Source organism: Peromyscus leucopus, chromosome 12 (assembly GCF_004664715.2).
Source record: "Peromyscus leucopus breed LL Stock chromosome 12, UCI_PerLeu_2.1, whole genome shotgun sequence".
NCBI lineage: Eukaryota > Metazoa > Chordata > Mammalia > Rodentia > Cricetidae > Peromyscus > Peromyscus leucopus.
The window spans coordinates 13,061,103-13,205,281 of NC_051073.1; the positions used below are offsets into that span (position 1 = coordinate 13,061,103).

At 39.5% G+C, this 144,179-nt stretch overlaps 1 protein-coding gene and 1 pseudogene across 1 annotated transcript; one reads left to right on the forward strand and one right to left on the reverse strand.

Moving 5' to 3' along the window:
* Positions 1–3,058: 3,058 nt before the first annotated feature.
* Positions 3,059–102,123, forward strand: Cyyr1 (cysteine and tyrosine rich 1). Its single transcript, XM_028875972.2, has 4 exons — positions 3,059–3,521; positions 8,901–9,003; positions 88,054–88,211; positions 97,482–102,123. Exons 1-4 carry the CDS (start codon positions 3,449–3,451, stop codon positions 97,646–97,648), a joined length of 501 nt encoding a protein of 166 aa, XP_028731805.1. The 5' UTR covers positions 3,059–3,448; the 3' UTR covers positions 97,649–102,123.
* On the reverse strand, positions 62,385–62,505 carry LOC114697689 (annotated as a pseudogene).
* Positions 102,124–144,179: the final 42,056 nt, after the last annotated feature.

Consider the following 144,179-nt stretch of genomic DNA (forward strand, 5'->3'; position numbering starts at 1 on the left):
AAAGGTGTGTGCCACCACCGCCCGGCCCTAAAGTCCTTTCATGACAGACTATGATATGGACTGGTAAGCTGAAATAAACTCTTTGTTCCCTAAATCACTTTTTGTCATGGTGTTTTATCTCAGCAATAGAAACCCTAAGACATGGACATTCCAGTTACACTAAAAATTGATGCATTCAACCTCCAAATGGACAATAATGTTGGCCATTCTATTTCATGTCTCCATATAAAACGCTTCACCAGTGAAAAGGACATAAAATAGCTTCTAAGTACTTACAATTTCTAGGCTGCAATATCATAGCTTGTTACATGTTAATTTTATTTCCTGCTGCCTTACCAAATAATGAATAAAATGAAACTTTAAAAGTATTACTATTGAGGGTAAATTCTTCTATACTCCGTGGTTTTTTTTTTTTTAAAAAAGATCTGTTAATGATAACTTTGAAATTCAGATATAAAAAAGACTAAAAGATTAATATTTTTTCTCTACTCCGCTAAGGATCAAAGCCTGAGTATCCTACGTGAAAAATCAATTTTACCCCTTAAAAGCTAAAATTATGGACTGGCAAGATGGTTCAGTGAGTAAAAGCACTTGCTATTCTCTCTCTCTCTCTCTCTCTCTCTCTCTCTCTCTCTCTCTCTCTCTCTCTCTCTCTCTCTCTCTTATCCTGAAGTTGCAAATAAAAGTCTACTATCTCCTACCTGTCTTGTATTTTTCCTGTTTTAGGTAAATTTCTGAAAATTAAGTATAAAAATTTATATGACAGTAAATTTGTCTATGTTCAGATGGGTCACTGTTGGAACTCCCCATGTACCATCTAAAATTCGAAATGCCATTATAGCTTAGATTTAAAAAGAGCTTTATTTGATGCTGGCTTCTTCACTTCTAAAACTGCTTCTAGCTTGCATGTAGCTCTCAGAAGTGGCCTGTATGTCTTTGGGGTTTTAGTATTTCTATATTATAAAAGCTGATCCATTTGGCCTAGTAATCAAAATTACTTTTCATCTGTGACTATTTTATCATAGTTTCCTTGGATTTTTATTTTTAAATTTTAAATTTTTTTTAAATTTCTAGGAACTTTTCTGCCTGTAAGTTTTCTCATTCCCTTGCACATAAATATGCTTGCATATTATAAGCTAATGGTACCTTGAGTACTGCAAGATAGACGCTCTTGGACTGTGATGAACTAGCAAGCAAGGTGGCTTGATCAGTCTTCTGAACCATATCAGGATTTCCGTTCTCAGGATCTGGGAGAAACTCCTCCAACCAACATTGCACCTTCTTACTAACACGAGTTGTGGGGTGTCAGAATATTCTAAATCAGTGGCTCTCACTATGGTGCTGACACAGCACTTTCTTCAATAGGGATCATGTTGGAAATGCAGGCTCTCAGGCCCACCTCTGACCTTCTGAACTGGGGTTGGGGTCCTCTGAGCGCTAGTCTAACAGCCTCTTCCAGAGCCGTGTACATTCAGAGGTGGGAGAGATTGCATCTTCCATGCTCTGGTGCCTGTCCTCACCCTGCAAATCTGATCTCTAGAGGCAGTCATCTTCCCATCCCAAAGACTCTAAGGCCATATCCCAGCTCTGCAAAAATTGCCATATACCTGTGTATTCCTTTTTAAAGACTTGAATTCTTTATGTGTTGAGGTCTTCTCCAGGTTCTAATCATAAGAGTGAAAAACTGTGGAGTCTTACTCCAGCGCACGAATGTGATTTATTCTGTACCTTAAGAAAAACAAAAACAAAACTGTAGGGACAAGTATTTCTGGGGTAGGGGATCTACTTCTAATGACTTAAGGGCCTAGAGTCAGAGAGAAATTCAGGTTAAAATTAGAACAGATAGTGCAGCAGACAAGTGCCTGCTAAAGAGCCGTACAAGCTGAGTTTGTTCTCTGAGACACACGTGTGCAAGAAGACACAGTTGTCCTTGGTTGTATGTGCACATAGCACCCCTCCCTTAAATAAAATAAATGTATTAAAATATTTTTCCAGGTTACAGTAGATTTGAATGGTGTCACTAAACTTCAATGTGTTTGGCTGAAGGTGAGGGTGGAATTGATCAGGCTTCTTCTTTTTGGTTTTCCTCAGGCATAAAATGTAATTAGAGGTGCTGTATATTCTCATCCTTTGGTCTTTGGCCCATGTACACAGGTAAAAATTCTTCAAGAAAGATTGACTAAATTAAGGTGCAGATAGATTTGACTTTTGGAGCGTGTGTCGCTTCCCAAAAGTAGTATTTTAGTGGCTTGATTTCATGCTTAACAAATAATGTCTTCCAATCAGTTTTGTATTTTTAAAAAAAAGAAGAAAATGACATTAGCATATGTAGTGAATTGTCTGTAAATATCTCCAGTTTTCTGTTCGCTGTTTTGTTGCTCTTACATCTTCATTTTCTATATAAGCTGTGGAATCCAATTTACCTGAAAAATTTCATGTTGGCAATAATATTAAGATCTATTTCATCCTCAATTTGCACAATTATTGAAGGAAATACTTTATTCTCCTCTATTTCCCTTTCTGCATAGTGTTGAACACTTTCGTTTTGTTTTTAGAAAAAGGCTTCAGTGTTGGTTGCGTTTCCTCCATATGAACACCTAATTTGCTAATATCTTTGTTTCCAAGTTTTCTAAGTTTTTTTTTTTCTTTCTCTTACCTAATTGCATAGGACAGTAACTCCAGAGTAATGGCGGTGGTCAGACACCTCTTTTTTTCATTTTGTTTCCCCTGAATTGGTTGACATGCTTCAATTATTTGATTAATATACTTTCTACCAGCTTTCAGCAGAGAGTCCATGTAATTCCTGTAGTTTCACATTCTGGGAAGCCTTCACTGTCGTTTTTTGGGCAATTACCTTTTAAATCCCAAAACTCCCAACTTCATATGTTTAGACAGGGAGCTAAGGTCTCCATCCATTGCTTCAGGGCAGATGGGAAGTGTGACCCAGAGGAGATGGTAGTCCCGAGGGTTTGGCTAAATTGTAGCAAAAGCCAAACAATTCAGAAGTTCCTTCCTGATGGAGCCAAGCACTCTGTCATTCTATAGAGGAAAACTCAGGGAAGTGGGGAGGAGTCCGTCACCTCCCCACCCCCATCCCGTTTTGGTGCCACCCTCACAGACGAAATGTGAGCCTGGGTGGCCAAGGACGCCAAAGAAGCTGCCTCTTGTTTGACAGAGCCAGCACCTTTGGGCGGGACAAAGAGCCTCTGCGGCAGCTCAGCCAGGCAAGGACCACCGGCGCCCAGCTCTCCGAAGCCAGCTTCCTGAGGGCTCCGCCTGGGGTCATGGCCAGGACTGCTCTGGACACTGCTCTCGGGAGCACATCCCTTTCCACCTGACCACCCTGTATCCTCCGCATCCCTGCTGGGTTTCCTGGCTGTCCCTTCACTCCACCTTCTACCAGGTCCACCCGTCTGTCCTACAGAGCTGCTTGGGGCCACCGGCTTGGATGGATGCGCTGAGGCTGCCCCGGCGTCCAGGGGTCTTGCTTCCGAAGTTGGTCCTGCTCTTTGTCTACACAGGTCAGTAGTAGCGGGAACAGGGAGAGGAGGTCCTGGGACTTAGGGCCAAAGCAGGAAAGTAGAAAAAGAGGCGATTCTCTAGGAGGCGACACCGGATGCTCGAACGCCCACCTCTCCTTTAACATTGCTGTTCTGCTGTTTTGCTTTCTTGTCTGTTTGCAAAACAACTCAGATACTCTCCTTTAAGGGATTTAACCAGACTAGTGTAAAAACACACCCAGGACTTTAGTGAACCCTGCTGGAGGCCCAGCAGAGACTTTTTAAAATACTTGAAACTTACAGGCGAAGTTATTCTAAATAAATGCATTAGTGACTTTCGCATTTCATCTCAGGCTGCTCATGTTCTGAAGACTTCAGTTTTCCCTCTTAGAATTCAGATATTCTAGACATTCCCGGTATTCTTTAAAAGATCCACAAGAACTGAGCAATCATATGCTGTGAGCTATACGATTTGGGCGAGTGTTTCACCAGGGCCAATACGAGTTTCTTTCTTTTTTAAATGTGATTAAGCACCTGTTTGTGCAAAGCCCCTCATTTCCCTCCTTATAATTATTCCTAGTGGCAATTGCTAATAATTAATGAAGCAGAGCGGTTTTCTTGTTCTGTGATTGACAGGGAGCCTTACATGGCCTTTCACTGCTTACTCAAGTATAAAGTTAATTACAAGCTCACTCCTTGCATTCTCCTATTCACGGAGTGTGAGCTTAAAACATCTTGTGTTTCTAACTTTCAATGACAAAGATTCATAGGTTGATCTCTGAGTCTGCAGAGCTGTTCATTTCTCCTCCACACTTACCAAGACACTGCAGCTGAAAAGATGGTCGACCCTGTTAGTTGTGGCAAAAGAATTGAATTGCATTATTGCAGCAAAATAATCAAATTCCTCACCCCCCACCCATCCCCACCCCAGCTCTGCCAGAAAGCAGTCCTCACTTGCAGAAAAATGTAATCTATCAAGATGCAAACTAGGGCCTAGAGTTGAGCACTGCAGATCAAGTACTTGCCTACCATAAACAAAAACAACAACAACAACAAAAAAGGCTTGGCTTCAATTCCTTGCACTGCATTAACCACCTGTGGTGGCCCATGTCTTTTATCCCAGCACTGGGAAGGTGGAGGCAGGGGAATCAGTAGTTCCAGGTGATTATCAGCTGTATCAGCTGCATGTTAGTTTGAGAACTCCCCCCACCCTTAGGATATATGAGACCTGTTTCAAAAATAAGCAAATTTTGAAAAACAAATTACTATCTAAACGTTATATTAAAGATACTCTAGGGGAAATGCTGACTTTCTAATATAGAAATTACTGCAAGTAGGAGGGGTGCCTCTTAGTTGATGAAAATAATTCCAATTCTAGTGATTGCAGCATTTCTGCTGCTTAGATTGTACACAGTTAGATTGTACACAGTTTTCCGGTTTGGAGGCACGTTTCCTGATTTTCACATCCTGATCAACTGCGTTCCTGATTTTTACATCAGCTTCTTTCTTCTTGTTTCTTGAGAGGGAGGAGTCTTCCCACCTCTTCAGTTTATCAACGTAACACAAACACAAGAAAATAGCAAGAAGCCAATGAAGCTTTAATGATGTTCTTGCCCTGACTCAGTAACTTCATGGAGCCACAATTTCCTTGTTCTGAGTCTCTTCCCTGTGGTAGGCTGAGAAGCTTCAACTTTACACACCTGCTCTTGCCTTTTCCAATTCTTAGGACTACATGCACAGCTGCTCCAGTGTTCAGGGAACCGACATCACTGGACAGCAGTTAGGTGGATTTCTCTAGGCAGTTTTCCCTTTAAAATTTTCTCTCCCAAATTACTAATAAACTACAGAATATTTGTAGGATAACACTAGGCTATTTTGCTGTCTCATGTAAGAAATGCTAAGTTGATGGAAATTTCTAAACCTCATACATCAGAAGCTGTTTTAAGGTTGCCATATTCATTTGATACCAGAGCAGAGGCCAAGCTCTGAGTTTTCAGAGGGTGATAAGGTGAGCTCATATATCAGTTTAATATGGGAAAGCATGTATCACAGAACAGGTACAATCTTGTACTAGAGCTATCAAAGAAGGTGGCCATATTGCTATTTCAAGAGAGTAAGCCCCTTTGGGTAATGCTTATTTCATTCAATAAAATAGCCTCACAGACAGGCAAGGCTAAGAGCTCAGTCAATGTGCCTTTAGGAAGTCTGAGTAAGGAAAGCTGAGGGAATAAGACCCTTAGAGACTGGAATAGCCCTAGACCAAAGAAAACATTAGGGTATAGTGTTAGCACAGGCTGCATGGTAAAATAGGTAATCCCAAAATAATGGATAGTTCAGTTTGTTTGGAATTAAGAGATGCAACTGGACACACAGGTTGTGGTTAGATGCCTGAACACTCAATAAATGAATTGATAGTTTCACAGCTCACACACACACTCACACACACACACACACACACACACACACACACACAACCCTACCTAAGTGGATACATTGACTATGGCCTAGTTAAATTGCACAAAGTAAACGCAGTACATTCATATTCTATTTGGTTAAGCCAATAAGAGTAAATTCTTCCATGCTTAACACATTGTGTTTTTTCATGGAGGAACTTTTGGAAAGAGATCCTGATGAAGTGTTTATATAATTGTCCAACTCCCATTTGAGGCTACAGAGACAGGATTCTATCAAGGTTTTACCTTAGAGTCTCAGCCTGTGGCTTCTGCTGTGCCTCTTCCCCGCCCCAGCCCCTTTTCCTTCCTCTCTTAGCCTCGGCTATAGCTAGAAGAAGCCATTTCTAAGCAAGGACTTTAAACCAGATAGTGATTTCCAGTAATACACATTCCTGAAGGTGGGGTGGGCAAGTATGCTAGGAGAACCTCCAGATCATACCTTTCATTAAAAAATGCTAGACTACAGTTTGAAGTCATTTTTAGGGATAGTTGAATATTAGGAGTGATGTTGTTTTATCTTCAGAGGGCAACTGGACTGTTTCATTATTTCACAAAGGAGAAACAGCCCATATTGTGCAGTCCAAACTATGATCTTCATCATTTTAATCTCAATATGAGGAAAAAGTAACTATGATAATACAATAAGCTTTGAGGTCTGATTGAGGCCTCAGTCAGGAAGGACTATGATCATGAGTACATTCGTCAAACTACTAAATTTACCGTTTTCCATAGTTTAGTTCTGAGAAGCAGACAACAGAGCTAGAAAACACCATAAAAACACCATAGTGAACAGTGTGTGACATGCATGGATATTTGCTGCAGGAATTATTCAGTTTCTTGGCTAGAAAATCTGGGGCTTGGTTTCCTGTAAAGTTGGCTCACAGTATTTTGATAACACCATGTCCTTATGGCAGCAGTAACTAGTGCAATCGGGACAGTTGAATCACTGAATTCCTGGTAAGCTTAATTGTAAGTCTCTGTTCCCAGCACCACAAGTAGTCGAGTCTCGCCTTTATGATTTGGATCGTTTTAGACAGTGGCACGTCTCTACCAAACTCTGGAGGTAGCTGACTTGGCTAAATTCTTGAATCAATTCAACAACAACAAAAAATCAAGCTGGAGAAATTCAGTAAGAACACTGTAGAAGAGGAAGCCTAAAAAATTAGAGTGTCCTAGATGAGACAAATACCTCTCATTCATGCAGAAAAGTCAAGAGATCTGGAGTGAAACGTCATCTTCAGCTTTCATGTAGCCAATCCAGCCTGGGCTACATCGAGGTATATCTAGAAAACAAACAAAGTTTAAAAAATGATGCATTTCCTTGACAACACTATTGGCAATGCAGTAACTTCTCTCTTGGAGCTGTATGATTTATTGTGTTTCTCATGTGGATTTAAGTAAAATAGCAAAAATAATTTCCCTCTCCAGTCAAGTGGAAACCTTTAAAGTTCATTTTGTTGATCTGTGATATAGAAATAAAATAAAATACAGGAAGAAAATATGACTTTTCTCATTTGCTTCACACACACAAAAACAACAACAACAAATAAACAAAAACATTAATTAACAATGCCAGACAGGATATATCCCATTTGGATAATATTTTAGGAATACCTGACTTAAAAGCGCTCTAAAATTTCTTTCTTTTTTTTTTTTTTTTTTTTTTTTTTTTTTTTGGTTTTTGAGACAGGGTTTCTCTGTGTAGTTTTGGTACCTGTCTTGGATCTCACTCTGCAGACCAGGCTGGCCTCGAACTCACAGAGATCCACCTGGCTCTGCCTCCCGAGTGCTGGGATCAAAGGTGTGCACCACCACCACCACCACCACCACCACCACCACCACCGGGCTAATGTTTCCTTTTTTAGAGAAAGCAATAAGATAACATGTGATTTTAAAAAAAAAGATAATACTTTGTACTTTCAATATTGAAACTTTGATAGGAAACCAAAAACTTCATATAATCTATACCATACAATTGACATTATTTTTAGGAGCTGAATTGAAAATGCCTTATTTTGAAATTCTTGAATATACAGTATAAATTGTGGGACTACAGTGGTTTTTAAAATATGTACCCAAAACACATCTACCATAATGTTTACTGTTTGTTAAAGCTCAGTGTTAATTCTACACTGAGAAAGAAATCATTTAGGTGGAACAAAAAGCTCTTTAAGGTCAGTGTGATTCTTATTAAATATTTTTGTGTGAATTTTCTTGTTGAAGAGCACACAAGAAAAAGCAATGTGGTCATATTAGGTCCAACATATCCTTTTAATCAGAAATTTCCTGCATCACATTGTGTTGTTTTATTGTTTATTGATTCTTCAATATGACATTAACTAAACTCTAAGTTTACAAGTTATTTCTATGAACATCTGTACCCAACTCATTATCTTCCAAGCCTAATGGATGGACAGTCTGCAGACTAAACTATGTAATTGTATATATAGGAACTATAATTATAGAGTTAACAAATAACAACATAAAAGGAAAAGCATTAAGAAATTACCATGACAAATATACACATTAGTTTTCAAGGATCATTGTTGGCATCACCTCTGTCAATTTCCATTAATCGAGGTTATTAGAGAATCAACACTCTAAAGTCAGGAAGCTTTGTTGTTTAGAAACTATGATAAGAACTCCATTGGCCACTTTATTGACTGATGAGTTGATACATCCCTGTCATCATAATCTTGTTCACCCAAAGCCATCTACATTACAGTGTCCAGAGCAGGGACTTGGGAAGAAGGGTTTTATTTCTACCAGCTTGGAGTCTATTGGGGAGAAAGGCCAATTTAGACCCTCGGAAGCGTTTTGGAATTTAGAGTGTGAAAATGAACATGTCTATGTGCTAAAAACTGGTTGACTGATTGAGACACAAGCAGAATAATTTTTCCTTAAACTGTGACTTCACAACTTCAACCGCTCTCCTTTTGCTTTGTAGAGAATTGCCTTGCTCAGTGTGGCAAAGACTGCAGATCTTACTGCTGTGATGGAAGTACACCCTACTGCTGTTCCTACTATGCCTACATTGGGAACATTCTCTCGTGAGTAGCGCGCTTGAACAGTGCTCTTCTTCCTTTAGTCAAGTTACTCTTTCAAGTAACACTGAGTTACAAGGACAGACAAGAGAGTGAAGGGTGGTGCAAAAGACGGTGGCCCCTGCCTCTAATTCTAGCACTAGGGAGGCTGAGCCAGAGGGATTGCCATAGGTTTGAAGCCAGTCAAGGTAACATAATTAGTTCCAGTCCGGTCTCGGCTACTGCATGAGATTTCATCACACACACACACACACACACACACACACACACACACACACACACACACACACACACACCACACACACACACACACACACACACACACACACACACACGCACACACACACACACACACGCACATGCACACGCATACACACACGATTGATTTAAAATCTTTACTAGAGATTTAATCATGCATTAACACCTCATGTATCATATTAGTTGACAGATGTATAAATTAATAAAAATTACCTCTATTAGAAGAGAGTTTTAAAGGGATTATTTCATTGTTTCTTGTGTGTATTATAGTAATGCCTTAAGTAATCATGTTATTGATAACACTTTTATGATATACTTTTGTCTCCTGTGTTGAGATGTATAAGCTAACATTTGTTATTTAATTATGACCAGCGTATTTTACCAACCATGCCCTGAATTGTCTAATATATCCACTAGTTAAGGAAAAGGAGAGGTTGTGGATAAAGAAAACAACTGCAGTAAGAAATCTCAGTTATTTACATAATGTATAAAAGACAACTCAGAGAAATAAATTTGGAACCTAAATGAAGGTAGGCATGAGTTATATATATATACCTTACACACACATAAAGTACAGATGGTATTAAGTGTGACCTGTATGGGATTAAAAACATATTTTAGTGCTGCTTCTGAGCAGAGGACAATGGAGGTAAAGCCTGCCTTCGGGTTGAAAGGCCAGAAAATTATTTCCTAAGTGTGGGCTTGCAGTTCCTCTGCCTGTCAAGCTGACAAGTGAAAAACCAAGAGCAGGTAGAAATGGTCTCCCTGCAGTGAGCATCTCCTGGGGATCCCTCTCAGCTGTGAGCAGTGGTCCAGGCTCTACCCTGTGCTACTTTCCTTTTCCATGTGCACACAGGTGGAGTGGGAGGAACTCTTCCATTCTCATGTAGTTCTGCTTAACTCTGCCTTTTGAAGGCTCAAGAGGAAACAGGGAGTGTTGGGCTAGTTCCCACAGGCCCAGCTGCTCTGAGAACATGTCCATTGAGATGCTCCACAACAAAATCCTCCCCTTTTCTTGAAAGGGCGACATGTCACAGAAACTTTCTAGAATCCATGTTAGCTCTGATATTAGAGTTCTGTTTGACTATAGACCTCACTCCGAAAATATTTGGGGATGTTCTTGGAGACTATTAGCTATCAAAGAAATGCCAGGATGAAATTTAAAATATGAAAGATTTAGTAGTTTTAAGTGGAAATCAAATATTCAATAAAATATAAACTAAGTAAAATTTCTGAATTTTTCCTTATGGAAAATTCATTAGGAAAGCAATTAATTGCCTATCAGCATAATTTTTTTTACAGAAATAGGGTAACTCAAATATTAATCTATAATGATTTTTATGATTATAGATCACTTCATAGACCATAGATAACACAAAGCTTCTGATGAACAATTTGCAATGATTTGCAGTGATTTCTGAATGCCAGGTAGATGTGTGAGTGGAACCAGTGATGAGTATGAATGAGTAAGTCTGGGATTCTTTGGTCCTGAGGCCCTGAGGCTTCCATCTGTGCACTCACTGCATCCCAGTGTTCACTGTGCCCAGTGTCTCAACTCCACACTCCCTCTCAGAGGGAGATAAATATTGTGGACTTAACTATTAACCAGAATATCTTAAAAAATTGTAATTTGAAGATATGCTTTCTGTGGCTTAAATTCAAAAAATGAAATTTACACCTTTCTGATCAACACATTTATCTGGGTTATTAGAGTCATGTGATTGTTATGTGCACAGAGGAAAAAGAAATTGTGTTTTAGAAGGGAAAAGTAAACACAGATGGCATTATATTTCAGGCAGTTAAAACTGAACTTTCTGTCAAAAATAGAAACTTCTGAGTAAATCTCTTGCTAAACAATTCTTAGGGAAAAAAAATAACTTTAAAGTGTTTTTCCCACTGGATGAAGGAGGATACATTTTCAGGATTTCCACTGATTGTTTTACATTTGAAAAGAGCTCTCAACTCCACCCAAGCTTTTTTTTTTTTTTTTTTTCTGTTATGCTGTAGTGGGGAAATGGGGGGTGGGGAGATCAGTTCTCAGAATGCTCACAAGAGTTCTTTCGTGAACATGTTTGCCAACATTTCTGGCTTGGAATTCAAAAACTATGCTTCCTCTTTCTCTAGCATCTGGGCATATATACTGTTAAATAGTTTGAACCATCTTAACAGAAAGTTAAACTTTTATATTATCAGAAAAGTAGCAAAAAAGAAAACAATTGAGATAATAGAATATTGTCTTGAATAATTCTATAAATTGGTTTTAACTTCATAGCTTATTTTCAAAATAAAGATGTTGGTTTAGTTTTAAGTAAATTTTAAAAGGAGTGAGGGAGAGTTATCTCAGAAGATAACTTAGGGCCTTCTGTAATGTCTGTAAACAGGATAAATAAGGTCTGTGGGGCCTTCTTCCTGGGGCCTCCCTCTGCTACTGTAGCAATCACAGCTGAGGAGAGAGAGATGTGTTGCTTTTTTAAAACTTGTGTGTGTGTGTGTGTGTGTGTGTGTGTGACAGTGAGAGAGTGTGTGTGTTTACAGTGAGATGTTTAGAGAGAGCTTCATAAATGGCATTTGATAAGAGTTTTGAAGGAGGGGTACATGTTTACACAAATGAACAGTGAATGAAGGGAAATTCCTTCCAGACAGAGAGACTCCTGCACACACAGCCAAAGATAGAAGCAAGGAAATGCTCTCTTGGCCAAACTCATCTTGTGCAAAGTAGCTGGAGGGGAAAGTTAAGCTTGGACTCAAAGACAGAAAACCATGGGTCCGATAAAAGGTGAATTGTTGTTAATAGACTCTTATTGGCTATGCCTCCTCAAATTAAAATGAAGTAATTCTGCATTCCATGGTAAAAGTAGACATCCGGCTTTATGTAGTGTGGACACAATCTTAGATACCACTCAGAATGTAGAGTGTAAAATAATCTCCATTTTCCTCAAATGGAGATAAATACAAGAGTATTCCATAGATGAAAAATCAGAATGTACACTCTGCGACTGGGGATTATGTGGGACACTTTGGATAGACTCCATGACCTAATAGTTTTTTCTATATTTAAGAGATTTTTGATAATATGAGCAGCCACTTGGAGTTTAGAAGCCTCTCTATGCTAAAGAGAAAAAAAAAATGAGAATTTGGGTTCATTTGAAAAATAAGGAATTTCCCATCAAATTTATTCATACACATCATTCAGCAACTCCCCTACAGAGAAGGCAAGACAGACACCCGATGGATAGGAATGGAGATGCTGCACCGACTGGCACTCCCTAGAAGGGCAAAGCTGTGGTTTGCAGAGTACTCTTTAGAAATGGAAGAATCCAAGGGAACACAGGGTCTTACTTAGTCGCTATTTATTGCTTTCCACCGTGGCAAACTAAAAACTAAAATTTTCTTACTGAAAATAAAGACACTCTGTCACATCAGAAAAAAATAATTGTACGATCTTAAATGTGAGCCAGATCGGCTGAGAGTGTCAGCCAAAACATCCGATGTAGGGCTTAAATCTCTAACTCAAAAATAGGATTTTGCTTTTCCAGTCCTCCACTGTAAAATGTAGACCAGTCCAAACACATCATCTAATAGAAAAAAAAAGTCCCACAGAAAGAACTAATATTGGAGATCCTGGTGGGACTTGGTTTCTTTTCTTCTCAATGAAATGTGAAAGATGTATTACCCACAATTTCACAAAGACAGCTAATAAATACCACTACTGTGATTTTTAGGGCCATGCCACGCATGAAAGCAAAAGGGAGCTAAAAGATAAAGGTTTTACATTTTCAAGTGACATTTGTGGTTCTGTGATCATTAAGTAGTTGAGGATGCTAATTAAACTCAGGAGACTTTTGCATCAGTAAAGAACAGCGTTTAAACTGAAATGAAAATGCTTTCATTTCAGCAATGAGAGAAATAACTGAAAAGTAAGCACCGAGCAAAAAGTTGCTGGGTATTCTAGTTTGTTTTCTATTACTGTGATAAACCCCACAAGCAGAAGCACCTTCAGCGAGGAAAGAGTTGATCTGGCTTACACAGTCCATCATAGAGGGAAGTGAAGACGGGAACCTGGAGGCAGGTACTGAAACAGGGACCATAATGGGATGGCTTTGCTCACCATGGCTTGCTCAGCCTGCTTTCTTGTACAACCCAAGAACACCAGTCCAGAAGTGGCACCATTCCCATTGGGCTTGGCCTTCCCAGATCAACCTCTAATCTGTGAAATGCTCTACAGATGTGTCCATGGGTCACTCTGTTGGAGGCAATTCTTCAGTTAAAGTTCCCTTTTTCTAGGTGACTCTACCTTTTGTCGAGTTGATTAAAAAAAAAATACTAACAGGGAAAGTTTCATTTTTGTTTTAATAATAGCACCATGATGAAAAACAGCAACAAACAGACGATGTTAAAATAAAGATGAACCTGATTGAAAATATAACAATAATTTCTGTTTTATCAAAGAAGAAAGTAGATGTCTCCCAAAAGACACGATTATGTATTGGGGATTATTGTATTAACAGGAAATATGAATTTTAATAAATGAAACTTTTCAGTCAAATTTATTATCTACTCTAGTTGCCTTTGTATATGAAGTCCACTGATCATAAATATAATTTGCTTTAAGAAAAAATAAGTCAAGTTTCTAGGACATAGTATCAACAAATTATTTGTGCAAATGCACTCCCAACTATTCAGAGGCCCACACCATGCTCCGGGATGAAGCCAGCAATCAAACACTGGTCTGCTCATGTGTTACTTAGGAGCTGGTGGGTAGCAAGAGCTCTAAGCTGACTGCCTAGCCTGCTGTGGGAGGGAGAGCTGAAAAACTGACAGGATGGAGGAGCAGGCTTCACACATCCTTCACACCTAAGGATGTCCTGAAGGCTTCCTGAAGAGTTATTCTAAAACTGAACTCAAGGGCTGGGCGTGTTGCACAGTGGCTAGGGAGCTTGACTAACATGCACAAGGCCCTCACTTGGATCTCCAGCACTGCCTAACCCAAGTGGGGTGGTACATACCTGTAACGCCAGCATTTGGGAGGTGGAGACAGAAGGGTCAGGAGTTCAAAGTCATCTTCAGCTATGAAGAGTTCAGAGACACCCTGGCTTCAGGAGACTTTGTTGTAAGTAAATAAATCTCAAAAGTAATAGGAATTGTTAAAAAAAAAATTCCACATTATTAAAACACTTAGAAAACTAAGGATAGAGGGGAAATTTTGGTTAATAGATTATCTTCATAATGTCAAATTATATTGTATTAATTCCCATGCTTAGTGGTATGAAATTGGATGCCTTCCTTTAAAGCCAGCAGTAGAGAAACCTGCCGGTCACTGTGGCTACTCAGCATTGTACCGAATATCTTAATCATTATGACCCACAGATGGTAAAATAATTGAAAAGGCAAAAACTATTGCCATTTATGAATGATGTGACTGGTAATACAAAGACTTTTTTTAAACTAACAAGAAAATTTCACAATCTGTGTACCAAAATTAGTGGACTGTTTATGCCAGCCACACATACTAGGAATCCTCACTGTATGTAAATAAACACCCCAAACAAATACCCTGGGGCCATAAGAGAGATGAGTTATAACTCAACAGTAGAGTACTTGTCTTGTGTGCAGAATGTCCAGGCTTCCATCTCATCATTCATCTGCTTCCAACAAAAGACTCGAAGTAAATAGCAAGCAACTCCATATCTGCTTGACATTTATGGAGCAATACAAACACATAAAAGTTCAATAGTATTATTTACTTTTGTGTCACTGTGACCAAAACACCTGATTGCATGGCCCACTATGCTTGGGCAAAAATCTCATGAGTAGAAGAGTGTGTGTGTGTGTGACAAAGAATCTTCCTCACTGCTCATTGGCAGGAAGCAGAGAGGAGACAGGCAGGGTCAAGGATAATATACCTTCAAGGACCTGTTCCTAGTGGCAACTTTCCTCCAGTTAGGCCCCACCTCAAATTCCCAGAAAGTGCCAAAATAGCACCACCAACTGGGTACCTAGGCTCTAACACACATGCCTATGAGGACACTTCATATCCAGACCACACATCAGGATCAGAGGGGAAGAGAGGCTGGCATCCTTCTGTGGGTGGGATAGTGTAGTGATGTCAATAATACTCGACTTTTCCAGTTCTTCTAGGACTCTCTGTCAGTTCCATGTCATTTCAGTCAAAATCCTCAGAGCTGCTTTTTATCGAGTTTGGGAGACTGGGGCTAGGACTTATATCTGATACAGATCTTAGAAATCTGGAAATGGTTGTAATAAAAGGAAGGCAAACAGACATTCCCTATAGGCACGATAGATATGAACATTTATCATACCCCTATGATCCCGGTTACTCAGGGGCTCAAAGCAGAATGGGCTTGAGCCCAAGGCTAGCCAGAGAAGCATAGTGAGATCCTATCTCCAAAGCAAAAACAGTGCCTGTGAGATATCTCAGGGGGTCAATGTGCTGGCTGAGCAAGGCTGAGTCTGATCCCTACAACCCACAGTGGAAAAAGAAAACCAACTCTAAGGAGTTGTCCTTTGATCTCCACACAAGCTCCACAGCACTCACAGCTGTGATCACACACATCACACATACACACACACATAATAATAATAAATAATAGTAATAATAACAATACATTAAAAATAAAAATAAACATTAAAAAATAAATTGTGCATTTTTAGATCATAGGTAAATTGAAAGAATGTCGGGCTTAGAAATTTGCTGGCCTCAATTTGATAACCTTGAGAGGAAACAGCCCTGGCAGCCACAGGGAAGAGTGAGACTGGAAAGGAACTAGCCCCATGGACAGACATCAGAGAAGAAGAGTTCATAGCTGTATGTCCAAACAGCCATTCTTCCCAGGCTAACGACACAAACGCAGGCATTTACAGGCTTTTCAAATGGGCAGACAGCAATTGTCCAATCTATATCTTCAAAAGCTGTAAGAAAGGATTTTAGTGTTTGCCCTGTGAAGAAACAATGCAGGTTTGAGACTATGATGGGTTGAACATGATTTAAGTGGCATATGATACATGTGTATAATGTTCATTATATATGCGTCCTATAAGTTAAAGATAAACTTAATTTATTGTGAAAATCATATGAATTTGAACAGCACTTCAAATTCTGGATTTTGCTCTTAAGCTTGCAATAAGGAATCCCTCACTAACTCATGACAGTGACAGCCGCAGCTAGCACAACTCCATCGTCCTTCAGGTGGGCTGCAGTCAGTCCACCATCACCCAGGAGCACGAGATGCCACACAAGGCTCTGTCCCAGCATTTCTTGGATCTTATGTGTTAGTCATTTCCATTAGTGTAGCACAAACCTGGATACCCCTAACTTAGTAAGAGAAAGGGCTTATCATGATCTATACTTCCAGGTTCCATTCAAAAGAGTTACTTTCTCTGGTAGTTTTGAGTCCGAGGCAGCACAGTATATAGTGAGCAGAGTATGTAGTCAAGAAGGCCTGTTACCTCTGCTCCATCATGGTACCCAGGAAAGAAAGAAGGAGATGGAGGACAGGGTGCAGGGGTGGGGTTGAGGGAGGCTGGGTCACAGTATTGCCTCCAAGGGCACATCCCAACTTCCATTTATTGAATCATACCACTGAAAAGTCTCAAATATCCAATCGCATCAAACCAAGGAAGAAGCTTTTAACACATGGGCTTTGGGAATACTCCAGACCCAAACTATAGTACTGTGTTTTCACATTTCACCATGACTTCAAAGTGCTCGTCTCCCTGTGTGTGAGACAGTCACTCCTTGCTTTTTTTTTTTTTTTTTTTTTTTTTTTTTTTTTTTTTTTTTTTGGTAAGGGAGTAGGGCTTTGTCTAAGATAATAGATAATTGTAGCTAACTCTAGATTAATTAAATATACAGAGCTGACTTAAAGTCAGCTCGGCTGAACTTGAGTGTTCTATAGGACATAGGCATTCAACTTTCCATTGCATTAATAGGGGTGAATGAAAAGGATCCATCGCCGTCATTAGGAGGACCTCAGCACTGTACTTGGAGAGGTTCCCTTTCTTGAGCTCAATATCTGGATTAAAAGCTCTCCTCTCTGCTACTGTACCATTGCTCCTTCTCAACCCTATTATCCATCAGTTCCTAAGGTCACTGTTTGCCCTTCTGTCCTCCAGGACTGCAAGAGTAAGAAGTTAGTATACCAACCCGTCATCAAATCTCTCGGTGCTAGAGGACCAATACCATGTCATTTTAATGCTAGTCAATTCTCCAGTGAAGCATAACACCTTGAGAGTGTGTGGGCATTGAATTATTAATATGCATCATCTGGATAAGTATTTATTTAGAAAACTCAAATCACAATTTGAATATGTTATTGGCTTCTGAGACTATCTTTCCATGGAATACAAATTAGGTATCATCACAGCAAAGGGTCTGAGAGTCACTCATCACTTCCTAATCACACTGTTTATGATAAATTAGAATTAGATGAGAGGGACTGGAGTTGAAATGCTGATTTGATTATAATGATTTAACGTCTGTATTTCATGGTGAGTGTGCTCTATCAATGAGGCAAAGTGATCCACCAGCCACAGACTGTTATGGCAACGGCTCCTATGTGTCTTTACTCACGTCCATAATTTGGGGAGATAAAGTGTTTTATTGAGAAGGGAAAAATTACATGCACTGAGTGATTTTTTTCTTTGCTCCATTGTATCTGAAGAATTCTGGTAGACAGCTGTAGCCCAGAAAACAGCCCAGCTGTTTTCCAACTGCTGAATGTTAGAAAGAACACAATTCATAACTAATGTAAATTTCTGCAGGCAAAGATAATCTCATAAAGTCTAATAGGATTCCATCTTGAAGTGCCACAGGGGGAAGTCTGGGCTATTTAACCCATAGAATATCTGCGACTCAAGACAAACTGAATTTGTGGTTTCTATATCACTGTAATGGAAAGGGGCAGAAGGAAGTAGACCTTACCCATAATAAGAGGAATACCTCATGCTTTTGTGCACATCACACAAAATTACAGAAAACATCACAAATTACTTTAACCATATTTCTATATGCATTTGCACCGGCAAGAGGTCAGCAGAACAGTATCTCTCCATGCTACATTTTGCAAAAACTATAACTACCTGGGGTTGTGGAGTGCCAACTCTAAAATGTTAAAAATGCATTCTTCCCCCACAGACATCAAGAATAATACAAGATCAGCTTCCAAGGTATTGCACACAGAAGAATTGTAGAGCTTACACATTTTTATTTTTTAAAATTTATTTTTGATAAAAAAAAATATATTAATTGTGCAAGTTCGTGAAATCCAGTGTTGGACACCCACAGAAGACATAAAATGGTCAGCTTTAGCTTACCTTTATCCATTCACCTCCCACTTCATAACCTGTGCAATTACTAGTCTATTTAAAATATGATGTTTTTAGAGTCTCTACATACAAATATGGTGTTTTTGTTTCTATTTTATTTTGCTTAATGCTGCCTACTTCTATTTTTCTATAACATTATGTTCTTTCTGTTGCTGAATAGTGAATAATGAATATCATTATTCATTCATTCATTCATTCATTCACCCATCCACCCATCCATTCATTGATGGGGAACTAGACTGATTTCACACCTTAGGTACATGATTGGAATAAACTTAAGCATGTGCTTTATATATAAACACTCTAAGGTTGTAATCTCAAAAAGTAATCCATTCTTACACTAACTGTAGAATGCTCACCATTTGCAAGGTAAGACTGAACAGCAAACATTTTTGGAGGATGCTTGTACTTCATAATAACTATAATGAAGGAAAGTTATAGGAGAAAAATCATGAATGTTTGGATTCAGTAAAAAAAAAAAAAAAAAAAAATGTCTCCAGAATTTTCTTAGTTTTTATAACTTCATTGACCATCCTTTGAAAATGGTTAAAACGGGAATAATGGGAACAGTTTACCTTTTTGTCATAAAGGGACTGGATGATTTATTTATACATGAAAATATTCAGCAATGATTTGTGCATGTTTCTTGCCATTAGTGAACACCAGACTTTGGAAATACCTGGACTAAGAGGGAAAAGAAAGCAAGTGCAGAGTAAAATGACTTCTGTGAGGTCATTCAGAATGCTGGAGGCTGCACAGGGTGCCACTCCTGGTGAGGACTTTCTCTGGCCCTCTAGACTACAGACATCTGCTACAAGCCCCGGCTGACAGAGGAGCATCTCAGCCCCAGAGAGCACCCTAGGCCTTCAGGGAAGTAATCCACCCTCTCCATCAAAAGTGATTATAATCTGCTGATTGGAAGGCAGCTCAGTAAGTGATGTATCCCTCTGTTCAGTGAAAGTCATGCCTCCTAAATTACATGTCTGCCATGTTACCATAGGCTGACCAGGGATTTAGAATACAGAGTCAGAAGTAGGAACATGTCTCAATAAAGATACATAACTCTTATTTACAAAAAGGAAATAACATGTGCAATAGCAAAAGCCAAGAGGTAAAGATTTGCTTCATAAGTAGATTTGCTATAGAATTCTAATTAATTTTCTTTTCAAAATTTAATTCATAAGCTAGCTTTCTGGCATCTATTTTGAACATGTTTGGCCCTTCTCTATTGGTACATGAATAATTAATGTACACAGCAGTGTTCTGGCGGCTGTGCACTTCAGTAGTGTAATCATAGTGATCTATAGAACGAGTGTGCCTTTGCATGTAGCCATTTAGAATTGCCCTGATTAAGCTTTTCAAAGATTGTGCTAATTAACAGTTCTCTCAATAGAAGTCAGTGCTCATAAAACTTACAGGAGTGTTAAGGACAACAGCTTGCCTTGAAGATATGATAAATAATCCACGATCATAGGAGTCTCCTGACAGAAACCATTTCCAGTGGTAGCATATAAAAGCCAGATTGTATTCCAAATCAAAGCCATTGATTATTCAAAGAGCTGAGGTTTATCAAATCTAAAACAATTTATTTTCATTCATCTTGTTGACTTTATACTGGCTTTATACAGTCAATGTATTATATGTGTCATAAAGTATGTACAATGTTTATGGTATTTTATATTTATTTATTCATTCATTCATTTATCTATCTATCATCTATCTATCTATCTATCTATCTATCTATCTATCTGTTTTTGGCTCCTTATCTTTTACTGAAAGTCTTGGTTGTGATTCTGGAAAAATGGAGGAAACACATTCTGCCCCATACCAACACTGAAAGCAGCTCTCAATCCTGGACAGTGTGTGTGCAGCAGCTACCTCAGGACTGTGGATACTTGGCAGATCCAAGCCAAATTCAAACTTCTGCATAATGAGTTAAGCTTTTGCCAGGTTTCTTCCTCTATTCAACCTACTATGAACCAAACACAGCGCTGACATATAGGTGGACCTCAGTACCATACAGAGCTACAAGAGGAGCTCTCTAGCTCCAGCTGGGCAAGCAAAGTCTCTTTGTGCTCACACACTGCGGAGGCGGGCATGGCATTCTGTAAAGTTTTTCTTTTCTCTAGTCACTTATACCCCATACCCTGGGTGATCCTCCAAACACTGAAGCAGCAGCAGGTACATTACCAACAATAAGACCCAGCAGGACCCAGAACCAGGAAAATTGCATTGCAGACCTGACTTTCTGGTCAGAATGATGTAGGACCAGAAGGGTAGGATACATCTCCAATCTTCATGGAGAAAGTCTCACTCTCTCCCCCATTCATGCTCTCTTCCCCTTCTTCCTTCCCTCCCTCTCTCCCTTTCAACCTATATCTGAGCGCATTATGGATATGTTCAAAGAGTTGGGGGTGGGGGAAGCACATCTTTCTGCAAGAGATCCAAAAGGGGTTATCTCAGGGAAGCAGAAAATACAATGGAGATAATGAAGATGGAAAAACTCAATAAGGGGTCCCTATAATTATATATGAACTCCTGAACAAATGTCTACTCACTTCACATAGGGAATTAACAACTGACCAAAATAAAGGTACTTCCTAAGTTGAATTTAGTGAACCAGTGAGTTTATTAGGGTTACTTACAGGAGTATGTGCTGTAAGATATTCTGTATGCTCTGGATGTGTTGCTCTGATTGGTTAATAAATAAAGTACTGAGTGGCCAGTAGCCAGGCAGGAAGTATAGACAGGACAAAGAGAGAGGAGAATGCTGGGAAGAGGAAGGCTGAGGAGGAGACGCTGCCAGCTGCCGCCATGAGAAGCAGATGTAAAGATACCGGTAAGCCACAAGCCACATGGCAACTTATAGATTAATAGTAATGGAGTAATTTAAGATATAAGAACTAGATAGCAAGAAGCCTGCCATGGCCATGCAGTTTATAAGTAATATAAGTGCCTGAGTTATTATTTTATAAGTGGGCTGCAGGACTGTGGGGACTTGGCAGGATCTGGAGAGAAACTCTCCAGTTACAAGTATGGGTGAGGGGTTACCTATGGGAGCAAAAATGACTCAAAAGCAGTTGCATCACTGAAATGCTTCTGTAGCATGGGTTCATGAGGGAGAAGGAGGGGGCCTAGAAAAATCTTGTTAGTTTCAAGAATTTCCTGAAACTTCTGAGTTGTTTACTTCCTGAGTTTTAAGGACCCTCATCTCAGAATATGCTGAGTCTTAAAGAGATTCCCTGCAGCACAGAATGTCCCAACTTGGAGGAAATTGCTATACAACAACTGCCAATCATAGAAGTGGGATCTCTGTTCTCAACAGAACCTAAGTGATTACTGTTCTCTCTTAACAGAATATCTTGTTCTCAATGACTGATGGATGACATAAAGAAAATTGCCGATGTGCAACTAACGATCTCTGTGTTCATACACAGCATTAACATATCTAAGAACACAAAATGACGAAGAAAAAAAAAAAAAAAAAATAAAAAAAAAAAAAAATTCAAGCTGACAGCAGGAATGAGATTAGCTCTGAGCTCTGATCTGGCTTTCACAGCTTGATTAAAAGGATCACACCTCACAAAAAAAGAGGACAATCAAAACATAGCAGGGATGTTGGTATTATCTGGCAGAAAATGCAGAGGATACTGTAAAATGTGGTAGATGAAGGGAAAATACTATTTGAAATTAGTGAGGAGACTAAATTCTTTTTTTAAAGTACTGAAAATATGGTGAACAGAATAAAAAAAGGTAAAACTACCATGGTTAAATAAATTCTCTAGATGTGCTCTGTGACAAAATAGAGATATCACGGTAAAGGACATAGACACCTAAAGAAAAACCAGTAGAAGTTATCCAGCTGATAATCCCCAACAAAAAGAAGAGATACTGAACAACCGATGAGCCAAGCCTCAAGTGCCTGCAGGGTCACATCTGACATGAATGTTTCATAAGATTCACAGAGGAAAGTGGGAACAGTGTGACACACTGAAGTAATGTCCAGTTTGGTGAAAGAATCTCCATATATATAAAAAACCTCTGCCAATTCCAAATAGGAAAAACCCAAATAAACTTATACCCAGGCAAATCATAACAAAAAAAAAATTAAAAACTAAGGAAAATATTTTGGAAGGACATTACTATAGGCAATCCATGGTTTCAATCCTTCTTTGAAGGATTTATCTAAATTTTTCTATTATTACTAAAAACTCAAGAGTCAGACATTGGGGTAAAAACCTGACAGATCAAGAGAAAAGCAGAGGAGCAACCAACTGACCCTCTACCTCCATGCTTTCCTGAGAAAGGGCCCACAAATCTTGCTAAGCCCTTCCCTACTCTTTCCTGTTCCTCTCTATCATATCCTGGATCCACCAAAATCTCTTTGGCTAATTCGGGTCAGCTAGTCCTTGACTTTGTCCCTGATTCAAGGATAACTTTATTAACAGTCTCTGAGTGTCACAGTGTGATCAAACATCTCACATTTCTTTTTTGTAATATAAAAAGGAAAGGTTTTAACTCTATCACAGTAAAACTATACACAAAAAGAACAATTATCGCCGGGCAGTGGTGGCGCACGCCTTTAATCCCAGCACTCGGGAGACAGAGCCAGGCGGATCTCTGTGAGTTCGAGGCCAGCCTGGGCTACCAAGTGAGTCCCAGGAAAGGCGCAAAGCTACACAGAGAAACCCTGTCTCGAAAAACCAAAAAGAAAAAAAAAAAACAGAACAATTATCAAGTAACAATTACATTTACAATGTCCAATCCATTTGTATTTGGCAAATTTGGAGAAATTACCCCTATTGTATATCCTATCTTGATGAATCCAAGGTTTTATACCTAAACCACTTTCTCTCATGGCTTGTATTAACATTCTAAAAATACCTTTTTAGATCTTAAAACATTTTCTTAGATACACAACTTAAACTTTTATATCTCTCAACCTTATAAACTTTACTGTTATGGGAAGCCTGTCACCAGTCAGCTAACCAATTTAAAAGAGTGTTTTGATCCAAGAGGTAGAGTTTTCATTGGGAATGGACATAACTGAAAGATAAGGTGGGTCCAAGGGATGCATGGGCCTTTTTGGAATGAGAAATGAGCAGCAACAGCAGGGGAGCAGCTGATGATTTGGTTCAGATTCCCTATTCTGTCTTATGATAATTGTACATGGATTTTACTGATAATAAACAGTAAAGTAATCATTTGACTTCCTTTATCACTTTACATCTCTCTCTATTTTTTTTTTTTGTTCTTTTCTGAATTTGGTAACAAGGAAAACTATACCTATAATTATCTAGTCTTTAACCTCATCAGAGAACCAAGAAGGACAAAATATTATCTGAATAAACAGGAAGTGCAGAGCAAGCAACTTTCAAAATTATAGAAATGGCAGAGATATCTGGCTGCCTGGACAGTCACCCAAAGTTCCTCTGCACTGTTGTTGTGTGGTGATATTTTAGTTGTGCTCTAAAAAATAAAGCTTGCCTGAAAATCTGGAGGAGCTAGCCACTAATTAGCCATAGAGGACTGGAAGTCTGTACAGACAGCCAGAGAGTGATAGAGCTGGGCAGAGAGGAAGTGATAAAGTGGGGCAGAGAGAGGAGCTCACTCTCTTTCAGTGGAGGATTTCATGGGGTAAGAAATAGTGGCTTGCTGCTCTGCCTCCCTGATCTTTCAACTTTTACCCCAATATCTGGCTCTGGGTTTTTTATTAATAAGATCATTTAGCAATTTGTGTTACATCTGGTGCCCCACATTGGGTGTCATTATGTTGTTTGGGAGGTTTGCTCTTTTGGGGGGACCTGCCACCCTCCCCAAATAAATCACACATGGAGACATATTCTTAATTATGAATGCCTGTCCTCAGCTTGCCTTAGTTTCTAGCCAGCTTTCCATAACTTAAATTATCCTGACTACCTTTTACCCCTGGACTTTTCCTTTCCTCTAACTTCTGTAAATCTTACTCTTACTCTGTGGTTTGCTGTGTAACTGGGTGGCTGGCCCCTGGAGTCCTCCCCTTCTCTGGCTCCTTCTAGATCTTAGATCCCTCCTCCCAGTTTTCTCCTTCTATATACACTCTCTGCCTGCCAGCTCAGCCTATCCTTTCTCCTGCCTTGCTATTGGCCAGTTCTTTATTAGACCATCAGGTGTTTTACACAGGCACAGTAACACAGCTTCGCAGAGTTAAACAAATGCAACATCAACAAAAGTAACACACCTTAAAATAATACTCCACTACAATGTTAGGGCATCCATCATTGGCCTACAGGCCTAGAATATCTGACAAGCTTTCTATGAAGCAGGAATTTTAAAGAACTGTCCTACCTTTTCTTGGCAAAGATTAGCAGCATACTTCTTTTGTGTCCTGCTTTTCCAATTTGGACAGTATATTGTCAACATTCAAGGCAGGGGCAGTTTCTTGCCCATTTGCTAACTTTGCCACAAATGAAAGCAAACTCCATATTGAGGTTCTTTGATACCCATCATCTTCTCTGAAGTAGATTGTTACTGCTAGGAGCAGATGTATCTCACTGTTATAAAAAGCCTTATGCTATTAAAACAGCTTAAATGTCATGTTCTGTAGATCTCTGAAGTATTTGAAGACATCTATCTATCTTAAATATATCTATTTGACCTTAAAACTATATAACATGACTACAAGTTTGTGTGTTATAGATGACTTCTAACCTACATTTCTTAATTATCCTAAATAGTTTATAATAATAGTTTTCAAGGACTAGAACTTTAAATTACATTTTTAAATGAGCTGCATAGGTACAATACCTTAAACAAGAGTACAAACTTTAGATAGATAGATAGATAGATAGATAGATAGATAGATAGATAGATAATGTTCTAACAAAAATATCATTATATTTGTATCAATAAACAGAAATCCATACCAATGTAAAATATTTTAGATTAATAATTGCTTTTTAGTTTAAAAGTTGATTCAAGAATCTACCCTTCTATACTATCATTCCTATCTGTCCCCTCTTATATCCTTTCAGAAAGAGATTCCTGAATCTAGCCTCCTTTGCTTAGTTTCCTCCCTGAACATGACCAATAATAACTTGCAACCAACTCCCCTAATTGATGATAAACATCTATAACCCACTGTAAAACCAAAAACCACTCATCACACCTCTTGGGAATGTGGGCATTGTGTTCTTAAAATTATTTCCTGTTGTCTGATGGCAAGGGCATCTTTAGTAGACACTGAGAAAATTGAGATAATGGTCAAGTCCTGGAAGAGCTGGCTATGGTCCAGTCTTGGTATGATAGGAAAGTGCAGGGCTTATCTGAAGTCCTGGCTGGAGCAGTCTATGAGGTTAGGCTGTCTTAGCTAACCACTTTGAGGTTGTCTACAGCCATACCACTCTGAACATGCCCAATCTCTTCTGGTCTCGCATGCTAAGCAGGGTCATGCCTGGTTAGTACTTGGAGGGGGGACCAGCTGTGACTACTGGGTACTGTAGGGGGACAGACAGGAGAAGCCCACAAGGTAGGAGTGAGGGTGTAGGGGCCACATGAATGATAGTGATGGCTGTGAGGGGTGACTCAGGCAGCTACAGAGTTGGCGGCTTCAGAAGACACCTTGTGATCTTGTGCCCCATGTTGGGCACTAGATGAAGAGTTTATCTAAATTGTTCCATTACTAATAAAAATTTTGGAGTTAGATATTGGGGTAAATATATTCTTGATAGATCAAGAAAGCATTGGAGGAATGACTAGCTAACCCTCTCTCTCCATGTTTCCCTGAACCAAAAGGCCTGAGACTCTTTCTAAGCCCCTCCCTACTCTTTCCTGGGTCCTCCATAATCTCTATTCCAGTCAGGTAGTTGTTAACTCTGCCCCCAGATTCAAAGTTAACTTTACTAGCAGGCTTGGAATGTCACAGTGTGATCAAATATCCTACATCACCTCTATTTTTCATCAGAAATCATGGAAGACAGAAATGTGATACTCTTTTTTTAAGTTCTGGAAAACAGAACTATCTTTCTACAGTTCTGTATCCAGTCAAAATATCCCTCAGCAAAGAAAGCCATTTTGAGGTTAAGAAAAACTAAGACTGCATTAGTAAGAAAAACTATGACAGCATTCGGCCAGTGGAGCTGATCTAAAAAGATTACTAAAAGAAGCTAAGAAATAAAGCAGATGGTGCCAGAAAGAAAGCTGGAATACAGGAAAGAAAATCAGATTAAGAAAATCTGGTCTGGAGCTGGTAAATATTAGCCTGCTTTTTGCCTCCCTGTGGTCTCTAAATTGCAGTTGATAGTCACATAGAAAAGCATAATTTGCTATAATGCACTTACAACAGGCACTGTCACATTGCTGGCACAATATCTAATGTAACTCAGGGCAAAGGGGGAGAGTTGATGACAGGGTTTCCTGTGACAGTGATACCCAATTTGTTCAAAGTGCAGATAAGTCTGCCTTCTATTGTCCCCTTGAGCACCCACTAAAAAGCAACAGTTTTATTAATCTATAGTATAATATATTGAAATCCACAACCCATAGATTAAAATGGAATGCCACTGATAATGAATAATGTTCACTGTCAACTTGATTTAAAAGCATCTAGCAGTACACCTCTGAGTAAGTCTGTTTCCACAGAGGTATTACCAAGAGGGGACCTGTGCCCTGAATTTGGTCAGGTCTAATCTTATGGCAGGGGTCCTGGATTGAACAAAGAGGAAAGCAGAATAAAGGAGCTGATAATGCCATTCATCTCTCTTCATCTCTCCCTGTTTCTGGACTTCAGATGCAATGTGATTATCTACCTCATTTCCCTCTTGCCTCTATACCTCCTCCACTATGATGGGCTGTGCTCTCAAGTCATGAGCCAAAATAGACTCTTAAGTTATTTTAGTTAGTTATTTTGTCAAGGCAGTGAAAGGAAGTAACTAATACACTAATACATGTTTATATAACCAAAAATGAAGGAATAAAAAAGGAATCAAATGAATGAAGAGATAGATGGAAGAGACAATGTGAATTATAAAATTGTAGGCTTAAATCTAAAAATACTAATAACTATATTAATAGTCTAAACATACCAAATAAGACAACAAATGACTTTAAAAATGCAAAATACTACTCACATCTGTGCTTTCTATATAAGACTCATCTGAAGTACAATGATTTAAATTTGTTAAAAATCAAGAGGATTGGGAATGATACCCATGGAACCAGGAACTGAAAGAAAGTGGGTGGTGTGGCTACATTAATTTATGCAAAGTCACATTCAGAGCAGAGAATATTGTCAAAGATAAAGTAGAATACTGCATAATGGTGCAGGGGCCAATTACTCAAGGATATGTGGTCAGCCTAAGGGCATATGCAGCTACTAATAAAGAACAAAAGTTCATGAAACAGAAACTGAAAAAGCTGGGATGAGCAAAAGACAAGTCCATACTTAGGCTGGACCTCCCCTCTCAGAACAAAGAATTACTAGAGTGGAAAACCAGTAAGAATTAGAAGACTTGACCTACACTGTGGAACTAATTGAAATGTGCAGAACACTCCAGTCAACAGATGCCAGTATCTTCTGCAAATGCTTTTGTCAAGCCTGTGTTAAGATAGACACTTAAAATTGGAATGGATGAAGTGTACAATCTGTCAATAACATAATTATACTAGAAATCAGGAAACAGAAAGATAAGAGGAAACTTAATGAAGGAAATACTTAAAAAATTAGCCTACCTGCAAAAAACAACACATGGCCAAGAAATCCTAAGGCCAATTTAAAAAATAAAGGCTTTATACTGAACATAAAAAATAAGGAATGGTGCTCACACAGTGTCTGAAAAGAAATAGCTAGCATTAAAGCTTATATTAGGAAACAAAATCTTTGAATATACAATCTGCTTCTGTCTTTGGAAGTCAGGGAAAGACAAAGAAAAAACACACAAAGCAAAAATCAATAAGCATGAAAACAAAACAACAGTGGGAAAAGTAATGCAGCCAAAAGCTTATCCTTTGAAAATATCAATAGAATTGACAAGCTTCAAGGAACACTGGGAAAATGAGGGGAGGACATAAGTTACCAGTGTCAGGAAAGAGATTTCAGAAAATATCTAAAGCATCTTTCATACTATTTTAGTCCTGCAGTTATGATTAATAACCATAAAATGGAGAAATGTTAAGCTACAAAATGAATTTAAATCAAGGGATACACATATAAATTCTTCCTCATTCTTAAAAATTTTCTGTTCATTCAGTCAATAAATGATCATTTAATCCCTTTCTCTGGAGTTTTCAAGCAATTTGTAATACCAATTCTTTCAGCGTTTCTCCTTACCATTTGCATATTTATACATATGCCAGCTGAGATATCACTACTGGATTATAAACTATCTCTTTTGGCCGGGCGGTGGTGGTGCACGCCTTTAATCCCAGCACTCAGGAGGCAGAGCCAGGTGGATCTCTGTGAGTTCAAGACCAGCCTGGGCTACCAAGTGAGTTCCAGGAGAGGCACAAAGCTACACAGAGAAACCCTGTCTCGAAAAACAAACAAACAAACAAAAAACTATCTCTTTTGTTCACTACATAAGCCAGTTCTGTAACAGTTTAGAGTGTGATAAAAGGCCATCCATCCACTTAGTAGACATTCACAGAACAGTTCTTCACTTGTAAGATCCAAAGGGAAAGAGCTGTGGAGACCAGCAAAGCCAGACCCCTTCCTGGCAGTACAATATCTATTAAATGGTCAAATTCATTTACTCCCCAACACTCCATTTCATCTTACTTCATAGGAGATCATGATATGAACTTGAAAAATCTTGTAAAGTCTAAACAATGGCAGTGCCTGAGTCCATAGCTGTGTTGGAGTGGATGCACAGCTGTTAGGTGCTGTCACTCATGACATATTTTTACTGAAAAGTATAGACTTATGCCTAACAAGGGTGGTTCCCAACTGTGTTCAACCAAGATCTGAGAAGATGCATCACTGAGCTGTTAGTAGAAAACCATAAAGTTTATGTTCATGTTTGTCTTCTCACTATAAAATATATATATATATATTTGTGTTATAATGAATATATATAATACTACAATATATGCATATCAGTCACACATGAAAACATCTAGAAGATAATTGTATATAAAAGTGTTTCATGTATATGATGAATGAATATAAAAGTTTGGAGAAAATGATTCACCAATGGACTCTGGGTAAGATATACCAAGATGTATTATAGCGAGTACCACCATGCTTTGTGGTAGAATGTTATTTTAAGTTGCTCTACATTTGTTTATGCTCTGGAACATTTGTATAATGATGCAAAGATGTGTTACATTCTTTTATGCTGCATTTATTTAACTCTGTGGAGCTGTACTACTGTGCCTGTCTAAGACACCTAATGGTCTAATAAGGAATTGAATGTCCAATAGTGAGGCAGGAGAAATGATAAGCAGTGTTGATAGACAGAGAGAATAAGTAAAAGGAGAAATCTTGGAGGAGAAGAAAGAGCAAGAGAACAGGAGAGGAGGACATCAGGGGCAAGCCACCTAGTCAGCCACTGAGTAAGAGTGAAAGTAGAATTACAGAATTAAGAAGAGGAAAAAAGCCCAGAGGCAAAAGAAAAGCTGGCAAGAAACAAGCCAAGCTGAAGCCAGACATTTACAATTAAGAATAAGCCTACATGTGCGATTTATTTGGGAGCTGGGTGTGGGCCCCCCAAAAGAGCCAAAAGAGCAAAGAGTATGAAGAGTGAAAAAACAACCAACAAATACGCCTGGCTAAAATTTTTGATTATTATATGATTCATTACAACATAAGACCCATATGTCCTATGTTGGTGTAAATCTACTTATGAGAAATATCCAACAACAGTTGTTTATATTTGACCAAAATGTCACTCTTGGGAGTTGCTAAAATGTGTGGCTACCATATGGTCTAATAACAAATCATCCTATGTTAGCATAAGGGGACAAGTAGACGGAACTTTTACATTTGTCAGGTAGATAAAAAGGAGTACATGGACCCATTTCATTAGCCCACAAGTCATAATACCTTAAATTTTTCAAAAGAGAACAAATACTGAGCTATCCATTGCCCTCCAAGGACACTGAGTCTCCCAGGTGCATTATTGTGGAAGAAATGTTTAATTAAAAATATCATGATTCCTTTTTTTTAGTAAAAGAACAAATCTAAAGCAGAAGGGCACAGTTTTGGCACTGGATTTTGTAAGCAGCAAATGAAAAACTTCACATTTTGAAAATCATCTTCCAAGGACAAAAGAACAGCATAGCTATGGTGAAGTTCATGGGGGCCTACATGTGATTATTTAAATCTCTCTACTATATCATTTTGTGTTGTTACTTTTGTTTTTCAAGACAGAGTTTCCCTGTGTAGCTTTAACTATCCTGGAACTTTCCTTGTAGACCAGGCTGGCCTTGACCTCAGATTCCCTTGCCTCTGCCTCTGCCTCTGTTGTGCTATGATTAAAGGCATGTGCCACCACATCTAGCCTCCCTATTACATCTTCCATTTCAATTGAATGCTATGCCGGTAGATTATAAATAATACTAAAATAGCTTATATCTCTGCCATTCCACTACAGTTCAAAATCTGAACACTTCCTATCATTTTCTATATGGGTGAGTACCTCAGTTAGTAACTGAGATCTTTGGGGGAAGTGGCTCACTCTGTACATCCACAGTTCACTGGAAACCCGATGCAGCAATAGTTGAAATATCAGCTTCACATGCTTTATGGAAAGAGAGCCCATAGGTAACATGGAATAAAAGTAAGGACATGGGAAACAGAAACGTAAGAATGTTGATAATTAAATTTCATGATGAAAATGAGTAAAAATGGCTTTAGTAAGTTTATTAAGAGAAAATAGTGTTTCATGAAATGTCTCGGTGCTATTTGGAAATGAAGATGTCAATATCCAAATCAAGACATTGACAAGCTTTCCAAACTGTGTTCATACATGTTTAAAAATTCATTAAATTAAACAAAAAGAATTTATCTTGATTTTTTTCTTATAGCCTAAATATTTAAGAGAAGAAAAGGAGGTTCCCAAATCTGTGCATTTCTGGATGGAGGAAAAAAATAGTTCTCAAGGGAAAGAAACTTATCCTGGAATGATTTTTCCAAAGCCAGTAAAATCTGTTCTGCTTTTCAGATTATGTCATTAGGCAGTCCAACCCCCAGGTATCTCAAATAATCAGTGGTTTGATTTAAAGACCTAGAAAACCATGCAAGTTATTTTTTTCCTGCACAGCATCATTTACTTCAAATAATGTTTTCAAGCTAGTTTTCACATATAAGAAAAAACATTTTATCAAATGTATCCATTTCTTAAATTGCACACAACTTCTTAAGTGTTTTTGCATTCATAAACAGCAGTCTTCATTATGTCTATTCAGCAAAAAATAAATCAGAGATTTTTACAGTACTTAAGTTAGTTTAAAGTATAAGTGCCCAATAGCTGATATGCATGAACCTGTACTGGGAGTGTCTTCTACAAATGCATTTTCCCAGGACTTAATCTAGACATTCAAATACAGTAGGTGAAATGCGGGTTTAGCAAATCTGTTCCCACCACCTCTTCTCACAGGAAAATCCTAGAACAAATTGTTCTTGGAACATGCCAGTCTAAACAAACTATACCAAAAATCATTTCATTTTGGAGTCCTATTAATCTACTTAGTTATCAAATATGATACCTAATTAAAAAGTCATTTCATAAGCCATAACTTCTTTACAATTAAGTAGACTGACCCTGAGGAGTTATCTGAAATTACTATGGCAACTATATTGAAGAGTATTGAAAGTGAAATATGAAAATTCATTTCTGTTTGGTTAAAGTAATTGAATAGAGTAAGGAGAGCAGCGAGTTCTCAGAAGCTCCAAAAAAGCCAAATTTATAAAGCATTGCCTTTACTAAACTGAGGGTCATAAGATGGTGTTGTCATTAGAATCTCCCCCACTGGTTCCCACAGGATTAAATGAGTCCAGAATAGGAGCTGGTGCTCAGCCATTATTAACTACCACACGGTCTTTCTCACCGAGTGCTTCGAGCATATCCACTAATACATGATGGGGGTTACAGTTTGAATCTACGACGTCTCCTGCAGGCCTACGCTTTGAATGATCAGTCCCTGGCTTGTGGCACTAATGTGAAGGTTGTAGAGTCTTCAGGAGATAGAGCTTGGCTGGCAGGAGTGGGTCACCTGGGGTGAGTCTTGAAGGATAGGCTCATTTCTGTTTCTGACCTGTTTTCTTTTTTTCCTGCCTGCCATGATGTAAGGAGTAGGTGCTTCGTGCTCTTGTAGCCACAGACCCAGCCTCTCCCACCACCATGTCTTCCCTGCCTTGATAGATTAAACCCTGTCTGCCAAAATAAATTTTTCATTGTTTGAGATGTTACACAATCTGGTCATGGCGACAAGGAAGCAACACATCTGCTGTGTAAGTCGAGAACTGGCACTAGAGTAATGAATCCTCAAGGGCTACTTCTCTCTTTTTATTTTATAATTTAGTTTAATTTTACATATCATCCATGGATTCCCTTGTTCAACCTCCTCCTGCTCCTCCCCCTTCCTCCCAGCCCCCCCCCCCATTTCCATCTCCTCCAGGGCAAAGACTCCTTTGAGGATTGAGATCAACCTGGTAGATTCAATCCAGGCAGGTCCAGTCCCCTCCTCCCAGGCTGAGCCAAGTGTCCCTGCATAAGTCCCAGGTTCCAAACAGCCAACTCATGCAATGAGCACAGGTCCCGGTCCCGCTGCCTGGATGCCTCCCAAACAGATCAAGCCAATCAACTGTCTCACCCATTCAGAGGGCCTGATCCAGTTGGGGGCCCCTCAGCCATTGGTTCATAGTTCGTGTGTTTCCATTCGTTTGGCTATTTGTCCCTGTGCTTTATCCAACCTTGGTCTCAACAATTCTTGCTCATACAAACCCTCCTCTTTCTCACCAATTGGACTCCACAACCTAGATGTCCTTCAACTGAAGAATGGATAAATAAATTGTAGCACATATACACAATGGAATACTACTCAGTAGAGAAAAACAATGACATCATGAGGTTTGCAGGCAAATGGATGGATCTAGAAAAAAATCATCCTGAGTGAGGTAACCCAGACTCAGAAAGACAAACATGGTATGTACTCATTCATAGGAGGATACTAGATATAAAACAAAGATGACTAGACTGCTACTCATAACCCCTAGAAAACAGGACCCCAAGAAAGACACGGGGATCACCAGAGATGACACAGATGACAGAGAAATGGATGAGAACTACATGAACAGCCTGGACATGAGTGGGGGTAATGAAGGGCAAGGGTCGAGGGAAAGAGAGCTTATGGGAGCAGGAGATCCCAGCTAGATCAAGAACAGAGGGGGAGAACAAGGAATAGGAGACCATGGTAAATGAAGACCACATGAGAATAGGAAGAGGCAAAGTGCTAGAGAGGCCCACAGAAATCCACAAAGATACCCCCACAATAGACTGCTGGCAATGGTCAAGAGACAGCCCAAACTGACCTACTCTGGTGATGGGATGGCCAAGCACCCTAATTGTCATGCTAGAAACCCCGTCCAATAACTGAGGGAACCGGATGCAGAGATCCACCGCCAGGCTACTTCTCTTCTTAGTGCCTTGATGCCACAAAGCTGTTATTTCTACTGGATTCTCTATGCCATTTTAATCTCTTTTGAGGCAGCTTCAGGTCTTGGGAGCTTTCTCCTGTCACTACCAAGTTACTTCCTGGGGTAGATATTCCTGTTGCTGTGGTACTCTCAACGGTCTGAGTCTGTTGTGATACAAATCTTTCTCTTCTGGGCTCCTCACCTCCCTAGTCCCTATCTTTGCATGTTGTATGTTGCTGTGACAAAGTATTGAAGAACATAGTTCTTTGACTATGGGAATAACCCCCTGTGAGACTTAACTCACTCCTAATGAGAGGAAAACTAATTTCTCTTAAAGAGCTAAACACATCTTTTAAAGACATCATGACCCCAATACTGTCGCAGTGGCATTAGTTACTTTTTCGCTGCTGTGCCGCAATACCATGATCAAAGCAATTTGTGGAAGGAAGAGTTTATTTTTTGGCACACAGTTACCAGACGGAGAGTCCATAATGCTGGGACATTTGTGACAGTAAGTAGCCAGAGCAGGAAGCTGAGAGATTACATACCCATCCACACGCAAGAAGCAGGGAGTGAAGGAGAAGTGGGGCAAGGCTATAGATTCGCAGACCTTACCTACCCCAGGGACATCCTTTCTCTCACAAAGAGTCATGTCCATGCCGAATAGCACCAGCAAAGATGGAAAAACTAAAACCCCAGCCAGTCAAAAATATACTGGTGTAACTGCTTGCTTGCTTGACCAATTGTGTTTGACAAGACTTAGCTGCTCTGAAACTCCCCTAGCAGTGCTTAAAAGGCGCCTGCACGCTCCCCCCCAGAGCTGTCGCCATTTTGTACAGGTAAAGGACCCTGCATGTGCTGGTAAATCAACTCTTTGCTCTTGCATACTATTTGAGGTCCAGGGACAATATATTCCAAGAGACATCCCCCAATGACTTTTCTCCCTCTGCTAGCTCCTACCTATTGAATTTTCTAGAATCTCCTACCATCTGGGTGTCAGGCCCCTAATACATGACCATATGAGAAGGGGAAACATTTCTTTTATAAACAATTACCCAAACTATTGATTTCCTGAAACATTTACTTAATTCACATTCAATTTTAAAAGCTATGAGAACACATTTTAAGAAAACTCTGATAGCTAGCTTGGATAGGTAGATAGGTTTCCTTAGAAAATATGTAATTTGCATGCTAAGTTATATTGATTTTGTCTTTCATTACTTACAAATAAATAACATAATCTATCATTAATTTCATTATATAGTAACATATTTCACTATTAATATAATTACAGATTTTTTATTAAATAAATATATATAATAACTATTGTGATAAACAGGAGATAGTAATCATTACATAATGCACCTACTGACATGTGCCGTCATTCATGAGCTCTGGCTTCTTGCACATTTGAGTTGTTTATTAGCATCTTTCTGTGAAGAAAAGACAGAATAATGGGACAAGCACTGAGGAGAGGACTTTAGAGCAGAGAATGGAATAACATGAGAGGATGGGCCAGGTGAATGCTTTGAAGAATACCATTCAACATGCAGGAAGCAATTCTTAAGATTGTGGACAGAAAATCACATGAGAGAAAACTAAATCTGAAAAATGTGGTTTTTCAAAACACCTGACTATTTTATAGTGGTAACAAAACTCATGATTTTAATATTAGTAGATGTATTTGACTAATTAAAATTTAAACACAGACTATGATAGATAGTAGATTAATTTTATCGTTTAATGTGCTCTGTTTTATGTTGATCCTGGAGGACACAATCTGTGTCCCAAGTCAGGTCCAGACACTGGTTCTCAATAGCTAATAAAAAGAGGAAAATTAATAGTGGAATGCAGAAAAAAAAAAAAGGAGATTTATCCAATTATAGCCATATGGGGAAAAGAGGCTCCATTGAGCAAACCCTCCAGCTCATCTTCATGGAGTCTAAATGTGGGTGGATCAAGATAGGCAGCAAAGCAGTCCCAGTCAAGGTGGGGTCCAGTCTTGTTTATGCTTCAATCTCATACTGTAGTGGTCTGACAAGTTGTTAGAATTGTTTGATATCTCTTTCAGGGAGACAAGTTTTCCCTCTGGCTGGTGCCTTCCTCCCAGCATGAGACTTCTGAGGAAAGTCCCATTTCTATGGATTCCATTGTTTCAATAATCTGATAGGTTGAGAGACACAAGTGTCTCCTTAGAATACTTTCATTTTTACTAGATTTGTTACAAAGCCACCTTAAACATTTTATATTCATAACAAAATTCATTATGTTAATATTAGCAAATATATTTGCCTAATTAAAATTTAAACACAGACCATGCATGATACATAGTAGATAGGTTTTTTTTTTTTTTTTTTACCACTTAATGTGTTCTGAATCATTTAACATGCTCTCAAATGTTATAGGAATTTAGCTTAGTGAACATTTATAGATTAAGATAATGATTTATCTTAATCAGTATATATCAAACAGATATGTTTTTATTATGAAATTGTGCTTTAAAATATAGGTAGATATTATTTTACTATAAAATGTTAGATATCATTAAATAATTTAAGGCAAACGACTTGCCTTCTAAACATTTATCTTTTAGTCAGCATGTCCCAAGTGTCACCAGAAAGCATTGGAAAGTATCCTCATCAAGGGTGCCCAGAGTTTATAAAAATCTAGTTTTGTGAAATTGAGAAGAAATTTATAAACATAGCATCTCTCTGGTAGTCACTCAGGCAGTAAATCCAAGTAAGTTTGGATTTATAAATGTTTCTGTTGCCCTTCAGATTTCCCTGCTTGATTTATGAGTCAGTATACAAAAATCTATAATTTGATCAGGCACAAATCTTACTCTACCATTTCTGCTTTAACATGTAATTCATAAATCCTATTCAGCATGTTTTAGGTTTTCTAGGTGATCAGCACTTAGCAGTGAGTCTCATATGTTTTATTTAAGGGATTGAGTGAAGAAAACTCATTTTTCTGCGTGCAGTTCCAATGGTGACTAAAAACACAAAATGGAGGCAGGTACGGTGATTTAGGTTTGTCATCCTAGCATGGGCAAAGTCAAGTCAGAATGGTGGCTCTAAGACCAGATTGGACAAGATGAGGGTTTTCAGGTTAGCTTCATCTGCAGTGTGAGATCTCAACAAAAGAAGATGAAAGAGAAGAGAACTTTCTCTGTGTTCTGGTGGGTTAGTGAGAATGAGCTACAAATTCACTAATAATGCCAATGTTTCAAATTATTTCTAAGTATTCTCAAGTTTAAATTGCAATTAAAGTCTTCCTAATTGTATCTTCCAGTCAGTGAGTACTTGTGGGTCAGAAACCACGGGTTGTTTTCTATCTCCTTCACTTACTAAAAATTTGAGTTTCAATAGAGTGCCACACTGTCCCAGAATAAGCATTCCACTGCCTATCTGTCTTGAAGTGTATGTGACTGACCAACTCTCAGCCAATGATTTGTGAACACTGCTCATGTGTAATATCAGTCCCTATTCTGTCTAGCGTGTCTATGAGCTCAGTTCCAGTGATACAAAGGGAAGACCGTGAGTCCCTAAAACAGGGTTCCCTCTTTTAAGTCTGGAATATTTATTCATGGATGAGTAAGTGAAACAGAATACAATCCAGAAAGAGATAGAGAGGTAGCGATAGATAGATAGATAGATAGATAGATAGATAGATAGATAGATAGATAGATAGATAAATAGATAGTTAGATAAATAGATAGATAAATAGATAGATGGATGATAGGTAGGTAGATAGATAGATAGATAGATAGATAGATAGATAGATAGATAGATAGATAGATAGATGAGAGAGAGAGAGAGAGAGAGAGAGAGAGAGAGAGAGAGAGAGAGAGAGAGAGAGAGAGTTCATTTAGGTGCAAGTCTGCCTGTGCACTGTGTGCATGTGTGTTGAGGACAGAAGTCAACCTTGTATGCACTTTGCTTTTTGAGACAGGGTCTCTCAGTGGCCCAGATTTTGCCAATTAGTCTACACTAGCTGGGATCATACCCCAGAGATCCTCCTATCTCCACCTAACCAGCACTGGAGTTACAGCCCACTCCATTATGCCTGTCTTTTTACTTGAGCCTTAGAAAGCAGAATCAGGGCCCTATCCTGCATGGCAGCACTCTACTGACTTCTAAATTTTAAAGCAAACTTCGAATCCCTTTGATAGCAAAGAAACAATATTTGATCTTTGAGTAAATTAGTTGAATATGTTGTTCATCACTCTGTTACTCATTATATAACTAGAACTTTGCCTTTTTTAATGCCGAGTTGTCATTTTCTTTTAAAATTTTTATTGTAAAACTTGGTTGTAAATTTTGAACTACAACATAAAAAACATTATATGCGTTACTAATTGGCTGTATTAATTTGTTTCTTAACATGCTAATACAGAGAACTCTTTCAGTGCTTCCTAATTGTTTACTGCAAGATTATAAAACTGCAATGGTTTTTACTGATTATGGATCCAACAACCTTATTAAATTTTTGTTTTGATGAATGACTTTGTACATTCATTAAGATTCTCTATGTAATATCTATGTATTTTTCTAATATATATATATACATATAAAATAGGACTTTACTTCTACTTTCAAATGTACTCTTTTCCTTCTTTATCTTACCTGAATTACCTGGACATATTGAATAGGACTTGTTAGATAAGACAGTTTGTCTTGTTCTGGAACCTGGGGGAATAGACTCAGTTAAGTGTGACCTTAACCATTTGACTGAGCCTCTTTAGTGAGCAGAGGGAATTATCTTCTGCATCTAACTTCTGTACACAATGCCCTGGGCCACTTATAAGGGATGGAGAAGTTCATCAAGTGCCTCTTTGCATCGATTGAAAAGATCACCTTTAGTTCTCTTGAAAAGTGCTTTTAAATGGTTGATGTTCAAAATTTATATCACTCTTGTATTACCAGGAAAACATTCTTCCTCTCTCCCTCTCTCTTTCCCCCTTTCTCCTCTTTCTGCTTTCTTCTCTCTCTCAACCTCCCTTCCCCCTCTCCCTCTCTATCTCCCTCTCCATCATCTTCCCTCTCCCACCTTACCATCTTTTGTAGTAAGGAGTAGTATTTTATCTTTCCAGCTTCCAAATGAGTCTTTGTATTCAGAGTTCATCTCCCTGGATTCTGTATTCAAAGTACCAGGCATCTAGACAGCAAATAGTTTGTGCTTTTAAAAGTTTCTCTGGCACTCCATACCTTTGAATTGAATTCCGTAATTTCCAATTAGTGTAATTATCAATATGGTTGGATTTACTGGCTCACTGTGTATTTCATGTTTGCTTTGTGTTTCCTGGTTGCCTTTCTCCTACCACTTTTGAAATCATTGAAATTGCTTTTGGGATTCTATTTTATCTCTTGGCTTTCTAGATTATTTCTTTCCATGATTGTTTCAGTAATGATCTATAGATTATAATGTAGTACCATTAATTTTTCAGCATATTGAAAGTTAATGTTCTATGACTTCTTGTAAAGCATAATGGCTTTCTTAAAAATCTTTTACATTCTCTCTGTAATTTATACAATGGTTTTCACATAATGTGCTATTCATACCATCATTTAAATTTAAGTAGGCATAATTATTTTAAAGAGATGAAGATCTAATTTTGAGATTGTGTAGATTGCCCAGTGGGCAAGCATTTCCCCAACATGTATAAGGTTCAAGTCCGAGAAGACCAACAAAATTAATCTGAGCTTTTATCTGACATAATTTCCCCTTTTCTTGAAGAACTTGTGTTAGTTTATTTTTTAGGAATGGTCTATTGGATAACATCATTGATATCTTGTTTTGAAAATTCATGTGTTTCACACTCCCTCCCCAGTGCTTAGTGGCCATTAAAGAAGAGGGTACAGATGTAAGAGCCAGAGGTCAGGGAAGACCAGGGCAAAACAGTGTCTGCTGTTTATGACAAGGAACTCATGAAATCAAGCAGTTGTCTGCACAAGACCAGCACAATCCAGTCAAATGTCAAGCCAGTCAGAATCCCAGCATTGGTGTGGCTCATATGCACACATAAAATTCTCAGAGAACAAGTTAAAATATTGTAATTTTTAAAAAGAAAGGAAACGCTTATATAGTACTCTGAAAATTTTGTTCTTGAACATATTTTTGTTCCATGCAAGTCTGGATTGGTGGTTTGGCTCAAGTCCAACTTATACCTGAATTTGATCTCCTACAGTGTTTTCTTAGAGTTGCTTTCCTATTTTGTCAAGAGTTTGTAGTTGTTATCTGTACCAGGATTTACCCACAAGAAGGACACCATAGCTACTCTTCTCAGAGAAGAAGTAGCTATCCTCTGGCCATTGCCTTTGGAGAATAACATAGGCTTATGTCCTAAATAGAGATGAAGAAATCACTCACAGGTAGATAGTTTTAAAAAGTTCTCTCAAGAAACAGATTTCTAAGACAAAATAGCTTCCTTACAATGCATTATGCCTGTTACCCATTTAACTTTCTACTAAACCACAGGGGAAGAGATAAGCTTCTATTTGGGACAGGGATACATTTCAGGTATGATTTAAAAAAAAAAAAAAAAAACCTACTTATAAATGCACCAGGCTTTGGGTTGTTTGTGTAGACTGGATGCAAATGTCTACCTATAGTTCCCCCAGAACATGCACAAAGCTATGAGTGTAAAGTGATTAAACAAACAAACCCAAGGACAAACTGAAGACAGCAGACAAAAAAAAATAACATTTTGAAATCTGGAAAATAGTTTAACTCCTGGTACCTGCCTCAAACCAGGGAACACAAAATGACAAAATGCTGAGCACAATGAGCTAGGAAGCTAAAGACTGATTATCTCTATGTAAAACCCCAGAATTGTGCAGATTGGGGTCCACTAATTCTTTGCAAGCAAATGTACCTGCCCTTTCAGAAACTGGAATTAGAAACTTAAGTGTCGCTGAAAGATCAAAGAGAAGTTGGATTCCCCAGGGCCCCTCTGAACCTCTGCTCCACCAGGAAAAAATCTGAAGTTCCTGGAGGGGTTTTTGTCATACAGTCTCTGAACTTGGACATGGCTAAAATATTGGAAATAGAGTGTGATGTGAGGGTCATTAGCAAAGACTTCCCAGTGAGCAGAGGTTTATTCTCTACATGAGAGGCTGGAGGTTGGTGAGCTGCTTCCTGGAAACACTGATCCACCCTGAAGTAATATTCTACAGCAAGGATTTTAACCAGTGAGTTTGTAAACCTACATGAGAACAGTAATTCATCCCTGTTTTTACAAGCCTCTAAAAGTTAACATTTCTCTCATTTCTAATGCAAGTAGCATGCCATCATAATATAATCATACCTGGGGACTCTGTGACAAGAAAGAATCACAGCTATTTTTTTTTTATTCAGGACCCATTCTACATTTCTCAAAATTACATCATTACTTTATAAACTATAGCAATCTGAATATGTAATTTTGAATGATCCCATGAGCTTCACCAGAGTGCCATAGCACTAAAGGGTCTTAGAGCAATAGGCATGGTATTAGAGTTTCCCCTATCAAACACGCAGAGAGATTGATAAACTGATAACCTCACTCAGGCTTCTGAATACGGTTCTAATGACCCCTCTCCGTTTTCTTCCTGCTATGCTGAGGACTGAACACAAAGCTTTGCACAATCTAACCATGAGAGTGCCTTTTCTTCTATTATTTGCTTGTTAATCTACTTATTTACTGAGACATAGCCTTACTCTCCCCCTCCCCTCCCCTCCCCTCCCCTCCCCTCTTAACCACTGAGCTATTTCTCCTCCTGCTCTTTTTTGCTCTTCTCTCTTCAGCCCAGGTTTCTCCTATTGATTCTCTCTGCCTGCCAGACACACCCATCCTTTCTCTGCCTTGCTATTGGCCCTTCAGCTCTTAACCCATCAGTTGCTTAGGCAGGCAGAGCCAAACAGATGCAGCACATCTTTAAGTAATTAAACACACATCCTTGCATCATTAAGCAAATGCAGCATCAACAAAGGTAACACGCTTTTACACAGGTAAAAGTAACAGTCTACAGCATAAACAAATGTAAATACATCTTTGCCTAGTTAAAATAATATCTACAACAGTCATTTTGTGATGGGATTTGCAAATACACATGCATAGACACATAAAATAGGATTTAAAACTATGTAAAACCAAAGCCATAGTTTAAGACGCTCCATTGCAAGACAAGTGCAAACCATCTACCAAAATGTTAGCAGAGGTCATGTGGGGGAGAGAATTATTAGTGATTTTCTTTCTTCCCCCCCCCCTCACACTTTGCACATTGTCCATACAGAAGCTTATTAATAGTTATTCTTCTGAGGTCAGTCTTGTCTAATCTTTCCAGCCCCCTACAAAAAAAGGTCTGTGTCTGCTTGCTAAGCTTTAATCATATACTGTACAGAGGTACAGGAGGGGGAGGGGGAGGATGAGGGAGGAGGAGGTGGGAGATGGGGGAGGAGGGGAGCGGCAGCAGCAGCAGTGTGTCTTCCACTTGTAATCCCCGCACTGAGGAGGTAGTGACAGGCAGATCCCTGGAGCCTGCTGGCCAGCGTGACTAGCCTAGTTGGTGAGTTATAGGCCAGCAAGAGACCCTGACAGAAGAGAGAAAGGAAGGGAAGGAACGAGGGAGGGAGGGAGGGAGGAAGGAGGGAGGGAGGAGGGCTGAGAGGGAAGAAATGTAAGGGAGGAAAGAAGGGAAGGGAAGGGTGGAGGAAGGCTGGATGATACCTCAAGACTGACATGTGACATCTGAGGTATTCCTCTGGTCTCCGTGATCACTCACACACATGCACACTCACACATCTGCACACTAACACACATGCACACTCACACACATGCACACTCACACATCTGCACACTCACACATATGCACACCCACACAGGCACAAACGTGAACACACGGACATACAAAAGAGACTTGCTGTGACTCCAGTTAGAATATATAGCTCCTTCCCATAGAAACCCATTAGTTCGTGGCTCCGTGGGGAAGGACCACCAGTGGACGGGATGCTCCCCGGGAAAGCAGCCTGGCCTCCTTGCTGTCTGCATTCCGCCCACAGGCTGGCTGGAACTGAGCGAGCAGAGCAGGTCTTTAGATCTTGACATTCAGACCATCAGGTATTCCGGTGTCACAGAGCTGCCACCTAGCCACGGGCACATTCTGATTGTCACATAGCCACCATCTTGACAGGTATGGGGGACAGGACTCAGAGGGGTGACTTGGAAGGTTATACTGCTAGTGGGTGACGGTTCTACAGCTTGGATCAAATGTGTGTGACTCAACAATGTCTCCCCTTTCCACTCTGCCAAGCCGTGTTTGGGCAAGCTCAGTGATTTGGGCCAAGTTAAGATCCCTTCTTTCTGAATGCCCATCATCCTGATGCAAAGGGTAGACTGTAAACAGACCAGGCACTTGCACCCTTTCAGTTCTGGGTGAAGTCCCTGGCAATAGCTGCATACTTACTGGATACAGAGGCAGTCCCAGGCCACCGCTGGAGCAGGGCCACGGGACAATCAGAAGGTAATCCCTGCTGGGTGACTCAGAGAGCACAATTCCATGTTGACTTTCCATGTCAAGCTGTGCCAATCTGAGGTGTGAACACCAACACCCTTAGATCCTTCTTGCCTGTGTCTTACCTCAGCAAGGAGAGCTGGGAGGGGCTCAGGTTGGTGGACTGCTTGCCTTAAAGCATTCTTAGAGTTCTGGGTTTGATTCCCAGTGCTTCATAAACCAGGTGCAGTGGTACACGCCTGTTATTCCGGGGTTGGAGAGAGGGAAACTGCAGGGTCAACATTCAACATCATTCTCAGCACATAGTGATTTTGAGGCCAGCCTGGGAGCATGAGATCCTGTCTGGGGGAAGAAAAGGTGGAAGGAAGCTGAGGAAATAGCTCAGTAAGTAAGAGAGCTTCCTATGCAAGCCTGGGGGCCTGAGTTCAAAACCCAGCACTCACAAAAAAGGCCGGGCTTGGCTCTATGTGCCTGTAATGACAGCATTAGGGAACCAGCAGATCCTGGGAGTTCACAGGCTGGCCAGCCTAGCTGTGACAGACAGAGACAGAGGCAAAAGTGACAGAGGAAGCCAGCCAACATTCTCCTCTGGCTTCCGATGCATGTGCAAGGGCACCTGCACCACACACACACACACACACACACACACACACACACACACACACCTATACAAACATACAAACACCTAAGGAGATAAATCTTTAAAGCAATGAAAGCTGCAACTTGGGTAAGAATTTAATTCACTTCTGGTACTGAGGAAAGCCTTCCAAGAGATGGTTGTTATGACAACAATCATGTCACCATCCACCAGGGAGACATTTTGAAGTTAAACTGGGACCATAAGAGATTACCCATGTGAGACACATTTTGATGTCCTCACACCGCCGGCAGGCATGGGCCCAGACGAGCAGGCTGCCCTGCCTCTCTGTGGAAGCCCAGAGCACCAACCGCATCCAGGCAACAAAGCTGCCACTCAGACTCAGTGTTATGATGACGCAACGTCACCTTTCTGTCATCTTCTGGAGTCACTTTCCCCATTAGCTCCTGCTTGGAGTCATCAGTGAGAAGATGCTGTTACCAAATGCAGGGTGCTGGGGCCAGATTCAACACAAGAGACATCAGGGAGCCCCTGAGTCCTGTTCTAAGAAGCGCATAGCAATTCCTTGAGGCAGGTGGGTCTAGTACTAGCATGTCCACTTGACAGGTGAAGAAACTGAGATCAAGAAGGGCAGGTGGCTGCCTGGGGAATCCATCAGTATTATATGTAAACAGATGTCTTCCTGTCCTGACTGCCTGCTCCCTGTCCTGGCAGCTACTTCCAAATCACCACACAGAGACTTAGTATTGTTTATAAATGCTCGGACAATAGCTCAGGCTTGTTACTAGCTAACTCTTACACTCAAATTAACCCATATTTCTATTTACGCTTTGCCACGTGGCTCATGGCCTGCTACTTCATTTTCCATATGTCTTGCTCGTTCAGCAGCTGGCTGGCATCTCTTCTGACTCCACCCTCCTTCTTCTCATCATTCCCAGTTTGGCTTTCCCACCTAACTTCCTGCCCAGCTACCAGCATGTCAGCTTTTTATTAATCAATGAGAGTAACACATATTCATAGTGTCCAGAAGGATTGTTCCACAGCAATTGAGTATTGCTAGCAACACTGAATCTCTGGCCTGTAGAGTCCTAGATCCTGATGCCTTCTTCCTCTGGCTAAGGATTCTTTCCTGAAAGACACCAGAATGTGGGGTTTGGGACCGTGGGTGGGTGGGTGGTAAAACTTGCCTCAAATAACAGCAGTGAGGGTGACAAGTCAAGACAGACACCCCCCCACCCCCACCCCGTGAGACCCACTGCATAACCAGTGGGGGCGGCAGCAAACAATGAAAATGCAGGTCCCCTTGTTCAGGCATCAAGAACATGAAGACAAAGACTATGGGGGCTGAGGGATGGCTACTCAAATATGAGGACCTGAGCTCAGGTCTCCAGCACCCACATAAGAGCCAAGCCAGACCCAGTGCCGGAGGGTGTAGGGGGACAGTTGGATTCTGGAGGCTCACTGGCCAGGCAGTCTAACCTAAATGGTGAACTCCATGTCTAGTGAGAGACTTTGTCTCAATATAGAAGGCAGAGGGTAATTAAGAAAGACATCTGACACCAACCTCTAGCTTTGAGCACACACATCACACACGTACCACACTCACAAAAGATAGTGACAGACAAGTACTAAGTGAGCTCAGGCCTTTCTAAGCATGGCTCCCTGGTGGCTGCAGAGGGTCACACCCCTCTAAGGACAGCCCTGGCTCTCATCCCCGATCCAAAGAGGTCTAGCACACGAAGCATTGCAGAGAAACTCATCTCTAGCTCTGACAAGAAGTGGCTTCTCTTGGCTAGGCTCCAAGCCTGCCCTGATGCCAGCCTCTGGTCCAGTCTACCACTGGCTGTCTCCAGTTTGCAGATGGACGATGGTGAGACATCTAGACTTCTGTGATTTTTGTGATTTAGATGCTGTTGCACGAAAGTATACTATTGGCTCTCTTTCTCTGAAGAACTCTAATACAGTGACTAATACTTATATATGGACAGTTTTTGAATATATGGCCATTCATAAAAGATAATTTCATTATAGGCAAAGCATTCACTCATTCTTGTGACAGCTTGAATGCCAGAAGCCATTTCTCATGATCTTTGACTTTCACAATACCCAAACACAAGCAAAGAGCTTGTTAAAGCTAAGCTTCACAGTGCACCACAATCATGGCTTAGACTGAGTATAGTAAGTGTGCAGAGGAAATCTCCATTCTAATGCCAGTACTCATGCTGATACATAGTAGTGCTAAACACAGTTCACACTGTCACTAGAAGAAGATGGGATGGACAGCAATAACATGAAATTGTCAAAAAAAAAAAAAAAAAGGAGGCTTTGAAGACCAGTTATTTGTTGTCACCTAAGATCTAAGGGCAGACTCTATAAGCTCTGGATACACCTTTGCCCTCTTAATCATTGTAGCAAACAGCTAAGTGCTTAATAAGATAAAAACCCAATTGCAGTGAACCGCGGGGACCTTTGTCAAGAGCAGCATTGCCCACAGCTGGTAACTTTAATTTAAATGAAATTAGGATTGATGGCATTGTCCTCAGCTGTTGCAGACCGTGCTTCTCTGTGCCTTTGTGATCTGTTCCTAAGTGCTATGCTGATTGAGCCAACCTCCAGTTCTACACAGCAGGGCACATCTTCCAAAACCACATTAATGGCTGCTCCTACAAAACCATGATTTGTACAGATTTAGTCCATTCTTGCAAAGCCAAGAAGATTCATTAGCATGTAAAGCCTACAAAATACCCATGTGGGCCAGTATTCTTGACAAGCTGAGTACATTACGAATGTCATGTCTGACATTTAATGAATGTCTCCAGTATATGCTAAAGGATTCCAAAACATTACTTTATCTAATTTCCCAATAACTCAATTATTTCCTAAAACACTGTACATCTTCCTTAAAATATGCAAAATGAACACATGCAGTGTGCTAGACACAGAATGGACTCTGAACTAGACATTCTACAAGTGAAAATGCTCCATTAACTACTATGTTACTTTAGGCAAGCTACTAATTTCTTTTTAACCCCATTTTTTCTGTATATCTGGCAGCCATGACAACTTCCACCTACAAGATTGTTCCGAGACATTAGGACTATAAATAAAGTATCTATGCAAATGCTGTGGAGAAGCACTTAGAACTGTTGAGATGGAGTCAGTGATTATTTTCACCATACCTTGAGCCCTTTGCTTGCTGCCTACATGGGCTATGTTTGTGGAGAGTGGGCAGCTACCAACAATCTTACTGGGTTAGCCCATCTGCCCACCGTGGGAAAACCTTTGTTAGAAGGCTTTAAAGAGATTTATTGATGTGATCCTCCTCTTCTTACCCTTTCCTTCACTGATTCCCACCTGGAGTCTAGAGCCATGCTCCTTAGTAACAGTAAGTCAAATTGAGTTTTGATCTGAAAATGACTCTTCAAGTTTAAAAGATAGTACCAACCCAACAGACTGAACCAAAGCTTAGATTTCATGTCCACTTATTTCTCCATTTAAGCCCATTCCAATGTTACATTAATACATTTCTGAAAAATATTATTCAAGACAAACATCTAAAGGAAACCTTTGAGAGCAAAGCAAAGTTACTTATTAACAAAATGATAATGATTTTGTGTAATATAAACATTTATTTCTACTCTGTCAAAATTGTTTTTCTGTAGTCTCTCTCAATACCCTTTCACTGACTGACAGCTGTCATGCCTTCTTGCAGAAAGCATCTCTGGATTTTTCAGTCATTAGAAATTTTGCTAAATCTTCTCCTTTATTTACAAAAATTGCTGCAATTACAGAATTAGAGTTTGTTTCTTGAAGCATCTGTGTTGTTTTTGTGAGCTCACTTCTTTGTCTAAACTTTAAACAACAAAAGGAATGATACCGTCTTCACCTTCATTATTTCTGACTTCGTGGAATTTCGAGAGACCCAATGAGTGAAAAGACCGAGTGATGGCTGAACTGTTGTGTCATTCGAACCAAGTATTCTCCTGAACCCAGAAAAGACTGTGATGCTTCAAACTTCAACACTAGTGAAATAGCCCGCTCTGGAGGAGCTGTGTCTTATTTATTGTATGAATCATCTAGCTATAATCAGGCAAAATAAAAGGAATGTACAGCAGTAGCAATGAAATGAAGCATGCCCATGCCAACAGAGACCATCTTTACTTGATGATGGAAATAAATCTATTCAGTTGTTAGTAATTGCCAACATAATAATAAAAGATATTTAAAACCGGAAAGAGTGTTCAAAGCTACTGTTTGGCTTTTCTTTCTGGTCAGCTTTCTAACCTTTGAGGTTGATGTGACGGCCACTGAGTGAAAATTAAGACAGTGGTGCTTTATTTGTTAAATGCATGGCTGGGACTATTTTACAAAATTAAAACATATCAAGTGCATCCAACACCATGCTGAGTAGGGGGATGGGAGGACTTCAGGAGTTACGCTGGTTAGTCATTAATTCCAAGCCCTCATTTATTGACAAGATTTTTATTTTCATAGAATTTTGGTCTGTGGAGAAAAAAAAAAAAGAGCAGGACCTGTCAATGCTTCTGAACTTCTATCTTCTATCTGGCTTTAGCTAGGTCCAAACGTCTAAATGACTGTTATTTCCTGCATAGCACAGTTAAAGGAGGGTAGACATTGCCTGGCTTCTGAGCGCTCACACTATGAATTAGAGCAGATATTTGGGGGTAAAGCATTAATCCAAAGCCTCTCTTCACTTCTGGAGTCAGCTCACTTTGTTTTCTACTTCATTCTTAGTGATAGACATAAACTCTTAGCTTCTCTTATGCAGGAAAAAAAGGAATTATCTCTTCTAAGGGAGATAAAATTAACAAAGTCATAGTGTTTGCAAGTCATGGGACAGTTCCTGAGTGGGATTTCTGAATTTTAAAATACTTTTAACTTCCTTATTTTCTTTCATTCCTAGGGCCCTGGAGCAAGGACAGGGATTAGTCTCCAATTTTCACGATGAGAAAAATGTAAAATAAGACTTAAAGGGGTGAAGGAGGCTTATGAAGTTTCAAAGACACATAGCTAAGAAGTGGTTCCAGACTGGAACTTGGCGTTTTTCTGCACCAAGGTCCCAAAGTGCAATCATATGCTCCTGGAGTCCTCTGGATGATGTTGGAGTTTTTTTCCTTTCATTTTTAAGCATAGTTGTTGCATTATATTTATTCAGATAATTTAAATGGCTTATGAGCTTAACAAGAAAATAAGCTCTATCTTACACTAACATTTAAAGGATATGTTTTATAAAAAACCATGTGATAATAAACTGGAGATTGTTTATAAAAAGAAAACAATTTGGGAAAATTAATTGTTCATTAAAAATCAATGGGGACTGCCCACATAGACAGTCAGTAAAATGATTTAAATGTAAGCACTGATTAGAGTGGCTTAGAGAGGTCACAGAGCCAATCACACCTTTAATTAACAAAAGGATCTTTCAGGAAGCAGAGAAGCTTCCATTTAATATACTGCTGTGAACACCTTAAAGAGCCCATACACAAATAATAATAATGTCATTTTAATTAAGAAACTGCACTGCTCAATAACAACATAAATATCTTTGTACACACACGTCCACTCACACACAATGGCACAGAATCTCCTATTGTCATAATTATAATAAAAATAAACCAATTAGCACATATTAGAAGCCAGAATCATCTGAAATAGATTCTGCTTAACCTTTGAATTTTTTAAGATAAAGGAAAAAAGTGGTATGAAAATGTTGAGTGGAAGAGAGTGAAAGGGTTATTATCATGCAAACATTAATCAAAAGAAAGGTTGGCAAAACATCTCAGTGAAAACAACAGCAATACCATCACTTTGAGGCGAAATCGAAAGCAGAGGCGGTATTTTCTAATATGGGATCATTAACTGTGGGAGGAAAGCACAATCCAATTGTACAGTTAGCATTGTAAAGACACAGCCCTAACTCACTGCAAGTAGAAATATTGTCTTAGGCTAAAATAAAGCAAAGTTGACCGAATTTTAAAGAGGAATGAGTAATGCCCCCCAATGACCACGAGAGATGTTAAGAGAACTCTCAGAACCCAAAAGATTACTTAGATGAATAATAACCATTTAAAGAAATAGGGTACAGGTAAGAATTTTACTCAAAAGATGCTGCAAAAAAGCAAGAAATGTATTTCTTTCAAGAACACATTGGGGGCATTTATAAAGTACAATAACACAGACATAAAATAGTAGCTAGAAAGTGGTATCATACAGACCAACCAATGCAAAATTACTCTACACATCAGAACAGACCACCTACAGTTCAGAAAACACCTTTTGCATACTAATGGAAATGTAAAGAGAAACCTTTGATACATGACGAAACCAAGTTGAAAGATATTCACTGGAGTATTATTTGTCATGGGCGGGTAAATATTTAAATAAACTCACACAAGATCATCCACTTGAGAAAATATAAATAAATTGTAGATTATCAGGCAATGGAATTCAATACAGTGATAAAGGGGAAAAAAGTCAGAGTTAACTAACTCATAGAAATACTTATGACATGACATGACACTAGTGGAATTCAGGTGTTTCTGGTACATGGACTGCTCTCACCCAATGTGAGGTCAAACTATTGACCTTGTATCCATCCTACTTCACAAATAAGTCTGTCAGATATGCTAAGCCTATAGGCTGATGATGATGTCCCAACACTGCGGAGAAACCTCAGGTGACTGTCCAGGTAGCTGGCTGTTTCTGTCAACTCACATTTTTTTTTTTGGAAGCTGCTTGCATACACTTCCTGTTTTTAATTTTTGTTAGGTAATATTATTTCCTTCTTGGGTCTCTGAGGGAGTTGAAGTTTAGTTAGTTAAAGGTGAAGATTAGTTGGTTATAATTGAAGATTAGTTAGTTATAGTTGAAGATTAGTTAGGATAGAAAGTGAATTAGGTACATTTTGGACTTACCAAAATAGGATAGATAATGGAATTATTTTCTCTGAGTTTGTCAAATACAAATGGACTAAACATTATTTAGGTATTTATTACTTGTTTAGGTATTAGTTATTGCACTTTTGTATATAGTTTTTCTTATGTTAGTTATAACATATAAATAATAGATAAAATGTTATAACATACAAATAATAGATAAAATTTTGATAAGGGAGTGCTATTACTTATGGATGTAGGCCTTTAGAAGAGCAGAAAATGTGGCCCAACTAGGATTGACATTTATAAGAAGTTTGACTTGAAAGAATAATAGAAGGAAGGGAGAAAGGAAATAAATACTTGAGGCAAAGTGATAAAATGCTCAGGCCAGTTAATTCCAGATGATAGGTACACGATTCTTTAAATGATCCTTGTTGGATGAAGCGAAATGTTAAAATGCCCAGATTTTCAAAGAAAAAAATTATAGTCGTTTGGCTATTTGTCCCTGTGCTTTATCCAACCTTGGTTTCAACAATTCTCACTCATATAAACCCTCCTCTTTCTCACTAATTAGACTCCCAGCGCTCCACTCAGGGCCCAGCCGTGGATCTCTGCATCCAGATCCCTCAGTCATTGGATGAGGTTTCTAGCACGACTATTAGGGTGTTTGGCCATCCCATCACCAGAGCAGGTCAATTCCGGTATGAACCAAAGGCTGAGGGGCCCCCAACTGGATCAGGCCCTCTGAATAAGTGAGACAGTTGATTGGCTTGTTCTGTTTGGGAGGCATCTAGGCAGTGGTACTGGGTCCTGGGCTCGTTGCATGAGTTAGCTGTTTGAAACCTGGGGCTTATGCAGGGACACTTGGCTCAGTCTGGGAGGAGGGGACTGGACCTTCCTGGACTGAGTCTACCAGGTTGATCTCAGTCCTTGGAGAAGGCTTTGCCCTGAAGGTGGGAATGGGGAGGTGGGCTGAGGGGGAGGGGAGGGGGGCAGGAGGGGGGAGAACAAGGGAATCCGTGGCTGATATGTAGAACTGAATGGTATTGTAAAAAAAAAAAAAAAAAAAAGAAAGAAAGAAAAGAAAAGAAAAAGAAAAAAGAAAAGAAAAAAATTACAGAAACGGGCTTGGGGAGATAGTTTTGTCAAACAAGCATGGGAACTGTGGCTCAGGTTGCCAGTCGTCGTGAAGAACTACCTATAATTCCAGCAGTCAGAGGAAGATACACAAGTCCCCCAGGGGAAGCTGGCCAAATAGACTAGATGAAATTGGCAAATTCTGGGTTCAGCAAGAGATCCTGCCTCGATTTAAAAAAAAAAAAAAAAAAAAAAAAAAAAAAAAAGTGGAGCGTGATGGGGAAAGATACCTGATAGCAACCTCTGGTCTCAACATGCACGTGAACACACACGAACACACATATGAACATACACACACTCACACCACACATGCAGAAAATAGAGAACCTTCTAAGTTGATGGTGAAGCATCTTCAGTGTCTAGGCAATCTAGCTCCACTGAGTTGGCCAAAGCCCACTTAAGCCATTATTTCTCCACCGCCAGATAGTTTATTTTAGACTGTCTTGTAGAGTTTGTTGCTGGGTAAAGAGGATTAAGGTTTCTTATGTGTACAAATGAAATATATTTCTTCCTTTCCACAACATCAACTCTGTCAGGAGCGGCCCAAACATTCAGAGTGAGCATTGTTGGGTGAATGCAACAGTAACAAATTTGGATATTCCAGCTGAGAGTCAACACATTGTAGTTATGCTTCATGAATAAGATATTTAAGCATAAGAAACGTAAGCATCCCATAACCTGCAAAAGGAATGGGTAAGCAAGAGCATATATTCGTCTTAAATGTCAAATCTGAACCTTAGAAGATACTTTTAATATAAATTATATAAGATACTTTAATTATGTAACCCTGGTTTGACAGCTATCTCACAGAATCTCATTAATCCAACTATAAATTTGTCAAAATTTTCCATCCTTGTTTTTGTTCCTATATGAGAATAATCCTAGTTCCAGCTGAGAGAATTTGACATTAATTTTCTGTACTCTTAAACATTGTTGGAGGGACCAAGTTGTTCCTTTTTGCTTATTTGCTTTGTTTATTAAAGAACTAAATAGATTTCTTCTCCTTTCCTCCTTTCTGATGACCAGAGTGGGGCCCTCTGTATCTCCCTGACTGTCCTAACAGGGGGGAAAGGGCTGTTCTCCACACACTCACTTAGTGTGGCTAACAAGGTTATGGTTCCTTCTAGCCAAAGCAAAGCAATGCATATTGTCCAAAATCTGCTGTCTTCATCACTTAAGCTACTTTAACAAGCTACCAACACAGTGTACATTTTTCACCAGTATTCCATCTGGAAGTACAGTGTTAAGGTGATGGCTAATGGAGTTCATGGCGAGGGCAGACTTTCTGGCTTACAGAGACCTGTCTTTTATCACTGTGGTCTTGCCACCTGGCAGACATACCAGACATTGATCTTGCTTCTCTTTTTATAAGAACACTGGTTTCATGACTTCATTTGTTTTCCCATAGGCCCACTTCAAAATGCCATCACACTGAAAGTTAGGGCTTTAATACATGAATTTTAAGGGCATGCAAAACCCAGTCCATAATAGTTGGATAGTGGGGGCTGGAGAAATGATTCATCAATTAAGAGCACTTGCTGCTCTTGCAGAGAACCAGGGTTCCGTTCTGGGCATCCTCATCAGACAGCTCACAACTGCCTGTGACTCCAGTTCCAGAGAATCAAACACTCTTCTGGTCTCCTCACTCACATATATGCACATGAATAAAAATAAATATTGCCGGGCGGTGGTGGCGCACGCCTTTAATCCCAGCACTCGGGAGGCAGAGGCAGGTGGATCTCTGTGAGTTCGAGGCCAGCCTTGGCTACAAAGTGAGTTCTAGGAAAGGTGCAAAGCTACACAGAGATACCCTGTCTCAAAAAACCAAAAAAATAAAAATAAATAAATATTAACAATCATTGTCTATTCATATCTTAAAGGTGATCTATATTACAACCATAGTTTCTTGCCTTTCTTCTTTCCTTCCTTCCTTCATTACACCTTCCTTATCATTTTCTTTCATTTCCCTTATATAAGTAAGAAACTGGGCTTTGATTTGATTTTTATGAAGCAAGTAGCCCCTTACAATGACATCAAGCTGAAGTAGATGGCAGACCTCCTGGGTATTCATTGAACTGTTTACTTCTTCCACAAGTACATGTTAGTTGTCTGCCACATGCCAGGCCCCTCTGCAGTGTTAAGAATTCTATTTCTGCCAACTCTAGTGTGTTGATTACACATGACTCTTGAGCACTGGAAATGATACTAAACAAAGAGAAGTACTTTCTAATTCCATTAAGTTTCGTAGCCACATGTGGTTAGTGGGTACCGGGTTGAACAGCGCAGTTAGACACTCTTCTACACCAGAAAGAGAATAGGGAGCAGCATGGGCAGCACTCCCTGCTGTAAGGAAAATGAATGAGGGGAGAACAGGGAGAAGGGTAGAGATGCTGAGGATGCAAACAGGAGCAAGTAGAAAATAGAATGAGAGTGATGGCAGAGAAGAATGTGATTGGACAGTGTATGGGGGAACAACAGATCGGAAAAACCTGTGTTCTGCCAAGCTGATCCCACATACTCTTAAGTCTGTTGTGTGTGCCCAGAACACTTTCAATTTCTCTGTGTCTGGATAAACTTATATACTTTTCCAGTTTCACTGAATGTCCAGCTGACTTTGGTTATCCTTGGAATTAAGCTGTCCTTGAATTTGTTTTCGTAAAGGACTTTTTGTGCTCTATGGTCATTAACTGTTTCTGAATCTCCTCTGGTGAGCTAAGGCTACCACAAGGCATCACCAGCTTTTTTTTTTTTTAAATCACTGTAGCAACATGCTTCCTCCAATGTAGAGTGCTTGCTCTACATTGAACATTAACTGAAGTAAATCAAGGTCTATCTTACTGTGGAAAGGTTTATTACCTTCACACAGGTTCGGGAGCGAACCCATCCATCTATGTCATCAATCCTTCTTTCACAAAGATGCGACCTCTTCACTGTGGCTGTGTCTGGTCAATCTCTGTAAGTGCTGAGACTCATTGATAGAGGAGTCAAGACCTAGGTTCCTGTGAGAGCAACAGAAACACACTTACAGGTCACAAGCAAATGCTGGAGTCCCCAAGAAATGCCTGTCTGTGTCCATGTGAAAGCCATCTGGAGTTTCCTACAGGTTCAATACAGAATTATCATCTAGGTTATTGTTGCTCAAATTTCTATAGGCCTTATAATAATAAAAACTGGAACTAGATATTGGAGGAAATGCTGAAAGATCAGAGAGGCAAAGGAACAAGCCGCTGTCATGTCCCACTTTCAATTCCATGAATCCTCTGTGTGAATGTCTCTGAATTCTCAAACTAAAGGGGTCCTCTTAGCAAAAGTCTTCAGCCAAAAGGCCTCTAGCTGAAAGGGCTTCTTCAGTCTAAAAGTCTTTAGTTCCTGTCTCCTCACACCTTATATACCTTTCTCTGTCCAGCCATCACTTCCTGGGATTAAAGGTGTGTGTGTGTCTCCCAAGCAAAGGCATGAGATCTCAAGTGCTGGATTAAAGGTGTGTGACTCCCAAGTATTGGGATTAAAGGTGTGTGCCACTACTACCTGGCTCTGTTTCTCTCCTAGACTGTAATGTCATGTAAACCATGGTGGCTTTGAACTCACAGAGATCCAGATGGATCTCTGCCTCCCAAGTGCTAGGATTAAAGTTGTGTGTCACCACTGTCTGGCCTCTATGTTTAATCTAGTGGCTTGTTCTCTACTCTGATCTTCAGCCAAAGTTTATTAGGGTACACAATATATCACCAAAGGTTATCTCAAAATTTAGGGTTTTCCCATCCCTTCTAAAAGCATTTAAACATATGTCTGATTTCCCATGAGTCTGTTCCTTTAACAAAACAACACTGTAATATTAATTTTTGTGAATAGCTAACATTTTTATATGAATTAAATATATCTAGATGAATGACTAAGTTTTCTCCTGCAATTTTCTTTCATTCGCACACCATGGAAAAATAATTAAGTTTATCTGACAGGGTACTTGAAAGATTAGAGGTAATGCCATATTAAAACTGTATATAATAACATGAAAAGTGAAAAATAGATTTCAGAAGGGACAGATTTGGACATTCCTAGCATGAGGTTGTTTTTCTTCCACAGTAATTCCACTTTATTGAGAGGCCATTATTTTTTAACCTTGATTATAGTCAAAGTTATAATTGGATAGATTATTCTAGTAAATTCTTATTCCTGGCTAAACCTTGTTCCTATTATTTCCTAGAACCCCTTCATTAATTTTTAGCTTGTATATGATTTTAATATTAAAGAAAGGAAAACGTTTGGAAGCAAATACTGCTTCAAATGTATAACACACTCTAGTGAACAATGTAAGTGACTTGGATTTTGAACATTACCATGCACAATAGAGACAGCTACTATTGCCTAGTTAGGCAGATAATTAAAAATTGATTTTATTTTGGGAGACTCCTGTAAATCTATCAAAAGTAAAGAACTTTTTACCTAGCAGAATATTCCGGTCTAATATTCTGCCATCAGTGCTTTTTGAGATGTAATTTTTTTAGAAGGATATTCAAGTTTTTAGTTGTAATAGTGGTAAATATTCTTGTAGACACTGAAAATGAAGATAATTTTTTGTAATCTAGTACCCATTTGTCACCTATTAATAAAGATATTAGTATTTATCAAGTGAGGAGAGTCTCTTTTAATATAATTTAAGACATCCTTAATATGGTTTGCCCTTCAGTTCAAACTGACTTTCAAAGGGCTTCTTAAGCTCCCAGACTGTTGCAGCACTGTAAACTATGTGTTAGAGAAAATTATGCAGGGACTTGACTAGAACTTCTTGGCAGCATCCATGAAGCTAGGATGCAATCAGTGTAGAGTTTTGTTAAAGACCGAAAGTGAGGCTCCATGCTGATGACACTGTACACACTATTGGCAGTGAGAAGGGCTTGCTTGACTCCGATCTTCTCAAGATCCCTGCACTCTGGAGGCTAAGACACGTGGATCCTTCAAAGCTACCTAGTGGGATCCTGCATCCTACAAAAAAAAGGAAGAAAAGAAGTAAGAGAAGGGAGGCAGGGACACATACTCTAACTCTCTCGTGCCAGCTTCTGCCATGTCTTACAACTGCTTCATTCCGCAAAACTCCAGTCAGAAGAAAGACTACACGAACTGGAAATACTGGAGTCAGAGAGGAGGAGTGAATTGAAAACAACCTCAGGATCCCATTTTAATTTCTTTCAAAATAAACTTTTGAAGGAAACACTGAAAAATCTGAAGGGGCCTGTATTAATTACTTTTCTATGGCTGTAAGACACGATGACCAAAATAACTTACAGAAGGAAGAAATATTTGGTGCTTATGGCTACAGTGGGATGAGAGTCCATCACCATCATGGCAACAGGCAGACATGGCAACAGGCAGGCATGGCTGCTGGAGCAGCAAGCTGAGAGCTCACATCTTAAACCATGAGCAGGAGGCAGGGAGCAAACTGGGAATGGCACATGAATGGTAAACCTCACAGCCTGCCCCCCATGACAAATTTCCTCCAGCAAGGCCACACTTCCTAAACTGACCCACACAGAGCCATCAACCTGGGGCCAACAATTCAAATACTCAAGACCATGGAAGTCATTTCATTCAAACTGCCACAGGGTCTAAGAAAGTGATATTTTATTTATGCATTATTGTTAGTACTGGACACTTTTGAAACACTGATTTTGTATAAATGGTACTACAAGAAACATGTGTGAGATTCAAAAAATGAGTCCAAATTATTGGATGTTTACAGTAAGCTTCTTGAAGTTTGTAGCATCTATACAATTGCTATTTCAGATCAAGTACATTACCACATAAATTGTATAGGAGAACACAGTTGGAGAAGGAAGGTCATTTCTGAATGCAGAAATAGGATTGTGTCCTACTCTAGATGTGACTTTCAATGAAGAGGGTGCACAATGCCAGTGACTAACTGAGAAGACTCTGAGGTGAATGAACACAATAGCAAAAGCATTGAAATTCAGTGCAACCACTTTGTCTACGACTTTGATGGCCCAGGATTTAAAGAGCTCCTCAGACACTAATTATGTTCTTTTATTTTGCTTTATTTTTTGATTATTTGTTTGCTGAGTAAAGTAGAGTCTCCTTATACATCTCAGGTTGGCCTTGAATTCATAATCTTCCTTCCTCAGCTTCCTGGATATTGAGATAGCACCAGACCAAGATCCAGTATTTTCTGTAATTACTCCCTGTGTTTTGGAGAAGATAGGACAGAGTACACATGAGTTGTAACCTGCTTGGGAGTTCTATAGCAATAGAAGAGAGACAAGCTATCTAACAAAGAGAAACTTACGGAAACATGGTGGGGGAAAGAAGTCACATTATCAGACATTCCATGTAAGACCTTTACAAACTATCCATTCCTACGTTTTTGTCTTCCTTATTTATTTAGAAGCATTTATTAATGAAGTATAATATTGTTCTGAGATACATATAGCAGAATTGGTTTAGGCTCATGTATGCCTGCCTTTAGTCCTCAGTTCCACCAATTACTTTATCTGTTAGCGTGTATTTCTTTGCCTATGGAACATGGGAATTCAGCTTCCTTGTACAGTTACTGCACATGTGCCATGAGAAACTGTAGTAGTTGTACCATGAGCTTTGATAAGTAATTAGTGCTAAAGTCAATTTCTTCTACTTGGGCCCTCTCTACACTCTGCTTGCTTCTCTCCTTTTCGTCTCTCATTTTCACCTACAGCTAGGGCCAGTCTTCTGCATCAGTCTTCCTCATCTCCAGGCTCCGGATTATATGTATAAATCAAATCAAGAGTCATTTATAGAATCCTCAGTGTTTAGGGTTCCATTCAAACTAGTTTCTCTAGTGGTTTCTCTCTAATTCATGATATGATCTCATATTTAGAGTCTAGCTGGTCTCCAATGTGGTATCTGCTGGATTCATATTTAGGTTCATGCCTTTCCAAACTCTTTGGTTTCTTGTAGAATTTAGCCTACCCATCAGACCTTTATTGCAACACTAATGTGTCTTTTACATTGGCACTGGAATTTCCTTGGGACCTTCAACTAAAGAAGGATGGATTGTGAGTTCACTAAGGATTGACTTGACTCCTAGACTCAGTCTCAGTCTATGGAGATTGGACAGGGCCTGCACACATCTGAAGCACCCCTAAAAGTACAAAGATGACCAAGTACAGTCCTAACTAACACTTAAGGACTGTAGCATGAATCTTAACAGGTCTTATCAATAAAAACAAACCTGAAGCCAGGTATTGGGGTGAATGTTGGAAGATCAGTGAAGCAGAACAAGCCACAGCTGCCTCACCTTGCCAATTCCTTAGCTGATCCTGTTCCCTCAGACTGGAAGCTTCTGTATCCTCATCCAAAATCCAAACTGCTGCTCAAAAGTCTAAAAGTTTAACCACACCTCATCCTCACACCTTAAATACCTTTCTGCCTCCTGCCATTACTTTCTGGAATTAAAGGATTTTGTTACCATGCCTGGCTGTTTCCACTGTGCCTTGAATTAACAGAGATCCAGACAGATCTCTGCCTTTGGAATGCTATGACTAAAGGCGTGTGTGCCACCATTTTCTGGCCTCTATATCTAGTGGCTGTTCTGTTCTCTGACCCCAGATAAGTTTATTAGGGTGCACAATATTTTGAGGGACACAATATCACCACAAAGGACTATATGATCCAGTAACAGATAGGAGCAGAGTGCATGACCAAAGGCCATGCAAGACAGAATATAGAAAGTGCATCAGGAAATTCAAAGTACCATGTGAATTCCTCACAGCAGAAACTCACATTAGCTTGACATATTTCTGAACTGCCATAATGAAAGTGATGTTTGAGCCTGGATTTCAGTGTTAAGTATCAATAGGTAAAGAGCAACGTAATAAGACCAGGCATGGGGCTGCCAAAGTGGTACCAAGGGAAGAATAAGTGGTGAGTGGAAACGTTAAATAAAGGCATCCTCAGCTGGTCCAGACTCTGGAAAACCAAAAGTGCTTGAGTGAGGAAAACACTTAGGATAGCAGATGTTTGATGGTAGGGTGGTGGTACACAGCCAGCCACACAAGTTACACACTGCCAACTGGCAGGGGCGTTACTCCTATACACTGGGCCTTAGACAACTCCTGTGTGTTTTATGTGACCCGCTAGCAGACGTTTTAGGCTGTGGAGTTTGTGTGCTCTAGGGTGCAACTGTTCAGCCCTGCCCTTGTAGTTCAAAAGGAGTCATAATCAAGTGCCTGAGTAAAGGATAAAATGTTTATTTCTGAACAGTAACATTTAATTTGACAGAATATTATTGTGAATTAAATGATCATGACTACTTAGCCAGGTGAAGACAAGTGATGTTGATAGCTAACTGGACATTCAAAAGCAGGCAGTAGGTCAAAATTCTGGTCCTCCAGCTGTAGCTTGGTGAGTCCTGGCAGAGGCTCAATGTAAATGATACAGTTGGAGCTGCAAGATGAAAGGTCATGGTGGCAAGCCATTGGTAGTATGCTGACTTAAGTCTAGTACATTACTGCTTATGTGGACAAGAAAAGACTAGCAGAAAAATGTGTGTGATGAGAAAGGAAACAAGTTATGCTGCTGTCATTATTCAAGCAGCTTTTATGGGGTGTGGTGTGTGTGTGTGAGGTATGTATGGTATGTGTGTGTGGTGTATAATGTGTGTATGCATATGGTATATATATGGTGTGATATGGTGTATGTGTGTGTATGTGTGCATATGGTGTGTGTGTATGGTGTATATATGGTGTGTATATATGGTGTGTATGGTGTATATATGGTGTGTGTATGGTATATGTATAGTGGGTGTGGCATGTGGGGTGTGTGTACGTATGATAGGTGTGTGTGTATATAGCTACATCTTCTGGTCTGGGATTTCTATTTTTACATAGCTACTTTCTTAATCTTTTTATTCCAAATACTCCTCACAACGTGAGCTCATCTTGGCGCTGTAGCCATCTGGCTGAGTATTGTTTTTATCACAGAAGATGGTAGAAGCAATTCTAAAGAGAATAAAAGAAGAAAAGCAATCTTTCTCAAGGTTACAGTCTTTTGCATAGGGGAGTAGCTCACATCCTTGAGTGAGGACAGTAGTATATGCTTTCAGCAAGTTAAAACAAAGAAACAGTCACTTTACAACAACCATGTCCTATTGCATCACAGTACCATAAAAAGCACCCTGTGGAACACACTGCACTGGGTTCTGTCACTTTGCTTTAAAGGCCACCACTTAGTATGTTTCAAATCGCTGGTGCAACAGCCCTGTAAAAGGCCTTATCTTGATAGCCATGTGCCATCTGACTTCCAGTGCCTGGCTGAGGGTTTCTACTGATGTCTGGCCTGGCTAAGTCCATCCTGTTTTGAGCAGCACAGCTGAGCTATGTAGACCAATAAGAAAACAGGAAATTTCATGACAAGGTTTAGTTGGAAGATTCTCACCTGTATTCTGTGTGTTGCTTAACCTAATACTGCTAGTTTATGATCTCTAATACTTTAAGCTTCCTATCTGTGGCCCTCAAGTGACTTTGAAGATATTCCTAGTGTTTAGTGTATACAATACAGCCACTAGTAGCAAGGAACATCTATTAGTGTGGCAACAGGTGGAGTTTCCACGGAGCAAACATCAGCTTACTATATGAAATACTAGCTGCTGGATACAGATGCACACAAACACAGTGAACAGATGAAGTGTTCATAGAGTCCATTTATTTACTTTGTAAGTAATTGGAGTAGACAACATATATACACGTAGTTAGTTATATATTTTGAATTGAATGTGCCTAAGACACTGTTTTCTTCTCTTTTTTTTTTTTCTTGCTCTTTACAATACTTTTCCAAATATAGAAACCTGGTCAATTGAACATCATTACAGCTGTTATTAATATTAGTCTTTTATCATCGACAACCACCTTGAGGAGACTGACAAGGGATTAAATAATTTACTTTGAAATTTAGCAAAAAATAAAAAATGTACCCATTAGTCATCCAAATCTGTAAAAGGTAATACCATTAAATGATGTTGATATATTTCTTTTTTTTTTTTTCAATTTTTTTTATTTTTAAGCCTACAGCACCCGGTATATACCCAGGCCGTCTCCCATCCAAGTAATAACCAGGCCCGACCCTGCTTAGCTTCTGGGATCAGACGAGATTGGGTGCGTTCAGGGTGGTATGGCCGTAGACGATGTATCTTTCAATACAACATAATAAGACTTTTCAAATACTTGGCGCTTGGTCATCCTCATATTCTGTGCTAAATAGACAGGAATCATGAGCTGTTGATTATACAGCATACCAGCCTATCCAGAATGGGAATCTGCACACAGAGCTCCCACACAGACTTCCAGTATCGAGTGCACTGAGAGTCAGAGACAATGCAGTGAAAAGTCCGCTTGTAGTCTATAAACATGTGCTTTTACATTCTTTAATTAATCTTCCTCGTGCTCCATAAATATAAAACAAGCTAATGTCAATTAGTAAACAGGTACTTATTTCACTGCTGAAGGAACCCTCAGATCTGGAAACAGTAACACTCCCTATGGTCCTAATTATGAGCCAACTTTATCAATCTTGATGTAAAATGAAAACGCAATTTGTTTTATCTTATCTGAACAGATTTCTCCTGTGCGTTAAGCGGCATTTTTCATGGACTTGCATTTGAATGTGAGCCTACATTTGAAAATTCTGCTTACAAACTCTGTGGTAGGGGTCCATCTGTATATATACGTGCAAGTACATATGTGTGCATGTGGAGGTCCAAGTTCTACACAGCACAATTTTCCTGTCTTACTCTCCACCTTTAGCTTTTGAGTCAGGGTCACTCATTAAGCCTGAAGATTATACATTAGGCTTCTCTGGGTGCCAATGAGCTTCAGGAATCTGCCTGTCTCTACTTCCCTCAAAGCTGGGGTTACAGGAGTACACTGCTGTGCACAGCTTTTTTTGCATTGGTTCAAGGATCAGAATTCAGTTCCTTGCACTTGGACAGCAAACAAACACTTTAGTAACTGAGCCCTCTCCCCAGCCCCTCTGTTTACAAACTTCAGTATTTGTCACTTGAAACTCCCCATATGTAAACAGGGCATATATTGTTTCTCTATTTTATTTTTAAATTTGATATCAGAATACTGGAACCAATACCCGACTTTTATTTATCCCACGAAAGTAGTGGTTTTCTTTACCAGTTCTTATGCACAGTCCTGACGCATTTTCCTCCCAGAGCTCTCAGCATTGAGCCACACTGCAGCTGATGCATCCTCCTCCCAGAGCTCTCAGTACTAAGCCACATTGCAGCTGATACACCTTCCTTAAGAGCTCTCAGCATTGAACCACACTGCAGCTTAAGAATATCAGCCCAGTGCAGATGTAAGCCGTGATGAGTCATTGTTTTATCCACGTTAAAATGGTCATTATCAAAAAGACAGAAAGCAAACAAGCAAACACAGTTCTCAACCAGGTTTGCTGGGCATATAAATAGTATAGCACTACAGAAGACAGTATACAAGTCTACCCAAAAAAAATCTGAAAAACATGATTTTGATATGATTCAGAAATCTCCTAGAAGGTAGATAACCTAAGGTAATGAAATATGTGTACAGCTCACAATTGACAACATATGGGATCAACCTAGGTTTTTTAGGAATGGAAAAATGTATGAAGAAAATATTGTATGTATGCAGTGATGAATATTATTCAGCAAGAAAAATAAATTTCTGTCATTTGCAACAACATGGATGAGACTGGAGAACAGGTTAACTAAGATAAATCAGGCACATAACAGCCAAATGCTACATGCTCTCATTTATGTGTGGAAGTCCATAAGGTCATCTCTAAGAAGCAGAAAGTAGAACATTAATTATCAGAGCCTGGGAGGGGTGTCAGGGAGGAAAATAAAAAAGTGTGATCCAATACAGAGGTATAATTTGCAGAAAGTAATTTCTAATATTGCGCAGCACAGTAGGTCAACAGTGGTTGTCAATATTATGATACTGTATTACACAGATTGTAAAGAGCGTTCTGAATGTTCTTAACACTGAGAAGTAATGATGTCTGAGTAGAGGACCATGCCAACTGTCTTGATCTGACTATATGTCTACATTATATTCATGTCTTCAGGTCAGAGATGTGAGAAGTGAGGCACATCTTAGGAGGTCTTTCAAGCAACTGTCAGAACTTTGGCCCTTATTTTGAGTAAAATTGTAAAGCCAATGTAAAGGAAGTGTGATGTAGTAACTTCCTTGAATTTAGATTTTTCCCCAGAGAGTATTTTTATTACGAACAAAAGCTTTTCCACAATGTAGTTTGATCATCTTTCCCCTCTCCAAAACCCTCTCAGATCCTCCTTACCTCCCTCCTCACCCAACTTTGTGTTCTTTTTCTTTCTCTTTGGAACAAATAAAAATAATTAACATACAAAATAAAAAGCAAACATGCAAAAAAAAACCTACAAAAACGCAAAAGCGAAAGTTTTTTTTTTTTTTTTTTTTTATGATACTGAACACTTACTTGCATTAGTTACTATGGCAATGTACTGCTGTCATCCATCATGGGACACTTGACCCAGAAGTAATTCTAGCTGATAGTTCACTGTGTGCATCACTGTGACGATAACAAGGCTTCTAAGTTCCCTATACCCTCTGTTGTAGTTCCCTCGTTTGAAATATTTGTAAGAGTCTCTATCTTTCAGAAACTATAAAGATAATCAAAAAATATAATTCCATAATATACAAAGCAATCACTTGGCATGTCCTAGGTCATGACAGAGAAGTATTGATTTCACAGTTTACTATAATATTTCTAAATGGATACCCAAAGAACCCTGAAATTTATGACCATTGTACTGCTTTTCCTGGTATGGAAAATTCCCTAGACTTCCTTAGTCAGAAGCCTCAAACATTACTAGAAGTTTTTCCTCCAACAGTGTTTCTCCAAACGCCCCCCACCCTTTCACATAACCTAACGCAGCCTCAGACTTAGTTCTTGCTTATTGGCATGCGAACTGCAGAAACTGCCCCCAGTGAGCTTCCCTGGCCTCTTCATCTCACTGTACTCTTGCAGACAGTGTCTCCCCAAAATCAGATTGGCTTATGCCATCCCCTCTGTCTCTTGTTGGGCTTAAAGACTCCCTCATGATCAAATTCCTGGATGTATTTTGAGCTCCTAAATAGCTCCTTTGCCACGCTCAGATTTCACTAGCTGCTGCAGCCATATAGTGTCATTTGTTTTCCTGATACCATAAGCTACTTCACACATTTGTGACTTTGCAAAACCCATGCCCTCCAATGGAAGATTTTCACACCTTGTCTATCTCACAATTTCCTACTGCTTTCAGCTTCTGTTTATATGTCAAAACATTTGTGAAGTTTCCCCTGGCCTCACCTTCAGGACTCTTTCGATCAGAGTTGACTTTGAACTTACCTGCATCAGCACCATAAGACAACTCTTTGAATGTCAAACCTCTGAAACAAAGGCAAATAGTAAGTGCTCAATCACTGTTGAACTCTAAATACAAAACTACTCCATTGCTGGGTGTTGACACATCTACGAGAATGTGGTAAGTGCATCTCAACACACAGATAATGAAACTCAAGAGACAGAAAAGGGCATTGTGTTCTCACATTACTGCCTTAGGAAAATTGCATTTACTTCAGTATTTTATTGGATAATTTGAAAGTGAATAGAAGTTAATATCAAACTGGGTCTTTCACAGGGTAGGGTCTTGCTGATGTTTTGTTTGTTCTTTATTTCTTTATCAGTATTTTGTTTTTCATTCACATTTTGATGCCAAATAGTAATTTATCTTTGAAATTCTCATTGGCCTACATTGGTTATTATTAAATAATGATTCTTCTATGGCTGACCTCATTTTATTGTGTTGTGTGATTCCTTGGCTATAAAGGAGAAAATAGTTGAGAAAAATTAGACTGTTAATTATGAAATTGTGTAAGGAGTGGTTTCATTTATAGGAGCTATCCCAGGAGCAATGATCAAGTAGTGCACATAAAGATGCCTAAGATGGCTACCTTCAGCAATGCAACATTGTTTGGTATTTATATTTAGCGCTGTGTTTCTTATTACAGGGTAGCATATGTTTGCAGATGGGACACTGCTGTATTTTGCTCATCAACTTGAAGCCTCTCTCTAGTCGGCATAAGGTTGACTACTGCAATAACATGCTTTTATAGTGGTGGTTGAGTCATCTGTTTTCACATGGTTGGTACTGTAAGGAATTGAGACATATGTCTCCTGTGCCAAGATTGAGAATGAATCTGAAAGACAAAAGTAAAAAGAACCCTCAAGCATACTCAAGTAGAGATTGCTGCAAACTGTGGGCAGAGCATTTTCAGAGCCACTGTAACTTTTTCCAGACTTCATGGTTATTCTATTCTCTATCCCTTTGTGCAGTACATAGAAATAAATTCTAAGCTCCCAGCTTACTAGTTCAGTAATGAAGAATGTAATATTTCTCTGTGATCAGCTACAAACCTTGATCCACTCTTATTAAAAAAGAGCTGTATTTATTTACCATGCAAATGTGAGCATGGAGCTAAATGAGGGGGCCAGGATAATTTTTACCAAATGGACACCCACTACATTGGATAAGAACCCAACTGGAGTCCATGCAACTTCATAATTAAGGCTGCTTCACTTCCCTAGAATGGAAAAATTCACAACATGAACATGTGGGTCAGATCTCCAGGGTAAGATCAGGGACACTGGATGCCTTGATATGGAATCATCACCAAGAATGCTAAGCACATTGCATGATGATTTTACTCCCCAAATGGAAGCAGACCTTCATTAGGAAGGCTAAGTTTGAGAGTGTAGCTGCCCCTACATTTTGCCTTCATGTCTTCTTAGAATCTCCTGTCTCTGAATCCTTGCTAAGTGTTTGGTCAAGTTGCTTTGCAATGCATAATATTGTTAAAATAAAATTCAGAGTTTATAAATAAAAAATGTGTTGACACCAAACCTTAGAAATTAATTGTTCAGAGGAAGTCCCTATTTGTCAAAAAATATTATCATGAACTAGGATTGGGGCACACTTCAGCATAAAGCCAAGGTGATCAAGGATGTAAATACTAAAAGTAATAGACAAGAACTAAAAGTTAGCAAAGGAGGAAAATAGGGACTTCAGAGTACTCAAGGGTCCTTTTATTTAAGGACAGAATGTAAACCCTAAAATATTCAATGGAAGTGATCCCCTTTGGGCACAGACAGTGAGGTGACAGTGAATTGAAGGGGTGTGATAACAGTTCCATAGGGGCATACTCAAATCCGTAAAATCCATCAAGCAGTATATTAAATATTTAGGTACTACTAAAAGCAGTAAGAGAATAGTAGCAACTAATATTAAAATTGTCAGGCTATAGCTTGATCATGTTAAAGGATAAACAGCACGTAGAGAGTTTAGAGGGGTGGAAACTTGATTCATGTCATTTCTCCCTCATGCCTACAAGCTTTGTTGTTAAGTTTTGTTTTCTTATTAACGTGCATCCTCTAGGGGGTATAATCCTCTTTAGATGTATTATGTAGACAGTAACTTCCTCTATTTTCTTAGCAGAAGTTCATAATGAGCTGGGCCCCACGGCTGCCCTGAGTAAACTATCTCAGGAGCTCATGGTCTTAGCAGCTTAATTAACCTGAAGATAACACTAATGGTCATAGCTGACGTTACTATCAAGCATTTGTGATGCTTCAGGCATGCTGTATTCACACATATTCTCATTTAATTCTCATAATGCCCTCGTAAATGAAGAACATTAAGAATGTGCCTTTTTCTTACATTCAAAGAAAGCTTGAAGGCTGGTGAGGCTGTACAGCCAATGTGTGGCTGCACTGTGGTACATGCAGAATTGAGGTCATCAAACTTCATCTTTAGCTCCCTGAGAAGTAGCATCTCCCAGTATCTCTGAATTCTTATGCTGATACTTATCTTCATTTGCAGCACGGGCTTTTAACTGCTCTTTATTTACATGGGAATACAATTTTTGCAGTAAATATTAACTTTGAAAATTTCACTGCACTTTGGAAACCATGAACACTATATGAAAGTCAACGTTAGATAGAATCAAAATAAATGCATCAAAACCATAAAAGTTTAGAAATGAGGGGTCCTGTTTTCTCTCTGGTTTCATTCTGAGTTGTGTTGTAATTCAGATAGTTTCTAGATGGCAGGGTTGTTTTCATAGCATTTTATCCTAACACTGAGTTACCTGGGCAATATATGAGTGGAGTGAGAATCTGAGATTCTAGGAAGCCATGCAGATATGCAATTCTTATAACTGCCTTTTGTTTCCTCTATTATTGCTGTCCCCACTCATGGCTCTTCTTGTTCCAGTTCATGGAATTGGCTGTTTCAAAATTCCTTTGTGCTGAGGAAAGATGATGATGAGCAAATAACAGAGCAGAAACAGAGAAAGTAGAGATCTGCAGAGTAGCTTGAAAAGTCAAAATAAATAACAAAGAACAGGAAAATTGTCTCATAAGCATGATGGAGATTTTATTTTTACCTGTCCCTCCCCCTCTGTATGTATGTGTTTCTGTCTCTGTCTCTCTTTCTCTCAGATGCAATGGATATTTTTTAGAAGTTCTTTCTCCTTACATCTTCTACTTTAGTTGTTATGTATGATTTCTTTAATCACTAATATCTAGACAAATATTTTATTCCATCTTTTGGAACACTGTTACATGCTCAGAAGCAAACCAATAATGATTTTGACTCCTCATTGGAAGTCTTAAATCTCAAAGAGGAAGCAGCAGTGAATGGTCTTCAGCAGTGGTCTCCTGGCAACAGAGTTTCCAGGCAGATCATGCTGAGGACAGAAGTGAACAGAAATAAGATGAGAGATAGTAAATTTAGAAAAGGAAGAAATATATGTATATATATATATATATATACCTCTGTGTGCACGTGTGTATGTGTGTGCATGACTTGAAGAAAAGAATTAAAAGGAAAGATTTTGGTTTTTAAATAATCTCTTAGAGTAGATGGTAAGATTTATAGCTATTTTAATATTGTTCTAATTTTCATCAAATATATAATATCCAATATATTTTCCCAATAGAGTTTTGATTTAATTTGATTATAAAATAGTTTTATTTTTTTTTTTTATATATTGAGAGTGTTGTTGAAATTTTCTCTGGTCCTGCCCAGCCCCACGGATCCCACAGCCTCTTATAAATAATCACTCAGAAGCTTATATTAATTAAAACTGCTCAGCCATTAGCTCAGGCCTACCATTGACTAGCTCTTACATTTAAACTTAACCCATTTCTGTTCATCTATATGTTGCCACATGTACCATGGCTTTTCCTGTGTGTTGTTACATGCTGCTCCCTGGATGGTAGGCTGGAGTTGACTCACTCCATCTTTCTCTTCCCAGAATTTTTCTTGTCTGTTTATCCTGCCTATACTTCCTGACTGGCTACTGCCAATCAGTGTTTTATTAAACCAGTGTACAAAAGCATTGTTTTTGTTATATGTAATTTTAATAGGTTAAAGTTAAAATCTTTCTTTTGTTTAGACAGAAATGGGGAATGATGGGGGAATTTCTTTCTGTACTGTGAATATGTGTTGCTCTGATTGGTTGATAAATAAAGCCTGTTGGCCTGTGGCAAGGCAGCTTAGAGGCTGGTGGGAAATTCAAAGGGAGGAAGAGAAAGAAGGCCAAGAGAGATGCCAGCAAGCTGCCCAAGGAGCAACATGTAATGAGATGCAGGTAAAACCACAGAACATGTGGCAACATATAGATTAATAGTTATAGGCTAATTTTAAGATATAAAAGCTAGCTAGCAAAAGGCTTGAGCCATGGCCATGCAGTTATAATTAATATAAGCCTCTGTGTATTTACTTGGGGGATGTAAGGGGGAGAGATTTGTCCTAACCGCCTGCCAGCAGACCAGGACACAGAAAAGCTCCAACTACATGAGAGCAGTGGTTAAAATTTACAGGAATTAAATATTTAAAAGTGGGTCCCCCACTCAAGAACAGATTCCAAACTCTCTAGAAAAAAGAATTCTCCACAAATTGCTTTTTATGTTAGAATCTCAAAGTACCCTTAATAGTCTTAAATTACTATACTGAAATTAGAACTGTTGTCAGAATGAGTGGTTTTATATCTATGTGGAATCCAATAAAGTTGTAACACTGAGCTTTCTGAAAAACAAGAGAAAAAATAATGTTATGTTTCCCATAGTTATGTCCACTTTAATTTTCCTTGGCTCGCTTATCTTTAGAATTAATTATTAAATAGATGTTTTTTAACTGCAGTAAATATACTCAGACTATCTCTATCAGGCAGGTTATAAATATCTTGACGAAACTAAAGTATCATATGTGAATAAGGAATAATAAGAAAAAAATTATAAAAGTATTCATCGATGGTAGCAAATCCCCACCTGTTCCACATGGTCCTGAAGAAGAAAAGACTTCAGACAAACAGCTCCTCTGTAGTGTTTATTACAGCTCACTGGTGTATTGCACCAATCGGTGTGGGCGGTGGTGACACAGGCCTTTAATCCCAGCACTGGGGAAGCAGAGGCAGGTGGATCTCTGTGAGTTCCAGGCCAGCCTGGTCTACAGAGTGAGTTCCAGGACAGTCAGGTTTACACAGAGAAACCCTGTCTCGAAGGAGGAGGAGGAAAAGGAGGAAGAGAATAGATTAATTTCTTACCTTTGTGACTACAAAGACCAAGAGAAACTTCAAGGACAGAGTGATTTTTTTTTTTTAGGAAGGTTATAGAATGAAATAATTAGTGTATAGGAAAAACCTGGTGACTTTTATTTTCTTTAACATTGTCTAAATTCACAAATAACATAATCATAATCACTTATGGCAGTATTGCTCTGTAGATGTAGCCAGGATAAGTCTTGGTTACTCTGCTTGCCGAGTCTGTTCTGCTTTCCACTTGCGCCGGGATATCTTTTTGGAAAACCTCTATACAGATCCCCATCTCATCCCCTTTTGTATGATTAAAAACAAGGCCAGGATCAATTTGATACATAGATGTTAATTCTGCCTATGACGTGTTTCGAATCCAAATCACTCTAGTGTCCCTGCAGTCCTTGTTTGATTCTGCTTCTGAATGTCTGCCTTCCATTTTTGCTTTTCTATGCAGATAATTCTGAATTTCCCAAGCATGCTTCTGGATTTCACTTCAGCCTGAGTGTATAGACAATGCTGTGATTTAAATTCCTATGCTGTTTGTTCAGGATGCAAAGAATAATTCACTACTGATGTTTTGGATTTTTGTACTTTGTGACTGCTTTTGGTTTTTAGTTATTGTTGCACATGTTCTGTTCTACCCTGAGGCATTGAGACATTGGGCCAAACCAGCCAAAGTCCTCTGCATTGTGGTTTTCTTTCCACATTCCACAAATATTTGTATCCCTTGACACTTACTAATACTACCCATCATCCCTTCTCTCTCCTTCTCCCTCCCTCCTCCCTCCCTCTCAGTGTATTCTTAGGTAGACTGCAGTTAATTTTTATAATACTTTAGAGAGATACACAGAGGTCAGATTTGTATTTAGTCTAACTGTGGAGATCCTTCCATCAAGATAACATGAGATGAAGTTGGGACTCCTGATCTCCACTGTACACAGGTGAAGAAAACGAGGCTGAGATAGCTAAGTGTGAGATGAGGGAAAAGACAGAGGGTGTGCAAATGAAGTGGAGAAGATTTCAGTCCCTGTTCTCCATCCTGGATCATCGCCTGCACCTTGCTCCATTCTTCTCCCATGGCATGGGAAAGCAAACAGAACCATCATATGATACTTTCCAAGGTTCTATGTAAAACGTCCTCTCACAATCAGGAGATGAGATTAGCCACAGACACATACACTGCACCCTGTGATTTACCCATCCTTAGTGCAGGGCCAAGGAATGGGAAAACAGCCATTCAGCAAGGACCTTTGCCACCTTGTTGGTTTTGTTCTAAACAAAGGTTTCTATCACCAGCACTTATTAGCAGGAATTGCTTGTCCTTTGCTTTCAATGTTTATACACATAGAACAAACATGAAGCTTATTAGAGGAGCAAGCCATAGCTAGCTCACTACCTGTTCACAGGAAGCTTTCCCATCTGGTGGCTCAAATGTAGTAGCACCTATGAATTTTTGCCTCATACTTAACCCTTAGGTCTTGTGAGGCTCAAGGTACCATTGCTCAAAGGAATCTAAGTATCTTCTCTGCAATGTCAGCAAACTTTTCAGATATCATGTGAAGCTTCCCCCCCACCTGCCACTCAAAGGCAGCAGTTGGTGGACCACATGCTTTTGAAAAGAGAGGGGTAGATAACTGAGCACTATGAGAGCTGAGGTGGTGGGGGAGAGAAGCAAGTAGCAGAGAACAACACAGGGCTGTGGCTCAGCTCTCCTGACCCACGCTTTCCTTGGCTGCTGTGCCCCTTTTATAGCTGCCTCTAGCTACAGAGCTTCTCCTCTACTGAGTACATGAGCTTGCTGACATCTACAAGTGATAACTGTCCCTTTATCCATGTGCCACTTGATGGTCTTCCATCATCCATTCCATGTAGACAAACTCGCCTGGAACAGTTTTTTATTATTATTATTATTATTATTATTATTATTATTATTTTGTTTTTTCGAGACAGGGTTTCTCTGTGTAGCTTTGTGCCTTTCCTGGAAATCACTCTGTAGACCAGGCTGACCTCGAACTCACAGAGATCTGCCTGCCTCTGCCTCCCGAGTGCTGGGATTAAAGGCATGTGCCACCACTGCCCAGCAAGCAGTTCTATTATGCAGTATATCAGAACCTGTCCCACATGCTACTGTTATGTGGTCAACACCTGGACCAAAGGTCATCAAATTCCTCATCATAAAATGAATACTTGCTTCTCCATTAAAACGCAGCTTGCAAAGTGGTGGCATTGTGATGATATTAGAATGCTGAAGTCTTTGATTTAAATAAGAATAGAAAGGTAGAACCCCATGATGAGATGAATGAATATGGGAAGTGACAGACACATCAGAGGCTCCTCTCTCTGGCATGGGAAGACAGAGAGGAAGCAGCCATCTGCAAGCAGACGTCTTCCCCTTGAACTTTCTAGCCTCCAGAACTGTAAGAACTAAATATCCCCTGTTTGAGCCCTGTATGTGGGTTTAGTTATAGCTACCCAAGTTGACTGTGGCAGTGCTCCACATGGACAGGGCATAAATTCTACCCATTTCTATAGTACAACACTGCACTGCTGTGGACTCCTGTTCTCCCAAGATAATACTGTCTTCTTTTTATTTTTATTACCTTTCTGCTTTTGCTTTCTGCTGCTAAAAAAACAAAACAAAAAACAATGTTTTCCCCTAGCTAGTCTCATCTACTTGCTAATCTTCAAACCGGAGCATTCAGACCCAGCCCCTTTTCACAAATGGAGCTGCCTACATGCCCGCTCAGACTGGCTTCTAGCTATTCACTCATCATACAGTTGTATCCTGCTCTACTGAACTTGCTCAGAATTCTAACTAACCTGTGCTGCCTCCTTCCTCCTGCAGACTCGTTTGCCTTCCTTACTATAACACCACCTATATGCAGCTGACATAACAAATTGCCTTAAAGATGTCAGTCTAATTTAAAACATGAGTAATGTGTTTCCTGAAGGTCTGGAGACCAGAAACAGATGTCAAACAGGACCCCACCCCCTCTAGCCATCTCTAGTCTAGATGTCTAGTTTCTAGTGTTGATGTTATTCTTCCGGCCTATACTGAAACTTGTTTCAGCACACTTAGTTGATCATGATCGCGTGGCCTTCTCCTCTTTTGTCTGTCACATCCCTTTGTGTATCCCTATAAAGACAGTTGCCACTCATGCCTAATTAGATTGCTCAAAATGATCCCAATACCTCAAAATCCTTAAGTTAAGTGTATCCGCCAAAGACTATTTCCAAACAACATTCAAAGAATCTCAAGTTTAGGACTTTAACATATCTTTTGTGAGGACCTCCCTCCACCCACACTGAACCACTATACTAGTCAATGTCTTTCCTCACTCTAGTCACACAGCAACCTCCCAGCAGGTGTCCTCATCTCCATTCTTGCTCCTTGTAATATATTTATCTTTCTGCTTGCATCCTTCGGAAACAAGAGTTGACCACTGGCTCCCTAACCTCTTCTGTTACTACCCACTCAACTGGGGCTCTAAGCCTCTTGACCATGAGCTAATCTCTGTGTAGGTCCATCTGCAGTCATTAGTCAATCGCCTTCCTACCTTCAAAGACAGAAAGAGCATTTACCATGTTGAACTCTGTGCTTTTAAAATAGCGTTGCATTCTTTCGTGCTTCTATGGGTTTCTGCCTCTTTAGTTTTCTTCCTTAAGTAATGTATCTTTTAGATCTGATTTTTATGACAAAGTTTTAAATACCTTATTATCTCAGATATGCTGTGGAATAATGCTTTTGTACACTGATTTAATAAAACATTGATTGGCCAGTAACCAGGCAGGAAATATAGGTGGGATAAGCAGACAAGGAGAATTCTGGGAAGAGAAGAGCTGAGTCAGGAGATGCTAGCCCATCATCCAAGGAGCAGCATGTAATGACACAGAGGTAAAGCGATGGAAAACATGGCAACATATAGATTAACAGAAATGGGCTGGGTTTAAGTGTAAGAGCTAGTTAGTAGTAAGCCTGAGCTAATGGCCAATTAGTTTTAATTAATATAAGCCTCTGTGTGTTTACTTGGGTCTGAGCAGCTGCTGACTTGGCAGTACACAGAAAAAACTTCCAACTACACAGATATTAGATATAACTACTGTGTAGTGATCCATCTTCTCTATTAGAGGTCAAATATATTATCTTCTAAGTCACCCTTGTATCAACAGGAAAATACTTATGACAGATAATTATATGAAGAGATGGGGTCCCACTACTCTATGAGGGAAGAATGTAGTGACACCTAATTTAGCTGCTTGAAATTTAAAACCAAATAAAATACATGACACAAATGAAACTTGTTGGCCTAGTTTGAGACCATGTTCAGTCAATTTAATCCAACAGAAAGCTCAGAATCAATATCTGTGTGTGGATCTACCAAAGAAAATATTGTACTCTTAAAGAAAGAGTACCTCGTTTTTTGTTTTTTTTTTTTCTTTCAATGTGTTTTAATTGACAAATGAGAAGAAGTATTAATATATGCATTTACAGTGATGTTTTGATACATATATACATATATATGTGTATATGTATGTATGTATGTATTATATATATATATATATATATATATATTGGAAAGAGAAAACAGGGCTAATTGATATCTTGGCTCTTAATTGTCTAAAGTGAAAAGAAATAATATACAATATCTGCCATCATAGTGTAGACTTTGAGTTTTTTCCTAATACCTTTGAGAGAAAACTGTATCTTTCTAAAGTAAACATCATTATTTTAAGAGTCATCTTGGTAACATACATGGTGCCATATACCTGTATTTCTAGCATTTTGGAAGCAGAGGCAGGATGATTCTGAGTTTGATGCCAGCCTGGGCTACATACTGACACTATGTGTATGGAGAGGGACTTGAGGGGGGTGAATGTGTGTGAGAGAGAAACAGAGAGAGACAGGACAGAGACAGAGACAGAGACAGAGAAACAGAAAGATTAAAGCACTGAATAGACAATGATAACATATAATTATAATTACTCATATGAAATATGTATTACTTCCTATAGGATTATCACATCTCCACAGACAAGATTGTTTCTTACTTTGAGAATAAGTGAGATAAGAATTATTGGAAAGAGATATTTTCCCTCTCAGAATTGGGCATGATATTACCATAAAATTATGTGAAAAAATAGTTTGACTTACAACCAGTCAATGTACATTGAATTTTGTTCCTATTGCTCCATAATTAATCATCACACAGAAATTTAATTCCATTCCAATCTTCTCTTTAGTGCTCATTAGGTTAAGATTTCTCCAGCTACTTCGATTTCCTTTGCTGACCTGCAGCAGCCATGTGACTGATGGAGAATTTCTGTTAATTAGGCAGGGAGCTAGAGGGAACCCCAAACATCTCTGAGCCAATTAGATTCTATCTGAACAAAGATCTGGGTAGCAAAATCAGACTGTATGATGTTATTGAAGAATAACTCAAAGACTAATTTTTAATTTATGATTCACAGAACTTTAAGCACACAGTTCCAGAGGTCAGTTAAGAGATCGTTGATTAGAGACTGAAGCAAAGTTCCTATTGGTATGTGCTTGTTATCTTAAAATTCTACTGAATACAGTTAAAAATAGATGCATTTTCTAAATACAATTCACCTTTGGAAAATACGCTATTTTCCAACTATTAAGCAGCAGGATGGACAAGTTTCTGCCCTGGCCTCCCTGTGACCCCTTTCCTAGTCTGACCCTTCTTGTGTTTCCTATAAGGTCAGAGCACCCCTTCTGCAGAACACTTTTCTTTGGGAGTTATAAAAGATCTAATCAATTAAATTCATCCTAAAACTTTATAGCCATATATAGCCATACAGGAGCATCTGAACAGCCTACTTTTCACAGTAAGAAACATGTTACCTCTAGGCTTAGTAACATTTAAATACTAGGATTATTCAAAAGCTTTAAGTGCTTAGGGTAGCAGATGGTTACAAAGGGTATTGGGGAGTTTAATTTGATGAGTCAAAGACAGCCATCAGTGAATTTTATGCTCATCCACTCCCTCCTCCTCAGACTCTTCCCTGGAACAATGCCATTGTCAAGCTGAGTCTTCTGTGCTCTTTCCCAAGACTGCTGTACAATTCTTTTACTAGACTTTCTTGGTGTAATCTACCATCCACAAGTCTACACTCCAATCCACACCTGGAGTTCTCCCCATTTCCCATCCTTCCCAGTCTCAACTCCTTTATGATGTCATTGAAACTTTTCCTAATCTTCCCACCCAAAAGCCAGACTGGGATTTTGGTATTACCAACTGCACAAATCTACAGTGTATATACGTTGTGGGATAATCTCTTTATACACTATGAAGAGGAGTCTCTGCCAAAGCACCTTCCAATTGGTGTAATAAAGAGCTCAGCGGACAATAGCTAGGCAGGAGAGGATAGGTGGGACTCCTGAGAAGAGAGAAGAACTTGGGGGAAGAATCAAGGAGGTGCAGAATTCACCAGCAAGACACAGAGCAAGTCCGATGTGCAACACTAAGGAGAGGTAACAAGCCACATGGCCAAATGTAGATTAATATAAATGGGTTAATTTACATTATAAGAGCTAGTTGGAAACAAGCCTAAGGCCAAGACTTCATAATTTATTAAAAAAAAATCTGTTCATCATTATTTGGGAGCTGACAGTCCAAAGAAAGTCTGACCACATATGTGAACATTTATTATCCCTTGTTAGCCATCCTCTTACTTCTGCTTCTGAACCATCCTTATAAACTTACATTTTTTTCCTCTGTGTTTAAATGGCAGGTTTAAGGACAGGTAAGTAACCCAGGCTGGGTCATCCAGAATAACCCTGGCCTTGGCCATGAGTATTGATCTAGAGATTGTTCTCTGACACCAGCTAGCTAATTCCATTCTTTCTCTGGAACTATCTCCTATTGAAATGGGACAAGATAAAAACTGAATTTTTTTTACAAGTAGATAATAGTAAGATATAAACCCAGAAACAATTTGGATGTAGCTATAGCAATCTATCCTGAGAGCAAATGAAACAGTGGTCTGGGGAGAGTGGGTTGCTTATGAATGACTTTAATGAGAATGAGGCTAGATCCTAGGAAAAAGCCATAGCTTTTCCTATGTATCAGCTCTAATCCATCACAGCAGGCTGGCACAGGTGAGGCTGTGAGCAAGACCAGGAGAGAAGTGTGACAAGGCAGCATCTGCCAGGTCTGGGCAGCCTCCAGCTCATAAGAGTGGCATCCAGAGGATAAATGTCAGAGCCAGGCAAACTGTAGGCAGGAGACAGCCTCAGTAGACAGTGATCAATCACAGAGTTGTCTAGGCACCGACAGGGTCCAGGAAGAGTATCACAGTTGTTTGGGAGAGTGGCCAGGTTTGAATGTATAGTCAGGCTGTCAGCAGAACCTTGTAAGCAAACTCTGGCCAAGGTTCATAGGCTCATTATCCCATCAGGATCTGTCACCTGCTCCTGTAGTCCTTTCAGGAAGGTCTCCGTCCTCCATCATCAACCCAGGCCTAGGAGACCTTGGTAGACCTTTCAGCTTTAGGCCATGAAAGCCAGCTGCTGCTCTGTCAGGGCGACGACTGTGAATGTGCTTGTGGATTTGAAATTTTCTACCCTGCAGTCAGTGAAAATAAAAAAAAAAAAAAATCCTTATGAGATCCAAATATGCCAAGATAATGATTAGTTTTCTTCTTTCTTTTTCCTTTTTGTGAATCATTTTGATGATTTCACTTAGCACTTTACTCCTAGGGAATTTTTAGTAATTTGTCTCTGTTATTCCCAGAATAATAACATTGGGGAAATCATGTATATTAGTGATTCTAGCCTTCACTAATAGTTTATTCATGGAAAAAATAATAATAACAACCAAGTCATTTGATATCATAGTCGTTTAATATGATATTCATGTGCATATGTAGCTAGATATGGAGATGAGAATAAGAATGCAGTTCTGAGACCCTACAGTCATTATTGGAAGTTAATGCTGTTAGTATTGAAAACTGTCCTCCATTGACTTGTTTTCCTATGTGCATGTTCTTGAATGTATGTATGTTCACCATGTGCATGAAGGTACAGAGGCCAGAAGAGGGATATGGATTCCTTGGCATTAGAGTTGCAGACACTTTGGGGAGCTGGGAAATAAACCTGGGTCCTCTGTAAGAGCAGAAACTGCTCTTGACTCCTGAGTTATAGCTCCAGCCACTTTTCTTCCTAGTCTTACAATTGTGTGATGATTTAGTAAAACATCATAGAAAAAAATATATTCATTCCTTCTAAGTTAGGCAAGCTGAAATTTTATTAAATTATATACCTTATTATAAATTACTAAAATCTTGGCCTAAAATATTAGCTTTGAAGGGTATTACTGTAATGCATTGTTCAAAATCCCCAGAGTATTGAGTAATTAGAATATTACATTAGGGAATTTTTTTATACTTCATTCTTTTTATGTATACGTCTTAATTTCTTCTGCTATTGGAATATGATTTTTGCATTGTTCTGTCACATCATGTGTAGATTATCATAAATAAGTTGGGCCATTTAATACTCTTTTCCAGAAAAAAAGACTAAACAATTTAGCTTACTTTTAATTTGTTATGTTCTAATAAGAAATGAACTGATTTTACATTTATTCTTGTGAAAATTTGGTTGATTTTTTTTTCCAGTAAGCACTCTCTTTAAAAACAAACTGTCTATTGCTCCTGTTCCATTGGAGTCACCTCCAGCTACACTGCCAGCATCCTCATGAGTTCAGCTGTGTTCATTTGCAACCAATCAGCACAACTAGGCTTATCGAGTCTTGGCTTTTCCTCATAGAAGGAAAGGTTGGAAGAGTCATGGAACCCTTACCCAAATATACAGCCCTCTGTCCAAAGTTGAAGGCAACTCTGCCCTAATTGCATGTGGCCTCAGGGAGGGGCCAGAGTGGAGAGCTCGGAAGAAATAGGGGGAGAGACTTTATCTACCCAGCCATGGGAGTGTCGTCATCACCCATGCTGGATTTACACCTCCAGTATGGCTGCTTTGAGGTCTCCCATGCTCCTGCCCATAACCCCCCACTTATTGCTCCATAAATAATTCTATAAACTTATTGGCTATCTAAGTGAACTTTGGTGCAATTATTCTGTGTTTTGTCATGAGGATTTAGGAAGAGGGGAGGTAGGTGTTGTCTAGTATCCCTACACACACACACACACACACACACACACACACACACACCCTCCCGAGGAGATTCTCACAACAGCTCTTAGAAATTCTTATGTCTGTATGAAAGGTTTCTCCTAACAGAAGTTTTTTTTTTTTTTTCTGATTCTTTATGTTTTCATGAGGGCCTTTGCTTTTCTAAGGCTTATCTTTACTCTCCTGCCTTGCTCTGATTGATGTGATTAAATTACTAAACAGAATAATCATAAATATTGTATTATGTTGTATTATAATATGTATTTACAAATTGAGTCATGTCAGAGAGGGAGGGAAATATTACATAATTTTTTCATATTTACTATTTTACATAAATATTACTCAATAGGAAAATAGTGTCAAGATATCTGTACTAAATTGCTGTGGCAAAGCTGAGCTTAGGAAAAGTGCTCTGTAAATATTATCACAACGACATATTATCAGATTCTATTTTACACAGGGAAAGCTATTTTGGGAGTAGAAAGCATTATCTCTGAGCCCTGTTATAAACGACTTTCCCATTATCACTAAAGCCGCTAAAATACATTTACAGTCATGGTTATAAAATGTCATTTTGTTACAAACTTTTAATCGATAATTTTGTTCTGGGTTTTTTGAGTTTTGTTGTTGTTTTTTTTTTTTGTTTTGTTTTTTAATAAGACAAAAAAAGAAGTGTAAGACTTTCTATTCCTCTTTCACGCACGCACATTCGCGCATGCGTGCGCGCACGCACACGCACACGCACACGCACGCACACACGTCCAGTACTGGGGACTGAACCCAGGGCTTCCCCCATGCTAAGGAATTGCTTTGCTGAGCTTACCTATTCTCAGCCTTGTTTTTAAGTTTTATTTGGAGAACAAGTCTCACTAGGTCATCTAGGCTGTCTTAACTCACTATGTAGCACAAGCAGTCCTTAAAGTTTGATCCTCCTGTCTCAGCCTCCCGTCTAGATGTGGAGATAGACATGTGCCACCATGCCCTGCTGTCCTACAATGCCATTTCATTGTCATATTACTAACTGGAATTAGCTTCAGATTCCTCAGGATGAGCACTTAGTCCCATAAGCTTTTCCTCACCTCAGATGACAGATGCAAATTTCCAGTCCTCTGGTTATCAATACTTCCCTGCGCCTTGGCTACAAAGCATTCCTACTTCCTCACTATGGGCCTTGGGTATTTGCAGGAAACACCTACAGGATTCAACACTTAGTTGTTGTTATTGGTTATTGTCAGAAGGAACTAAATGTAAGATGCATAAAATACAGTGTTGGGAAGGGGTGCTGGCACTTTCCGAGCTCCAGAGAAGACCACTCAGACATGGGTTCAAGCCAACAGAAAGTCTTTATTAGCTGGCTGGCGACTATACTGATTGTTCTGGTGCAGTCCTCGGCCTTTTTCAGGGTGAACTTTTAAGCATAAAATTCACATCCTGGGCTGACACACCCCAGTTAGCAAGAACAGTTAGCCAGAACTACGGAAGGCAAAGAGCAAGGCTTGTTTATTTAGGGACCTTCCCAGAAATATGAACTTGGATGAATTAGGTCTTTGTTCTGATTCGGCAGGTGGTGCTGCCTATGTGTTGGGTTCCAAGGCCTGAATGGTACCTCCATCATGGTGTCAGTTATGCTAAGGTCTGGGGGCCTGTAACAATACTCATTCTTGACACACCCCAGTGTGTACACCAGCCTAGAAGCTCTCTGAACCTTTTTTTGTTTAGAAAGGTGTGTATGTGTTCATCTAATTAACTTATATAATTAGCATATATATATATATGAAATAGTGGCTTTCATTATATTATTTGCATACATACATATCAATGTACTTCGGTCATATCCACCCTCATCACCCTCTATTATCCTTCCTCCACTCCTACCACCTCCTTTCCCCCCACCCCCCCCCCGCAAATAGTTCCTCCTCTGCTTTCATGTCATATAAATTTTTAAATCATGCACACACACTCACACAATCATACACACACACACACAATCATACACACACATACACACACACACTTCCATCCTTATATCAAAGTTTACTCATCTTATCCATCTCCAGGAGTACTGAGGGAGAGGAAAAGGTAGAGTAGATGTAACTATACAGCAGTGGCATGGAGACCCATTTGGGGTGATGCACTATTGCCCCTCACTGGCTGTAGTACTCATGTGGTTCTATGCACATGTTAAGCGGACATAGAACTCTGCAGTCTTTAGCCCAATGTCAGTTTTCTCATTTGGTTGATAGTCTGTAGTTACCTAGCAGGAAAGCATTGGAGGAAAGTGACTTAAGGTTACACCAGACCTCTCTCTATCAGTTCTACAGTTTCCCTGAATTTATAATTATTCCAAAATAAAAACGTAAAGGAAGAAGAAATGTGCCCACCTTGCAGAGCATTTTATCAATGGGAGAAAAGAATTAAAGTTTTCCCAGGGAATAATGAAGCTGAACTTTCCAGGCTAGAAGCTTCTCTCTTTCCTGACCAAGTTATTTAAATACAGATGATTGCTGTTTATTCTTTCTTTCAATTGATAGCAGAATAAATGGTGCTATAAATGTTATACTTAACATGTCTTAGGCACTAATTTACAATTGCTGGTGACCAGCAAAGGATCAAAGACACCAAAATTATGATTTAATCTAGAAACTCCACCAACCTCATTCAGCACACTGCAGCAACCCTCGTGACCTTAGGAAGATGTGCTCTCCCCAGAACTGTCCACAGAGGGACAAAATGCAACTCATTTCCCACTTTCTTCTTTCCAAAAGGAGAATTCATGAATATAAATTTGCTCCAATTTGATATCTTAACAGCTTGCAGAACACAGACTTTGGAAACTCTTTGCTTAAATAATTAAGCCATTGATTGTTTCAGGAGCATGAATTAAGCCCTCCAATTTAACTTTATTTAAAACTGAAAATTATAATACAAAGGAGATTTACAGATAACTTTTCATTGTCTTCCTTCAAATTACCTCCTCCTACAAGTCTTTCTCTTTGCAGAGAAGTATTTATTAAACAACTAGACTCCGCCACTCTTTAATTGCTAATAGGAACACTTCCAGATTTGCCTCCCATTCCACCTCTGTGATTCGATAACAAAATGGAAATTCCTGTAAGAAATAAGAGTGCTTTGGACTCCTCAGTGGCATTCCGTCTTTTAAGTGAGCTGGGGAAGAATCTTAGAGACGGATGTCTTTTGGGCAACACCAGTTCAGATCCTTTGTCTGTACTTTCACTTTTCAGCATGTTTAAGGATTCCAGACATGCGTGTGAGGGTTGATGGTGCAAGAATAGGTTTTGAAGCAACCTGGGGCTATTTAGTGGTCTCTAGGAAACATGCACATATTAACATCCTCTCCTACACTGTAGAAACATGAGTGTTCTCAGAACACAACAAGACTGCCTCAAGGGACCATCATATAGTATGCCACATACATACTGTCCTTTTCAATATTCCAACCTTTCTGGTTTGTGAGATACCTTGCTTTGAGGTAGAGATTATGAGCTATTTATAGAAGATGTGGGATAGACACGCTCACAGCACACTGGCAGAAAGAATCTATTTATCTGGCAAATGACTCGTGAACACAAATCCATGACAAGAAATCTAGCAGGAAAGGCTGACAAGCAGCAAGCAGGAGAATGACAAAACTGAGGAGAAGAGAAGCTGTGCATCTTGTTTGAGGTGCCCAAGCTGCAGTTAGAAGGTAGTCTCTGGCTTTAAAGCTAAAAGGCAGCAGTCATAGCAGAACAATATTGGATCCCCAGAGTAAATGCATGAGGGCCGTGTGAAAATTCAATACCTCTCTAGCAAAAAGTCCATGCTTTAGAAAATTTCCAGTCAGATTCGTGTTCTCCAACTACAAGACTGTGGTGATATATTGTGTACCCTAAAATAAAATTTGGCTGAAGATCAGAACAAGCCACTAGATTAAACATATAGGCCGGGCAGTGGTGGCACACACCTTTAATCCTAGCTCTTGGGAGGCAGAGATCCACCTGGATCTCTGTGAGTTCAAAGCCACCCTGACTACATGAGATTGACTCAGTCTAGGAGCGGAAAACAGAGCCAGGCTGTGGTGGCACACACCTTTAATCCCAAGAAGTGATGGCTGGATAGAGAACAGTATATAAGGCGTGAGGAGACAGGAACTAAAGGCTTTTCGGCAGAAGCATCCCTTTCAGCTACAGGCTTTTGCAACTGAAGCCTTTGGGTGAGGACTCAGAGGATTTCAGTCAGAGGATTCGTGGAATTGGTGACGTGAGATGTGACAATGACTTGTTCCTTTGACTCTCTGATCTTTCAGCATTTACCCCAATATCTGGTACCAGGTTTTTTAGTATAAAACCATTTAGCAATTTGTGCTACCGCTTTTCTGGAAGGAAAAGTAACATGAAAACTGACCATACATGGTTCAGTTGTCAAATTCTGGCTTCTGGCATTGCTCACTAAGCTTACAAGAGCTATCCAGAGCCTTTTCCTTTTCTTCTTTTTTTTTTGCTTTTTCATTAGTCTGCACTTGATTTCTATAACAAACTACCTGTACTTTTATAAAGAAAAAAGGAAACAGCATTGTTTATCTCACATTTTTAAAATCCAAAAGTCTAAACAGCTTGGCTCTACCTTTCGCAAGACCCCAACTGGCTGTGTCTATCACATTAGTGCAGATGGAATCATGGTGAGAACAGAGGTGAGAGGGAGCAATTACCTAATAAGACAAGGGAAATCATGAAGGGGCTGCAAAGTCTGTTAATCCTTGCTTTGGGTAAACCCCCAAAGATCTAACCACCTCCCGTCAGACTCTTCATTTTACTTCTTCCCATTTCATATTTGTCAGCAAGCTCCCAATACATGTGCCTTTGAGTAACAGACTTTAACCACAGGCAGGACTCAAGGATGACCAGACAATTGAGTAGAACACTAAACATGAGAGCCATCAAATTAAGCAAGCAAAAGAAAGGAATTCAGACAGGACAGAGAAAATATAAGGAGTATAGAAAGCTTCAAAGGATATGGCATCAGTACACTCAGGGGTAAAAAAAAGGCTAAAAATAATGTTTTTTAAAAAAAGAAAAGAAAATTTGAACCAAAATAAACGTCTGTGAGAGGAAAGCAGAACATTAAAAAAAAAAAAAAAAAAAAAAAAAAAAAAAAAAAAAAAAAAAAAAAAACTTAAAAGGAACATAGTAGATTGCAAGATATGGCAGTTACAAACTCAAGCTACAACCGCTGATCTATGAAGTCAATAAAATTTGGGAAGACTGAGTAAATGAAATCCCCATAGATTGTATTTAAAAAAAAAAAAACAATAGTAACAAAAGAGAACTAATTACAGAAGTAATTAAGAAAAACCAAGAGTTTGTCTAAGAACAGATTCTAGAAGGAAAACATTGTTAAAGAGGGAGAAGTTGTTGATTTATGGAATGTAAGAACTGGCAATAATGAGTCTTTAGAAATGATAAATCCTAAGAGACTGTCAGTTCAGTTCTTTCTGGATTTTAGACTACTAGTAGAAAATGCCAAAGGTCTCCAGAAAAATAGAACAGAACAGAAAACAGACAGAGGAGAGAGAGAGACAGACAGAGAGAGAACAAGGAGAAGGAGAAGAAGAGATAGAGGTAATTAGAATTTATGGAATTCCTGTGGAACAATACCAGATTCTAGAGTACAGTGAGCAAGGCCCCAAGATTTGTAGAAATTATATTTTGCTTCAGAATTACATTCACAGCTTCAAGACTGTAGTGTCTCTCAAAGGCACTCTTCTCAGGTGCATGGTACTTGGAGTGATAGTACTGGACAGTTCTAAAACCATAAAAATCTGGAGCACAGTAGAAAGAAGTTAGGTCACTGGAATCAAGCTCTCAAAGGCTTCACTTTGCTGACAAAAAGCAAGCAACTTCCTCCCCTACACCTTTCTGCCACGGTGTACTGGTGTGCTATAGCCTCAAAGGCAACAGGAAGAAGCGCCCACAGACTGAGACCTCTGAAGCCATGAGCCAAAATAAACCTTTCTTTCTTGTAGGGTGAATCTTCTGAGGTGTTAACTGTATAGCTGAACTAACACAATATCCTGTTTACAAATCAAGGGAAGGTATGGTATAAAGTCATTCCCAGTTACACAAATTTCCTTTCAAATTACTCCATAAGAAGTGACTCAGGAGTGTGGTCCTGAAACTGAGAACCTGAAACCCAGGTCGAAAGGAAAAGAGCTCTGGATTCAGATGACCTGAGTTAGTAGAATGTTCCAGAGATTTCCATCGAAACAGAACAAAACTGATGAGTATTTTTACTGTGTTTGAAAATGAAAGTTATTGCTAATTGTGTGAAAATTTTCAAGGAACCACAGGCAGGGGGAAGAATTGCAATAGTATATGGGAAAAATGAACCTGGTAGAACTTCCTTATAACAGGTTGTAAGAAAAATTTAAGTTTACCACAGTATTCTGCTTGGCCCAACAAGGTACATTACAATGGTAATATAAATACTGTTAGCTATTTTAACTAAAGGTAGTGATTATGAAGGAACTACACATGTAAAAGTTACCTCTAGATGAGACTGAAAATTTTTTAATTAAAAAGGATGATGAGAAATAGGCTTACAATTATTTTCAGCAATGAAGCTGAAAGTTGGAAATGGTTGTTTTGGGTACAATGTACAAATTAAGAGACTGGAAAATGCCTTCATTGCCCCATATTTACAAAACAACAGATAGGTACCTATTCAAAAATTTAGTTGGTGAAAACAATTTCTTCCCAGGATATTGCGGTTATCCTACTAACTGTAGGATAGTTATCTGTTAATACTTGCGTTTTCATTCACAATATTGCTAGGAAGTTATCATGAGTACCATGCCCATTTCACTTCAGTCACCTTGGTGGTCATCCTTGTTATATTATTTATGCATGCATTATTGTGTTGCATTTCCAGGGAAGCTTTGAAAGAAAAGATACTGCCCAGTCAGGTTCTTCATTTTGGTAAAGACGAACCACTTCTAAAAACACTGACATACGCCGATGCTACAAATCATGTTGTGTACAAATAACAGTAGTGTCAAGTGTCTTCTACAATTTTTGTCATGTGGTTTTGTTGCATGAGCTAATGCTCTCTGGAGAAAACGATTAGCCATAGTGGAAATAGAGGGTTTGATGATGTTATTCCTGAATTTAATGGGATATTTATTTGCTGTTCTGTCGTCTGAGTATATGGGGGCTGCAGATGTTCCATTTGGTTTTCTTTGTTTTATGAGGAAAAAGCCCTTTTATTCTATGAAGCATTTTAATTAAGAATAAATTTTAAGTTGAATTTAAGGCTTTTTCACTGAAACAAATATTTTCCTTGCTCAATATACACATTTTGCCATTCAAGTACATATTAAATGATTTTTAGATTATTATTAATTTTAAATTACTATTTTATAATTGGGTTCATATTACTATAAATTTATATTTTTTAAAAAATTCTTGTGTGCGTTTGTACGGGTGTCTATGTGGCAGGGTATGTGCATGTGAGTGCAGTTGTTTGCAAAGGCCAGAAAAGAGTGATGGGCCCCCTACAGCTTTAGTTATAAGTGGTTGTTAGCTTCCTTACCTGGGTTCAGGAAACCAAACCCAGGTCCTGTGGAAGAGCAGGATGAGTTCTTAACTGCTGAACCCTCTTTCTAGTTCAAAATTTATGAAATTCTAAAAGGCAGAATTGGAACAGTGAGTTTGTCAAGTGTGCTATACAAAGATCCTCTACAGGTTTTCAGTTTTTCTTACCTGTTGAATACAAGAGACCATCTGTGTAATTAACTCAAGGACACTCTCCCTTAAGCACGATAGTGGAGAAACACTTAGCTTAGAGCCGTGGGCTGTATTTGAAGTTCAACTCCTTGCAGACCGTTGAGGCAGACTGTTTTGTTTTCCTTCTCAGGGGCACTGCTATTGCCGGCATCGTGTTTGGAATCGTGTTCATCATGGGGGTCATTGCAGGAATCGCCATATGTGTCTGCATGTGCGTGAAGAATAACCGGGGGACCCGGGTCGGTGTCCTCAGAACGACCCACATCAACGCCATCTCCTCTTATCCTAGTAAGCAACAAGGCTCACTTTTGAAGGACCAAACGGTCTTCTTAGGCTCTACTCCTTCAAGAAGCATTAAGACTCTCACTGAAATAATCTCAAATTTTCCAGAGTATTCCCAAATAAGTATAGATTGAAGCTCTAGCCTTGAACAGAGATCTTGGTAAAAAAGAAACAATTCATCTTCTTTAAATATAGTCATACTTTCAATGGCTGTGTTATTAACTGCAATTGCCAGTCAGCCAGAATTAAGATAAATAGAAAATTCACAACCACTGTGTCTATTTACCTGCCAATGAGTTCTGACAAGTAATTATGGAGAAAATGTGCCATCTGTCTCAATAAACTGCTGTCTAAGGCAGGAGGTACACATGTCTCTAGGAAAAGAGTTTTTGGAGTCCTCATTAAATGAAAAGTACAGCTTCCACATAATACAATTCTCAGCAAAGAGCGACGATGATATATTAATAACTTCACAAATAAATACGTGTTGAGAATCTTCTAGAAGTTCTACATATAAATATATTTAGCACATGAGATTCTACACACAAAGCCCTTCATCTTGAGTTACAGAATCAGATTAGTGTTTTCTATGCCATTTTGTATATGTACCATACAAAAAGTGAGCAATTTCATGAACTCACAGCAACTGCAGTTATCTGTTCAAATTCTGACTTGGATGACTAGATTATCTTCAGTCTCCTTTCCTTACTGGGGAGCAATTGGGAGTTGATAGATAGGGAGAATCATTCTTCTCTGAGTATGTCGACACTTTTAGGTTTTCCATATCCATATACATATGGGCAGTACTAGCTAGAGTTTAGTAGATGTGGCTGTTTGAATGAAAATGGCCCCAATAGGCTCATAAGGAGTGGCACTATTAGGACATGTGGCCTTGTAAGCAGGTGTGGCCTTGTAAGCAGGTGTGGCCTTGTTAGAGGAAGTGTGTCCCTGGGGTTGGTCTTTGAGGTTTCAGATGCTCAAGCCAAGCCCATTATAACTCACTCTTGCTCTTGCTCTCTCCTATCTACAATGAAAACCTTCCTCTTAACCATACCATGGAACAGTTATGTCACCAGTTTATACAGGGATGTCTCGTTCTAACCACCCTGCATTGTATGATGATGTAGAGAAATAGGTACAATTTTCTTTAACTTTTACTTTAAAGGGTTCTAGAAAACAGAGATGATGCTAGACTTTTTTCCCATAGATAACTGTAGTTCATGATATCTTGTACTTTAGCAAATAAATACACTTACATAAAATAAAAAGGAGGAAGCTGGTAAGCGTAGAGGGCAGGAGGCATTATGAAAGATCAGAGTCTTGGCTGGAGAAATGGCTTACTTACTGTGTGAAGAACTTGAGGAGCTGAGTTTCATCGCTTCAACTCAAATAAAGTTGGAAGGAGAGAACCGACTCCACAGAGTTGTCCTCTGACCTCCATGTGTATGCCAGAGCCCACGCATGCTCAAATACACACCATATACACACAATGATGTGTTTAATTTTTAGAATTCAGAATCTGAGCATTAGAGAGTGGGATCCCATATACAAGAAAAGTGGTGTACTTTCTCTCTTAGAGGCAGTGGATTTGGTAGACATATATGAGAATATTTACTTCAGTCTGGTCTTATTTTCTCGGTGAAATAAGAACCCAGTCTTTTGCTGAGAATGAAGAGGGTTAAGGATATGTTTGAAGTGAAAGAAAGTGAGGAAAGGATGAAACCCATTTCAGGAAGTGGGATGTGTGAAATGCCTAGCATAATACATGCTTTCTAAGCAACACCAACAGCCAACACATCTAAGAAAAGGTCACTGTTTTAAAGTGAGATCAGTCTGCATGGCTGTTTTCTTGTCTAGCCACAGTAAGCTCCTACATACAGATAGAGGATAGCTTAAATGTTGGACTTAATCAGAGCCTGGCTGCTGCCAGGCAGTCATGTTGCTAGAGTTGTTACATTCAGATCCTGTGCCCTGGCAGCCCTAACAAGCTATGCTCAGCCATCAGACCTCAATGGGCCAATTAAACAGACAATAATGAAAAGACAAAACACGGATGTCTATTCATTGTGACCGCACTGGGAAGAGGAAAAAAATAAAGGGAGCCAAGGATCTCTCCCATTCACCATCAGTCCATCCTTAGGCATCTGACATGAGGCTTAGATTTAAAGAGAGAGAAGTATACAGAGCTTAACAGTCCTGACCAAAGTGAGGACCCATCCATCATTGAGCCATGCTTGTTTGGGTTCTAGTCTCTCCTACAAGGTGGTATAACAGCTTGTCAAAATTATGTGAAATCTCTTTTCAGGAGACAAGTTGCTCCTCTGGCTGAGATCAAGCTTCAGCCTTGTGCTTTCAGCGAGAGGTTCCTGGGGGTCAATTCCAATTCTTAGGGGCCCATGTCTTGACAACCTGATACCTAAGGAGATGCACACATGTCTCTCTCTAGTCATTCCTCCCACCATGGTTACTATAGATGGGACAGATTGATATAAAAGCCTGGACAACAGACACAATGGAGTCATTTGAGTAATGGTTCATAAGTACCAACTGATAAAGGACAGGCAGACTGAAGAGAGGTGACATAAATTTAAATTGTTTTCTTTAATTTGCCCTCAATAGGTTGGAAATCAACATAAGTTCCCAGCTTAGTGGAATGAGTAGTCCAGAAAAAATAAAAAAAAAGCAGAAATCATATTTTAAAATAAAGATTTACAAAACATTACTATAATTGCTAATGACAGGGGGAAGAGAGGATAATTAAAAGCATTAATGTCATAGTTACATGGACATTTTAGTGGCCAGGAATGGTAGCAGATGTTGAGGTGGTTCAATAATTATGGACCCTATGCTAAGTCCTCAGTGAACACATACTTGGGACAGGACGGGTTACAGATATCTATAACATATAGAAATAGAGAGAGTTGCAAAGTGTTAGAATCCCATGGCTTTGTGGTACAAAGGAGCTCAGATGTTTAGAAAGAAAATAGGATGATGGTTTGAAAAACAGCTTTAACATCGCAAGCGTCTGTATGTTCTGACCCTGCATGTTGTAGGATGAGGAGAAAAATAATGATTCTATGTGGTGGTGTTGTGTTCCCCAAAATATTGTGCACCTTAATAAACTTATCTGGAGTCAGAGAACAAAATAGCCACTAGATACAGAGGCTAGAAAATGGTGGCACTCACACCTTTAATCCTAGCCTGGAGGCATGGATCTCTGTGAGTTCAAGGCCACACTGGAAATAGCCAGGCATGATGACTCATGCCTTTAATCCCAGAAGTGAGCCTTTAATCCCAGGGAGTGATGGCAGAAAGCAGAAAGGTATATAAGGCGTGAGGACCAGAAACTAGAAGCATTTGGCTGGTTAAGCTGTCAGGCTTTGAGCAGCACAGTTCAGCTGAGATTCATTCGGGATGAGGATTGAGAGGTTTCCAGTCTGAGGAAAAAGGACCAGCTGAGGAACTGGAGAGGCGAGGTAGCTGTGACTTGTTCTGCTTCTCTCATCTTCCAGCATTCATCCCAGGTTTGATTTTATTAATAAGACTCTTTAAGATTCATGCTACAATTCTAGTTTGATAGTGCAGCAGAGGAAGCCATCTTTTGAGAGAAAAATCAGATTTTGAAAAATATATATTATTATTATTATTACTTTATTATTATTATTGCAAGTATTTGTGTGATAGTTGTGGGTGCTTGTATCTCAGATCACATGTGGAGACCAGAGGACAACTTTGTGCAATTGATTCTCTTCTTCCAGTTTTTTGTGGGTTCTGAGGCTCAAACTCAGTTGCCAGGCTTGTGGGGCCATCACCTTTATTGCCTTGAGCCATCTTGTCAATGCAAAAAATCAAATTTTTAATTAGAGACAAACCTGAAATTAGTGTTCACATTCATCCGCTTCAGATAATAGTCTTATATTCCCTTACTTAAATTCCCCTTCCTTCCCCAAACTCAAAAGTCCTCTGAGCGTGCAGCAAATACCTTCTCAACAGCTCATGTTTCTGTGAGAAGTAGACACTGTTAGGGCTGTGAGGAGAAGGCGGTGGATAAAGGGTCAGCCGCTCGAGCAGGAAGGCCTGAGTTGAATCTCCAGCAGCCAGGTAAAAAGCCAGGTGTGGTGGCACATGTTTGTGACCCCAGGCTAGGCTCCCAAGGGCTTGCTGGCCAGCTAGCCTAGCCCAGTCAATGGTGAACTCCAGGTCCTAGTGACAGAGTCTGTCTCAGTGATTGAGGAAGACACTTGTGGTTGATCTACACACACATGCATACACACACACCGCAAAGCAGACACAGAAAAAAAAAAATGTCCTCCTTCCTTAGCTGAAGGGATGACGAGCCAGAAGGCACCTAGGACTTTGCTATACCCAACTTTGTTTTCCACTGGGCACACAGCAAAGTGGGAGGGGAACCTGGGAAATTCAGCAGAGTAGGTGTGCAAAGCCCTCCTGCATTATGAGTCTAAGATGAAGGACATGCTAGGAGACTGTCCTTCTCATGGTGACAGGAGGATGCAGGGCACGAGCTGACGAGCTGATGTTATCTGAGAGGAAGGGGAACAAAAGTTCTAATATGTCCAGCAGCCGTGTTTGTGTGGTGTGTCAGAGGGGGGGGGGGCAGTGGGAAGAAGACTTTGTGTAAACTTGCTGCTCTGGGTGGGGCTCAGGAGGACGGAGAGGGGAGGGTTGAGTTGCAGCAACAGTACTAAAAATTGTGTGTAAAATAAAGTTTACACAAGTACATAAATTACATACATACGACGCCACACATTCACACACACACATACATACATACATACAAGCACATGTATACACACACACACACACACACACACACAAAGTGATTCACTAGTCCCACCAGATACTAAATCCATTAAAATCAATAACAATTATGATAAGCTGCTTCTGGTACAAACAGGTGTACCTGGTCCACAGGGATAGAGCAAGTAGATTCTCTAACAAAAACATAACCCGAGAATGGTGAGGACTATTGAATAAGTCCATTTAGATATTCAGCTTAGCCAAGATTAAAATCTTAGAAGAAAAGTAAACTTTACTACGTCTACCAAATACAAAACTGTGACCCATACCTCGGTAATCCTAGCATTCAGAAGAGAACTGAGCCAGGAGGATCAGAGCTAGTCTGGGCTACATTATAAGATCTCTGTCAGCCTACACTTCATAGAAATAGCCTGTCTCAAAAAAAAGTGTATAATTATATAAAATAAACAGTGTAAACTCCAAATAAAATGGTTGTGAATCAGATATGTGAAAATAAGACTGCTTTTATGCTTTTAAATTGCAGAGCAATAAAGGTGAAAAAATACATTTTGTTATATACAACTTTAAACTTTGGAATGTCCGAAATTATGTAGTAAAATAAGCAACCTTGTTGTTATTGTTTTGCTGTTTGTTTGGTTTTGGAGAGAGAGCCACACTAAGTATTCTTGAGCCCCGGGAACTCCCTGTGTAGACCAGGTTGGGCTCAAATTTACAGAGATCTGCCTGCCTCTGTCTACCCAGTGCTGGGATTAAAGGCATGTGCCACCACACACAGGTGACAAATTATTCTTAAAATGAAAATGTGTAATTTATAGGCTTGTTACTTTAATTATTTTTAACTCTAAGAGCCTAATTTATAAGTTACCAGACTGAAACAAGAGCAAATAAATAAATAATTCACCTGTTTGAATTTCAAGCACCAACAGAATACAGGTGTTGTAAATCCCAGCCTTGATCAAAGAAATGATGGGGTACATTAGCTGTTCTCTCACATGAAATTTCTAATACCAAATGACACCCTGTCTGCACCATGTCAGTGTCTGTAGTGGATTTTTCCACAATTCTTTTGAAAGTAGATTTCACTGTGGTATGCATTTGCAAATCATAACAATTTAAGTACTGTTTAAGCCAGAAGATTTCTAGAATTTTATGCCCAAGAAGTCATTCAGAACAATAAAGTCTCCTGTGAAAAGGTGTTTGTCAGTCATCTATAAATAATAAAGATGTTAATCTCAGAGTAGAGAAGTGTAAAGTGGAATAATACATACCCAGTGACAAAACATCAGGGAGAATACACAGCAATGTAAGAAGTCCTATAATACGAACTGGCAAAGATGTTACATTTTATGTGATTGTAAAAGGCATAAATGCACCAGAGGTATCGGTGTGACACCTCATTAACAGACCGAGGTGACAATATTCAGGATGATATTCTTCTGTGTCCATATTTTCTGCCAAAACTCATTATCTTCCCTCAGTATTTATTTTCTTGTTTCTCTATTTATTCATTCAGTCAGTCATTTTTGAGACAGGGTTCAGCTGTATAGACCAAGCACCTGGAACTCAGTTTATATCCCAGGCTGGCCTCAAAATCAAGATCCTCCTGCCTCAGTCTCCCAAATGCTGGGATTACAGTGTGTGAACCCTTACAGTCAACATCTGTTTTTTAATATTATAGACACCTGTATCTGACATTAAAGATGAATAGCATATTTACACTACTTAGATCAGACAATTGGAATGCAAAAGCTTCAAAGATCCCGTCTCTAGAAAGGCATCCACTCGTCTTCCAGAAATCATATGCCCAACTGAAAAGAACAAAACCTATTAGGATTAATTAGGAATTAATAAACTGATACCTTCTTCCTTATGAGGAAGAATACCTACTTCCTTATGAACCCTTACTCTCATGAAGAAAGATAACCCAGTCCACTCTACACTATTTCAGTAACATCCTCCAGTGCCTGTATTACAAAAGATGCACCACTTTCACGATTAACAGGACTCAAAGCAGCAGCCTCCAGCTTCCTTGTCATTTCACCAGAGTTCAAAGGTTCTGTGATTGAAAGAACATGGCTTCATAGCAGAGAGCGCCATGTTCAACACACAGCAGCAAGAACCGTAAGGATTCCCACCAAACTGTCCACGAGCAGTGTTGCGCCATGACAGAGCAGAGCATACCTGCGCTGTCACAGATGCATAAACATGCACCATGGGCTTGGGAAGGAGGAGGAGGAGGTAGAGGCAGTCTGTGGACTAAGTCAGTCTGTGTTCCTCATACCAGAGGCGGGAGAAACTTTAGCATAATAACAAGGTGGAACCACTGTTTACAAGAACCAGTGTGACAGGCAGCCCGCTGGGAGCTGCTAGTTTATGGAAAGGCTGTTGGGCCTCCTTTCTTGGTATGCATGAAACATTCTGCAAACCTTTGTATCAGCCCTTTGATATTTAACAGAGCCAGGAAATGGGCACGAAATCCAGAGGGAATGTGTATGCACTCCACAGGAATGACTCCATTTTGTTGCAGGACAGTGAGGTGGGTCTGAAGGAAGGTTAAAGAAGCTGTGAGTGTCTCTGCTGATGTCTTCCCTTAGCCCAGTTCCCTGACTGATGAAAGATCCTTGTCTCCCCAGTGCAGTAGGGAGTGTCTCATCATCAGAGCAGGTGCTCTGTGGGGACACGTCCCTCGCTTAGGTGGATCCTTATTCCTCTTTTCTCTGGTTACTTAATTCTCTTTTCTCACTTCCTCTGTCTATGGGGAGGTCAGTAAATGATGCCAAACGTCAGGGTCTTTATAATGAGAGGCACACCAGAGGGATCCAGGAGAAGCATTGCTTCTATGTTCATAGTGGTTGAGGCCCCCTGTGTGCATGTGTGCCTGTTAGCGGTTGAGGCCTCCTGTGTGCCTATTTATCAGAACGCTGTCAGGTCCTTGGGGGAAGAGCAGTTTGCTGAAATGCTAGCTATTCTCTGCTGTCACTGCAATGCCAAAAGCTTGGTGATTTAGTCGCACGATTGTGACATGAGTCTTGAGATCCATGCTACATGCATAGTGACCAGTTAAAGCCTGTCACTTCCCAAGTAGGATCTGGATCCTGAGGATGATTTTTATTTTTGGCTTATCATCATGAAGACACGGATCCATTTCAGCTCCCAGGTGCCTCTCTGCCTCGCCTGGAGACAGGATTGGGATCACTACAGAATAAGTATCCCGGAGAAGTCAATATCAAGGATAGTAAATGTGATTATCAAAGGCACTGACATATATTGCAGTAAACAAAATTAAGACAGATTTTCAAATAAGATTTAGAAAAGGAAATACCTCATCTCCATCCCCAAATGTGTTTATCCTGCAAGTTCTGGGGGCCCTTGTGCTAACTGCTCAATACTTTGATCTCTCCCTTCACTCTTAGCCCTTCCTGCGTTCCCAGTGCCCTACACTCAGCCACTTGGTGTTTGATGAATATTCCCTCCTCGCTGTCATGAATGTCTTCTCATTCCCCTTGCGTACTGTTCCATCACCTCGCATTTCTGAAGTCTGCCGCTGTGCTCTCTGCTGAGAGGGTAGTTTCACCAGAGCACATTCACTACTCTGTTTTTCTAAGTACCGCAACGATACTTCCACGTCAATGTTTACTACAACACTAATCACAATAATAGTTATGCAACCAACCAGGGCCCAGAAGCACAGAGGTGGACAGAATGTGGTCCCTATGCAGTAGAAATGCATTGAGTCACAAAGGAGAGTGAGGTTACGTTGTTTGTGAGGAAATTGTGCAGCAGGAGAATATCACAGTAAGGGAATTCAGCCCATTTCAGAAAGACATCATGACTCCCATTTGTAGTTCCTAGATTTTATACAGAAACCTAACATCATGTATGACGTGAAAGCAGAAATCAAACAAGAAGCAGGAGAATAATGGCAGGTGGGAGGAAGGGGGTGGAGCCCATGGGAAGGACATGTTCAGTGGACAATGTGTATTTGTATGAAAATGCCGTTGTATAAACAGTATTGTGTTCAGTGAATATATATGAGGAGTAATTTTAAAGAAGGAAATTTTGTAATTTCTTCCCTAAGAATGCCACATCACTTACTCTACCCATGACATCAAGTCCAGCATGATGATCCTGAACCCAGTTCCTCAACCTCTTTTTTCATGTCTCCCTTTCTCCATTTTTTGCTGAAATGCACATACTCTCCTGCTTCTGTGCTTTCAGCCAAACTTGAATTACCCTTTGCTTCTTCGCTCTCTGCCCCTTCAACATCCTATTTCCAAGGGCCTTTTGCAAGCCCCAACTCCAAATGCCCTCACCCAGGGCCGCCTTACAGAGAGCACACCTGTTCAGCGATGCTTATCCACATTCTAAACAAATACTAATAGTTTTGGAAGCAAAAAAATAAAAAATATTTCCCTTCTCAAAGTAGCTCTCACAGTGGTTTAAAACAGTAACTGATATATTTACTAAACAAATGATATTTTTCCCTTTTCTTTTCAGTGACACCACCGCCCTATACTTATGACCATGAGATGGAATATTGTGCAGACTTGCCTCCACCGTACTCTCCAACCCCACAAGCTTCAGCCCAGCGCTCCCCACCCCCTCCTTATCCTGGAAATTCAAGGAAACATTCCTCCTCCCACAACAGAATATGTGCCAATTAGCAATTTTACCCAGAACGAAATGCCTTAATTTAGAAACTTGCAAAAAATGATTATCTACTAGTTAAGGACAGATAATATCTCAGGCAGAATGTCCATGTGGAGACCAAGATTCCTACCCTGCTCGGAGCTGACCTTAGATGGAGAATTATGCTTGGTTCTCTGAAGTCACATAGTAAGGGATCTACTGATCCACTCAAGCACAGTCAGATTAAAGCAATCCACTTGGCAGGCCATCTGATATTGATGCTGCTTTAGGAAATTTCAATATTGAACCTGAAATAAAGAAGAACAGAGGATAGTCTGTCTGGTCTACATCAGGAAACAGGTGTGTTCCATATAGCTTTAGGAGAACTAGAATTGTTCATTATTTCATTTGTCCACAAATATGTATTCGGTGCCAGAGAATCTATTCTGTGCCTGGCACCATTGGAGGTCATGGATGGAAGGAACCAGAAGGGAACTCTGGTTTGCGCACAGGCATACCTCATCTTGTTGCACTTTGTCCTTTTGCATTTTTCAAGTGTTGTGTTTTTTTTGTTTTGTTTTGTTTTTTTATATAACATGATGGTTTGTGGTAACCTTGCACCAAACAGTATCACTCATCCAGCAGTAGGAACTCACTTCTTATCTTTGTATCACATTTTGGTAATTCTCATAAAATTTCACATGTTTTCATTGTTGTTATTATTGTGTCTGCTGTGGCGATCTGTGATCAGTTAAAGTTGATATTGTTACAGTAGTCTTCTATTTTGTTTTGAACTCTGTCCCTATAAGAGAGTGAGCTTAGTATGTTGGTAAATACTGTGTGTGTTGTGTCTGTTACACTGGAAAGCTCCTCCCCCTCCCTTTTCTGGGAACAGTATTGAAATTAGGCCAATTAATAAGCCAACAATGACCTCTAACTTTTGAAACTAAAAGAAGATGAATACATCTCTTGCTTTAAACTCAAAGCTGGAAATAATTCATCTTGGTGAGAAAGGCTTGTTCAAATCTAGGATAGGCTGAAAGGCTGGCCTCTATACCAGTTTATACACTAATGGGGATTACTTGAAGAATTACTAAAAAGGTCTCTCTCCGAGCACATGAAAAGAAAGAGAAAGGTGACTCAGTGTTTATAAGGAGGACTCTTTAGCGGTCTGGGTAGCAGATCCAAGTAGCCAACTTCCCTTAAGTCATAAAGCTTCATCCAGAGCTAGGACCTAACTGCCTTCATCCTACAAAGGCTGGCAGAGGTGAAAATACTGTAAGAGATTTGAAGGTAGCAGAGATCAGTTCCTGAAGTTACAGAAAGGTGCTGCTGCCTCTGCAACATCTAAGTGAAGGCACTGCTGTATAGGCCTCAGCCCGTTCACCCAAAGACCCAGTTAGGATCACATACAAAGATGGCTGCGGCAAACCGGAGTCTAGATGTAAATGAAAGATCCTACTGCTCGATTCATGCCCTTTACAACTTCCACAGCCAGAGAAAAGAAGTCATCCTACCTCCAAAGCCTCAAAAGACAGGCTGGCTTTCATGTTAATGTCTACAACATAAATGATGAACTCAGATGAAGCCAGTATTCAATGTCCATTTACTAGCTAAAACTCCTAGCACTCTTAAGAATATACTAAACCTGCTCTGTCTAAAGTCTATAAATAGAACAACCAAGTCAGTTTTCAATGTAGTTTAATGAATATTTTAAGCCAAGTGTTGGGATCTATTGCTCAGGGGAAAACAAGGTTTCTTTCAAAATTACACTGTTCATTGACAATGCACTGATCACCCAAGAGCTCAGAGAAGTATGAAGAGACAAAGATGTTTTTATATTTACTCAGGTCCCAAACCCACTCCGTGCCCAATAGATTATGAGTAACTTCAGTTTTCAAGTCTTACTGTTTAATAACTAACTGCTTTGTATAAAATCATAGCTGACACAGAAATGAGTCTTCTGGAGGCTTGACAACATCAGTCAGAGGCATCCTGGAAAGAACTCACTATTGCTAAAGCTATTAAAATCATCCATGATTCCTAAAGAGGTCAGGATATCAATATTAACATTCATCTGGAAGAAGTTGATTTCTACCCTCATGCATAATTTTGGAGGTTTTAAGGCTTTGGTGGAGGAAGTATCTACAGATGTGGTAGAACCACAAAGGAATTAGAATTACAGATGAAACTTGAAGATGTAACTCAGTTACACCTCATGATATCGCCACCAGTTGAACAATTGCTTTCTTATGCGTGAGCAATGAAGAGTGGTCTCTTCGGATGAAATATCCTCCTGGAGAAAGGTGCTGTGAGCCGAGATGAGGTGACAATCAAGGGTTTATTTTTAAGTTATTTGGTAAGTTAGCAGCAGGATCAGAGATGACTACAAATTTGAAGGAAGATGCGCTGTTCATTAAAAGCTACCAAACAGCATCACATGCTGCAGAAAACCCTATCGTGAAGAGAACTTTCAACTCATACAGCAGGCTTCACTGTCCTTTTAAGGAACAACAGCCACCCAGCTTCAGCAACCACTAGCCTAATAGCTGAGCATCACTCACCCCACCACCACCAAAAAGATTTGGACCTGCTGAAAGCTCTGGTGCTAGTCACCATTTTTCAGCAATACAATATTTGTAATATGGGTGTGTATATTGCTTTGAAGACACTTAATAAACTGTACTACAGTATAAACATAACTTTCATGTGCACTGGAAAACCAAAAAGTATTCCTGTGATTCTCTTGTGAAATTTGCCTTATAAGAAAGACAAGCAGCTTCACTGGGGACATGGAAGAAGTGTTACTGATATGGGCAGATCAAACCGATGCCATCTCTAAGACAGATCTGTGAAAACAAAATAACAATTGCAGCATTATTGTTGACTAGATAGCTTTGTGAAGATCCCTGCCATAAAGATTCCAAACAAAATCTGGCTATGTAGTAAAGAAATATTCTAGAAAGGATATCTAAAATGAATATCAGATCAGTCCTTTGAGCTTCAAATTTTTTTGCTTATGTTTTAGGTAGGTGTGAAGAGACCAGTTGTATCTCCAGCAATGAAAACAGTAAATGGATTTTATTCATTAATTTGATTATTTAAATAAAATCAAAGGTACTCAACAGATTCTGGTAGCTAAGGTCTCCTTAGTTATTACTAACCTCACCTAAAAAGCACTTGGCTTTAGTCACTGGTGTGATGAAAGTTGTTCCAACTGTGGAATAAAAGGTGAGAAACCAGATATTCCCAGGGATTTTATATCAGTAATAAAATGCCAGAATTTGACCATATACAACAGACTTTTTTTAAAGGGGGAAATAAAATTTGATTTCTTTCTATAGATATACATATACTCAAATGTAATAGCCAATTTTTACATTTTATAAACTTTAAAATCTATTCTTTTAGAGAAGTTATATAATTAATGGAAAAAGTAAGTAATGAGACATTGTCTTTTACCCAAGTACAGATTTTTATGAAGTGTAAAAGCAGTCAATAAATAATTCAAATGTGCCGTAGTCTACTGCAAGTGACCTTAACATTTGTATTTTTACATGGATCCTTTTGTGTGCTTTTAAACTGTTTGCTGAACACTGGGGATAGATGATGAGACCTTTATGTCACTTTAAAATGGAACCTAAAACATTCAATCCAATATCATAATTATGATTCAGTGATATTCCAAAATGACACTAAGAAATTTGATAAATTACCAAAAGAAATATCTTACAGTATAAGTTATGGAATCTGTGCCTGTAGTTGGGAAACTTAATACGAGTGAGCAGTGGCTTTTATTATATCAAATATCTACATTAGAAATGTGTTGATCTGACTGAACATGGTCGACAGTGAGGTTTTAAGGCTAGATTTGTTTTGAATGACTTGCTTGGCTTAGGCGAGGATAATCTCAGGAAGATGTGAAGCCTTCAGGGGTTCCTGGCTGTTCTAGTGAGAGGCTCCCTGCCTTGCATGAAGTATTAGCAGAGTGTTAACAGTACACAAGCTTTAATTTATTTTTCTTCTGAAAATGTGATTAGTTTCTACTGCTCTACAGCTATAATTCACAATGCCAAAGTCTCTGGGATTTGAGGATGCTGTTTGCAAATGCACTGCACGTTCCTAAGGAAAAATGGAGAGGCAACTCTGTTGAAATGGAATACTCATCTTTGCACTAATGTAGATGCACCATGTGCCTCCTGTGTTCTATAAATATTACCTGACCATTTCTGTCTGCACCATCTCTCTTTGAGTTGTGCATGGCTTCCTCTAAGGTATAGCACAAACATATACATTTACAATAGATGAAGGATTTTACTGTTTTTATGTAGTGTCATAATAACAAATGAATATATCATAGATGTTTAAAGTTCACTGATGTATATTGGAGGAAAACAATATTTGGTGTAAATTTTTGGATTATGGTTATTTAAAAACTAACATTTGCTATGGCTAAATTGTTTATAATAAGCAATAAAATTTAAAAAAGAACTTATTGTAACAAGAATCACATTCTGTCTTATGTCGTTACTCTTCTGTTCTATTTCTGCTGACTTGGCCTTTTTTCTCTGCACAAGAAATAGGTCTGGAGCCACACTGACTTTGTAATCCCATCTCTCACCTGATTTGAGGAAGGCTATTTTATCTCTGATAGCTAAATTTCTGCTCTATGAAATATGAATGATATAATGGGCCTCAATGGGTTTTCTGAAAACTGGATGAATATATGCAAAATTTATAGTTTGGAGCCTGAGACTTGGAAAATATCTATCCATGTGAGCCCATATTAAATTTTAAAAATATGCAATAAAATAACAGCCTCTGGACCTCTATGTTTAGATTTAAATGAATTGAAAAAATTATTCAGTCTCACTAACCCTATTTCAAATTATGCAGCCTTGTGTCTTAGTTTGCGTTCTATTACTGTGAAGAGACACCATGGCCATGGCAACTCTTATAAAGGAAAACATTTAATTGGGGCTGGCTTACAACTTCAGAGGTTTAGTCCATTATCATCCTGGTGAGAAACATGGCAGCATGTAGGCAGGCATGGCACTGGAGAAGGAGCTTACAGTTCTACTACTTGATCCACAGGCAGCAGGGAATAAACTGACTTGAGCTTCTGAGACCTCAAAGCCTACTCCCACAGTGACACACTTCCTCTAACAAGGGCAAACCTCCTAATAGTGCTACTCCCTATGGGTCAAGCATTCAAACACATGAGTCTATGAGGGCTATACCTCTTCAAACCACCACACCTTGTGTGACCAGTGTCTGTCATTTTATATAATGGTGCACTAGAAAGATCTGTGAAAACTGTGAGGTAACAAGGAGACTCTAAAGAATTCAGTCATCTCCAACTGTAGAGTTTGTTAACTTTATCATTTAATTGTAATGTCCTTCAATATCGTGGGAATGAAGTATCGTAAATAGGCTGTACAGTGCAGAGGCCCAATGAGCAACGATGCCCTCTCAGCTCCTTCCAAGAATGGAGATGTGAAAACTATTGCAAGAGTTAATGAGCTAATGGCCAGAGATAGACCATGAGTGTCATGTTGGAGCTGGTCAGACAACCTCAGTATCTTCTCAGAGTCAAATCAGTTCTGCAAATGCCAGCTCAGCCCTAGATACCACAAGAGTATTCAGGGCCAGCCTCATCTTCTTAAGGTGCATCACTACATTATTCCTTCTGTTTTCTATAATCTGCTAGTCTCCATCAAACAAAAGCAACACACACCACACACCTACACTACTCCAATCTTGTCTTTGTCTAGCAAAGCCCATTTTGACAAATCTTGGTTGCAGATGATGTAGGTCTAGCACCCAGGTGATGATATCAGTATCAAAGTGTGAAGTGCTGGATGCTATTATTTCTCTTTGTTTTTAAATTTTGTTGCATGTATTCATTGTTCATGATATTTTGTTGTTCTGCTTTTTTTTAGTTTCATAAAAATAACCTAACATTAGATTCTAAAGTCACAGATTTTCTTGCTAATCACCACAGAAGTATCAAAGGACTTCTAGATCTTCAACTGGAGCCTGCATAGAAAGTGAAATATGTATTAACTGATTATAGACACAGTCTGTAAGTAATAAGACTGCATTTTCATGGTGGTTAATTCCACTGTGTTAGGTTTCCTTTCAAGCTGTCAGGATCTCCTAGAACAGAAAGTGACCTATGTGACAAAAAAGATCCTCAGGCAGCCTGCTGTCTACCCTCTCCAAGCCTGCCACTACCCCTTGTCTCCCCCTCATATTGAGAAATGAGCCCATCTTAAGAGTGAAGACACTTTGATTTATGTTTCAGTCTCAGCCATGTTTTAACTATATGTTCTGAGTCTGTGTGTGTATATATGTGTGTGTGTGTGTGTGTGTGTGTGTGTGTGTGTGATGTATATATCATCACTGTCTTTCAAAATATAATCAACATCACTCTTGCCAGGTTGTTGCAATTAATACAAGCAGGACATGAAAGACAACTGTCCCACAGACATTTTCTAGGTTGGTGACTCACATAGACATTCGTGTCTATACAGATTCACTTTCCATTTTGTGCTCCACCCAAAGCCATGCTGTTCCTATAATCAATGATATAATTATCTATGGCTGTGTGACAAAACGCCCCAAAATTGAGTGGCATGAAACACCATATCTCCGTTTCAACTGGGTCTTCCAGCACAGCTCTCCCAAACTGCAGCATATCAATATACAGCTAAAGAAGTCTGCTTTAAGCTCTCTCCCAGGCAGAGTTATTGACAAGAATCAGTTCCTTGAAGGCATTTGGATTAAGGACCTCCTCTGTACCTTGGCTATTGGCTAGGGGCTGTGTTCACTTTCTTACTTACCATTTGGCCCTCCCCATAGAGCAAGCCTATGAGAAGATTCAGGGAGAAGTAAGTATAGAGTACCAGCAGAATGGCAATCACAGGGTTTTGAAACTTCAACTATCTTGGAAATGAAAGCCCACTATTTCTACTATACCTATTGCTTAGAATCAGGGTAATGGGTTCAGTCCACATAAAATAAGAGGAACTGCACTAGGACACAGAAAGAAATAGGTGGAGAGGGGTGCCAGGGGTCATCTTGGTACTCTTTCCCACAAGCCAGGTATTTTATCACATTCTCCTGTGGCTGCTATTTGGACTTCAACTGATGTAGAAAAATAAATGTTTCCTTCTAACAAGAACATAGTAACTCAGCAGCTAAAGGAATCCCAGGCCTGTGTCCAGCTGTAATCGAATTGCTTTTATTGAAGTGACAATAGAAGAAAGGATCTGGCACCTACCAAAGGCCATGCTAACTAAATGCTGCATTCCTACGCGGTATTGAAAGAGACGCACGAGGCTTGTGTTCCCCATAAATTTCATCTACACTCTGCACGTTGTGCTTAGCAGAGGAAGAAGCACACCACATACCACTCACTGCACACCTCTACAGACAAGTCTCAGCCCAGTCCCAAATTCTAACCTTTTGTTTTCAATTCATTCCAAGATGCTTATGTAATCTTCACTGAGAAATCTCCCAGACAAGTTTCCAGATGAATGTTCATGGATCAAGTTGCTCCTTAACCTAAGACAATATCATCAGTAAAAATAGAAGCAATAAGTTGTGGGACAGCTTGAGGCCACACAAATGTGGTAGGAATTTCTGCCTTCTCTGGAGCCCGGAGAGCCGTTAATGCAGCTCACAAATTCGGTTGTTCTGCTAGGCTTCTCCCTGACTAAGCCATGATGAGTGACTTCTGGGTGTGGAGGAACATCATTTTCTCACATGTATTTGGCTGTGGGTGGTAAATGAATGAGAGATCTGTTTCCATGTCTCCATGGCCTGAAACATGGACGTTTTAATTTTCTCTGACTAAAATCCAGAGACATAAAACAAAATGAGATGATTCCCCCTTCTGTACCTTCTCATAAATCACTTTCTGATGATCACTTTGGAAGCAGATCTGAATTCATGAACATGCTTTAGAAAACAACCCCTCTGAGCCCTTCACTACCATGTGAACACAGAACATTAGTTTCCTTACCTGCTGACCTAGGGGATACATGATTCTCTTGCTTATTCTGTGGAAGTGTCTACATTCTTCCAGATATAACTACAGAACCCAAACTCTGAGATGACTTTGAGTAGTTTTTTTTTTTTGGTCAGAATTCACTCTGCCCCTCCTCTGCCCATTTTGTACCCATTTTGTATTCTTCATAATCAGGATTATCTGTCGTCTCCCCTTTGACATGCAAACTCTTTGAAAGCAAAACCTTGGACATTGTCATAGCAGGGTGATAATATCTGGTGAGAAAAACATTTGACACTAAAATGTTAAGATTGAGTTGGGGTGAGAGCTCAGTTACTAAACTATTTTGCTGTGCAATCATGAGGACCCTAGTTCAACCCTCATAACCGACATAAAAGAGAAAATTAGACACGATAGCACAGGTACCAGCACTGAGGGAGCAGAGGCAGGCAGATCTCTGGAGCTCAGTGGCCAGCCTGCATTACCCAAGTTCCAGATAAAATTGAAAGACCCTGTCTCCAAAAACGATGTGGACAGCTCACGAGAAATGACACCTGAGATTGTCCTCTAACCTCCCCATACACGCAAACTCATGTGCATTCACCCTGTACACACTTGGACACCCACACACGTGACCCTGTATATACAAACACACAAAAATTGACACTTAGTTGGGGTGAACTAATAAATGAGTAAATATAATATTATACATGGTGACCAGAATCTGTGATGTGGATCAAAGAAATGGACCAGGGCTGGAGTTTAGTAGTCTTTAGCTGATGATACATATCTATCCAGACACAAGTGAATTGTGATGCTAAATACAATGTACATGTCTGTCCATGAAAATGAAGGTACTCATCTTAACTGACTCCTTTAAAAGGAATAAAACAACATGCCAGCTTGGGAGAGTCACTTGTCTAATTCTTTAAATTGAAAGCGAGTTTCTCATATTTTATATGAGGAGAATTGCTTCATGGTCACATTTCTATAGGATGGATTCTGATGTCACTCAGACTTCAGCTACGGTGTACAAGCAACTCACTCTAGAGCATTTGTACTGAAATGAGACACCAAGATTTACTCATTTCCATTTCTTCAGGGTATATTGAAAAAAAAAAGTTGAATATTCTGAAAAGAAACAAAATCAGTTAAAACAGGATGGAAATGAGGAAAAAATGGCAAGCAGCTTTTGTGCTATTATTGAGTGTATGGAGAGCCAATAGTGTATTAATTCACATTGAAAATTGCAGGCCGGGCGGTGGTGGCGCACGCCTTTAATCCCAGCACTCGGGAGGCAGAGCCAGGCGGATCTCTGTGATTCGAGGCAGCCTGGCTACCAATGAGTTCCAGGAAAAGGCGCAAAGCTACACAGAGAAACCCTGTCTCGAAAAACCAAAAAAAAAAAAAAAGAAAGAAAATTGCAGAAACACTCTTGTAAAATGATTCTCAGTAGACTCATCCTTACAAATGTTACACTACATAACAAGGACAATATCTGTGTGTGCATGTGGGCACAGGTAATGCCGACTACTATTCTAACACACTTCACATTCAAATTACATTTGACCCTGCTCCACTCTATGTGGTAGGGAGTGTGAACATCCTCAGGTTTTTCACAGTTAAAAACTGTACTATGTGACATCACAGTTAAAAAGAAAAAAAAAAAACATTTCTTCTAGTAAGAATAAAATTCTTTCAGTAAGAATAAATGAAAATAAAGAATACATCCAGATTTGCTCCTGTGAAGAGATTTAAATTCCAAGTGAATTCCTGCACATGTTTGGACAGTCTTCATGACTCATATCCTTCCGTTTGTTCATCCACTGCAATCCTCCCTTTTGCTACACTGATTCTTGTTTTTATGACAATATGGGCAAGACAAGAGACTGATCAGACTCTTATGTCTGAGACAGCATCTGAGCCCAGCACCAACCTTTAATAGATCATCCCGCAGGTTACCTGATACCTGAATATTAGATACCACAATGAACTTTCCATTCTGCATGTCCTAGAGTCTTAGTTATCTATAGCCAACTATGATCCAAATATAATAAATGGAAAATTCCAGAAATAAGCAATGCATCAGTTTTGTATTGTACACTCTTCTGAGAACCATGATGAAAACTCATCCATCTTGCTACATCCTACTCTGGCCATGAATCCTTCCTATGTCCTGCATACTTACCCTGTATGTTGCCCGCCCACTGGTCATTTAATAACAGGTTATTGACTGATGTAGTAAAGCAGTGCTTGTGTTGAAATAACCTCTATTTTAATTAATAATGGTCCGAGATACAAGGGGAGTGTAGCTTCTAATTCAGATATGTCCAAGACAAACTTAAAATGCTTCCTTTAAGTGAAAAACTAAAAGTACAATTAGATATTCTGAGAGACTGCATTTATGTAACTCTTATTCCAATATTTTATTACAATGATTCTGTCTTATTATTGTTGGTGTTAACTGCTTACTGTGTCTATATTATAGATTAAATTTTATCATAGGTATGTATACATGTATGTATATATTTATGTATGTATAGGTAAAAACAGAGACTACATAATTTAGTGTTATCTGTATTTCCACTCAATGGCAGGTCTACTTTGTCCAAATACTCCTGTGAAATTTGTAGTTGGCATTGTGTTACCCATTTGTAGAAGTTCAAGATTAATGCAGAATATTAAAAGAAATATATATTTATGTATATATACATATACATATATATGTCAAATAATTGGAAAGAACTTTAAGATGAACATAATAGTTAACTTCCATATAATTTTACACAAATAGCAGAGTTCAAAATCCCTCAACTATGGTAGAAGGTGGAATATGAGAACAAAGGAATAAGGGAAGATGAGAAGACACAATCCACTTTTACAAGAAGCCCTCTCTTGGGACATTGACCTTAACATACTCTCTGAAGCCAAGACCAAGGCTTGACTCCTCTTTCTACTCCATTTCTTCTTTACTTTGTGTTTAACAAAGACATGGTATTTAGTGTGCAGCAAACATCATCTCATTTGGTCATAAATAACCTGTATTCCATGGGTGAGAAAACTGACTCATGGAGCATTCACTGTAGCAGAGCAGCTGAGAGAGCAATGCAGTGTAAAGTGCTTGCTCTTAGTGGAGGGTGAAAGAATATCTTATTTTGATAGAGACAGGCCCAATCACAAAGTTTCTATCATAATGTTAAAATTCCATGCTATCTTTAGCCAGTGTTGAAGTTGAAAGACTTCTCTACATAATTCTTGGTTCTGGTTATGACTGCTACACTCTTTCAAAACTAAGGACTTCCCTGAATCTGTTCCCAGTATAGTGTCATCTTGACCTGACTGGGAGGTAAAGAAAAGATAAACACATGGACACATGGAAAATCTAGTTTTGGGTGTACTGGGCCCTCTAATGGAGAAACATAGAACCCCCCAAAACTCAGCATGTTTATTATTAGAATTGAACAGAGATGTAGGGTTATTGCATATAGCTGAACAAGGAGACAGTTATTACATACAGATAAACAGGAGGCAGGGCTTATGGAATATGACTAAACAAGGAGACAGGTTTAGCTAATCCCAGAAGAAGCAGTCTCTCTAGGCATACAAAGTAGTCTTTAGGCCATACACATCTGGGGAGAAAGCTGTGGTGGACATTTTCTGCACATGCTATCAATACTTGCACATGGACCAGAGGAAAGCTTTGCAATCCTTCAGAATTTCACCCAGGAGGAAAGGCTTTGCCATTTTCCTGTGGGTCTAAGGCTAGGATCCTTGACATGGCTATGCCCATGTCGGCGTCACACATTCATTCAGAACTTCATTCACTCAGGACTTTCTCCACTCTCTACAGTCCATACACTGGCATCTTTTCTCATCCTTTAGAAGTCTTTTCTGGCACGCCGTCTGAATACATCTCTAACAACTCCTTTGTGCTCCTTTCTATGCGCTGCCCAAAGACATAGACATTTAACCAAATATGCATCATTTACTTGTCTTTAATCCTGTATTCTTTCTCCACTGGACTTTAAATTCCATGAGAGTAGAGTGAGGGTATGCCTGCTGAATGCATAACTCCCAGGACCCAATACAGGCACTCAAATAAAACAGAATATGCTGAACTAATTATCTAATATGTCTTACAGAACTACCATACAGGCACTAATAAAAGCAAAGTTGGATTTACGCTCCAACTTCAATTAGAAGTTCCCATCACAGCTGGAGAAATGACTCAGTGGGTGAAGCATTTGCTGTGTACGTGGGGAGATCTGAGTTTGAATGCCCCAGACCCAGGCTGAACTAGGCATGGTCGCATACATCTGTAATCTCCTGTGCTTTTGTAGAGACACAGGAAGCCTAGCATATGCAGCTGGGAGCAACAAAGCTGTTTCAATCAAGGTGAAAGGCGAGGGCGGACACTGGAGGTTGTCTTTTGATCTTTCCATGCACATTTCCATGTGCATGCTCATACTCATACACAAATGCATACAAACACGCATACTCAAAGTGTTTAATCACAAAAAAGATCTCTCCCTCCCCCTACTCTTCTCCATGCTGCCTTTCATCTGGGCATAGCTCACAGGGAGGGACTGACCAACCAATAACAACCGCAGGTATTCAGACAACCTGTGGTAGACCTTTAATGGATATATTACCTAGAGAAATACTGCTGATACTTAATAAACCATGAAACACAACCCTACCCAGGTACCAAGGGATAGGGGGTTCATTTTCGTTAATATTTGCTTCCTGAAGGTACCATAAAGGAGACCTAAAAATTAATATGTAATTCCTAAGACATCATTACTTTAGAAATGATACCCAAGTGTAATGACCTTCACATATGCCGTTAGTAATGATGTGTTTCTCTGGCTGTGGTGATCTGAAGATCAAAGGAATACTGAGAAAGGTTTAAGCTCTGCTCTTCTTCAAGCTTCAGGGATTGGTGGTTAAGCAGTGAAAATACCCCAGTGGTACATTGACCTCTCTTGCTACAGTTTTACTGTGACAACTATGTTTCACCCAAGTCATGGCTCCATGCCACTGCCTCCCAGGGAAATATGCTGATCCTCTGGTCAAATCAGGGTCTATTTTTTTTTTCCTAATAGCAACCTACATTCTACTCCAGGAGAAGCTACATTTTTGTTGGTGAGAAGCAAATTTGTGTGGTGTTTACCCACCAATCCCACAGTTCCCCAGAGTTTTCTTGAGTGCAAGCAGCAGGAAATACTAGATAGAAGGATTTAGATTGTGGAGATAAACAGATAGAAAATACAGGTTAGCCTTGAGAGGGCAGGGAACCTATTCCAAGGAGCCCTGACTGTCTCTGTCCCAGGGTATTTATAGAAACACCAAAAGTGGAGCAAAAGACCTCCCCCTAGCACAGCCAAGTACAGACCATCTCAGACATCTGCACTCAGGCCCATGGTACAATCATCCTCTCTATGCAGACCTGCTGGGTAAAGCCACGAGGAACCTGAAAACAGGCTCACACACAAATTGTAGTATGTGGATACCTAAGGTGCTAGAGTATGAATCGCTGACACTGGGCAGAATATTTTGGGATCTTGATTTGTTAAGAGAAATTTCAACCTAGCAGTGCTGTTTCCTGACACCAGATCTGATGTATACCTTTAGAAATGGACTCAAGTGACTTAGGCCCTGCAACTGTAAGACAGAATTAAAATTAAAATGTTAAAAGCCACATTTCTATTTACATTAGGAAGAAAAATAAATAAATTTAATTTGGTAAAATGGCATCTCTGGGAGTAAACTTAAAAATAAAATGGATGGAGTCCACACAAGATAATGGCTTCTTCCCAGAAAGTTTACAAAAAGTAAGCCTGGTACCTCTGCAGATACCCTACTCAGGATCCTGTCATTCACTTCATTTGGATGATGATTCCATCAACAGATTTTTAGCCCAGAACCTCTTTGGTACTAGGCCTTAAGACTAAAGTTACAGCAAAGAAGAAAATGGCCTTGGTGCCCCAACTCACAGAAATAGAACAATCTGCATGAACTCTACACAAAATAATCACCAAAAAGTTAGTTCAAGTTGTTTAGGTAGTTCTACGAAGAACTGTCAATTTGCAATGCAACCTGAAAGGTCACCAAGTCTTAAACCATGATCTCCAAGGTATGGGTGGTAACATCCTGGGGTAGGGGAGGCATTAGTAGTTTCACTGAAGTCCTGGGAAATCCTTCCTCAATGTGGCAATGTTGACGTTAAGAAGTGACACCCTGACCTGAGAGCTGGGACCTGGCAGAAAGGAAAAAGGCTTCTTGGAGCACTATTCTAATAAGAGACTAATGCTAGTCTCACAGAAGGAAGCTTCACAAGGGTGGGTTGTTACAAAGTGTGGTGCTCCAAACATAGAATACTCTGCAGGCAGCTAGCTCTTCTGTCTCTTCCATCCTGTGATTCAGCCAAGAGGTGATTTCATATTGTTTAGAGAGTTCAGCTGCCAGAATGTGAGCCAAATAAACTTCATTTCCTTATTAACTACCCATCCTTAAATATTTTGTTATAGAACAGAAAATGAACTAATTCAAGGGCATCATGGATGAAAATGATGGTGTATGCTGTGTACATGCTTGCCAGGACCCTGGAGGCAAAATAGAGTTTTATATTTGCTTTGCTAAAGTTCATTTAACACTATGTTTTAAACCTGACAGTTCTCCACTTTTTATTGTTTTACTATGATCAAATAATGACAGTTGCTACCTTGTTTATTTAGTTGCTGATTATAAAGCTATGATTTACTTGTTGATTGTCTGGGTGGGTGGTTGCTTACCTGTAACAAGAGCTCATCTACTTTACAGTTTATGAAAAACTTTGTAAAGACTGAAACCAGACAAACAAGATATCTCACTGGGTGACAATGCTTGCTCTCGGGTCTGATCCTGATGAGCTAGTTAAGTTTGCTCTCCAGATCCCAGATTACAGAAGAGAACTGAATTCCTAAAGTTGGCCTCTGACCTACCCACTGACAAGCCTTGGTACACACGCACACACACACACACCACTAAATAAAAAAGTTGACCGACACTATCAGTTCAGCAACCAAAGAGGAGCTGCAAGTACTACATAGACCAATCTTTGTTAACATTCTTTGATTCATTCAAAAAATATCAACTGAGAGCCTTATGTGTGACAGTTGTGGCTGTGGGCTTTGTGGATCTTCCAAAGAGTAAAAATCCTTGGCACTTCATTCTAATAAGAAGGATAATAGATCAAAGAAAAAATAGTACATCTGTTGTTGAAAAAAAAAATTACTGAGGGACAAAAAGCAGGAGTTGGAGGGGAGAGAAAGGGCCAGGAGTGATACAGATGGAGTGCTCACACATGAAGTTCTCAAAAATAAAATGGAAAAAAATACACATATATACAAGAGATTCTGCTTTCTGGAGACACTATAATATACTGTCTGATCTTGCTATTTGATTCATACAATGTGAAAATACTGTAAGTGCTCAGGATTTCTCCATTGTCTAATCCCCGATAATTATTGCTGGGCATCCACACATGAGATCAGTGCCACATGAAAACTGGCTTTGCCATTTTGTCTCTATAGGGAAATCAAGGGAAGGTGTGAAGGGAAGAGAGATTCCATTCTAGGGACTCCTGTGAAGAAATAACTGCACAGGTTGATCTGTCTTTTGCCACTATATTTTCACAGGGGCTGCTCATGTAATAATAACAATAATAATAATAATGAAGTCAGTGTGTCATTGACCATCATTTGACCCAGATTCAGCCCCAGCCAAGATCTCATTTTTCTGTAGGAGAGGGCCTTAGTCTGGCTACCGTCACTTATTTCAAGGGATAGCTATTGACCCAGTTTCTCAAAGCCATCTCACATCAAGTTCAGTACCAACTGTGCTTCACTTGGACTTTGGCTTCTAAAAAAAAAAGAAGAAAAAGTAAAGAAAGGGCTTTCAAAAATAATCCTATCAGAAGGAATGCTGAAAAGTGAGGTCAGGGTTTTTCTTTGTTAGAGAATGTGATAAAAATAATACAGTTCCCTGAACACTGTTGCCTCTCAACATGAAAATCCAAAGGAAAAACTCAATCTAAGTTAGCTCCCTTCCAGGGTTGACACCCCTTCAAAGACAAATGAATGCAGTATGACTACCCGATAAGCACAACTTGATTCTCTCCTCACGTGACAATGTCCTATTGTCTGTTTAACTGAGTAAATATCACCTGGGAAAACACTGATGGAATCATTGTTTAAGAACACTGTCACAGAACTCTGCAGGAGAATTAAATCAATTCAAGACTTCAGTTTGGGCAGTCTTCTTAATGCTAAAAAAACAAAAAAACCAATTTCCTGCCAATAAATATGTGTCTCTAGAAGTGGGAGACAGATGTAGGCAGCATCTCTTAGAATGGCAACAATGCAGCTCTGCCTGTAGACTACAGAAGTGCAAAATGTGCATCTTCACCTCTGTGGTTCCATTTAGAGAAGAAAAACTACAAGAAACAGCAGAAAATATATGCAAAGATATGCTCACAAGTACTGTAGTTCCAATGTTGAATGTAACGTTGAATCAGAGTAGTTACACACTGTGATGAACCATCCCATAAAATCTATCTATCTATCTACATCTATCACAATGGAGTTAGGTAAAACTATGTGATGTCCACACTGCGCAAAACAAAACAAAAAAAGGTGAATTAACTGGGTTTTAACAGAAATTCTATCATCTGTATACAAAAGACAGGAGCATATGGGTACCATGTAAGCTCCCAAAGGAGGGAAGTAATCAATAGTCCTACCTAGTTGTGATGCCTATGATCAACAACAATGACCAGCATGGCAAGATAACACTGAGGGTGTAATTAGTGGCACTTATATCTTGGTAGTAACCAACAGCTATCTACATAAACTTAAGCCTGACTCAACAGAAGGAAAAGAATGCCTCATACTGGAAACCTACCCAACTTTGCAGGGCTAGTGAAGACATGGATCTTAGAGAAGACTCTTCTATTATCACTTTAATAAGCCAACATAATTCCTCACCATATTGTACATGTTTTTCCTTATACCTACAGATAAGTGTAACTCTCATCCTTTATCAAAGAAATTTTTATTTGCAGCAGATGGAGAACATTAAAGAAAAACCACAACTGGTCAAAATGCAGACAACTATTGACTATGGGATGTCTAGGTCCAACAGATAGAATGTAACTCCCGCATCTAAGACTCAGGGAACATTGTGGAAGAGGGACAGAAAGATCGTAAGAGAGGACCAGAAAATGTGACTCTGTTTCTCAGATACAACAGGGAAGCTTCACTCAGGATACCTCAACAACATGGCTACCTAAGTAAAACCTGACCGAATACAACCTGATGCTAACAGGGAAGTGGGCAGTCTCACAGGGCTCCACCCCTAAAGGTAGGAAGTCCATAGGCAACTAAGAAATGTTTAGAACAGGAAAAAAGAGTCTTCCCCAAGGAAGAGCCCCTAATGGGTTATCAAATACTAATTGGTCAGCTCAGAAATCATATACATGTAAATAATGCTAAATAGACTGAACAAGTTACGTTTATATACTTATGCATATAACAATAATACTTCAAGAAAAAGAGGCCATGAATTTGAGAAGGAGCAAGGGGTGCAAGGGAGGAGGTTGAAGGGAGGAAAAGGATGCAGGAAAATAATGTACTTTTAGTTTCAAAAAATAAAAGAAAAATTATTATGTCTAGACTATTGGAGGAAATGTCTTTATTGCTTCTTTTTAAAAAATAATATTCTAGATAAAAACAATCATTGGCATCTATAATTTAAAAACAATAGATCACTACAATTTTTTTTTTAACTCAAGTAGGTATGGGGTTTTTTTTTTTTTCATTTTTATGTACTTTAAATGGATATCTTTATTTGGAGGAGTTTCAGAGATGTGGAAAATAATGTGTAATTAATGTCTTAAACAAGAGTAGATTTTTTCCGATTAAAACAAAACAGAGTTCCCTGAAATCAAGTGCTTAATAATCTCCTAAATAAGAACACAGGCTGACATCGCCGAGCTCCCAAGCACGTTTGTCAGTGTCTCTGAATACTTGGAGGAGCATGAGCGGTTTGTCAATGAGCCAGTTAGGGGTCACGAGGACTGAGTCCAGGAACTGTCCACTGTGACTGCTGTGCACTGTGACAAAGCTTTTGTTACCGTCTCAGCTGGAGCTGGTTTGACATTGTTAGCTGGTGTAGTGATTTCTCTCTAGATAGTTTCCCATTGATTTTTCAAAACAAGGTCTTCTAAAAAAAAAAAGAAATGAACCTCGAGCCACATATGCCTTGTCATGTATTGGGTGATAAAGAACTCGGTCGTTTTAGAAGAAGGATGGCTGCTAGAACAGGGAAACAACTGCCACATCACACCAAGCACTGTCTGCTCAAAGCACTCAGCTGGGGATGGACTGTGGCAATGAGTCCAGTTGCTTCTGAGTTACACAAGGTGGAAAAGAGAGAAAAAAACTATTGTGAAATATAGTGAATATAAGTTTTTTATTACATAACTTACATTATTAATACTCGATATATTTGATTTTTGAAATTTATTGACTCTTATATGTTATAGAAGTTACTTTTTTAGACATCACCATGCATGGTCTTGACATTCGATATAACTTTATTCACTCAGCTCATAACTTTACATTCATATTTTTTTTTTAAGAATATCAATAGAAGAGATTTTGATTATTGTAATCATATATGTTAAGTTAACATTTAAAGTCAATACTGTACATGTGGTAAGACTCTGTAGCAATGCAAGATGTATTCTATTTTTATAAGTGTATATATTACTTAGTGTTTTTTTATATATTTTTATGACTTTTTATAAAAATTTATAAAAAATTAAGTAAAATAAAAAAAATGTAAGAAATTGTATTAGGGTACTTTAGAAACACAGAGCAGATATTCCAAAGGGAGATTTGGTAGACTGGCTTGTGCATTAGGAGCTGGGTAGTCCAATCAGAGCTGTCTACGCACGGAACCTCACCTCACAGCTGCTCAGTCTGTGAAATGGATGCCTCAGCAGCCCCAATCTAGTGCTGAAGGCCTGGAGGATTTCTGGAGGACCCCTGGACTTCAGTCCATGCTGGAAGGCTGAGGAATCTAGGTTCTGACAGCAACAAGGAATGGTAGCAGCAGCAATAAGAAAGGGATGGATGCACCAGTAAGGGCAAAGGTGAAGAGAAATCAGCACCATTTTTCTCTCACACATCTCTACCTGGGCCACAGACAGAAGGTCTGCCCACTCTGGGGCAGGGTCTTTCACCACCTCCCATTAATCCTTCCAGGGACCCACACAGAGACATTAGTTGATTCAGAGCCGAAGAAAGTGGCAATCAAGATTAATCATAACAGAATTAAATCAATAAATATGAGTCAATAAAATTCAGCAAAAGATAAGGCCCTGTGCTTCATCCAAATTCTCGTTTCTGTGTCTTTGGGAGGTGTAAATGAGCTTGGACTGGAGCCAGGGGAACATGCAAGAAGAATTTGGTGGCCTCAGAATAACATAAATTTGGTAAATTTATGTCCATATTTTAACAATGATAGAGCCACTCATTCTCACTGCATACCTTCGGGTTTTGTAACTAGGGTTGTGGTTAGTTCTGGAAATGCCCTAATTCCTGTGTATATTTCCTCAGGCTCGATTATATGCATGTGTTATGCATTTCAAGATTTCTGAAAAATACTGTTGCTCACACTCCAGAGGGAGCTATTAGCTTCCAGTAGATAGGGGCAAGACTCCTGCTAAATATATTACAACCCACACAATAATCATCTGACCCCAAATGTCAACAATCCCCCTTGAGAAACACTGCCTTCAGCACTGTATAAAAAGCTGTAACAAGGACTTCTAATAATATTCCTTGTCTGGGATTCACTGATATCTCAACACCAAATAAGGACTTCAATACAAAATGACAAAACATGAAATAACTTGGAAGCTACTAACACCTGTGTTCACCATAAACATTTTCTTGTTTTGTCTCACCAAAAACATTCTTATTATAGACTTTAGTATGTTTGCTCTTGGAAATGACTGATTGTTAGATATTGTTTAGATATCTTTGCAAAAACTCTTTAAAAGAATTGTGAATTTAGACATTCTTTTTATTTTTTATTTTACATATGGGTGGTTTTGCCCATATATATGTCTGTGTATCACATGCATATCTAGTGCCTGAGGAGGCCAGAAAAGGTCATTGGATCCCCTGAAACTAGAGTTACACATAGTTGTGAGCCACCATGTGGGTGCTGGGAGTTGAACTTGGGTCCTCACTATAGAGACGACTGAACCAAGCTCAAAGGAACTCACGAACTTTAGACCGATAGCTGTAGAACCTTCATGGGACCGGACTAGACCCTCTGCATATGGGAGACAGGTGTGTATCTGAGTCTGTTTGAGGGGCCCCTGGCAGTGAGGTCAGGATCTACCCTTGATACATGAGCTGGCTTTCTGGATCCTATTACCTATGTTTGGACACCTTGCTTACCCCTGATAAAGTGGGGAGGGTCTTGGTCCTGCCTCAACCGAATGTAACAGGCTTAGCTGTCCCCCCATGGGAGAACTTAACCTGTTGGAGGAGGGGATGAGGGGAGGGAAAGGCAGGGGGAGGGAGTGGGAGGAGGGATGAGAGGGGGAACTGTACTTGATATATAAAATGAATAAAAAAAAACTTTCTAATAAGAAAAAAAAAAAGCTAAAGCAAGCAAACAGGCCAACGAGACCAACAGCCTGATGGTGTCCCAGTCCCAGGGACCCCGCATGCTGCACAGCTGTTCTTCCTTCTTTACTTCTCTTAGGCTCCCTAGAATAAAATATTTCTTTCTAAACCAAAAAAAAAAAAAAAAAAAAAAAAAAAAAAAAAAGAGTAACTAGTGCTCTTAACCTCTGAGCCATCTTTCTAGCTCCCAAGAATTATAAATTTAAGGAGAAAGAAAAATAACATCTGTACCATCCAGTATATAAACTTACTTGACAGTACACAGGTGTGAAGGTTAACAACAACAACTTAACTGTATCTAGAATCACTAAAGAGACAGCCCTCTATGCATTTCTGTGGTGGGTGTTCTATATGAAATTAATGAAGATGAGAAGACCTACACTAAGGGCAGGTTGCCCAATTCCTTGGCCTAGGATCTTAGATAAGAGAGAGAGAGAGGGGAGGAGGAGAGAGAGAGAGAGAGAGAGAGGGAGGGAAGGGAGGAAGGAAGGAAGGGAAAACAAAGAAAGAATGAAAGCTGAGTACGAGGATCCATCTTTTACTTGAACGTGATTTGTACAGAGTTCAGTGTGCTCCAAAAGTTAAGGTACCAACAATACATCCTAAATATCAGGAACAAGATACAGTCACTCATGACCTTTGTATTATGAGATATGTAACCCAAAAGTGTAGCAAGGCTTTCTCTGTACTGTAGTTCCCAAATAATGACATAGAGACTTCTTAATAATTTTGAAAGCTTGGTCTTTAGCTTAGATTGGCTCAGCGGGCTCTTACAACTTAAACTGGCCCATTTATATTAATCTACATTTTGATATGTGGCATTCTCTTCTATTTGCACTTCCTGTTTCCTCTCCATGTCTGGCTGATGACTCTACTTTTCTTTTCCACAGAGTTCTCTCTGTCCCAAGAAATCCTGCTTAACCTTTTCCTGCCTAGTTATTGGCCATTCAGCTCTTTATTAAACCAGTCAGTGACACATCTTCGACACAGTGTACAAATATCCCACAACAAAAAGAAACATCTTAAATTAAACATATTGCAAGTTGAAAATACATGTAATATGTATGATGAAGTTGCAAATAACATTATCAGTAGCAACACAGCATCCCATAGAATAATGGTCATTCATCCTTATGATTGTGAGGCTGACTCTATGTGATGGCTGACAGCCACTTCCCAGCATCATAAGAAAAAAATGTAACCACCTTTCACTAGCTCAGGAGATCAAAATTCAAAATCCTAATGGACATGGCTTCCATACCATTATAAAGTCAAAACTCATTAAGTCAAATCATTGTATGTTAGGAACAATTTGTAATGAATATTTTCAATTATTTTTGCTCCTGGAGTTTTTCAGTTGTCTCTGGAGATTTAGGACTAAAGACATAATACCATCTATTAGCTAGCTCTCTGTAGAATATAAATTAGCAAAACTCATCAAAGTTATATCTTTTACATAATAATGTAAGTGACAAAGTAAAGCATAAAACAGCAGACTTTGGCATTAGCAAAATATTGAAAACTTCTGCCATACCCTTCAACTGCAAATGCCCACAGGATCTCATGACAATGTTCGTGTACTTCCTGCTACTAACATCTGAGCTTAAAACTGCCAAAATGGTCAGTTCTGTATTATTTATAACTGCCAGGAGAAACCAAGCCCCAAATTGAAAATGTTCAAGCTGAACCTCTTTGTAGAATTATATGGACATAGTAACATTTTTCTACATCTAAAAACCTAAGTAATTGCATTTTCCTGTCCCCTTCTTCAACTTTGTGGACTGTCCCAACTCATACCCATGTCCCATGGGGTGGACATCCCTTCTGCCCCTGGCTTAACTTTTTAAGGGCAGTTGCTGCTTCGCAAAGACTCATTGCAGGCCAGGATTCACATTTTCTTTCTTCAGTGGTGTTGTTCACCTGTGATTTCATGGCATAAGGCTTCACTGCTGCTGAATTTTAGAGACTACATGTTGGCTATGTCAAGCCATGAAAGTGTTGATTAGAAACTTTTCTGGTGCTCTCAACATTTATTAGACCCCCAAAAGGATGGAAAGGTGCCCATCACTGTTGTATTTACATGTGAGCAGCCCAGCAGCCTTGGGTTTTGAATACTTGATGTAATAGCTACTGACACAGCTTTGGACAGTTACTGAAACTGTATGGGGAAGGACCTAGCTGGAAGAAATGTGTCACTGGAGGTGTGCCTTTCTTTGAATATTAAGCCAGGTCTCTGGTTGGCTCTCTTTCTCTCTCTGCTTTCTGTCTTCAACAATTTCCCCTACCGCATGTCCCTGCTATCATGATGATCTGCCCAAGCACAGAGGGCCAAACAAGTACAGGCTGAAATCTCTGAAACTAGGGGACAAAACAAGCTATCCTTCACTCTCGTCTGTTATTCTCAGCTATTTGTCACAGTGATAAACAGTGTAACTAAAACAGCTTTGTATCAGAATACCAAATTAACAATGATATTTTACACACACACACACACACACACACACACACACACCGATATTGCTGGGGGATGTCTTTCTATATGCTGTGAATATATGTTGCTCTGATTGGTTGATAAATAAAGCTGTGTTGTCCTATGGCAAGGGAGCTTAGAGGCAGGCAGAAATACAAGAGAGAGACAGGAAGAGAGACAGGAAGAATCCAAGAGATAGACAGGAAGAGAGACAGGAAGAAGGCAGAGAGAAAAGCCAGCTGCAGCCAAAGGAACAACATGCCAGCAGACTGGTAAAGCCACAAAACATGTGACAAAACATAGATTAATAGAAATGGGTTCATTTAAGATGTAAGAGCTAGCTAGCAAGATGCTTGCCATGGCCATAATTTGAAAATAAAATAAGCCTCTGTGTATTTATTTGGGACCAAGCAGCTGAGGGACATAGGTGGAAGAGATTTGTCCCAACTGCAGCTGTGCAGGACACAGGAAAACTTCCGGCTACACACTATTGTGTAAAGAAGCTTTGGTCTGGAAAGTATACAATTATATCCAGAAAAATCTGTCTGGTCACATCAGAGGAACAATTCTTTGTTTCAGGTAGACTTCTTGAAAGAAAGGGAGTTGGAGGATAAAGACCCAATTTGCTTCAAGTGACATATCAAAGTATGAATACAAAACTCACAATGAGTCAACCTTATTACCTGGAATTATGTTTCCTGTTGGGCTTACATTCCTCTTCCTCTTCTTCTTAGTATTCTTCTTGTTCTGAATATCAAAAGCTTGAAGATGAGCTAGTTCAAAAGCTTGAAGGCCTGTATCAACAAGACTAGCTGGATTATTCATTCTTTCACATGTTTAGTCAGAATTCCAGAATGAAAGTCAGATCTATTGACTTGCTATTAAAGCAGTGACTCAAATTTCCAGCACTCTCTATTCCATTCAGGCTGTAAATTACAAAGGACTTTTTCATTGGATTTTTTTTTTTTTACTTCCCCAAACACACACTGCCTCAGAAGACATATGTTGTTGAAACAAGTTGGTTTCCCAGAATTTTCCTAACAATGTATCTTCCCCTTTTGCAATCTGTTCAACACAATATTGCCCCAAACAGAAACAAGGTCTACATATTATATCCATCTTTATGCCATATATCAAATCACCATCAATTTAGCAGTTCTATGTCACATCCATTTGTTAATTCACAGGCTGCTTAACTGGGTTTTCTTAGAATGTCAGAAGGTTGAAAATGAAGTTTTTCTTGGTCTTAACAGTTCTTTGGAGGCTTTGGTAAAGACTCTTGCCTGGGTGGTGGAAAGAGTAGGACAGAGGACCTTGTTGACTGCAAGCCCATAATCACACTCAGGTCCTAAGGACTGTTCTGTGGCCTTCACAAATGGCCCTTTATCTTCAAAAGACAGAGATAACAGAAAATTCCTTCTTGGGCTTCACTTTCTGCTGACATCCTCTTCTTCAGCCAGAGAAACTCAAAGTTCCCAAGTGTTCATGATTAGAATAGGCCTGCCTCCAACAATCTACTTAATGGTGACAGTCATGAGGACCATCTTAATATTCATCCCACCCCAGCTACTAAAGTCCACAGTGCCTCATCAATTGAGAAAGCATGGCTGCATTAGCGTACAAATAATTGTAGCTTTAATTTCAGTAAGCATAATTTTTAGGCCTTCCCTTTTACTTCTATAACCAAATTTACAACAATAACCGGCCCATCTTTGGTTTTGAGTTATCAACTCTGTAATTTCTATGAGACATCAATGTCATTTTTCCTTCCATTATGAGGAGGCACTGTATAGAAGACTCCAGCATAGTTAAGACACAACAGTCAAGACCAAACCATGCTTCTTCTTCTTCCTTGCTATATACGTAGCAGACTGGTTTTCTTCCTTGTATTGTTTTGTTTTATTAAGATAGAGAATGTTCATCTACTTAAAATCTACAGACAGATTGGCATAGAACTACACAAGCTGTGATGTTCTGGATGTAAGAAGAACACAGACATTTTGGTCAGCTCTGGGTAAGTCATCATGGCTGAGGTCTCCGGTGGTAAATGAGAGCATTTACCTCTGTGGAAGCTAGACCACTTCCTGGAACGATCAACTTGCACCAGAGCTTGCATTGCAGTAACTAGAAAAGTAGGGTCCAGTTGCTCCAAAAGTCTGGAGACAGATCTAACAGGTGGTTGAGTGTGGCTGCCCCAGGGATGTGTACGACCTGAGCCTGAGCACTCAAGGGCTCAAGTGGACAAAGGTGTATCCAGATGTGGGTGGGACCAGAGAACAGCTTGGCTGGGAAGGAAACAGAGAAATCTTCTGTCACTCTCCAGCCTCATGTTTAACTAGAGAACTACATTTATTTAAGAGGCAGACTAAATCAAAAGGAAAATGTAGAAAGGGCATACCTTCACCAAGTCTATAATAAGCACAGTGGCTTACTCTATTGAAAATTTCTCCTGTTTTAAACAAAAGCTGTAAGGTCTAAAAAAAATTCCATTTTATAAGAAGATTAATCAATGCAGTCTCAAATAGCCAGTTCACACTGTGAATTTCAATTTTTATTCACATAGCCCTAACTTTACAACGAATTCTTACAGGACTCTCTTTGAGCTCACAACATGGCTGTAATATTGGATGCGACGATAAATGATTTTCTTGGTGTTTTTGCAGTATCTTTCCAAAGGTGACATCATCCACAATTGTTTTCATTTTAAAACACGAGAAAACTGAGCCTAAAGGTGGCTTTGGTTTACCCTTCATGCACCATGACAGGATAAGAAAACAGTGTTTTTCAATCTGGGCCTTCCCACAGAAAGGTGCTGTGTATCCACGTCTGCTTTGAACCCAGGGTGTCTTATTCTTCTTTTGTTCTGAGATTTACTTATTATATATGGATTTATTCTTAATAAGATTGAAAAAAAATCAGTTTTGACTGGGAGCCACTTTTAAAGAAAACTAACAAAACTAGCTAATCAAACCCAGCAAAGAACCACCATACAGTTAACTACATCAAAAAGTATACCATCGCATGCCATCCTACATGTTTGACCTCAATATTTCATGGGAAGGATTGTCACCTTAGAAGAAGTATCACTAGCATTACCTCTGTCATTGCCTTGTATGACATTGTGTGTGTTTTCAGAGGCTCCACTTTGCTTCATCCAATAAAATATTTTAAGTATAATATAATGAAAATATTTAAAACATAGTAATATTTTAATAGTTTTTCCCTCATAATGAATATTGGAGTAGCTAATTTAGGGACTGATTCATCATCAAAATGTAGTTAGCATTTTCTTTGGGCTACCAGCCAGCTCCCAAATAAAGACAGGGAGACTTATTAATTATGAATATTCAGCCTTAGCTCAGGCTTGTCGCACTAGCTCTTTTAACTTAATTGAACCTGTTTCTATTTATCTATGTTTTTTCTTGGGGCTTTTTCTTTCATTCTGTGTGTTCTACTTTCCTGCTTCTTCTGTGTCTGTCTGACTGGTCCTGGTGTCTCCCTAGTGTCTCTTTTTCTTTCTTACTCCAAGCCTAAATTCCTCCTCCTACTTAATCTCCCTGCCTGGAAGTCCCACCTCTACCTCCTCCCTCACTATTGACTATTCAGCTTTTTATTAGACCAATAAGGTGCCTTAGGCAGGAAAGGTTAAAAAAAAAAAAAAGAACACATCATTGCATAGTTAAACAAATATTCTGCAACATAAAAACAATATTCTTATAAAGAAAATATTTTACTCTGTCTGAGAAAACAATCCCCCAGTTCCCCAAATGAGTTTATTAACCACCTAAAATCTGAACTTCTCCTGAGCCAATTTTTAATTGCTTCTGACAAGAACATGCAAGGTCTTAAATGCAAGAAATGAAGAAAATTTTTAGGCCAAACACTTATTAAGTAGCTAGTAGCAACGAACTTCCCTTTCTTAGTGTTCAATAAGTTTATGTTTACTGAAGAATAAGACTCTTCTAGTTATTTCCAATTATATATTATGAGAGATATTCTACTAGTCATTTTAAAACTACTTAGAGATTTTTTGTACTTAGGGGCATTTCAGTGATGGGAAAAATTAGAATTTTGATAAATCATTTAGTTTTAAAACATCAATGTCCCTATCTATGACTTGATTGTAGTATGTGAGAATATGCTTTTAGTCTTTAATATATATTTTTTGCTCAATAGCAATTACTTTCTTTCTTTATCACTCCCAAAATTTCCTGAGAATGTTTACACACACACACACACACACACACACACACACCATTCACTTTCTAAATAATCTGAGCAGTGTGCTGAACAAGGAGATGAATAAATTCAAACACAAGAAAAATGTGATGTTATATAAACAAACCAAAAGTATACAGCAATAATATCCATTTAGCCTGTCATCTAGAAATTTTACAGATTCAAGTATCAAAGCATGATTCTTGTAGCCCTTAACCAACTACTGATTTATTATTGATCCAACCTCCAGGAGCTAGCTGAGCTACCAGGGACCAGTCTACCAGCCTAATTTTTTGGAAGTGGAGAATCTTGGATGGTGACTTTTCTCCAGTACGCACCCAGAGCATTTTAAAAATGCAAACATATCTTACCTGTGGACTTGCTCAAAACATTTTTATCCTAGTAACTCTCTGTAGGAGACAATCCCTGAGAAGCTTCTCTGGGCATGTGCAGCATCCTAGACCTGACAATACATAGAATGAAAAATGGCAAGCTGGCCCTGCAGTTGAAATCGATCTGTGCCTTTAAACTTTGCAGTTTGAGGGGCTGTTTGTCATTCACACCGACTCTCCAAGTATAACCTGCTCTCATAACAGGTTTCTGGTCACTGTGTAGTATCTTTTTTCTTTTCTTCCTGTAGAGATACACATCATGAACTTGACTTATAGTCTAGATAGTAAATAAAAAAAAATGGCATGCTGCAAAAAGTAAATTGAGTCCAGAGCTAAGGTTCCACCTCAGAGCTTTGCAGCAGGAAATCAGAGAAATATCAGGTTGTCAAGATATGCTGATGGGCCACTTAAATTCACAGCTTGCTTCATTCCAACCCACTTATAAAATAGGGCCATTACAAGCATTATCTGACATTCTCTTCTTTTCAAGTAACAGTGGTTGTAATCTAAGAGGAACAGTTTTATTCATATTAGTAATCATTGTAGAAGCATTACAACTTGCTGTCATTCTGACACCATGGTGGAGTTCACTATAGACATCTGAAAAAAGATAACTAGAAAAACAACCAGCCTCAAAATGGAAGCATCTTGTCAAGAGGAGGAATGAAGAATTTCTTGGTCTAAGAGAAAGAACTGATGAGGGCAAGGAAGGAATCTACGCCCCAAAGATTTGTCCCCTCCACTACATACCCAAATTTGAATGATCAATCTCACCCCCATGACTCAAGTTTATCATTCACACAGTGGTAAACAAAATGATATCTGAGATCTTTCTTAATTCAGAGGCTTTAAGATCTATAATTGCACATATATCAATAAGAAGTAAACAAGTGCTTATCACTCAGATTACTACCAATTCCATATAATACATGTTGCATGCATGGTTTTGTTTTCCATGTTTAACCTTGAGCAACACTTAGTAAGCACTTCATTAAGACAATAAATGACATCTCTTTAATACAGTGGCTGATGTATCCCACTTTGCCCATAATTGCATGGCTTTTACAGCTTCAGTCTTACATCCCAGAAAGACCCCTAGTACAGAAAAACCAGGAAGACCAGCTACCCAGGTGATTCTGTTATATCACCATATTAGCTGTCACGGCCTGCCATGTCTCTCTTCTCCTGCAGTGATTGCTTCCTTCAATAGGGAGTTCTGCTCCCTCCAGCTTCTGATTCAATCTCAACCCACATTGGTTTTACATAAAGAACTGTAACGTCTGTCATTTAAAGAGCCTGGAGGAGCTGGGCCAGCTGATTGCCTACCTAGAAATCTAATCTGTTCTAGGTCTTAAATCCTGTTCTAACCTCCTGATCTCTTAGCTCCAGCCTTGCTAACCTGCTGTAGCCTTTCTCTGTTCTCCTCATGGGGGGGGGGGGGGAGGCGAATCTGTCCTTTGCACTCTTTAATGAACTCCAGAGTCCTCTGTTAATGAACTAAACTTCCCACCTATCATGAACTCTCCTGCTCCCCAACTTCTACTCAAGCCCCTAAACCAGGCTATACTTTCCCTAAGTCGCTGGAAAGCCTGGAGCCGATGGGAATGTCCTTTACTCTTTAGGCCCTGCAACTGTGCTTAGTCAATTTTGTCTTTATCCCCAGCTCTTTTCAATCCTAGATTTTTTTTTCCCACGAACCGGAGTTGCTAGATGTTTCAATGTGAGATATGCAGTTAGAGTCCCAAAAATAACCAGACTCTTCCACCCTGGAATACATCCCGGTCATCCCAAGCATTGAATTTCTCAACTTTGCCTCCCTCATCTTCAGTTCATTGCTAAAGCTTGTGCTATTGCAGGTAGGTTAACGGGTTTATTGCTAACACTGTGGTAGATGCCCATCGCCTGGCTCCTCATGCATACTCCGGTTAGCTGTGCCCACGTGTCACTGGAGTGCCGCTGCAAAAGTGACTAACTCACTAAGAGGATGAGAGCTTACCTTCCTGAGTCTCTTCAAATGATTAACGGTCAACTAGAAGCTCATCAGTCTTTGTTGTACATGGGCTATATTATTATTTAACATGGAAAAAATGTTCAAGGAGGAACCAGAAGTTTAAGTTTCAAATGATGTCTTTGGAGGACTTTACCAATAATAATTAATAACAGTAAAAATAACTTATTAATACTCATGATAGAATTACTACCATCACCACTGTTACGATAGTAGAGGGCATCATCACAGTGGAAATCCAGCTGACTGTCAATAGATACTATAAATGTCTTAGTTAGGGTTTCTATTGCTGCTATGAAACACTATGACCAAAAAGCAAGTTGGGGAGGACAGGGTTTATTTGGCTAACACTTCCTCACTGCTGTTCATCACTGAAGGAAGTCAGGACAGGAACTCAAATAGGGCAGGATCCTGGAAGCAGGAGCTGATGCAGAGGCGATGGAGTGAAGCTACTTACTGGCCTGCTCAGCCTGCTTTCTTACAGAGCCCAGGACGAGCCTAGGGAGGACACCATCCCACCATGGACTGGGCTCTTCCCCATTGACCACTAACTGGGAAAATGTCTTATAACTGGATGTCTTGGAGGAATTTCCTCAACTGAAGCTCCTTCCTCTTTGATGACTCTAACTTGTGTCAAATTGACACAACAAAAACAGTATGACAAATCAAAACTTTGTTTCAATCTAGGGATGTTTGCTCAGTTGGTCAAGTACTTGCTTATTATACACATCACATCACACAAACTGTGCTTATTCTATGGCACACCTGTAATCCCAGCACTTGAGAGGTAGGAGCAGAAAGAACTACTGGCAGTTTGTGGTTATCCTCAGCTATCTAGCAAGTTTGAAGCCAGCTTGGGCTACAAGAGGCTCTGTCAAAAGAAGGAGTGGGGGGAAAGGAGGAGGAAGAGAAGGAGGGGGCAGAGAAGAGTATACCTAAATCTAATTCACATTTGTCATCAGAACTTAGCAGTCCTCAGTAAGAGGCCCAGGCAATGATGAGTAGGCCTCGTGTGGAGCTAAGAGCTTCCTTGTCCCTGAGAAAGATCAGATGGTTGCCATGCTGCTACTGAGGGTAAAGTAAGGTCCTCACCCTAAGCTGCATGGGCCTCATAAAAGAATGATGTGAAACCATAAGGAAAATCTGACAGCAAGTGTTGCTCATTGGCTCTTCCCAGCAGCTTTTTCAGAGAATGGGAGGCAAGTGTGTCAAAAAAAAAAAAGGAGAATAATAAATTAACAAGAGCAAAGAGACCTGCACTTGCTACCTCCTGGATAGAAAATGTCACATACATTGGGACATCATGGGTAGAGCAGAGGGCAGGACCAGAAGCAGTGGAGAGGTGAGTGGCCATAGGGCGGGAGGCCAAGTGCAGCTGAAGGCAGAAACTGCTGGAGAGGCAGAATTGGCAGACACAGGAGAACAGGGAAGCGGAGCAGAAGGGAGAGACAAAGAGGGCCATCCGTATCAGCACCAGCCAGCTGAGTCAAGGCAAAACTGAGCCCTGTTTGCATAAGACAAGGTCAGACCGTGAGACATGGGAGTGGTACAAAGGTGGCCCAACAATGACACAAGCAGGGGCCCACGGACATGGGAGAGTTGGGTTGTTTGCTGCTGTGACCTCATGCTTAAAACTTACTGAAGGCATACATTTCTTATTTATTGTTCTAGCATATCTCCACCGTGTTTGCCACTTTAACCGGGAAGGCTATGGACATGCAGCACCTCATTGAAAATGAAGTACTTAGTCAACTGAAATATTCCCAAGACTCATCCAATCAGCATCAGTGGAGGAAGGGGAAGACCACAGCACTGTGCCCCTACTGAAACTTTACATCTGAGACTTGAGGGAATCTGGCTGAACTCAGTGCAACTCCACTCATCACCTCTGTCTACTTCCCAGTGTGTGACAGGGAACCAGGGCAGAAAATGGCTTAGTAAAGAATATGTGCCTTTCTATGAACCCTACAAATGATTCCGTCATCACTCAGGTCACAACGTCCCAACACACACACATGTATACACAAACCACACCATATGCATTACACATCACACACACACACACACACACACACACACACAGCATATACACTACACATGTACCATACACACACACCAAAAATAAAGACACATCACACACACCACTACACATACACCATATATATATATATATATATATATACACACACACAAACACAGAGCGGGAGAAAGTGAAAGAAAGAGAGGCACAGAAATAAGCACTCTGAGCAAAGCTGAAACTCTAAAGGTCAAGCAAGATGCATAAATTTGAAAATTTTAAACATTAAATATTTAGAGATAAAATTTCTTTATCTTTGAAGTGAAGGCAATAATGTGGCCTTCTTGGTTTTATCATAAGAATCAAATAAGGAAATTAAATGGGGAAGGAGTAATTGCTACAAATGTACATTATAGTTTCCTAAGGTAATATGATCAACAGTTAATTTTTATGGTATTGCTATCTCATTTTCCTTTATATTGCTTCAATTTTTTCTTACATATATCAATTGTACACATTAACAATGTTCAATGTGATATTCCAACACAATTCAGTGTACACAGGAAGTGGTACAAGTGTGTGCATACTATTTACATGTATATATTAGACTATTATTCAACCATAAAGAATGAAATCCTATCATTTTCATGAAAATTGATGAAACTGGAAGATATCGTGTTAAATTATATAAACCAGACTCAGAAAGAAACCCCACATGTTCTCTATTGCATGTGAAGCCTTGAACAAGATCAGACTAAATTTCTATGTCTTTTTATAAACATATATGTGTCTTTCAGAGTGAGCACATTTGCCATCCTGGAAAACATGATGAAATATAGAAAAGCCAAAAGGAATTTTGAACATCAGGCTTGGAAGAAACACTATTTATTCAGAACAGTTTTGAGGTGAGGTTTTCACCAGCAACACCAGCAGAGAAGTTCATGATGGTCCCCAAAGCTCTGAAACACTGTAGACCCACTCCTTTGTCCATGCTTCCTCCCAAAGGGAACATTTCATTCCCCTCCTAAACAGCCCTTGACCTAGCTATCCTCCAAGTTAGCTTTCTTGCCCAGAGGATTTAAAGCCATGGGCTTATGTACAGAAATGTTATTAAAAAATATCTCTGCTTCCAATGCTACATAACACTGTAATGATGTCTATTATTTTTTCAAAGTTTTCTTCCTTTGAAGACAAATTCTAAAACCATTATTCTTGCTTTGTCCTCTCTTAACATTTAAGAAAAGGGAAGGGGGGTGAGCTGGTGAATCAGGAGTTGGGAACTGTGATGGTTCCCTGCTCTGTCCAGTTTCATTAGACTAAGAAACACCTAGGAAATGAGTAAGGATTGTGGTTCTGTGTGTGTGTGTGTGTGTGTGTGTGTGTGTGTGTGTGTGTGTGTGTGTGATGGCTAGAGTTGTCATTTATAGATCACCTAGAAGATGTATCTCCAAGGATGCCTGTGGATGAATATCTTGATTGCATTAACTGGTATAGTTAATTATGGTGGGGACCATTCCCTGGTAGAGCATCTTGGAATGTATAAAATGAAGAGAAGATGCTGAGCACAAACACACATCTGTTGCTCTTTGTCCTTGTTTTGGATGCAGCTGCTTCAGTCTCCCGCCATCTTGATTCTCTCACCATGATGGACTCTACCTTGAACTGAGAAGTCATTGTAATTCTTTCATCCCTTGAGATGCTTCTGTTGGGGCATTCCATCACAGTAATGTAACAGGAAAAGAAACTGAGACAGGATGTCTGTGAGAGTACCTCTACAGAGAATTGACTGATTGGAAATGCCTGCCCTGAATGTGGAAGGTGCCATACTAAGGGCTAGGATTCTGGAAAAAATTTAAAAAGAGAGAGAGAGAGAGAGAGAGAGAGAGAGAGAGAGAGAGAGACCTCTGAAGGTCAGCATTCATCTCTTTCTGCTTCCTGGTCCTCCAAGAAGTGAGCAAATTGCCTCATACTCCCACAATCACAGACAATCTAATCAGGCCACCATGCCTACCCCACCATGATGAACATGTATCTCCTCAAGCCATGAGCCAAAATAAATCCTGTTTTCCCTTAAGTTGGTTCTTTCTTGCTTTTATTACAACAGCAAGTAAAGTGACTAATTTTGGTATGTTATAAATCTCCACTAATTCTAGAATCTTCCTTTCCCATGTCTTTATATCTAGCTGGTCATTAAACCTATCTTTAAGATTTATTTCCTTTCTGGCTTTTTTCTCTTTAATTACCATCAGTCTATTCTAAATCCTAATGCTCGAAGTTTTTACAACACTCTCTTAACTGCCTTCTTCTTTTAGTTCTTCATTCATTCTGGCCAGCCTTTAGCTACCGTCAGATGCTCCATTTAGAGGCCACTAACACTAATGGTCCCCTGTTGCTAAAGGATTGATATCACATCCCCCAAGCCTTAAGTCAAATCACATACCCAGGAGGCCACATGTTACCACCCTCTGCCAAGCATCTTTTTCCTGACTCAGAGGGGATTATTTGTAAGTCTTAACCAGGGTGTGATTTTCTTAAAAGAAAGATCATTTTAAAATCACTTTGGAATAATCAAATGGCTCAAACTCTGAAGATTACTTTTCTTCCTAAGAAATCTTTCTACTCTGTATAAAATTATCATTGTCTTTGCCAAACTTACAGCAAGGAAACAAAACATTACCAAGTCTGAAAGAGAGAGCACCAATAAGACGTATGCATTCAAGGTATGCTCCATTATATGCTATTCACAGTACCAAGTACAGCAGACCAAGTGATTCCAAAAATAAAGTGCCACAAATGCAGTTGCTGGAAAGACAGAACTGTATTGTATCACAGCTCTGGATGCTGGAATCTGAAGTCAAGGTGTTGGCAGGGCCATGCTCCCTCTGAAAGTGCTAAGAAAGAGCTCATGGTTCTGGTCACTGTTTGGCTTGCAGAAGCATGAAATTCTTGTCCTTACAAGGCACTCTCCCTATGTCCATACCTCCATACAAATGGTTCCCTTTTACATGGCTACCAGTCATACTGGATTAAGGCTTATCCTCGTAAACCCTATAGTCAGACTTTCTTTGAACCACCGGCTCCCAAATAAAGACACAGAGACTTCTTATTAAGTATGAAAGCTTGGCCTTAGCCTAGGCTTGTTCGCAACTAGCTCTTATAACCTAAGTTAACCTGTTTATATTAACCTATGTTCTGCCACATGGCCCATTACCTCTCCTCCCTACTGTATGTCTCATTTCCTCCGTGTCTGGCTGGTGAATTCTGCCTCTCTTCTTCTCAGAGTTCCCATCTCTTCCCTTAAGTCCCACCTATTGTTTCCTGCCTAGCTATTGGGCATTCAACTCTTTACTAAACCAATCAGAAAGTTCTTCAGCAGAGATACATCTTCACAATGTACAAAAAAATTGTCCCAAAACAGACCAGAGTTTTAACTTGAGTCTTCAGTAAAGACCATATATTTAATCACATTCAGAAGTACTGTGAGTTACAACTCCAATATATCTTTTGGAGACTTGCAAATTTAACCTATATATTCTACAGAGTTGGAGATGCAGCCCAATCAATTGTTTGCTTTACAGAATGAGAACCTGAGTTCATTCTCCAGAACCCACATTAAAAAAAAAAAAAAAAAAAAAAAAAAAAAAAAAAAAAAAAAAAAAAAACAGGCATAGTGACATGAGCTTTGTAATTCTGGTACTGAGGAAGTGGGAACAGGCAGGTGCCTAGCGTTTACCGGCTAGCTACTCTACCCTAATCAATGAACTCAAAACCAGTCAGATACCTGTCTCAAAAAAAAAAAAAAAAAAAAAAGAGTATCACCTCAAGTATGGCACTTATGATTGACCTCTGACCTCTACACATATACACACACAAAAAACCATACTTATACATTTGTTACAATTCATAGAACAATACACTTGAAAAATGTATGTTGTTTTATGTTTAAATTATCTTCATTAAAGCTATTTTTAGGAAAGTTGGACATCTGTAAGATGCATACTAGAAAAGAAACAGAACTTAATATGCTCTCCTATAAGTACCCTGGTGCATACAAAGATATTTACTTCATTCTTTTTAACTGTATTAAATCTTGGATGTTAAATTCAGCAGAAGACACTATTTGTCCATTCATTGTCATACATGACAATTCTTCTGGAATGATGTTCAATTCATATCAGAAGCCACCTGAGCTCCCAACAAGAACGAACTCTTTTGTGGAACCCAAGACTGTCAATCCAGTTAGGACATGGGGCAGTGAGAGCGAAAAGAGCCAGCGTCAAGGACTGCACAGTATTTTCAGCCACTCGACTTTGGCCTTATCAGTCAAGTGCAATGTCGGAGAGAAAATCTTGGAGTGGGTGGTTGGAAACATCATAAATCCAGGAACTTAGGACACAAAGGCATTTTAAAGGCCAGTGAGAGCGATAGCTCCTTTTTAGAGGCTGGAAGAGGTCAGCAGTTTTGCTCAAGGCCACACTAAAATGGGGACCGGACACCGCATTTCCTGACACCTGAGTCAAGAATCCCCGATTCTTGTTGCTAGGCACCTCAGAAAATTCAGAAGGAGAGAAAATTTTAAAGTGGTCACCACAGAAAAGAAGGGACAGAATTTCATATCTGACAATGTCAAATCTTATTACTTTATAGGAGAAGAAAATGCGAAAGGGCAAAGAATGAGCTAGATTGAAAGTGAATAAATTGTGCTCCTCGTAGTTGGAACTACCTTCACCACTAATGTCATTTTTCAAGGAATTTCTGTCATGTTCAGTTGTGTGAAAACATGGAAAACATGGATTTTTTTGTCTTGATCGTTCTCAAAGTATATTTTAAATATATTCATAAGAGTACATATATATAGTTAAAATATATTCATTTTTGCTTTTAATTATAAAAACAGTTCCTTGGCTTTAAGCCTTGAAAAGAATGCCATAGCTTTCTAATATTCAAATAGAACAAAGTAAAAATGTATCTTATTTGCCTCATTTAGTAATATGTTTACCATTAAAGCCATAATCTTGGCCTCCTCTCAAAACAATTAACTGTCTGCAGACCTAGTCATCTGTAATATGACCTTTGTGTATCTAGTATATATACAAAGTGCTTGTATTTATTTTTTTTGAGAGAGGTTCGAGACAGGGTTTCTTGAAACCCGTGTAGCCCCTGTTTGCCCTGGAACTAGCTCTGTTGATCAGGCTGGTCTTGAACTCGCTGAGATCCGGCTGCCTCTGCCTCCTGAGCGCTAGGATTAAAGGTGTGCGCCAATACTGCCTGGCTGTATTTATTCTTTTAATTTGTAATGAAATAAAGTTGTATGAAGTATTTGTTTCAGATCTGGCTCGCCACCATAAAGTTTGAGATATAAAAATATAACATGGCTTATTTTTTTTCTGTTTACTTATCAGAAATATTTGCTTAGATCACAGCACTTAGAACAAAGAAACAAATTCAGGCCAGTTATCAAATGTTCATCACTGCAAAAAAAAAAAAAATCTACCTGAAGGGATGTGCTTCGTTCATTTATGTTTTTCCCCGGGTTGTGGTTGTAGTAATTGCCCTCACACAACAGAGAAATCAAATGAAGCTCCTGACCCCAGGAAGCTTTCTTTTTTTCTTGAAAAAAAAAAACTAAAATAAATAAATAAATATGCGGTATAATATGAACCAATAAAGGGCAATAAAGCATAGTAGAAACAGTGGCAATAAGAGGTTTTAAAAAGTAGCTATTTAAATAAGACCTAGAAAGTCCTTTCTGAGGAGACATTTGCATAGAGACCTGAATAATGTTAGGAGCCGAGGCTGTCTATATGTTGGGGGAAACTGCTTCAGACAAGGACAGTGCAAAGACAGAGGTCCAGATTGCAATTCAATATTTAGTATTTTTAGTGAACAGAAAGAAGAGCGGTGTGGCCAGGGCACATGGGGGTGGAAACATAGAGCTTGTTCTTTGCATTTTATAATAAATGGGGTAGAAAGTCTCTGGGATATTTCTGAGATAAGAAGGAATGTAATGTAATTGGCATTTCTAAAAGGTCACTTTGCTTTCTGTATGTAAATCAGGCTTCAGTAGAACAAGAGCAGAAGACGAGCTGTATGACTTTTGGTGGCAGTCCAGGTAATGACGAGGAACTTTGAAGTAGTTGGTCAGGGCCCTAAGTGGCCAGGTGAACAGCGGTGTCATATACTGAACTGCAGAAAATTGGAGAGAGGAAGTCACCCTGATAATATATTCATAGGTAAGAGTTCGTCAGTATATAGGCCTTCTCTTAAATCATACATTTTAATTTTCATAATGGCCATATTAAAATTCAGCCCAGAATGCAGTTTTTATATTATCTAGAAATGTTCTCAGGGGGGAAAAATGCTGAGAAGTGAAAAGCAAAATTTAGTTTCTCTTGAGCCACCAAACATCTTAGAGGTGATCTGCATCACACAGGGGATGTAACCCAGTACTGCGCGCACAGGAAACATCCAATAAACACGAGATCCGTTCAGTTTTGTGCCACCAAATGCAGTTACCTACAGAGTAAAGTTCTGCCCAGACATTTCAGTAGCCCTGTTTACAGCACAGCACTCAGCCAAAGCAACTGTTATTATACAGAGAGTTAGGAAAAGAAATATTCCTTCAAAGGTCACTAAAAGCTATGAAAATGATGAAGTTAACAAGTTGTGAGGTAGGCAAATAATGGGGATTTCCCTGGTATTTCTGTCCCATTGAGCTTTTTAAGTTCGATTGCAGAGTCCTCTCTAAATGTTTCCTCTACGAAATTATTTTAAGAGTTTTTCTCTCAGGCAACCAACATTTACAAGATCATTTCCTCTAATTGAAATGCTTTGGGCTGTGCACTCCAGGTCAGACGATCCTTTCCCAATTGGCCAAGACTTCCTTTCTAGAAGACTAAAGAAAGCCACTTGCTTTCAGAGTAAGCTTTCCCTAGCCTAACCTCAGAACTGAAGCTGGGGTGAGGAGTCCCAGAACCCCACCCCTCCTCTCTCCTAACTTTCAGTCGTAATAATGCATCTTGGCTTGAGGCCACAGGGATTTATCAAATCATGGCTCATTCCATTTCTAAGATCAGCTACTGTAAGAAGCTGATTCTGACGTAACAGGCATTTACTCTGAGCCCCTGAGATCTCCACACATGAGCTTCCCTCATGCTGAATCCCGCCCTCCCTCTCCCTCTCTGGATCTTCAGTCAGATGTCACCAAAACAGTTTCCCATCCTCAACCTCTGCTTCTGTTTATTGACCTTAGTCTGCCTGAAACTTGGATCCCCCAGAGGACATGTCACCCCTCGTCCTCTCAAAGGGAGCAGAATTCTTCCGACAATCTCTAGATACTACTAGGAGGTTAGAAGAGCTCCTCACTTCTCATTGCCACTTCCAGACTATTTCCCCTCAATCTTTCCTAAACCCTTACGTTTGAATCCCTCTTATTTCTCAAAATTCTTAGCATCAAGTTTGCTGTCATCAAAAACCTCTTCTCTTTATGCTCTTAATAATTTAAAGATCTATTTAAATGATATTTGGGACACTCAGGATTCTCAGTTCTGAGATGATCTCATCTGTAATCTTAAAGAAAGGGCTATGGGACTGGAGAAATGGTTCAACAGTTAAGATCACTTACTTCTTTTTCTTGCAGAAGTTCAAGGTTCACTTTTCAGCATCAACATGGTGGCTCATTACCAGCTGTAACTATGGTTCCAAGATAGCAGACCCCCTCTTCGGACTTCCATGGTACCACATACGAGGCACATATACATACCTATAGGCAAGACACTCATACACATAAAAACAAATGAATGCAATTTATAAAAGATTTATTTATTTGTATTTCATGCCTATGAGTATTTGCCTATAAGTATGTATTTGAACCATATTTTTGCCTGGTGCTCACAAAGGCTAGCAGATGGTATCAGATCACCTGGGAGTAGAGTTACAGGTAGGTATGAACTACTACAGGTGTTGTGAACCAAACCCAAGTCCTTTGCAAGAACTACTAGTTGCTGAGCCATATCTCCAACCCATCATCTATAATCTTGATCAATACTTCCTCAACCACAAACTCCATGGTAATAAACCACATTCTCTAATGTCAAATAAATACAAACTCTTGATTTCTTTCTCTAGCCTTCTAGTCTCTGGTACTACTAATTAATAAAACATCTTTCTCTTAACCATGCCCCCTTTCCACTGTCTCTCACTTTTTCACTATCTTGTCTTTCCTCCTTATAATAAACTAAATATTATTTCGATCATTATAATTCTTCCCTTGTAAATACCCTCAATGCATCCTTTGTTCCTTCCTACTTCATAGTACTCCCTTAGCAAAGTTTGGATGCAACAAATTCATCTCTCTACCTGTCTAAACTTCCATCTACAGAGCTAAATATTCCTAGAATAAGATGCACAAGCATGCTTGATGGTTTTTTGCAATGTATGATTTGTAGCTGCTCACTGGCCCTTATTGCTATGCAAAAGTTATGCTACAGTCCTTTTGCCTACTTTTATACACATCACTAAATGACTATAAGATACTGGATGTAATTATTTGTGCATGCTGTGACCAAAATGCCTAAGAACTAAAGGGAAGAGCTATTATTAGTATGGCTCATGCTTTAAGAAGTGCCAATTCATAATCACTTGACCACCCCAAGTGCTTAGACAGAACACTGTGGTAGCTGCAGCATGTGATGGAGAAGTTCTCCCTGTCATTGTAGACAAGAAGGAGGCCAAGACAAGATACTCCTGGTGACCTGCTTAATCTAGCTAAGCCCTAAAGTCTGATGTTTTCAGAACTTCCTAAATAGTGCCACCCAACTAAGGTCTAAGCATTCAAAACCTCAGCCTGCGGAGAGTACTACACATTCAAAGTACTACATACTATTTCTTCTCTCATCAAATCTCCGACACCTTCTCACCATCTCCCATTCCCAAATGATGACCATTCTGTTCCTTTCACTGATAATATTTAAGTGATCAGAAGAGAAATTCTTGAGGCCCACAGTACCTCTACATAGACTTACTTGCTAGCACTGCTCCCATAAATAACCATTTTCTTCTTGTTACTAACCATCTATGATTGTTTCAAGTACAGTGCCCAGGTGGTGATCCTTACCACAAAATGTATAAATTCAAATTCTCAGATCCACCCATCCCTGCCCAGTTCAAACTTCTGGTGTGGGGGCAATCTGTGCTTTAGCAAGACCTACAAATGATCCTGGTGCATGCTAAAGCTTCGGATCATTTGGGAAATTTTTTTTCTTCTCACAGGAAACTTAGTTGATGCCTTCATACCCCTTGTATGAACTTCGCCTTGGTGACTCCTACCAAAATAGCTATTTGCTTTTGATGTTGTTAAAGTTCTATTAGCATGTATTGATTTTAGATAACAATTAATTTCTTTATAGCATTTTTTTTTTTTTTTTGTTTTTTCGAGACAGGGTTTCTCTGTGTAGCTTTGTGCCTTTCCTGGAACTCACTTGGTAGCCCAGGCTGGCCTGGAAATCACAGAGATCCGCCTGCCTCTGCCTCCCGAGTACTGGGATTAAAGGTGTGCGCCACCATCGCCCGACCCTCTTTATAGCATTTTCATATGTAATGTATTTCCCCAGTTACTCTCTCTTCTCTCCCACCACATTCCTACTAACCCCCTGTTATTCCTTCCAAATGGCCTTCCTTCTGCTTTCAAGTCCTTTTCTATGTGTGACCCAAAAAATGTTAATAAGGTTGTTTTTGCAGAGGTATGATTGAAGGTTTGTTTGAAGGAGCAAGTATACCTTATGAGTAATTAGATCATATCACTAAGGAAAATGTCTCCTCTATCAACCATTAATCGAGTGCAAATTCTTGGGGAGACTGGCCCCAGAAACCCCTCTTACTTTCCATGACGGTGTGATGACATGTCAAATCTTGTGGCAATCTTATGCAGTTTATCAAAGTTCCTGTGGGTTCAGGAGTGCAACCTTTACATCATAACTGGAACTCGGCGCCCTGCACTGCTCCCCAACCCTTCCTCCAGCTCTTATATTCTTTTTGTCCCTTTTGTGATATTCCCTGGGACCTTGGACAAAACAGCCATTCTTAGGAGAGATCTAAGCAGGAGAAGAAGATAAATTCAGGTCTATGGGTTAGGGGAGATGCAGAAGAGGTAGCTCAACAAAACTCATGAAATAATACAAAGAATAAATGCTATTTTAAGATCCTAGAGAGAGAGGGAAACTGGACCAGTAGGTCACTGGGAAGGAGGAGCTGTGCAGGGTGTACATACTCAACCAATGGATGGAGCACAAAATAAAGAAAAATTATTGGGCCTTTAATGGTTGTCTGGGGCAGTGCCAAAGCAGGCTTTCACACCATTTAATCAAAGGGCTTTAGCAAACAGTAATGAATGAGTGCCAGAGAATCTGGATGCAGTCGCTTCATACCCACACAGTCCATAGTTGGTATAAGGTCAGCGGGCTATATCTAGTTGTCTCCCAGGGAGACAGTCAACAGACTGTTCTGTAAGAAAGGTGACTGGAACAACCCATTGAGAAACTGGAAGGAGACAGAAAGTGACAGTCATTGCAGAGGTAACTGAGCCCTGCTTCTTATGAAAGAAAGGCCAGCCCATGGGTGCGGTGGCATCAGAGTCATAAGAATTCACTAGAATGTATCTCCTAAATGAAAGATGCAGAAGGCCAGTTTCTTACCAGGCCCTGTGAGACACTGAGTGAGTCCAAATCTGACTAGCTAGTGTTCTGAAGAAATTTTGCCCCCACCACCCAGATTTCCCAGCTTCATCCTTCCAACTCTGAATTATGACCAGTTCTTCAATTCTACTTTCTTTGACATCTCCCTCCAATCTTTCTGAAAATTCTATTGGCTTTACTATTTTTAGTAGGGAGCCTTTGTTCAGGATACATTAATTATACAGAATAGTGAATTTTAACATGACATTTGCACATACTATGTGAAATACCTTAATTGTATTTGTCTCCCATATGACTCTCACTTGTCTCTCTCAGCTCCTGCTTTCCCCTCCAATTCCTTAGCAATAGTCCCCCTTTTATTTTCATGTCATTTCTAGAGTTGATCGTTTTTATTAATTTTTATCTATTTGGGGGCAGGAACTGCATACCGCAGAGCATGTGTTCGGGTTAGAGGAGAGGACAACTTGTGGGAGTCATTCTTTCCTCCCACCGCGTGGGTCCTGAGAGTCAAACTCAAGTCATCAGGTTTGGTGGCGGGTACCTTTAGCCACTGAGCCATCTCAACAGCCTTGGTCTGTTTGTTTGGTCTTGGATGCAATACTGAGAATTGAAGCTGGGATTCACACGTGTTTGAGCAAGCATTCTATCTCTGAGCTATACCTCTCTCCAAACTTCTACATTTAAAATGTATTCAGAAACACACCATTTCTTAAATCCACCACTGCATGTGCCTGTCCAGATCACTGTCTTGATTGTGGAAGAGCAACCTTGCTGGCCTCAGAATTTTATCATTGCCTCACCACGGTCTATGTTTAACCCAGCAGCCAGAGAGATCGGGTATGTCAGCTCATATCACCTTCTCAGACAGAACTCTCCAGCACACCCCTAAAGACTATGAACCTTACAATGCCCAGGAGTGCCAAGAAACTCTGGTCTGCTACTTGTCTAATCTCATCCCCTGATACTCTCCCCTCTGCGACTCCCTCATAATCACAGTGACATCTTCGCTGTTCCTGTCACTTGTGAGCTTGTGTCTGATGTCCCTGTTTGCCCCTCTGGACATATTCTCCGCGCTTCTAAACTGTGCTCTGTGTCCTGGAAAGATGAAGTCTACAAACTGCAACAACAGTATCCCTGACCTACCTCTTTCAGTGCCTTCCGGGGCCCTGCACCCAGCAGAAGGTATGAAGGAGCATGGCTTCGCCTTTTCCAGCGTTCATTCAGGTACTGCATTTCATCGAGGTCACAGCTCCTGACAAGGAGACTCTCAGCACAGTGCCTCATAGTCAGGCTCCCTTAATTCACTCTGTATTGGACAACCAATCAGAGGGCTCCTTACAGGAGAGGCCAATTCTTGCTCTGTCAGCAGTCATTCGTTGCCTGTAGTTTTTTGTTTGTTTGTTTGTTTTTGGTTTTTTTTGTTTGTTTTTTTTTGTTTGTTTGTTTGTTTGTTTGTTTGTTTTTGGCTAGAAGTAGGACCGCATGAAATTTTTCCCTCCTGCGTTAGCATGTCTACTGATATTGTCATTGTTCTGATCTTGTTTATAGAGTCATTTCTATGAGGCACACAGCAGTCTTCTTGGTATTTGAGGTCTTGCATTCTTTGGCCTCCTCTTCTCCTGTGTCGCCTGTCCATAGAGGCAGAAGCTGTGCTTAAGGTGTATGCACTGGAGGGGCCTCTCCGCAATCTCTTGATCTGTGCGTCATGTCCACATGTGGTTTCTAGGATGCTCTCCTAGCCCCTTCATTCGGGTGTTAGCCTCACAGCCAGACCCCCTCTCTTTTACTACCCAGAAATGCCATTTATTTCCCTCTCTGACTCTTGTATGCCTTTCCTATTTATTTCTTACCCATGGCACCACCCATCTTTAAAATGCCAATTTATTCACTGCTTTGTTTGTTTTATTCTCAGCTATAGCAAGAGCATTTAGAACAAGTCCTAGTAACAGACGATCAGCATGTAATAAAAAGAGGTTTTTTTTTTTTCTAATTCGTGCAAAATGAAAAAAAAAAAAAACCTGAACACATACACACAACACAACAACAACAAACAATTAAATAAATCAGCAAATGCCTTCCAAACCCCTATGCAGTTAAGAGAGCACGAACAGTTTACAAGTCTGAGTAAATGAGTGTTGGTCAGTTTGTTCTTGTCCAAACTCAGGTGAATCATTAGCTACAAATTTTATTGAGGTGATTCAAGATTCCTGTTTGAACCAGTAAAGTCTAGAAAAGACAACTCTGTCCTTTGAACTCCACTTTTAAGATACACATTGTAGTCCATGAATCATTTCAGACATTTAATTAGACATGCAAGCCAGGTCTCCAAGGTGTGCCAGAGCAGAAGCTTCAGGGTGATGCATGAGATCGTTCAGTGTTTTCTGTCTCCTGGCAGTTTACTGAGCCTCTATTTTGTGAGTTTGCAGAAGAAAGCAATTTTATTCATATAATTTTGCATGGATGAATTCCTAATATCTCAGTGTAGTTATTCATAATTGATGTAGAAAAGCTAAGAAAAAGTAACATTATTTGCTTAACCAGTACATTATTTTAGTCATCATACATTAAAAGATTAGTTGATTAAAAATTTATTTTCCACTAGAAGATTTACCAGTGATTAAAATTATGCTTAAATCACACAAAAAACTATTGAAATTATTTTTCTTTATTTTTAAAATTTTCATACAAGTATTGTATTTATATCATGCCCACCTCTATCTCACCCCCTAAAACTCCTCCCCCGTTCCTCCAAACCCATCTTGAATTCATGACCTCTTCTTATTCACACACACACACACACACACACACACACACACACACACACACACACACACTTAAGTACAGCCTGCTGAGTCCATTTAGTATTTTATTTGTTCAATAAAAAACATTTAAGGATGACTACTTGATATTGGATAACCTATCAGGAGTCTCATCCTGAAGAAAATTGATTCCCGCTCTCTCAACACCCATCGATTGCCTGTAGTTCTTCATTTAAGGGTGGGGCTTTGGTGTCAGGATTGAGATCTTGTTCAGGCATCCTTCTACTCAATTTTATAATCTTTCTACTTCTTCTTTTGTGATGTTCCCTGGCCTTAGGTAAAGGGATTGCTTTATAAATAAACCATTGGGACTGGGCACACATCACTTATTCTCTGAATTTTGACCAGTTGTGGATTTCTGCAATAGCTTCTGTCTGCTGCAAAAGGAAGCTTCATTGATGAGGGGTGAGAACTTCATTTATCCATGAACATAAGAATAAGTATTTAGGGTATAAGTAGAAACAATTTTAATTGAAGAAAATAACAGTAATAGGGTCTCCTCTAGGATCTATGACCTCTCCAACCACGGGTAGTTGCCTAGGTTTACTGTCCCAGGCATGAACTCCTGCCTACCAAGCAGTCTTAAAGCTCAGTCACACATCTGTTGGTTAGATACAAGCACCACTACAGTACTATTGGGATTATCTTGCCAGGCCAGTCACTGGTGTGGTTTATAAACTTTACAGCTGGGTACGATTTGTAATTGCTTTTGCTTGGCAGCTTGCTTCGCACCTCCTGCCACTGTGAGCGTTAGCCCTCAGGGAGACTTCCGAGTCAGGTCCAGTTCGATTCCACCAAATCCTGCATGCAACACCTGGCCAGCATCCTCAGTCTGTAAGGTAAGAAGAAAAGATTCTGCCTATGTCAGTCACCTGACCACCTTGCCTCTACAGTCTTAAACTTCCTCACTCGCCTTGCCCACCCAATGTAGGTTTGAACATAACAATAAATAGAATATTTGCCTGGCTCCTGCCTGTGATCATTGCCTGTACCCCAGCTCCACGGAGGAAAGGAAGATCCTGTTTCCTGGTCCTTGCACTTGAAACACTCAGGACATCATAACACTGATTAGTCTTTCAATCCGAAGAACTAAAGTCAGAATAACACATTCCGCCTGCTCTGAGCAAAGGATCAAGGCTTACAGAAATAGAAAGTCAGTTTGACATGGTTGATGACTCTGGATATAGCACT

Bases quoted from the DNA above. Each gene is read 5' to 3' on its own strand.
- Cyyr1 (XM_028875972.2), top strand. From the start codon at position 3,449: ATGGATGCGCTGAGGCTGCCCCGGCGTCCAGGGGTCTTGCTTCCGAAG. The intron at 3,522-8,900 runs GTCAGTAGTAGC...TTTGCTTTGTAG, and splicing joins CCTGCTCTTTGTCTACACAG to AGAATTGCCTTGCTCAGTGT. The intron at 88,212-97,481 runs GTAAGCAACAAG...TTTTCTTTTCAG, and splicing joins CGCCATCTCCTCTTATCCTA to TGACACCACCGCCCTATACT.